We start from the raw sequence: 142,955 nt of genomic DNA on the forward strand, positions 1-142,955 counted from the left end.
TATTCACCTTGTAACTAAATGACAACGTTTTGGGCGCAATATGACCTATGCAGTCGGCGCGCCCAAAGACCCTAATTAACAACAAAAACAACAGTACCCACATCTTGGGTCTGTAGTTTGATAACCGTTTGACGTATGGGTCGCATTTGAAAACCCTACGTGACAACTGGTTTAAAGCATTGAACATATTTAAGTATGTGCCTCGAACATGTTATGGAGCGGACAGAAGAACACTGCTATTGCTTTAGCGCTCCCTTATGCGTTCGTAACTTGACTATGGCTGTTTGGCATTGCCAGCTGGCTATGGCTGGCCGGCTTTGGCACTGAGAAGGGAAATGCTTGGCATGCGGTACTTTTGCAAGCTGGCTCAATTTCCAAACTATCCGACTCACCGAGTAATTTGTTCACATGATGTTGAAAGCATGTTCCAATGTAGCGGAAGGCCGTCCGCTATTCGATTTGGTGCCCAGATGAAGAACCTGTTCCATGAAAGCGACATAAATTTGCGTGGTGTGTTCAAGTCGCGTCCTGTATTAGTGCCTCCATGGGAGCGAATCTCACCAAAAGTGGATGTAGCCCTTTCATGCATTAGTAAACAGGGAGCACCATCCCAAGCAACTTGAGATTGAAGGTCCTTGAGCACATGGGGTTGTACATAAAATTTTAAGCCACATATACTGATGGGTGCAAAACGGAGGTGGGCGTTGGTGCTGCATTTGTGAATGACTAAGCCACCCGATTCTTTTCTTCGCCGAAACACGCCTCCGTTTACACGTCCGAGCTCGTTTCAATCCGTAAAGACCTATGCTTCATCGAAGTTGGTGAGATCAACTCATATGTGATTTTATCCGGTTCTTTAAGCAGCCTGTTGGCCCTGACAGCCTTTATCCCACCTTGTCCCATTACACAGGATATTTTAGTTCGCCTGACAGCGTTGGATCTTGCTGGTGAAACCGTTGTCTTATGTTGTATACCGAGTCAGGTGGGTATCGCAGGTAAAGAGCGTGCTGACGCGGCCGCAAAACGGGCGCGTGCACCTTGCACCCGTTCTTTACCATTGCCGGCAAGGGACTTTTACCCTGCCATCGCGACCTTTGTGAAGGGGAAATGGCAACGCTGCTGGGACGCCATTGTAAGCAATAAGTTATAGGTGATCAAGCCACAACTGGGTCCGTGGCCGTCAAGCTCACGTTAGTTGATACGCGAAGAATTAACCCTCAGCCGATTACGAATTGGCCACACGCACGCAATACATAGCTACCTTTTGTGCGGTGGAGAACGGCCTAAATGTCCTCGTGATGCGCTACTTACGGTTCGCCACGTTATTCACTCCTGCCCACAGTTCAGAGAAGAGCGGGCACTTTACTTCGGACGAAATGCGTCAGGTCTTACCTTTTCAGACCTTATTGGTGACGATTCTCGCATGCTTGGCACCGGACAGCTGTTTTCATTTTTGAGAAGCGTAGGATTCACAGCCATTTATGCACCTCGGTAGCCACTTAGCTGTTATGGGCGCAAAATGACCCCAGAAGTCAGCGGGCCCTAAAACCCCATTCATGTTCATCATAACATTTAAGAGCAATTCTGTTTTATTGGTAATGTGCTACTATTTGAAATACAGCTGAGATAAGGAACGCACCTGATTAACCACGTTTTTCCAACTCTGTTCTATCACGTAAGGGGGGGAGGGGATGTTTCTACCACGGCTGAGGAAAAGACGTGCCTAAGAAAAAGAAACTCCTAGAAGGAAGGTGTTGAGCTCCACCCTACTCTGGTGTTAGCCTCGCGTGACGTTTAAGCCTCAGTTGCTTTGATGGGGAGACAACGGCCTTTTGTCATCCGGTACGCCTTGAGAATACGGCAGATGGACTCACACCCAGCGTTTTGTCCGATGTTCTCCGGAAAAATTATCCGGACCGTAGCACAGGATCCGGCTGAGAACTCAGCCGCTTTGTTTCCCAGTGGATGAGTGGTTAAAGAATGCTGAAGTTGACGTAAACCACATACAGGCCCAGACACATTCAGCCGCCGAGCCTTGGATGTTGTTCACCCCGCCGTGCGACCTTACACTAACCACATACTTTAAGAATGGCACCTTGGCACTTGAGATGAAAGAGGGAGCTTAAGAACTTTTATGAAACACGTACAGAGGAGCAGCACATCTCTATACTGACTGATACAGGACGTCCCGGGACACTGGGTGTGCCTACATATCGTCTTGAGGCATAGGAAGGTGTGCGATACTCCCATGTGCGTTTGTTTTTATCGCTGAACTGGTACTGCCATGCTCTTTAATATTTACGAACTCCCCCGAAGTAGTGTTTCTCTCCCGAATCACACTGCTTCAGCGACTCAGCTGATCCAGCCAATCCTAGAAAGTGTCACGTCTAAGAAAGAAAACGGTGAACAGATCGCTTTAGTCCGGATACCCATTCACCTCATCCTGAGCGGCAATGACTCTGCTGACCGGGGTGCGAAGATTGCAGGGTCGCTTCCCCCAGACGAGAACACACGGGTCCCCACAGATACGGATGAAAAAGCGAAGTGTGTGGAGACAGATGGTGCGGCAAGGATACAGAACAGCACGTCAGTGGTAATGTTCTGGGCAAGGCAGTATTAAGGATATACAGAGAGCAGCTCGTCAACCACAGGCGGCATGCTCAACTGCTCGATACGACTGAGCAGGGATAAAGGCGGCAGGGTTGGGCTCAATGGCTTAGATAAAACACGGCAATTTTTTGTTTGCTTTCTTTGCATATTTCCCCCTGCTTTTCGGACAATTTTAAATTCATTTCTGCTATTTGTTTCGATAGAGGTCTGTTGCCGAATTATCAACGGATCTCTATATCCATTCTCCTGATTTTTCTCCGAAGAAGAAGGCTTACTGCTTTACTTGCTGCTCATTACTACTACTTTATTTGTGTACATGATGTTCCTCGCAAATGTACTTATAAACTTAGCAAATCACATTTGACATACGCCTTATCCTCTCTCAAAGTAAATTTTCCTTATTAAAAGACATTGAAGCAAGCAACAGATATAAAACTAAATAAGGCCACTTATACCTGTTGGAGTACTTTTAAGTGGAAAATCTGCTCTAGATAACACAATATCCCTGTTTAGTACATGTCCTACTCAATGCATCATTGGTTGATTACGTCGTCGCGTATTGCACAACATTAATTGAGAGCTAATTGACGGTCGTTGATCTGGACATTGCGCTCACGAACGCACAGATATGAACAATTTGACACTTATATTTGTTTAAACATTCACTGCCGTATGCCTCATGGGATGAGGGGATTTGAATGACGTTATTATGGTGTCATGGATGTCTGGTTGAACTGAAATAGTCTCCCCAAAATAGTCTGCACATCTTCGCGGGGTTGTCGCTCATAAATAAGAGGCAGGGCTGTGAACCATACCGAACGATATGCAAGATGGCTATTTTGGCTCAAAACCCCATGTAAATGCAGAACACTCCTTTCCAGCGCATCGTACGAGACTCCTTCCCGACTTCGCGTCGCATGCTGTTCCGAAGTCATCTCGAACGCCTACCCGGACAGGATGTAACCAGGCAGAGCCGTTGGTGTCAGTGCAGCGGGTCGGGAGGGGGGAGGGGGCGGGCGGAAGCCGTCCGGTGCGAAACGGTACTCTCGTCCGCTGTCGCAGCCCCCATCCTCGACTGAATGCAGACGCGCGGTCTGGTTCGATGGCGTGAGGCCCCCGTCAGGCCGGAGCCGACGGGGGCGTTCGTGCGTCAAGCCCGTCCCGAAGCCCGGTATTGGAAACGAGCGCTTAGCATGCGGTCCGGGAGCTGTCGAGCGGATGGCGACACGGGCTCTCACCAAACTTGATTTCCTGTCGCGGCACACACGCCCGTGGGCTCCGCCGGCCCGTGCATGTTAGGCGTCGCTGCGACCGCGAACGTGAGCTGCCTGCCGCTTCATGGTCACACAGTGGTCTCTGGCGCGAACAAACCCACGTGTGTGACATCGCCGTCAGGGAGCTCGGTTCAGACGCGGGCGACGGCGAGCTTCGGAGTCCGAGCGGGATCCAGCGTCATCTACTGCAGCGTGAATCCGTCACACAGATCCACGTATAAGTTATGCAATGAGGCAAGTGTTTCGCGTAAATAATAATGGATGTATAATATTTGGAGCAGTACAGTAGTTCGATGATCAATAGCCGTCAAACACGACAGCGCTCTACCGCTTTAGAGTTTGCAAAAGTGGCGATGGGGTATGGTGCATGCAAAAAAAAACGATGGGAGAATCTAATGGAAACAGAAATAAGAAATCGGGGTTGCGTGTGAGACCCGCGAACGTAGGTCCCGTGTTTGTAACCGAGTGGAATCCGGGATCCAAGGCTGCCCTGTGTAAAATATGGAATTGAAACCAAGATCCAGAGTCTCGTTTTCATGAAAAGCTGAAAACCAGGAACCGTCCTTAGGAGCCATACGGATGTCTGGATAAATAACTCACCTGAATTTGAAACGGTAGCTTGGTGAACAGAAACCGTGCTCGGGAAAGCTGAAGAACATTGCTGATTCTTGCGAGCGAGAGGGCGGGCGGAGTTGAGAACCTGGATCATGGAGGTTAATCATCGCACACTTGTCATAGTATGTACACAAGCCACTGGTGTCGGAGGCCACGATTCCGGGGATCAGTCTGAATCTTGATCGGGGGCGAACCCGCAGCGGCCACATTTTTCAAGAAAAAAGACCGGGATACCAGCTGATCGGCAATGGTTACTTCAGCGGCAACACATTCATCGCATGATTTTGATCTCAGTGGCACCATGCAGCAGAGGCCATGCCTTTGGTCCGACCCCAGCACGGCGGTATCGACACCCTGACCCAGCTGCCACAGGCTGGCGCAGCCTACCCCGCTCTGCCCGGGTCGAACGGCTCCCGCCGCACTCGAGATGATCCAGAGACGCTATGGTCGTGAACGGACCGGCGGCCTCATGGAGGCATCTGTGTGTAGCTGCGCTGTGGGAGGACATGACGCCTGTGTGATCCGGCCACGCGGCTGTCGGCGGGGCGGCCGGCGGGTCGGGGAGGTGCGCTCCCGCCTGAAGGGTGGCCGGCGGGTCGGGGAGGTGCGCTCCCGCCCGAGGGATGACCGACGTGTACGCTGCTCCGAACGGATCGGCCGACAATCTTTGCTTCTTAGGAGTATAGGCGTGAGATATATGCATATATATATATATATATATATATATATATATATATATATATATATATATATATATGAGTGTGTGTGTGTGTATGTGTGTGTGTGTGTGTGTGTGTATGCACGCATGTATGTATATATATACACATTAGAGCGGAGTATTCGCAGAACAGTTGGATTCCAATCGTAGGCTAGTGGATTCGGATTCCAGCTTCAAATCATTCAAAGAAGCTGCGTCGAACTATCGAAGTACAATGAAAAAGAACGGAGATCGGGTGGCTCGCTCCGATGCAGAACGGTCAAATCTGTGGATCAAGTAGTTATCTAAACGAAACGTGAAGCCGCATTGTATTCAATACATTGAGCCGTATATTCAAATGCAATTTATTTATGCTTTGAGCATTGATTGTGGTTTTATGCCTCAGATCTCGATTTTCAGAAATCGAATCCCCGTTTTTAGCACTCGAAGAATTACAAAATATGAAATTATTTGAATCCTGCCAATTTGGATCCTCAGCTCTAGTGTATACATGATGAAGGGTCGCGTGTATATATAACAACTCACCTATTATGATTTCGGTACCGTGGCCCCGTCAGTGACCGGCCCTGTCTGCCGCTGTACCGGTTGGCGCGACACCGATCAGTGGTGCTCGACTGACCCGGCCGTCGGACGTCAGACCTCAGCTCGAGATGGACGGACCAGGCAGGCGGACGCTGCTCTGCGGCCTGCTGGCGGCGCTCATGCTGATAGTCGGCCCGGCCGCCGCCTCCGCCGGACACTACGGGCCGCCGGCCGACGCCAGCGCCGCCGAACCCAGCGGCCGCGGAGGTAACCAGCAGCTGACTCAGCGGAACCGGTTTGATGTCTGGTTCGCGGATGTCGCTCATCGATGGCAAATTACATTACTGTGGCACATACAGGTCGCGTCGTTTCAACGAACTGTTGAAGGATGTGCTTCTTGCTCGGTGTACGCACTGTTTCAAGTAACAGAGACGTAAAATTTCGCAAGGAGGGCAGTCTGAAATCTGATCTATACATACCAGTGCCTCAGTGCAGCTGCCAATCCTTTATTGGGCTTATTGACGATCGCTATGGGTCTCCAGTCGCTTATTGCCCTTAGGGTATGAAGACTTGGAATTTGGAGGTCACTTGGAGCGAGCAGCTGACGATTAAAGTTCCAACAGTGATCTGCGGTCTTTCTGAGTAGATAATGTTATTTTCTCTCGGTATACGTGCCCACATATTGCTTACTGGCAATCTTCTGTTACAGACTTTCTCAGTGTCGAAACCAAGGCAGACAGATTTTTCCTCGGACCTCGCTTTGGAAAACGGCAACAGGATTCTTTCACCATAGGTGGTAAGGCTGTTGACAGCTGCGTGCTGTTTATACAATATTAATTGCGGTGCAACACATTTTCTCCGGCCATCAGTGTGGAATCCCATTCAGTAGGGGACCCGAGCCCACCCGACTTACAGCCGAGCCCTCCCGACTGGAAAGGGAGCCCTCCCCGGACAAACATCACCATGGGTTGTCCATGGGTTGTCCCCAATGACAGCATTGACGGAGCTTGCAGAGAGTGATTGGGAAGTTCCGCTCCTGGGTCCGCGCGCCTCTGGGCCCCTGAGCTGCTCCTGCGCTGACGCCGGCGTCGTCTGCGCGCAGGCGCCGTCGGCGGGCAGCGGCTGCCGGATGTGCTCAGCGACGGCTTCTCCTTCACCTGCGTCGCCGTCGAGCCGGACAACATCTACCGGTGTCGCCCGTGAGCGCTCCCAGCCCTCGCCGCTGTTCGGTTTGCTCGCACAGCAGCTTTTGCTGCACGATGATTGGCTGTTATGTAGCCATGTCGCAATTCAGTATTTGTGCTTGTTCCTGTTGTGATGTTGTGTCTGTTTTGTTTTTTAAGTTGCATGTTTTCTCCTTTCAAAATGATGCTTCTCTGGTGGCAAAGAAGCGTCAAAGGATAACAAGAGGCTTCTAACCACAGATAACAAATGAGCATGAACTGATATAAAAATTAGAAATTGCCCCAATCATTGTTGTGTCTAAGAATACATGACAATATGTCACGAGCGTATGTTGGTCAGCAGGCAGTATCTGACCGCTCTAGCCCACGTTAGGTCTCCCGTGGTTGCCCGGACATGCGAGCCGGCCGCACGTTAGTGGCGCCGACTGACCCGATGTGTGACCGGCCGTCCCGCCCCACCCGCTCGTATTCCAGCGCACAGCGGCTGACCCGGTATGTGACCGGCCGTCTCGCCCCACCCGCTCGTGTTCCAGCGCGCAGCGGCTGGGGAGCAGTGGCATGTGATGGCGGCACCGCCTCCGGCACCCGGCCCCAGCGGTCACCGTCGACTGAAGACCAGCTGGGCCCGCAGAGGCCGCGTCCGCTGTGTGGGGCGCTGGCCAGCCGGGCCGCACCCGCTGAAGCCACACCTGCATACTGTCACGTCTGAAGGCGCCCGGCTGACGGCCAAGGCCCGTTCCGGCTACTGACCACAGCCACCCCTCCGTCCCCACCCCCGCCCGAGCCGAGCCGACCTTGTCGGACTGTCAGAGGAGTCGGCTCTGCTCTGACAGAGGTCTGTTTTGCCGGGCCGCCTGCCGGGTGCGGAGCGGTGCCTAGCCTTCCGGACGCGTCCCTCACCGGCGGCTGGAGCGATCTCCTGTGTGAGGAAGCAAGGGCGCGTTTGAAATCCTATGAATCTGGGGGCTGGAAACGTCGATTTGATTTCAGTCGGGAAAAATTGTACGATGACGCCTTGTTTTGGCGTTGTTCCTTTCTGTCGGGTTTAAAGGGGATATTGTCTGTTGGTTGAGTTAGCGACGTAGTGCGTTACATTGTTCACTACCATACCTGGGCTGGAGGGATCTCACTGCCCGTAGTTCGGGTCGTCCGGAAATCAGCGCGTAAATCGTGGGTGGCTCTCAAACTGGTGCAGACGAGCGCGCGTCGGAAGTTAGCGCTGATGTCTGAAGGTACGTCAAAAGTGGCTCTCAAACTGCGGTTCATATGAGCGTTTATCGTGCGGAGCTGTCAAAATAATAGAAAATCCCACCCGATTCGTGGGCTTGTTTCCACACGATTTGAAACGCGCATTTGCATCCCTCCAGCTCTAGCGTTGGGACACAGACGAGGCGCAAGTGATTTCGCTCGAGATCACGTTGCAAGACCATGTTGTGGGATATCGTCAAACAGATGTCAATGCCAAGTAACGCTGCATGCCACCTGAGGCATTATATTACATTCAGTGACGGCAAATAAATTCTGCAAAGAGCTTGACAATGTATTCTACGAAAAGCGGCCTTCAGTATCACACAGCACCTGCACCTACAGCATGCAAGCAGACTGGTTTCTGAATTTTCGAATACAACCCAGCGTCAGATGCAACCTTTTAGTTTGGAAGAGCAAACATTTGTGGCAGTCAAAGGAATCCTTTTGTCCCAGAGCAACCACTGATGCTGGATCCTGTCACCATTTGTTCCATCTGGCAGCGTTGACTGGGGCTGACAAGCTGATCTTCTGTCTCTGAGGTGACCATATTATAGCAGTATGACAGGAAAAAGACCGTTTTCGTCGGATCTCAGGGAAAATGGGCTCACTAGTAAAATGCTTAATGAACGATGCATCCTTTTGCACCTTGCATTGTAGTGTTTTTTGCTCGACCGCTGCCATAATGAAGCACCGATAGGGATGGTACTTGCGTTTTATATTTGGCCCGTGTTAAAACCCCATAGCCCAATCCTTTCAATGCCTGCAATCAATGCATGTGCGTAAGGTGATGTATCAATTGCAGTAGAGAAACATGCGATGGCATCCATTCTCTCAAGCTAGATGCACGAGGAACAGGAGAATGCGCAAGTGTTTAGTTACGGTTTTGACAAGTCATCGTATGGTACTGGCCTGATGTCGAATTCTTACGACGGTTTGCGGATTAATAACATTAGAGGCCCTTGCATGGGTAAGATTCAACTCACGATGAATGGAAATCAGACCTGCATTCACCAGTTTTATGAGGCTATGAACCCATGCTCAGACCCGGGCTTAACCGGACTAACTTGAACCAGACCGAGGTTCAAAGATCCTGGAAACTGGAGACTTGGGAGTCAGACGCGCACTCGCCACTTGTATTGTCACAAGCGGCGTCCGTCTCCCACCTGGAAATCAATCGATGGAGCGTCAAATGGACGCTCTATCTCTGGGATGCCACATGTAAAGGGAATCTTCCACCACCAATATCTCTAGGATGCATGCTGTTACTCTGGCATGCCACATATAAAGGGAATGTTCCACCTTTGAAAATATTATGATAAAATAAGCTTACATATAGCTATTGGTGTCCTTATAAGTGGAAAAGACCGGTCTAGACAACACAATTTTTCTGTTTAGTAAACATGTTCCCCAAGATGTTATTGTTTGATTGCGTAATCGTACCTTGAACATTGATTAAACGTCAATTGACGACTGTTCATTTTGGAAGTCGTGCTCGCGAACGCCAGATACGAACAACTCGACAACCATATTTGTATTTGTCTTGATCGCCGCACGGCTAATGGAATGGTAGGATTTAAAGAAATGACGTTATCAACTTTGCGTTGTTTTGCAAGGAAACCGCATACTAGTTTTGGCAGCCTTGGCTTCTAGTCCAGATCTACTAGTCGTGTGCATACGACAGCAACGATGCTCTGGGAGCTGTACAAAAATGCTGCAAAAACAAAAACTTAGGTGGCAGTTGTATTTGAACTAACATGTTTGAGAACCGTTGAAGAATACACCACAAAATCAGCGTTGGCGGGAAATGCATACAGATCGTTGGGATGAATCTCACATATCTACTTCATCAATAAATAGATGTCATCAAAAAGTTTGTCGCCTCGTGCGGATTGAGTGAAGGCTGCCACATCATTAGTTAACAGTTAATCGAAGCACGAGCAGGGCTTGCGATACACTGCATAGCAATACAGGATTGCAGGACAGCTTAATGGAGTGATCCCCTTGCTAGAACGTAAAGTTGACCACTATCTTAGTACTGTCAAGAAACATAGACTCGCTCTGGCAGGACCATTGCAACGCTTGAGACGCAAGGTCTCTGTGAAAGATCGCGGAAGCAGAAATTAAAGCTAGAGTCAATTTTAATGGGTTTTACGAGATACGGTCATATGTCAACGATCCTGACACACCTATTTTTGTATTTTACTGCTCAGTGAGTTACCTGCATGGAGAAATTCCTTCCGCTGACCTCCACGACCGCTGCCTGCGGGGACGGCCCGCCGTGCTCACGCCGAGCGATAGTGGGGTCGCTATCTTCCTGTCCACCTGGCGCTCTAGAAACTCGCAGTGGTCGGCTGCAGTGGCATCCGATATGGTGCGGGTAACACCTGTTCGGCAATTCTGAGGAGTGTGGGGCTTTCGCTGGTGCCGATCGCCGCGGCGCCAACGCTGGCTTAGACGGTTCTGCCGCGCTCACGTCAAGCATCGGTGGAGCTGACGTTTTCCCTGGCATTGGTGTGAAAGGCGGCGTAGGGTTCACCCGCCGTCGTTCCGAGTCCCGCGATGGGGTCCCGGGGCGCGGTATCTGATACTGCCGTGAGATGGACGTTGACACACCTGGTACTGCGGTGATGCTACCGGCGTCCGTGGGTCTGCAGCCGCGTATCTGGCGCCGACGTACGAGTCACTGCCGGATCTGCATCGTGCGGGGCGTGATATATCGCCCTTCATTGCCTTCGCTAGTTCCACGACCTTCACAGAAAAATGAAGATGAAAGATTGAAGCATAATTAATGAAGGACTCAAATATAATTGGGCGCACGAGCAGGCACCCAGCCAGGTCAGGGACTGGTTAACCAGCTTCTAACAAATGGAATGAATACTTCCGAGCGCTCAAGACCAGATAGAAACTCACACAATAGCATTATCACAGTCATAACAGGAAAATGCAGCCTGGCCAGCGTACTATCACCGGGCTGTATCCCAGTCCATCCCAGCTGTGGATTACAGCCCCACTTAGCGAGGTTATCACCGGGCTGGATCCCTGTCCATCCCAGCTGTGGATTACAGCCCCACTTAGCGAGGTGCCGATGGCACGTGTGGCACCAACAGCACCGAGGCGCTCGATATACTGGGCGATTATGAATACCGACCGCGGCTGTCCCTCGTGGTCGCCAATGTCGTTTGCCAGATCACCGCATTGGCGGTCCGAAGGCCACTGGACAGAGCAGGATGCACGATCTGCCAAGAAGCGCTGGCGAGCCAGCTGGACGCGGCTTACCATGCAGTGCCCTGGCGGATGCTCGAGAGTGCAGTGGTGCGCTGCATCGGCACGTTACTGTGTGAGATCCAGGCCGCCACTTGCTGGAAATTCAGCACGGTTTGGAAACCACCACACCGAGCTGATCAGAATGCTGGGGGCCCCCTCCCGAAGGGTGTGTCTTCACCCCCAGGCAAAGCTGCATAACGCACGCCACCAGAGCAGCAAGATCGGGCAAAAAGTCATTAAAGCATTGCTGTTCATACCATATTAGGCCAGCTGTAGGCGCCGATATCCTATCTTCATTTGGCCGGTGGCGTATCTAGCAGACACCATTTCCTACAATTATCACACCTCTGCGATCGTTGGGTTGGTCCGGCTCACTCCCTGTTCTCTGTCTAGGCTTCTGTTATGCGTGATAGTTTTTCGTAGCTGGTACCACACTTTACCTGGGATGCTTCAGAGGACCCCCTCGGAAGTGACCATTTTCCGGTCTGGGTTCGGTTCCGTGATGGTACTGTTCTTGGTACTCGACCTTAGCATTGGAACTTCAAGAAGGCGGACTGGAGCGGATTTGAGACCCGCCTGGAGGAAATCTTTCCTTACGATTTCGACTCTGCGACACCGACCGCGAAGGAATTTACGTCTCGCGTTCTGAACGCGGCAAACTAATGCATTCCGCGCACCTCTGGATGCCCTCATCGCATCCCTGTACCTTGATCGGACGACGAGTGTCGCGACGCTATTTGCGCACGTCGGAGCGCTTTTAGGCCTTTTGACCGGCACAGCAGCACATTAAACCTCATGGCTTTCAGGCAAGCACGCGTGGCCGCACGCCGCACTATACGAGAGGCGAAACGTGCATCATGGCGCAGCCACGTCAACTCATTAAATCGCCACACGCTGACGTCACAGGTATGGGGCGGCATTAAAAGAATTGCTGCATTGAACCCGCCAATTTCACTTCCCGTACTGCGGGTGGGAAATCAAGACATCACTCACCCAAGTGATGTCGCGGAAGCCATTGGGGAAACCTTGTTGGACCATTGCCGTAATGACACCTGTGATCCACGGTTTTGGCGACACAGGGCGAGATGTGAGACTTCTCAAATTGATTTTCATACAGGTGACATACTGACATACAACAAGCATTTCACTATGATGGAACTTGAAGCGGCCATTTGCTTATTGCGTAGTGTTGTGGAGGGGCCCGTCCTCATCCACGTCATGACACGACATTTTCGTCCCCGCATACTACGAGCGCTGCTGGCACTTTTCAGCTGTATATGGGAGTCAGGTAGCTTCCTGCCAATCTGGCGAGAGGCCACGGTGGCGCCTATTTTAAAGCCCGGTAAAAGTGGAACGAACGCCTTTGACTATCGCTTGATCACCCTCACATCTTTGCTCTGCAAGCTCATGGAAAGGATGGTGAATGTGCGGCTTTCATAGACTTAAGAATGTCAAAACTTTTTACGAATGCTCGGTGTGGATTCTTTAAGAACAGGAGCACGATTGACCACATCGCGCCTCTTGATACCGCAGTGCGGGCCGGGTTTATCAGTAAACGTCATACCGGCGCTATCTTTTTTGACATAGAAAAAGCTTGTGATACTACATGGAGACGTGAAATTTTGATCAAGGTATTCGATTGTGGCATCCGCAGTCACTTGGGAAAGTTTTTACAAAACCTTGTGACTGGCAGATCCTTTCGGGTGCGTGTTGGCTCTTATCACTCCGACAGATATCCGCAGGAAAATGGTGTGCCTCAGGGTAGCGTATTAGCGTATTAAGTGTCATTCTTTTCGCAGTGATGTTTAACGATATAGGGGACACACTTTTGCATGGGATCAGCCGTTCTCTGTTCGTAGACGACTTCGCTTTTTGGTGTAGCTCATCAACCACTCGCACGGTGGAGCGACAGCTGGCTGTCACACGTCTGGAGAAGTTGAGTGTACTCAACGGGTTCCGGTTTTCCCCATTGAAGACAACTGCAGTTCATTTCTGTCGTCGTCGCCGTCACTGTCCGGAAATGAGAATCAGGCTGTATGGGCAGCGCGTTGCCATTGATAATATCGTGAAATTTCTCGGTATACGATTTGACAGACGCCTAACATACCGGGAGTACATAAAAAAAATTCCGCGATAAGTGTTTCAAATCCCTTGAGATCCTAAGGTGCGTGGAACGTACACCATACGGTGCTGATGGGAGGACGCTCCTACTCCTGCACCGTTCGCTGATTCGTTCAAAACTTGACTACGGCTGTTTTATCTATGACGCTACATCAGACCTGATCAAACGTACTTTGAACACGGTACGCCACACCGCACTATGTATCGCCACAGCGGCTTTTAGAACATCGTCCATAGATAGTCTTCTGGTGGAAGCCCACGAGCCCCCACTAACATTGCGAAGGCACATGCTGGGACTGCGCTACACGCGCAGGCTGTTGCGGTTCCCAGATGATCTCACATAAAAAGCAGGGTTTTCGCCAAGCTTACGAAGCCTTTTTCCACTTCAACGGTCACCACAAACTTTTCCCTTTTGTTAACGCATGCGAGAACTTCTAGACGCGAGTGGCTTGAACCTATGATGTGTCATCAGGCCTCAACTCATGAAGACTGCTCTTTGGGGGCTAGCATCACCAAGAGTGGATGTTTCGTTGTCAAACACGCCACAGCAACGCGTTCTCATGACATAACTTAGAGACGCAGCCTTAGAGCACATGGCCTCCTTTGACGTATACGTGATGACCTACACGGATGGTTCGAAGACGGATGCAGGTGAAGGATGCGCTTTTGTGTGTGGATCCACAACACAGTCATTCACACTGCTCGCACACGCGTCGTTTTTTACTTCCGAGCCTACAGCCGTCAGCAAAGCTCTCTGTTTTATTGAAGTAGACGATAGCAAATTGCATTTGATTCTTTCCGACTCCTTGAGCAGCCTCCTGGCCTCTCCTCGTCGAATCCACTGGTCCAGGACATTCATTCGCGTCTTAAGTCACTGGATCGAGCAGTAAAAACGGTCGTATTGCGTTGGATCCCAAGTCAGTGGGGATCCGCGGAAATGATGTTGCTGACGCGGCAGCAAAGCGCGCTACGACAGGGACACGTATTCCTATAACACCACTGCCAGCTCAAGACATGTACCCCGCAGTGTCGTTTATGCAGAAGTGATGACAGCTCCACTGGAACTCACTGAGCATCAACAAGCTGAAGTCGGTGAAATCCCGTAATGGACTATGGCAGTCATGTTTTTGCGACAATAGGAGGGAGGAAGTTGCTCTTTGCCGGTTGCGCATAGGCTACACATATGCTACGCATCGTCACCTGCTGTTGGCTGAGGACAGACCATGCTGCGGTCGATGCTCTGACCCGCTAACCGTGCATCACGTGCTCGTCGCCTGTCGTCAACTTACTGCAACGAGAATGCAGTTTTTCGGACATAACGTCCATAGTCGCACGCTATGACACTTTTTGAAGGATTGTTCGCACGCTGTCGAGTTTAGTACAGTGCCCCAGTTTCTTCGCGCTACAGACTTCCCAGTAATCTTGCCATCATGCTACCGGGCCTGATCGTCAAGGCTTTATAGGTGACCTGATTGATACACTTGTCCGATTTGCGACTACGCATAATATGATAGTTATGCGCGCTGTATGACCTACATGCGTCGATGCGCTCCAAAACCTCAAACCATCATCATCATTATCATCATAGTTTTCGTTTGACGTTTCATCGATGTTTTGTACCAGTTAGCTATATAATTTTTCGCGATTTAAGTTACGTTTCACGATGAATTCGCAGAAAAGTGTGCTCCAATCCTTGATAGTTTTCTTGAAGAAGTCTGTGGCGCCTCGCTAAATCCGGTCGGCGGCTCGCGCGTACCTGAGAGCTGGCCAGGCGTCGTGAAGGGCCAGTGAAGAACACCTTTTGAGGACGATAGATCCGCTGCGGGCTTATTATCGGGTAATTGATGAATGTGTTAATTCAAGGAGTGTTGCGGCATTATGAAATATTAAAACACGGATCTCATGCATTCTCTGGTGATGAAAATTTGCGTCAAAATGCAAGACATCACGTTGTCAGAAAGTTGAAAAGAGAATCTGTATTATTTTTCCAAACACAGCACCCAAGTAATCTGGGAGGTTTTTTAATCATTTTGACACATTGGTTTGCGCGGTTTTCTTTCATCGTAGTGAAAAAATCGCCGCCGAGCATAGCCCTTCAATCACATAATACGAAAATGCCGGAGGCTGTATCTCCAAACCACTCAATTAAAATACCCGCAAATGTCACAGGAGTCTTCAATGCCGCTAACAACCACTGTGACGGATCTTTATCAAAATTTGAGACAAAGGCGTAGAATCGACCATTTAGCCTGTCGATTTCTCGTGGAATGCTCCAGGCTGTGGTGAGAAAAGGTAAACCTTACGCTTTGGGGAGCTGAATGCGTTTTTTTTTTTTTTGGTTTCGGTGAATGAAAAGTGATCAAGAATTTTTTGTCAGCAATAAAATCGATTTAGCTACCCGCTTTTGGCATAACAAATTGACCGATTTTCGCCGTTTCCGAGTATTTTGATAAATCTTCATAGTTTCGCGTTTATTGTAAAGCAGTCAAGAAACGACTTTTCAGCAAAGGTGGACCAGTTTTGGGACGCACAGAACGATTTATTTTCTGCCATAGCAGAGCTGCTGGACAAACGTTCTACTTTATGTATATTCATAACAAGAGCGTCCCGGCAACTTTTGCATTCTCCAGGGGCTGTTCCCTAACTTCGGCCCTTTTGACCGGTAGGGGATACAGTTATTGGTAGAAATTTCTAGCACTCTTGGGAAGCGGGACGTCTCTTTGAAGCGTTAGCTTTATGAAGTCATGTGTTTCGGAAGGTGGGCTTTACGTCATGTTTTTTTTTTTGTCATAATTCAGTAGTGCCAACATTCTGCTAAGGCAATGGCTCATTGTCTTTCTCTCATTGGTGATCATTGTTTTTGAAATGTGGGTATGTCCATTGGTCGTTAGATCACGTTCTCTCGATAACTGAGCTGCTGAACTGAAACTACAGCTATAGAACTGAAACGAACCCGCAACAGACATTTTCGACATATTGGTGGCAACCCAGAGTGACGTACCACACCTCTAGTGTTCAGTGCGATTTTTAGGTGTCTGAAAAACGGCTATAGCGTAATCGCAACAAATGATTGTTTTTGAGGTCCGCAAATCGAGGCTACCTTGCATGGCTCCGAAAGGAAGGCATATCTAGTCACACACTACAGCCCGACTGAGACGCAAGAATTTTAGCGCTTAAAGAGATGTCCCACATTTGTAGGGCCTCTCAATCAGTGACGTGCAAGGTAACGTGATGTAATCAAACAATGGCATAATTGGCAGCATATTCTGTAAACAGAGAAATTGTGTTTTCTAGAATAGCCTTTTCCATTCCAAAGGAGCTTATTTCATCATATCTGGTGATTGCTTCAATATCCTCAAATGTGGAGTATTGCTTTTAAGCGGGGAGTCTCACACCATTTGCCCCTCTCTTCCATTTGTGTACTGGATGGATGCGACGCATGCTTTGTGGCAACCAGTGCACCAACATGATACCTTCAACGAGCTTCAGTTTGTAAATCGCGCAAAATCGGGTTTAAGTCGCAAAAGCTGACAATCTTCCGAGACCAGTAGCGGCACGAGCGCCAAGTAATCAAAGTAGTCTTACCATCCCCCCGTCATCTCTGCCAGCTACACCTGGGGGATGCTCCTCACATGCCCGAGGCTGAAGATCCTCAGTTACAGCTCTTACCCTACTGAGCTGGGGAACTTACCAATAGCCGACCTCATCACCAACAGAAACAACCTCCAGCAGGTGCTCAAGCTGAGGGTGCTGATGGTGGACCTCAGCGGATGTGATGGACTAGGAGGATGGCGAGAGAAAACTGAATGAGGATCAACCACAGAATAGACAAAGCCAAAGTGACGGAGGAGGATGGTGTCAGCAGGGTTTTCCTGCAGGCATTGAAATTTGAGGTAATCGCTTTTGGCTGTATCAGGACTACTTTCCTGTCCGCCGCTGCGGATTCCTACATCCTTCAGTTAATCCTCATCCAGCTTTCGCTTACCATCCTTCCCGTCATCTTTGCCAGCTACACCTGGGGGATGCTCCTCACATGCCCGAGGCCAAACATCCTCAGTCTGAGCCCTGGGTTTGAAGGTGCTTCTCTGGGTGGGGGTCTGCGATGGACAGCTTCTTCGGCTTGCCGGTAAGCTTAGTTAGGTTGGAAGGTGCTGCTCTGGTTGGGGGTCTGCGATGGACAGTTCCTCCGACTCGCCGGTAAGCTTGGTTAGGTTTGAAGGTGATTCTCTGGGTGGGGGTCTGCGATGGACGGCTTCTTCGGCTTGCCGGTAAGCTTGGTCAGGCTAGAGTTCGTACAGGCTCTATTGCCGCCAGCCATCTCTGCAACTTCTTTCTGTTTGTAGTTTAAAGCCAATTTTGCAACATCCACAAAGGGTATCATTGTAGGCATTGTGCGGGTTTCTGCACAACATGCGCTACAGCCAAACAGCATGCGAATGGAAAACTGGGCGAGAGTGGTGGAGCACGACCTACTTAAGTGCTGAATCTCATTGGCTACTCTTCGGTTGCAGTGAGCAATTGAAACCACACTCGCATCTTCTTCGATTTGCGAACCTCGAATCGTACACATTTGTGTGTTAACGGCACCATAGTCGTTTTTCAAACATTGCAAAAGGATGCCGTAGACGAGGAGTGTGGCGATTCCTCCAGGGGTATCACAAATGTATTCGAAAGATCTCTTCCGTTGTCTTTTCATTTTTACAGTTCCGGCAAAAGAGTCCTACAGCCTAAAAGCTTGTTTGATGGCGGAATTTTTCCATAGATACTTTAAAGCTACGCATGCTTAAATAATAACGAGGTGCATTACGCAAAGCTCACTTTACCGCAACACACGACTTCACAAACACACATGACTCCAAGCCTAGAAGGGACACTCTGCTTTCCAAGAGTGAAAGAATTTTCAATCAGGAAATGTACTCCCTACTGGCCAGGTACGTCGTACCAGGTGACCACTTCTGTTCTTAGGCAAAAGGTCTAAGGGCCGTCAGCTGAACTGTTTACGAGGAGCAGGTTTGCTCACATTCAACATGCTCATGTGCCGAGAAAGAAATGGATTTGAACATATTTTGAACGTGCTTTTTTAAAGTGCTTGACCTTACATCACCCGATGCAGTTATTCGAGCTAGGGTACCGGTAGCGTACCCACTGCGCGTCTGGGAAACCAGAGGTACGGGATTCGATTCCCCGCAGTGCCCGCCGTCCCTGCCAGGGTGCGAGGCAGGCGACGCCATATAGCCTCAGCAGCTGAGTGCGTCGTAAAGCCCCAATGACACCAGTTCTTTAAGTTTCATCGAATGATGTAGTTAACGGGATTTTCGGTCATTTTGGGGCATATTGTCGGACATTTGTACGTCTTCCAGAGACTGGCACAGCCTCAGCAGGACATCAAGATTGCCTGAATATTTGTTACTAAGAGATATAAAATTCCACGTTTGTCACCTCAGTTTAGCTTAACTTGAAATGTTAGCAAAACCTTCCAAACTTGGTCCCAGCTATGGTGAAAATTTTTTTGACGACCAAATATAAGCAACACAAGGACGTGAGTTATCGCTGGATTACTGAGAAGCGGCGAAAGCTGACAAAAGCTTCCCTGTTAAAGGCAGCTAGCTAAATCGTGGTATGAGGTGTTGGTGAAACGCGATGCAGCGCGATTTCCCGTTCAACTGCCTTCCGGACTGCTCTCATTTTGTGTTATTGTGACCTCTCGTTGCCGAGATGCGGCCACGGTTTCAAGCCGATTTTCGGCCGTTTCCGCGTATCGCATTTCCAGGCGTTCCGCATGCAAAACCAGCGGGCCTAACACCGCCCCTTCAGACACGTGCAGCGCCCAAACCATGAACCGCACTAGCGGGCGGTCAAAAACCGCCTCTTTCGCCTACGCGTCGTGTGAAGGCTTCAGCTCCCTGCTGTTCACCGTTTTACCTGTACATGGGCTTACGTAAAAACCACGATTGCTATTGCCTTTGGGTTAAATACTCGATGGCTTCTTTGCATCAATTAAAACCAAAAGAAAAAACGCTTCACTCCCGAAAAATTATATTCCACTTTTCGTCACAACCCACAAGCCACTAACACGTATGCACCCACATGCTACCCGTAGAAATGCCCTGTAAGCTCATAATTAACTCTAAGGCCCTGTGCAAGGAAGAGAGGCCTCATGCTACTGGTTTTTCGTCAATGCGGGTTCCGATGCTGAAAGTAGCCGGCCCTCGTTATCCAAGAGGTACGAGTTATTTGTGAACATGATCACAGCTGGAAGCGGCGAGCGGTTTTATGATGCATTGGTATGACTGACACCTCTACTTAATCGATGCATCCTGTTAAGTCGCAAATCGGCGAATTCCCACATCAGGCCTCAAATTTGGGATTCAGGGACAAAATTGGGACCTTATATGAAACTGGATTATGGCTCAGCATTCCTAAAATATATTCTACAAATACTGAGCCCTAGTGTATGCGAGCCATAACGTCACAACACGTGCGCTAATTTAGGTTGCAAAAACATACGTAAAATCAATTCAGTTTAAAGAACTCTGTTCATATTTCAGACCCTAAATGAAGCGATCGAATGCGTTGTACCTATGAAAGCTTCTTAGTGTTGGCAAGCCCGCAACACCCCTCAGTACTGTCACGGCAAACGCAGTCAGGATAGGTGTTATATTTATCACCGCTACCGTCACACACAGCAGTGGCTTCGCAAGGTGCACATTTCGCTAAAGGACACTTGATCATTTTGATATAATTATGCCGATTTTCCAATGTATTTTTGGGAACTGTATCGCTCAGACACCCTCGCGTGTCTGTAGTACAATTTCGGGTGTGACGCAAGGGTTGTTTAACGGAGGTACCTCCAACATTTTTGGGACATTGACTGGAAACCGGTAAATAAAAAAATGGCAATCTTGGATCGCTTGCACATATGTACACACACACACGTCTCCTTGGCTCTCCTTGGCGTCCCCTTGGCTCTCTTGTATCGAGTCAGATGATATGAAATCATTGCGCACACTTGAATGCCTGAATTGCCTACGCATCACATTGACTCACTGCATTAGGGCTGGTTGACCCAAACGCCGCTCATGGATGGCTTCCTATCATCTCCATGCCTTTTCTGACGTTGGTGGACATGGCTGTGAGAATGGAGCAGGGTGTTTTGGAAGTGACCTCTACGTGGCACAGCGGGCACGCGTGGGAGCCGCGCTCCACCACCTCGATGCAGTCACGGCAGAACGTGTGGGAGCAGCCCAGCGTAAGTGGCTCGACGAACACCCGGCGGCAGATGCTGCACACCAGCTCCGCGCGCAGTATCGCCTCGAGGCGGCCTGCCTCCACGGCCCCAAAGTCCAGCGCCCGGTCACTGGTCAAGCAGACAGAACTGGTTATCTTACCGTTGTGCACCGCAGATAGGTGCAGATGCTTCTTCTGTAGGTTGCACAGCGCGAGCTGATGGCATGCTAAGTTCCGCTCTCTCTTCTGGCCCTCCCCCGTCACCTGCATGCAGTCTTGAAGACCTGCTATCGGGGGGTTTTCCTGCCAATCTTCTGCCTGCGCGCCGCTCCATTGAGGCTCGTGCATGAGCTCATCTTCCTCCAGTATAGCCCAGCCCTCGTTTACCGGTGAGTGTGGTTTCACTCTACGGAACACTGACAGAAGACGTTTCAAACGTCCTTCAGGGTGAGTCATGTGGGGCTGGGCATCCTGGCAACCGCATCCTGTCTCCGCCTGGCAAGCTTCACCCACGGTTGGGTGCTCTGGTGGTGAGACTTCGGGCCATGTCACCGCAGCAACTCGCAACTGACGCACGCTCTCACATTGGTCGCCCTCAGTGCAGACAGCCTCCGACGCCATTTCCGTCTGGTGCCGACCCGTCCCATTTGTCGCGTCATCCTCCTCCCAGGAATGACTCGCGAGCGCCGTCAGAGCCACCTCCTCGTCCACTTGGAAAAAAGCCAGCACGCACTCGTTGTGGAAGCCGGTCATGGTGTGGCCCTTGGTGCAGGCGGCGCCCAGCAGGCAGGTGCCTCTCGAGAACGGCAGGCAGCAGTGCAGCCGGCGACAGCGTTGAGCCCAGCAGCCGCCAGCGCCGTTGAAGAGCGGGCAAACGGTCGGCCGGAAGGGGCACCGGCGCAGCTGTCTGGCCAGCAGGGCGACCAGATCGGCCTCTAGCGTGCTCTCCCGACGGCTGGAACGCAGTGCCCGCCTGTTGTGCTCGCCTGTGGTCAGGCTGTGGCTGAGCACGCAGTGGGCGTCCGTGCAGCTCTCTAGCACATGCCGGAAGCACACGTGTAGCTGACGGCAGTCGTCTCGTGTGCACATGCCGCTGTTATAGTTGAAGCAGACGAATATGGGGAGTGCGCCTGTGGAATCTTGAGATGAAACTCGACTTCTCAGCTTCTGGCGAATGGCTTCCAATACCTCGCTTAAAAACGTACGATTGAAAATGTCACCCTCCCAGCCCAGGCGTTTAAAAAGCAAGATGTTCCCGGGAGTTTGCAGGGTGTGAAACAGGTGACAGTCCTGTTCCTCACAGCATTGCGTCGCAAATTTGTAGCAGACGTGTACGTCTCCGCACAGTGTGTCAGAACATCCTGATTTTCCGTTGTAGCTGGAGCAGATGTCGGGAAGAATGCTCCCAGGTTTCGCTCGACCCCCTGAATCCATCATAGGCACTGAAACGGCGATATTGTTGCATCACGCCTATTACAACGATGCACTGCACATATGCAGTCATGATGCACCGTACACCACCATGCACCGGTGCATACACACACATGCCTCGCGGTGAGCATACACCAGCGCAGACGCAAGAGTTAAGCTATAGACGTACCACGGCTGACATTGCGTTGTTGAGAACGTAAGGCTCCAGTCAACTTACTTTGCCTGCCCCGGAGCCTGGCCGCCGACTGTCACCAACTCGGGATGATCTGGCATCCAACTGAGGCAGCATTTTCTGCAGTCTCTCGCTTTACGCTGTCCCGATAAGACCAATGGCAGTATAAGACGTCACCATGCAGCGTATGATAAGGTGATGCATCGCGCGAGCGGTATGCGACGTTCTTTTGTGACGGAACTGTAGGGGGGGGGGGGGGGATAGGCGCTGCCAACAGGGGGGCGTGGGGCCACTTGCCCACCCAACTTTCAACAAGGCTCTCGTTGACATCGTTGCTGATCCGGGAGGTTGTTAGGAGGAAAACAGCGTGAAAGAACAACGCAATGTGGACCAGATCGCAGTGAAGCGGACACACGGAAAGGGCTGTGGAACGGAAGGGACTGAACACGCGGAAGGATTGTGGAGCGGAAGAGACCGGACACACGGAAAGGACTATGGAATGACAGGGACCATAGATTAGGTAGCCTACGGTTGGCCATTAGCATTGACTAGTTGCCACCCGACGGGAGACGCGGTCAGGGGAGCGGGGGAAGCGGGGGATTCACTCCCGCCCTTAGGTCCACATTGCTTTTTGCCATAGACGGCCCCTACAGAAGGCAAAAATTCGGTTTGATGCATGCTTGCCGAGCTCAGGTCTCCCCCTCAGAAAATCCTAGCTGCGCCCCCGCACGCGCTTGGTAGTGCGCATGGGCGATGTGATGTGAATGCCAAGCCAACGTACAGGCGTTACCAAAAGATGATTTTTGATTTCAAAGGCTACATCCTCGCACGAGCAACTTTCACCAAATCTCTGCACAGTATGGGCACCGCTCACGCGACTACAAGCACTAAGAGATCCACCAACATCGCCTGAAGTCGAACTCCTTACGGTGACCCTTTGATGACGATAATCTACGTCGCGATAATCCAGTAATTTCAGACAATGGGCCATCTTTTAATCCTGGTGATGTGTGGAGGGCTTGGCACCTGGGACTGCTACCTATTGTGCAAGCGGGCTATCGCCTTTTAGTTTTCCATTTGTCACAAAATCACCAGCGTACGCAGTTGTGGGAGCGGCTAGAGGCTGCATGTGCTTGTTCAGTTATGTTCCGGGTATTCTGAGACATGATTATAAGTAATGATCATCGTCGTCAATGTGTCTTTTCGACGCGTTCAGCTGCTGAGGCTTTACGGCGTCCGCTCTCTTTCATTCTGTACGAAGGGTGGACAGAGCGGGGAACCGAACTTCGTACCTCTGGTTTCCCAGACGCATAGCTCCACCATTACACTACTGGCACCCTGGCGTGAGTAGTGATAGAAAGGGACTATTTTCAAAAGGCTCCTATGCTGCTCACCTATCATCGGGGATTCTTACAACCAAATGTTATGGGTAACTGCAGAAGCTTAGTACTTATGGTTCTAAGTTCTAAACGCGTTAATATTGCTCACCTTTCATCGGAGATTCTGGAAACGAAATGTAATAGGTGAATACAAAAGCTACGTGGTTTTGACGCTCCTTTCAACATGTTGGTCTCTAGAGTTACCCAGTAACAGCATTCAAGATTGCATTGGATGGTTTTTGCTGGTGATACATAACGCAACAAGAAGGCGGGAATTATCTGAGCTGCGGTTGCACATCAGCTGTTAACTGTCTCAAAACTATTGCAGAAAAACAAAATGGACATCCTGGTCTTGGATGCATGGCCAGCGACAGATTCGTCTGGCGTTAGATGCAGGTGCTGTCGCAAGGTTGAGATAGGAAAATGGGTAGAAAATGTGGTGTAGCAATCACAGAAAAGCATGAAACTGCAGAAAAGAACTGCTAGAGCAATCAAGAAAACATTTCGTTTTCGATTTAAACTTGTCACTTGTCCTTCACAATCACTGAAATGAAAACTTCAGACGTTTCAAATGTTTCACAGTTGAAGATATTGAAGGAAGCATCAGGTATGATGAACAAGCTCACCCACAGCTATTGGTATACTTTCAAGTGGTGAAAAACACTCTGGACGGCACCATTCTCTGCTCAGCAAATACGCTCTTCGATACGTCACTGTTCGATCATGCCTATATCTGGAAATCGTGCGATCGAAGGCCATATATGAACGACTCGACACTTTTGTTTTTCTTTACCTTCATTGCCGCATGAAGATAGAATGGAAGGATTTGAATGACGTTTTATGACGCTATGAATAATAGGATGGTCTTGAAAAATTGTCGCCAAAATAGTCTGCACATCTTCGCGGGCGTGTAGCTAAGAGAATAGAGCGGCTTAGGTCTTATGAAGGACAGGGATGTGGAGTGCGCCGAATGTTTTTTTTATTTCAAACCCCTATGCAAATGTGTATCATTCCTTTGAACTCTAGTGTTTCAATCCACGGTGGGAGCCTCGATTCGTGGCCATAAATTAAGTAAAGGTGTGGGGGGGACAGGCTAACTGAGTTGGCTCCATCCGCATTTTCCCCCTCGATTGCAAAAAGAGAGAGAGAGAGAGAGGGAGGGAGAGGAGAGAGAGATGGAGAGAGATAAAAGGGGAGAGAGAGGGTAGTATTGCATCACAAGTGCAGATACCCGCGCTTGCTTATTTTACCCACCGACAGCTCATTAGTATGGTTTGCATGACATTACAACTACAAGTGCTAGCTGGACATCCCCAGTATCGGGCGAATGCGACCTCCATGAATTGTCATAACGGGCGTACAAGCCACGTCACACTTGTACTAGACAGGAAGCACAGACCAGCAGGTGTCCGATACTAAAGAGATTGCAACTGATCCGAGAGGTGGCGAAACTGCGAGCCGGTATTTCTGTCGGTGAAAAACAAGCATGACAAAGTCCAAATGACGGTGAGACATCCTGAATGACCAGGCATCTGAAAGTCGTTTTAAGACGACAATCAAAGTGTAGGACAAACTGTTTTATGAAAGCACGGCTACACAAAGTCGTCTAACCGATAGCAGCCGTGGCAATGCACGCTGTGTTAATTTTAGTTCACAAGGGGCCGGAGCTTCTAGCTCGGCAACCAATCAACGGTAGCCGGACAAAAACGCCACTCGCAGTTTGCAGAATGCCTTTTTGTCGACTGTTATATGACGTCTTCCATATTGGTGACATGCAAAATGTTGACGTGTCAAAAAGTCCATGGTGACACGGAAGAATGGCGACATGCCGAAATGGTGAACTGCTAAAGGGCGAATTGCAAAATGGCGACATGTCACAACGTCGATACTCCACATTGGCGAGCGGTTAATTGTCTTTGAACTGCTTAAAGGAATTGTTCCACACTTGTGTGGGGTTTTGAGCTGAAATAACCATCCTGAAGATCATTCGATGCAGTTCACAGCCCTGCCCTTCACAAAGGGAATGTTCCACATTCCAAAATATTAAATCAAGCGTCAGATGTGGTGGAAGAAGCTCACTTGTGACTATTGGAAGAAACCATCTTTCTCTTTAGTTAATGCGTCCCTAATGCATCGTTTATTGATTAAGTCATCATGTCTTGCACAACACTGATTGAGTCAATTGACGGCCGGTATATCTGGAAATCGTGCATGCGAACACCAGATATGAGCGACTCGACAATTATTTTTTATTGGCTTTGATCGCCGCATGGCTAATGGAATGCTAGGATTTGAATGACGTTGTTATGACGTCATGCATCTTTGGGTGACCTTGAAATAGTCTCCCCGCAAAAGTATGCACAGCGTGTAGCTCAGAAACTAGCTACGTCCTATGTAGTCGCAAAGCAACTGCAATTTTAAAAAAACACACAATCCTGTTTTCCTCGCCGCAGGGGCACCAGCTTCGGCCGGTGTAGGGGACTAGTGCCCCCTCGGGTCCCAGCTCCGATAGCAGGTGGACAGCGCAAGCTGTTTCTATCAGAGCGTAGCGACCCTGCCGTTTCGTGAGCTGCCTCTCCTTGTCCCGCCCGCTCCCTTTCCATTACCCGGTTTCCTGCATTCAGCCCACTCATCACTCCTAATCCTCGTTTTATCGGGGTCGCCGTGCCCCCTCGCCCTCGTCCCCGGGTTGATCGGATCCTAGTAGCTGAGGGGCGCATCGTGCGGGTCAGTCACGGCGCGTCCCAACACTCCACTTTGGTCAGGATATCCGTGGGCGCGGGGGCCCGTGGGGCCCCACACGGGTCTAGCGGCTTGTCGTTTGCGCTGCGGCTGGGTGCTCCTAGCGGTTCTCCGCTTGGGGTGCCTGGCCCTGCGCAACGGCTTAAGGGGTCAAGGGGCGGCGGCGCTGAACCACGGTCAGGACGGGGAGGGGTCTCCCTGGTTACACCTGGCCGTGTGGGAGGCGTCGTTCGCCCCGTACAGCACCGGGGTAGCCCTGGCGGCGACCACCTCCCGAGGGAGTGTTGGGCCGTCCCCCAGTTGGGCTCCGTGGTGCGTGGGGAGCCCCGGTGCCCGAAAGAAAAACCCCCTTTCGTATGGCATCCTCTGACTAAAAAGCCCGTCCTTCGAAAGGGGGTCGGGCCACGATAATCCAAGGGTGCAGAAAAGACTCTGCTATCCCCGGACCACGGGTCCTCGTCTTCGAAAGTGATGAGATTAGGTTGGTGTCCCTGTCACCGTTTCAGGCACGCGTGAAAGTTCGTCAGTGTGTGCCTAACCGCATGCGTTGCCATCAGTGCCAGCGATTTGGTCACACGAAACCCAACTGTCGGAACCGCGCAGCCTGTGGCAAATATGCGTCCCTCGACCACATGAGCGAAGACTGTATTTCTGACAAACCCGTGTGTCAACTGCGGCCAGTACCAGCTTCCGCATATGTCGCACGACCGTGCATGCCCAGCCTACGCCAAGGAGAAGGAAATCGTATCAATTAAAACTTCTGAAAGCTTATCCTTCCGTGAGGCTCGAGAACTTTATAGCGAAACCCACCCAAAAATATCGTACGCATCGAAAGTAAAACTTCGTTGCCGCACACTAATGTGGTCGAGAAAATGGCGGCTGTTCAATTTCTGGAACTTCTGAGATCATTCAGCCTATCAGTTGTACCCTCAGCACGCGCGCTGAACACGCAGTCAGCACCCCAAGCTCCCTCCCCACCAACCGAGCTGTCGTTGGCCGCTGTGCTGCCGGCTTCCTCGGCACCGGTTGGATTGCCAACAAATGACGGTTGGACAACGGTTCGGCGTGGCTGCAGTCCTCGCACGAAGTCGGGTATTCCTTCGTCCGAGACACCACCGGTTTCCTCATCACAGACACTCCTTGACAGTGCCTGTGAACGTGTAGCAGAGACGATTGAGCGTTAAGAAGCTGACAGGCGCGTCCACAAAGCCAAGCGAGCGCGTCTAATTGAGCAAGAGAGGGCGAAGGTGATTAACCGGCTGCCGGGGGCGGACCAGGGACGTGCTCCCATGGGGGAAGCCGGTCCACCGCCCAGACGACGCGTAGAAGCCCCTGGTGGATCATCCGAGGTTCGAAGGCAACCGATGGGCCGTCTTCCTGCGCCGCCATCTAGGGTCACGGCTTCGCCGGCGCCTTCCCCGTCTAGAGTGGGGCACCCGGAAAAGCGTGGCCCCCTCTGCCCCATCTCGCCCACAGACGGCAGCCCACGTATTCGGCCCAGAACACGGCAGGCGTCGGTGGGATCAGACCCCGGTGGGTCCTTGCACCACGTAGCTGGACCGTCTGGGTCTGCCGTGGCCGGCGCAGCCGAGCACTTTCAACAGTAGGTCTGTTTTACACCTACAACTTAAACACATGCCCCCCCCCCCATCCCGTAGGCCCCGATACCGCGGAGTCGTAGGAAGCTAAGGACCGTCCTAGCCTCTTAGCTCCATGACGAATATTTTACAGTGGAACTGCAGGGGCGTCCGAACAACCTACCAGGATCTCCAACTATGCGTTAACGGGGGGCGTTCGGTGGTAATATGCCTCCAGGAGACAAAACTGGCACCTGACAGCGTTTTTGGTCTTTCGGGTTATGCTGTTTGGCGCCGAGGTTTATCAGCTGATCCTGCTGCGTATGGTGGTGTTCTCCTGGTCGTGCACCACAGCGTGTCTGCATAAAGGCTGACTTTAAACACGGAGCTTCAAGCTGTCGAAGCCAAAGTGTTCTTAAACTGTCATATGATCACCATATGCTCAATCTACTTGCCCCCTGGGACCGGGTTACCGTCTGCTCACCTGAGACACCTGGTGGGTCAGCTTCCACCGCCTGTCCTCATCTTAGGTGATTTTAACTCTCGCCACTCAGCGTGGGAATGTGTCCAGGCAAACACTGGCGGGAAATGCTGCGAAGCCCTCATACATGAAGAATCGCTGTGCCTCTTAAACACGGGCACTCAAACCCATTTTACACTCCCATCGGGACAGGTATCGACAATCGACTTAAGTCTTTTGAGCCCACAACTGAGCAACCATTTTGACTGATCGGTGTCAGACGATCCAATGGGAAGTGACCACTTTCCCATCTGGACCAAGTACCGGGCTGAAGTTTTCCTTGGTTCTCAGCCACAGCGCTGGAATTTCAGAGAGGCTGACTGGATTGAGTTTCGAGCGAGCATCGAGCATTTCCTTACTATGCAACCAGCGAGTGAACCCCGTCAGTAGAGGATTTGACTACATTGATGTTGCGGTCTGCAGAAGGGTGCTTGTCGCGAACCTCGGGCTGCTCTTGCCGTCCTCCTGTCCCATCGCGGACGCAGCAGTGCTGGGACGCCATCTATGCGCGTAAGAGGGCCCTTAGGAAGTTTGACCGTCGGAGCACGACTGAGAATCTAATTGCATTTCGACGAGCACGAGCGGCTGCTAGACGCACCATTCTAGAGGCTAAGCGGGCATCTTGGCGATCGTACGTCGGCCAACTTAACTGCCAAGCACCTGCATCCAATGTATGGGCGCGGATCAAACGTATTGCTGGACAGCACTCGTCTGTACCACACCTTGTGCTCCGTATCAATGGACGTGACATTATACACCCAGCTGACGTAGCAAATGAAATCGCCCACGCATTCTCCGAACGGTGTGCTAACAGCAATGTCATCCCACAGTTAATACGCCACCGGATCCGCTGCAAGGCATCCGCGCTCGACTTCACTGCACGACGGAGCAGCTGTCGTACAACCGACTTTTTACAATGGCCGAACTACTTTCCGCGATCGGATCGCTGCGCAACGTTGCAGTGGGTCCGGATCTAGTTCACAACGCCATGCTTAAGCAATTCCCCACTTCAGTAGTTGAGGCCCTCTTAACAGCTTACAACAAACTCTGGGCGACTGGAGGTTTTCCGGAGTCTCGGCGTGAGTCATACATTGTCCCTATGCTCAAGCCTGGTAAGAGTGGGGCTGACCCTGCCGACTATCGCCCTATCTCACTGACATCATGCATTTGTAAGTTGATGGAACGCATGGTAAACGTACGTTTGTCGTGGTTTTTAGAGCGGGACAACGTTTCCACGGCTGCTCAATGTGGATTCAGAAAAATCGCAGTACCATCGACCATCTTTTAGCTCACGACACGAAGATCCGCACCAGTCTTAGGGAAAAACGACATGTTGGCGCTGTGTTTTTCGATGTTGAAAAAGCTTATGGAACGACGTGGCGTTACGGCATCCTGAAAAGCTCTTTCATTATGGCATTCGAGGAGCCATGAGAACTTGTTTTTGTTTTGTTTTTGTTTTTAGCGTCTCGCAGGTGTTCATTAGATCTCAAACGAAAAGGTCACATGGACTCCCCGACACAGATTACGTCCCTCTCATGTTTTCACACAGTCCACACCTGATCGCGTAAAACGCGTTTTTTGCGTGCAAACCCCTGAAACCCAGAGCTGCATAAATGACATCCATTGCCACCCGGACACTTGGACTTCGAGATGGAAGATTTCACAAGAGACTTTTTTAGCTTATTGTCGTTCCATGCGCCGTATTCGTTTGAGATATAATGAACGCCTGCGAGGCGCTAAAAACAAACAGGGAATGCCCCTTTCGGTGACCATTTTTTGGCAAAACAAGCTCTGGCTAAAATTGAGGGAAGCATGGACCCTATGACCTTTTTAGAGCTCGAAGTCATCTGCAGAGCGCAGGGCCACCCAGACAGGAAAATAGGTGAGTCTTTTCCTATAAAGGTCCTCCCAGCTATGCAACTGGTTTACCGTGAAAGGCGTTTCTCAAAAAGAGTAAATCGTGCTGCACCCTTCGTGCTGCTACGGATGGGTTTTGAAATGAAACAGAAGGCCATCATGAAAAAGCGGAGCTGTTTTCCCGTAGAATGTGTACGTAACCAAACAAGAACCATGTGCTGCACTTGATCGACCCGCGCTGCGTGGGAACTGGCCAACCCGTCCAGACCACGCTGCAATATTATAAAACCGATCGCGCGTTTGCAAAATACGTAGCCATCCCCGCGCTTCGGTTGAATTTTGACCGGCTGGTTCCGACTTGGAAGGACCGGATAAGAAGACCAAGCGCTCGATTTTCCTGCTATGTCAGAGACATGTGCCGCGAAGATTAGTTTGGCATCCAGCGTTACGCCACGGTCCCTTACTTTACACACATGTTCAAGCACAGTTCTATCGATATAATATGTGGTCTGAATGGGAGCACGCATAAGGGTCATCGTGAACGTTTTACATTTAATAGGGTTGAGTGTCAGCTCCCACCTGGCCGACCATGCTACCAATGATCGAGATCATTCTGCAGCAGCGGTTCGTCGATAGGGGACGTAATTTTGCTGGAATTTTTACGCCATCGGGACACAGAAGACAGCCAAATTTCATTATGCACGAAACATCGTAAACGAACAGTGACAAAGGAAGGGAAGCCAAGAGTGACCATCGCAGGACGCCGGAGGACACCAGTTTCCAATCGAAATGGTATCATTGCTTTAGCTTGTGGATCAGGAGCTCATGGTTAACGATCTGAAAAGTAGCCGAGTAATCAGTAAAAATGGCGTTCGTCTGGTATCGTCCGAGATGTCCTCGCAAGCCGATTTCAAGTAAACACAGAAGTCAGCGTCCTGCGAACGCGTAGGAATAGAACTATGCTGTTGGCACAACACCGGAGAGACGTGGCAACGCAGTGCAGCAGTGCAGCAGTGCAACGCATCATATGCAGCCTGTTCCAGTACCTTTCCGAAGAAAGGAAGTAGGGGTTTGTGTCTGTAAATTGACGGCTCTTGACACACATGTCGCACGTGTCGACAAATTTGGTGGCACAGTTCGACGCTTTCCGAGGGTTGGAAGTGGCACCTCCGGCCGCCGGTGTTCAGTATATTTCAGGGAGGTTGCAATCTCCGACGACGATGGTTCTGCATGAACTGCAGAAGCATTGGAAACTGGTGGCTGTGAAACTGGTGGCCAGCCGTTGCACTGTTGACAGGTTAGCAGGTTTCAGTCAATTGCAGCATCGCCATCGGGAAGGCAGTAACACGCGGTCGGAGTAACCAATGCACCCTGCAGCCGGATCAGCAGCACCCCAGTGTTGGCCGGGTCTGGCAGGCGCAGCGGCAGCAGTGCCATGCGGACGGCGCAGGACGCGCCACCACCTACAGACCCTCGATCTCGGCGGAACCAGGTGTGTCGTTGGAATCCGACGTGGAACTCGGAGTCTAACACGGTGTCGTCCAGCCGGGTTTCCGGTATTGCTGCCACGTCATAGTGCTCCAGGGCTGGGACGCAGGCACTGAGTTCGCCCAGCTGCTTCTTTAGGCTGCGGACGTTTGCGTGGTACACGATGATGGTTGCCGTTCTTGCAGCAGGCGGTGCCGCCACCGCGCCGTCTGGACCCGGGTCTAGTTCGATGTCACCTGCCAGGACAAGCGGCTCACGACACCTCAGCCGTTCCAGCTGGAGGGTCACCACGGTGGTGCCACCGCACGCCACCCACGCTCGGAACCAGCGGGATGCAATTCGTGCGGCTCGGAGACGGGAACCGCGTGCTGGCAGCGGGAAGACATCGTTGCAACAGCAGGCTGCCGCCAGGAGCGTCAGCAGCGCTAGAGCGCTGAGTATCTTCATGATCGCTTGAAAGGCCGCCCAGAGATGGCGCGAGCGTCGCTCGGTCAGAGCGTGACCTTTGAGAGCAGCGACTATCATGTCGGGGAGTCCATGCGCCCGATTCGTTTGAGATAGAATGAACATCTGTGAGACGCCAAAAACAAAACAGGAAATGCCTCTTTCGGTGACCATTTTAAGGCAAAATACGCTCAGGCTGACAATCTTTTCTTATAAGAAGTCGGCGACCAGACCTTAACGTACAGGGCTCATCACGGCCGATTATGCGAACGTGATGTGTGCCTTTACGTGTGATGTGTGCTAGCTTAAAATCGTATGCATGTGTAAGTGATTCCTGACGCGTGATTTGCGATGCCTGTTTAATTGAAGTCGCTTGCATGTATAACTGATGCGTGATGCGTGATGCCCGTTTGCTTCAACTCGCTTGCATATTTGAATGAAACGTGATGCGTGACACCTGTTGATTTGAATTCGTTTGCACGTACACGTATTTTCGAGTATTGTAATTCTTAGTAAGATATGCAATGTATCGTAGAAGTGGCTGGCTATTGTTCCTTGTTTAATCCCATGGTTGTTGGTGTCCTATGAAAACTGCGGCTGGCTGTTTAAAAAAAACCTGAAAAATCGAGTAGGATCATCGGCAGGTAATTCTCAATTCACTTTTGCTATTGTTTCGACAAAGGCATGTTGCCGAAATATCAACGCACGTATATTTCCGTTCTCCTGGTTTTCTCCGAGGAATGAGGCTCTTACTTCTGTCTTATCCGCAGTAACACGAACAATTGAACCGTATCCACGACAAAACATGTTTGTGATATACTGCACAACAGGCTTGGTGACCTTTGGGTCAAACAGCCAACGCATGCGGGTCGAAAACGGCCTCGTTTTTACCTACCATGGTTTTACCGTGTTGTCGCACCAGGTAGTAGTGTCGCAACATGATGGAATAAATATTAGGTCATTGAAGTGATCATTATGGATGAAGGATCATCACGCATCACGGATGACTTTGTGCTTTGAAAAAGCAAGGCGTCCTTCCATCTTCTCTTCAAAAAGCCAACGAACTGCCACGAAGAAGGACTACTCGCTAGATATGGTAAACAACGTGAACAGAGGCGCTTCTCTGTATATTTGATAGCCCCTGCCTTTGATCTTGCCTTTTGCACGTAAATACTCGTGGGATCCGTGCAGCGGTTTCACCAAAAGAGAAAATTGTTGGCGGAAATGGAAATGAATCGTAAACTGGTGGCGACATCAAGATAAAACAGCGCCGAGGACGACTGTCGCTCGTTCTTTCTGTTCGCGGATGACGTAAGCAAAGTAACGTCGAACCCTGCGCTCTTGATAAAAGCCCGCTCATAGCACAGCATGCAGCTGCAGCTTTGTTGCTTTCAACACGCCAATTGAAGGTGGATCGAGCAAATCTGAGTCCACAAGCTGCCATGGCGTTACAAAAACCTCCTTGCGAGTGCTTGATACGTATTTCGAAAGACTCCACTTGGTCTATCAAATGTTCAGTGCGAGACAGGTAATCACCCTGACACGTTCTGGAAGACAAGAATTTCGATGCAATGAAGACCTTGTGCGGTCGTTGCTTTCGCAATAACAATTTACAATATCCTTTTTTTGCATTTTGTATGTGTTCAACTGCTTTGGCTGTGTGCCAAAGCAGGATGTCGAAGCATGTCGTGGTGTATGAAGTCATATAAGGACACCAACAAACGCCAATTGAGGTCAGGTTGTGTCGAACCAAAAGGGTTTGTACCAACGATGGTGAATGGTATGTCGGCGTAACCAACATATCTTTAAAAGTTAGGTGACTATCACAACATGCGCAAGACAGTTCTAGTCATCCGGCAGTTTTTGGAGACTTCAAGTTAATTGAGGGCACCCCGTGATCTTATGTCACGGGACAGTGGCCGTCACACAGCTCCGACGGGCAGTGTCAAGTCCCCTGGCCGAGAGTAACCGGGACTATCAATCGGCGTGCGGATTTTGCAGGTCCGATAACCAGATCGTGAGAAACGCTTACAGCCAGGTGATCGCGGGGGACGAAACAACGCAGGCGGGCAAAGTTTATCAGTCCCAACATGGCTTGTTGTTAATCACTCGAGATCCTCCAATAACTGAGCCTCCTCTCGGTCACGGTAGGCCCCGCCGCAACGCTTCTCCTGACCGTGTCAGATGACTCGTGCAGGGCCCACGACGAACTGCCTAACTTCACTCGGTGAGCCGAGGAGGTAAGCTGCCCTTGCGTGTCATCGGGTACCGTTACCCCCTGCCTCCTTGGCGTTATCAGCCCAGTCAGTTACGACTTTTGCACGATGAAACAAAACGCAAATGCCACATTCGTTCTTTTCTATACAGTCTTTATTTTTTACTAAATCCAAGCAACGTTGTCTTGCATTCATGACTAGACCATAACGACAGGTGAAAAAGTGCTGATACATGGAGCAGGCCAATTTCCACAATGCACAATAAGTTGACTGGAGCAACCCGAACAGGCAATCCAACGCAGACTGCAACAACACTCTCAAACACACGTGCGTGCGAATGCGTAGAATCCCTCTTTGCTAATGCTTAACAATCTTACGAACGCCGTTCGCCGTCTGGTCGCCGACAAGCGTAAATGGTGTGGCGCCTCCCCAAACCGCAACCTGTCTCCATATCATATATGACTAAGCCTGCACTCAGGCGATTCCACCCATCGTTGGATCCTCACGCATGAGTTCGAGCGCACGTGCGGTCCTCTCGCCTCATTACGCGAGCTGGTCTTTCAGCGCCTTTTCGTCACAGACCGGATGGGCTGCGCACATTCCAGCTCCCAGCGGCGGTCCCACAGGGCGGGTAGCGGACAGCAGCAGTGGATAGTCGACAGACGTCACGCATCTTCGGGGCAGCCCTGCGGTGATGACGTCATTAGGTAGCGCTGAGCCGGCGCTGGCGCTGGTTTATGCCGTCCTGGCATACCCCGCTTCAGGTCCGCAGGCTCTGGAAATAAGCCAAGCACTGCTGAGCGCCTCACTACATGAGCCGGAGCACCCCCGCACCTGTTACAGCTGTATTCTGGACAGGCTTAACATTAGCTGCTGCAGACAGTACTCTCGACCCGAAACGTCTTGCGTCGGCTTGGCGAAACGCCGACTCAACGGCGGCGCGTAAAATCTGCACTTCAGTTCGGGGAATGTGTGACAGGTGGAAGGCGATTAAAAGTCCATACCAGCAAAAAAAAAAACCAGCATACCATAGAAAAATATTTTATATCAGTTCAAAATAGATACATTTCATCGCTGAAAATTTTATAAATTCCAACTACTTCGAGATAATTTTCTACCATTATGAAACGCTTACCAGGCCATGCTGGTTTGCTAAATGAAAGCAGTATTTTCACTGTTCATCCTTACAAAGCTGCCTTCCCAGCCCTGAAGCCAGCTGACGCCGTGTAAGGTGACATGGCAACATTTGCTACAGGCTGCGCCATCCATTTTAGCGAAGCACGGCACGGTCGTTGTTTTGTGTAAATCAGCAAAAAATAACCGTGTGAACCGGGAGCCCAAAATCATAATCTATCCCAAAATGTGTTTCTCCTAAGAGATTTAGTACCTTTTATCTTAACCAACGGCAACCTCTACATTTATCATCTCCATATATGGTTATGGCCTACCCGTCTTGGAAGTTAGTCCTAAGTGGCCAGGGCTTATGACTGAACAGTAGTAAGATTATCAATAATGTGGGGTAATACGTTGCATTGTACAATTCTGGGTGAAGGTTGTCGTATGTTTGCTGATTTTGTGAAATGAGTGAAGTGTGAAAAAGTTTAAGCGAACGTTCGAAAATGCTGCGATCAGCGAGGCCTCTGGTTAAACTTTTGTAGTGCTTACCGAATTGGTGCTTGATGAGGCTAGGGTTTATGATCTTTTGTTCTGGTGTTTGATCACGTCTACAAGACCATATCTAACCAGAACTGATCCAGAGTTAGAAAGCACATGTTCATGGCAAATGTGCTTCATATTTGAGCAGCACACTTTCCATGGTCGTCTCACAATGCTCATGGTATGTAATCTGGGCGCGATGCTCGACTTCCCTGACTGCTTTTCATTGGTTCAGCCAAAAGGGGCCAACGCTAGGAGCTTGCAACAATATTGAAAACATGAAGAGGGCAAGGACGATAGCACACAAAAGAAATTGAACCCCTGCAACATGGCACAGATCGGTATCTCGAGCTACCACAACCATGCATCCGTCAACAGCGACCCGCTGCCTATCTCACACAGAGATGTGTGCGCGCGCGCGCGGCACGTGGTCGGCGGCGGTGCGTACCACGGCGCGCGAGCAGACGGGGGCCGGTCAGTGACGGTGGCCGTTGGTGAGGTGCGCGACGGCTGGGTCGGCGGCGGCGGCGGCGCCCTCGGCCGCGCCGTCCGGGCCTCCCAGGCGCTCTATTTCGCCCTGGAACGGGTTCAGCAGGTCGAGGCCGCGCGCGGCCGGCGGCAGCGCGCCGGGCCGACCCTCGCCGACCGTGATCTGGCCCAGCCTGCCGCTCCGGTAGTCCTCGAGCGCCTGCAGCGGCCGGCACAGGGTCAAAACGGCGACCAGTGGTCGGCGCGCAGGCCACCTACGATCACAGTCCAGCACGGCGCGTTAACAGCGGCCCAGCGTTGCCAGCGTCAACAGGCCAGGACAGGTTGCCGACGGCAATAGCGATCCACCAAATGGCGTCAGCCAAGATCCAAGTGCCTGGTACAGTTGGCAAACATACAGTCACCCGTCATATTGTCTTACTCTGAGGTTAAAGTCAATGCCATTATAGGTCATCTAGAATTTCCACTAATCCGTACAATCCAACCAAATTGTATGGATTATATGGACTCTGTCTTTACAATATGTCAGGAAATGAGAGACGTCGTAAACCGCGACACTATGTTCAGTACATAATTGTGTACGACTGGTATATGACCCCGGTCAGCCAGTTACCAGTGGCATGTAAAGGTCACCATAGGCCAATGACTTACGATGACATTTGTGGGCAAACGTGACATGCAAATGAATGAACAACACCATCAAGTCTAAAAATAAACGTAGACGAACAACTGTGCCTGTATGGTGCCTATGATAAACATTGCGAGATAAAACCCAACTTGGAACAGTGATCTGTGACGACACTTTGGTATAAACGTCACCTGGGGATACGAGAGACGCTGCCGAGTCTGAAAATGAATAAGATATTCGCAATACTGACTAAAAAGCATCTCACTGAAAATGGGAAGCAAGTGCCAAATTTTGGCTAGTGACCTATGATGGCATCGCAGCACTTGGGAGATCAGGTAAAGCAACGCTATGCATAAAGTTAAACAACCAAAAGCGCGACCAGACTGTAACGCGTCACTAACAAAGGTCATATTCAACGACCCTTTGTTCCGACATGGCTTAGCTAAAACCTATACAGATCACTGTCCTGACGTGATTTCTTCTTTCAAATTTTACTGTAACTTTTTGAAAATGATGTAGGATAAGGTTCTAGCAGTATCAGGACGATGGCACACACTGCTCTGGAGCTATTCTAAAAGCTGTCGCGTGGGAGGATACCTGATCCGCCCTTGTTAGTGCGATGGCTAATTATCTGACAAGCCTCACCACTGACAGGTCCATAAAAAATAGCACGCTGGCATTACTCGGTTTTTATAACTCAGTAGCTGCTGTAGGCTATGCTGAGACTGAGAGAACACCGACAAGCCCACCCCGTTCGATTTCCCTGCATTAGAAATGTCACCGCGCTCTGTTACCCAACGTTAGCAAAAGAAAGAAACAAGGCCAGTGTGCTTCACCGTCCACGGCTCGACCATGGTCAATGTTAAAGTGGCTGGAACAAGAACGCAGTACTAACCCTCCGTTAAATCTTAATTATTGGGACATGAAAAGTGTTTGGACGCACCTGTTCAATCTCGGAGACGGAGCTCATTACAAAGGTGCCAAACTTGAAGACCGACTCCTTGAGAGGTACCCCGGAACCGATGAGTAGCCTCATGTCTGCAACGTAATTCGCTTGTCCTCAAACGGCGGTAGAAATGCAAAGCAGGACAGAACAGCCATAACAACCCACACTAGGAGCGGTAGAAGGTAAAACGCTCAACCAGTTGCAGCATTCCCCCCCCCCCCCCCCCCGCCCCCGCGGATTGGCCAAGATCTGTGCATGACAGATCTGGCGCGGCACATTAACATGACCGTTTTTGCCACACAGACCCCGGTTCCAACCCTGTCCCCGTCCCTCACTCGTCTCGCTGGCCAGCACCCGCTCTCACTGCCGGTCCAGCGTGCCCATCTCCGGCTACCACATCCTGGACAGGCCCACCACGTCCCACCAATGGAAGTCGTGGCGCTGCAGCTTCCCGGCGCGCTGACCTTCCTCTCTGCCAGCCTCGGCACGAAAGGCGTGACCCTCGTCGCTGAGTCGCGCCACGTGGCCGGCGCGCACGGGCCGCTGCTCCACGTGGCCGAGCAGGCCGGCGCCGCGCCACACGTACAGCCAGCACGTGTGGCCGGCCGGTAGCTCGAGGCCGAAGGCGCCGCCCGCCGACACCCGCACGTCCAGCAGCGTGACCGGCGTGTGCGTCCGGATCGGCGACCGCATCTCTGCCAGGACCGCCGGAAGGGTCAGCGGCCAGACTCGGGGACAGCACCAGTTCTGAGGGCGCGGCACGATCACAGGGCGCCTCAGCTGCCACACATCCTGAGGACGGGAGGAAACGTGACAGCTCTGCTGCGATCAAACCGCACCTCAAGCCCAGGAGGCACCTCAGGACTGAGTGACCCTCCGTGTGATCGGGGCAGCCAGACCTCAGTTATGACCTCACGGCACAGAAGCCTCGAGGTCGAACGCCCAGAAAAGAACGCAGTACAGCACCGGGCGTCAACAAAGACCTAGCCGGTAGCGCAGATGCCGCAACCAACGGACCGCTGAAGGGCCCCATGAACGGCGGGTGGGGAGGACGTCACACACTCCGCCCTGAGTGACTGAACGGACCGGTGATGGGGCCGATGAACGGCGAGCGGGCAGGACGTCACACAATTCGCCCTGAGTGACTGAACGGACCGGTGATGGGGCTGATGAACGGCGGGCGGGGAGGACGTCACACACTCCGCCCTGAGGGACTGAACATGAGGTACAAACTTTTGTATAGATCAAAAGGTCACCATCAATCCTCATGGAATTCGCACCGATCCACGCATGAATATGAAAAGAATGCCAGACATGGCAAAGGGCACCGAGGACCCATGCCCTGACATCAAACGTGCGGAGGGCACATAGTAACCGACGCGGCCGACGCCAAAGGCTAAAGCATCGACGTCCAGATCAGGAAGGTATAGGACAAAGTTAGAGTACCAGATGTCACAGCTCAGGCTGGAAAGCCTGGGGAAAGCGACTGACCGGTCAGAGGTCATGCCTACACAAGATCAGGTGGCACATCTTACGGCATATGATGCTGATCAGACCGTGAACACTACGAATAACAAAGCTTGCACAGGAATGCGTAGCGATGTGAAAGAATGGGCCTTACTGACGACGGTTTTCAGTTCCATGCACAACAACTGATGCCCCCCCCCCCCCCCCCCCCACTTCTCCCTCCCGATCCATGTGGTACCTTACGTTCAACCAGAGAATTCCGTCTTTCGATATAAAATTTCGCACAGCTTTGGTCCTATCATGGAAGACATGGGAGGCAGGTAAGCGGCAGAAATAGTCCCATTATGGCCGAAAGGGCGTCACACACATGCCTCAACGTTAGATATAAGTTCATATCGCTACAGATATATAGATGTAAATTCATATAGTTACGGCCGAAGGGAGAGCGCAAAAGGAGCATCATATAAGGTATTTGGCATTTGTTGGGATTGACAACCTGCTCTCTCATATATATGGCCAAAGCAAGGGAGAAACTGCCCTCTGGCTCTTTAACAGAATATTCTGCTCGTATCAGAATAATTTACATTGCATCGCTATTGGTAAGTGTATTATCTTTCAGCAATCATCAGGCAAAGTTGCATGCTTGGATGTCCGATATTACTGCAAGCTTATTTCCCGCGTCTAGAAACTTTTCGGCTGCAGACTTGTCAACACCTAATTTGTGCTTTTTTATCACATCTATTGAGTAATTGGTTAAACGGTACACAAGAGGCTGTAACTCAGCAAGACAGCTTCAACTATTCAGCAGTACCATTTCAACGATTCGACAATTTCTTGAAGCAGCTAATCGGTTTCAGCAATAAGCCGATTCATTTACTGCCGGCTAAGTCCGCAAATCTCCGAACATTTTATAACAACGTTCGGAGATCTCCCGAAACTTTGCCGTCAATGACAGTTACGAACCCCAACAGACGTTCTATGCCTCTTTTAATTGCTGAGTTCCTACTGAGCACGGACCATTATTCATCTCGCAGTCGGATGTGTGAGAAAATAATTCAAGAAAAGCTAACGAACGCAAAGAGACTTCATGGTGTGCGGGGCTACTACCTCGCGTGCATCCATGATGGATATGTTTTCGAGCTCTGACAAAATCATCAGCCTTCAGTATACCCGGGACATCTGTTACACAGCAAGACTCTTACTACATTACTTAAGGCTCTATTACACTTATAAGACTCCGTGTCTCGATCATCTGTGATCGGCATCAGGAATGACTCCTGATGGAACATCTAAGGAGCTCAAAACAGCTTTAGTGGCACAGATCCCCTGGTGAAAGGGCTGACATCCACTCCTTCCAAGACGGAGAATGACGCCCATAGTACCACAGATGTTCCATCTAATAAAGGACAGTGCATATTTGGGAGTTCTATCGGGAGCTGCGCCGCTGAACAAACGGTTCGGAGTTCAGGAGGCCGTGTTCCCAAACATCCAAATCGGGCCGCATATAAATGTGGCGAACGGTGGCACATTTCAAGCCCCAACCCTGCTGTGAATTTTCCGTATGCCGCCGGGACTGGGCCAAACATCCCGCGGGTGTTGTGAGCGGCCGCTACGCTAATGGGACAAAGCAGTATTGGGAAGCGGAGGCCGAGTGTCGCCCCCGGCCACCGCCGGCGCGCACCGCAATCAGCGGTCGGTGCGCACCGCAATCAGCAGCCGGCGCGCATCGCAATCAGCAGCTGGCGTGCCCCGCAATCAGCAGCCAGCCCGCACCCTAATCAGCAGCCGGCGCGCACCGCAATCAGCAGCCGGTGCGCACCGCAATCAGCAGTCGGCGCGCACCGCAATCAGCATCGGCAGCCGGTGCGCACCGCAATCAGCAGTCGTCGCGCACCGCAATCAGCAGTCGGCGCGCACCGCAATCAGCAGCCGGCACGCACCGCAATCAGCAGTCGGCGCGCACGGCAATCAGCAGCCGATGCGCACCGCAATCAGCAGTCGGCGCCGCGCCGACTGGCTGACACGCTGCTCTGCGCAGATAGTCATAGGCAGGACGGCGTCCAAGAATAACACCTTTAAAACGTATGGCTGCCCGGGCTAGTATGGCTCTCTGACTCAGGGCGAGATCAGTGGTATAATTTTGTCACGTGTCATTTTGCGTCATTTTGGATGGTTACCGAGCCTGTGGTTGGACCAGTGTCGGCCGTCATGAGCTTCGTCACTTGACCTTTTTGAGGTCCAAGATGATCGTGTTCCGTCTCGTTTTGGGTGACGCCAGCGCTGATGAAAAGCAGCCATGGCTTAGACACTGTCATCTATGCTGATGGCCAGTTTTTTAATGCTTATTGCTCATTTTCGTTAATCGCCAGAGCGGCCCTCAGTTAACATGTAAGGTCGTTTTAATAAATCACACTAACTACGCAGCACACAACAGTATGACGCAAAGGATAACATTTCAAAGCAAAGTGAAGATGATATGGAATTCACACATACCTCATCTCTTGAACTCTAAAGATGCCAAAACTGTCATGAAAGACATCTTTGCGAGTGTCGCTCGCTAAGAAAGTGTTGCCAACGCTTGGTAGTCTGCAAAGCAGACCGCTCTGTACTGTTCGCACACGAGCGCGAGGTACAGCGAGCATAGTTCGTGTGCGGGTCAATTGAGGCGACACAAGCAAGGGAAACAGCTCAGCAAGATTGGGTTTTTCTAGGGATTGGGTTTTAAAATGAAGCACAAGGTTGTCATAAGAAAGAGAAGCTGTTTGCCCGGAGAATGTGTGAGTAAGCAACTAAATAAGAAGCTTGTGCTGCACTCGATCGACTCGCACTTCCTGGGCGTTGGCCGCCCCATACCACGCTGAAGTATTCTAAAGCTGATCGCATGTTTGCAAAATACGCAGCCATCCCTGCGCTTCGATTGAATTTTGAGCAGCTGGTGACGACTTGGAAGGGCCGAGTAAGAAGACAAAGTGCTCAATTGCCCCCTACTGACTATGCCACAGACATGTGCAGCGAAAGATAGATTGGTATCCAGCGTTACGTCATGGCCCCTAATTTTACACACATGTTCAAGCTCAGCTCTGTCGATATAGCACTTGGTCCTCGAAAAAAACAGGCGAATGGAGATATAGTTGCATTGATATTTCGGCAACATGTCTATCGAAACAATAGCAGAAATGAATTGAATTCACTTCTGTTAAATCACACTTCTGCTAAATCGTCCCAGTTGAATTAACTTCCGTTATTATTTCGATAAGGGCATGTTGCCGAAATATCTGACTTTACTTGCATTCTCCTGTTTCTCCGAGGAATAAGGCTAATACTGCTGTCTTATCTATGTGAATAATATTCCTCGCTGTGCACTCAACAATTTACTTGATATAGCTCTTCGCTGGATGGGTGCACGCCTGAGGGTCCTGGCCAACGTTTTACATTTTGCAGGGTTGAGGGTCAGCCCCACGTGACCGACCACGCCACCAGATGACCAAGATCATTCTTCAGCAGCAGTCCGTCAGCTGGGGCGTAATTTTGCGGATAATTTTTACGTCATCGGCACACAAAAGACAGCCGGATTCCGTGACGCACGAAAGATTGTAAATACACAGTGAAAAAAGGAGGGAAGCCATGAATGATCCTTCTGGGACGCCGGAGGTCACCAGATTCCAATCGGAGGTTTTCCGTTGACGATAACCCTCCGACGCCTGTCGGATAAATATGAGGCAAATCATTATGGTGCAGATTCCCTCAAATATTATGACTGTTTTAGCTTGTGGATGAGAAGTTCATGGTTAGCGCTCTGAAAAGCAGCCGAATAATCAGTGTAAATGGCATTCGCCTGGTATCCGTCAGCCATGGCCTCCTCAGCCAATTGAAGTTAAATACATAAGTCTGTGCTGCAAGAATGCCTAGAAATAAAACTATGCTGCCGATGGCACAACACCGGCGAGACGCGGAGAGACAGTTCATCTTACACGACCCGTTCCGGTGTCCTTCCGAACAGAGGAAGCAGAAGCATACTTCTGTAATTTGATGGCTCCTTTTTCGCCTTTCTTAACACGCACCCGGGTGGCCGGTTGGATACCCTTTGCTCGGGTGGGGGTCAATTTAACCCCCCTGAGATCTCAGAAACTAAGGGGCTAGAAATACCAAATTAACAGGGTGTGTTGACCTGTACGTGGACTCACTTAGGTCAAAGTTTGAGGTTTCTAGGTTATAATATTCGGGTTGAATAAGGTCAAATAAGGTCAAATTCCAGGCTGGTCTCCAAAGGGCCACTGGAACCTAGATAACTGTTTTAAGCAAAAGTTCACGTGTTCATCTGAGGTCAGTGGCCTCATTTGACCTTTTGGAGGTCATGGTGGCCAAAATCATACAAAACCACTTTGATGTTGCATTTGGATAAGCGACATAGATTACGCTAGGCAGTATGCTCCTCAAACAAAATTTTGACCTGGGTCATTCTAGGTCAGTGACCTATTTTGAACTTTAAAAAGTGTACGGAAGGTGTATAATGCGGCTCCTGTTATCAATAAATTCGAAATCAGCACCAGAAACTACCCCATGCAGCAAGTCCTCTAATAATAAAGCAGGTTGGTTTTGACCCTGGTCTGACATTGATAACTGACCCTAGGTCCCTGTAATTGTTCATTCGACTGTTGTATTGCCTAAGAAAGTATTTCAGAGATGTATGGCTTTGTCTAACACTCCGTTATTGGATCAGACTAAACGATACCTACACCTACACCTAACTCGTCTGCGCACTCATACCGCTTGGGGATGGTCTTGAAGTCATCGGTGAGTTTATGTAAACATTCGGATTACTTGGATCTAAACACGGATTTAAAATCACGTCTCTTATCCCCAAACTCAGCAGACCTATTCTGACGATGCTGCACCGTTCATGGACCGGGGGATACCACTGTTGAATCTGGTAGATGAGTCCTCTTGGCTGGCATTCCAGCTTATGCAGATCAGAGCAAACCGGCGGCTTTACAAGTCGATTGATGATTGATGGAAACCAACAACAGCTATTCGTTAAATCGTGATTTGGAGAGAGGTCCAAAAATTACACATGACTTCGCAGAGAGCGGTATGCCAATGACCGGCACGTTTGCAGGCCTTGTAGCCGGTGGACAGGTTCAGAGGGTGGAAGCCCCACGGCAGATGAGTTTCCTGGTGAGCGAATGAACGACGGGCACTGGCTGCTCTCCGCTGTTTAGTGGCGTGCAAGATGTGATGCGTTCATAACGATTCCTCCATGGAACAACGGAGTAACAGTAAGGTCTGTGTGGCATGTAAATATTTTCATTTTACATGTGATATTTTATTTTATCTTTGTCGATGGCAAAAGAGGATGGGAAGGTAAAAGTGAGGTAAGATGGGGTCAAGGTAAGGTCAAACGAGTTTGCATCACATTTATGCACACGTGCGCGCACATGTACACGCAAACGTACACGCACACGCACACGCACACGCCCCCCTCCCCCCCCCCCCCCCCCACACACACAGACACACAACAGCGAGTCAATATGGCAGCAAGGATTCGTTTGACACCCATCTTATTTGTTTTTCAGTTTTAAGCACTAGGCACCCACCCTTTCCCCCAACTTTCTAACTGTTTCCCTCAGGTCAAGTGACACAGTGGTTAAATAAGATTTTGTAGAGCCGGCACGGTATGTGAGCGCTAGGAGCGGCGCATTCTTTAACGACGTCCGATGCCAGGTATGCCAGGTATGCCAGGTATATCGATGTCAATATCCATTTCAACGGCTCGTTGGTCTGCTCAGGCCGAAAATAGTTTAGGACTTCTGAACATTTAGTGTTGTGTGCACCCTCTAAACATGCAAAATTGGGACAAAAAAAACACCACTGAGAGCACTTTCACCTTGAGTCGGAGAACCAGACCAACCCCAGCAGCCATACCTTTACCAAAATTATTCTGGAACACCCTAATATGCATCCTCCTTGTTGCCAGCAGTTTTCTCTAAACTTCAACACAGACCCATTGCGAGGATAGCTCTCTGCCTGACTGTATTCCCATTGTGACAGTGTTTTACTCTAAAGCGTTACGGCCAGCAACAAAACACAACAGGAACAGTATGTCAGGTGTGTGAGTGTGCGTCAACAAGCATCACGGGAAGGCCTGGTTTCGACAATGGTGACGAGCTAGCATAGAATTGCTGATAGCCGATGTCCAAAGGCAGCGTATTGTATCTACTGTGACGGCACCAGCTACACAAATACAGAACACTGTGTAGATACAGATACAGAACACGGTCCGCTACGGTCAGTGGTTGCTTTTGGTGCGGTAAGCTGCTGTCTCCAAAGGCGGGGGGGGGGGGGGGGCGGACTGATGGTTATTTTGCTTTTATGTTACACGACACCTTTCCATCAGTGGGTCACTCGACAGTCGGCCACCAGCGTGTAGATACAGCTGTAGTGGCCAGCAGAACGGAGCAGCTGTAACACTACGCAAACACAGGCGCGATGTTCAGTCGCTTGTGCTACGTTAGCACTGACTACCGCACTGACTGGTGTGTTGTAACAAATGTTAAGTGATAGGGTAAGGCAGGGGGAGGGGGCAGCATGGCACCTCAGACGCCAAGTATGGCACAGAATACCTCTCTCAGTCAGTCGCGTTGTCTCTAGGCAAACGTTTTGCCAACTCTGGTGTGGTGTAAGCATTGTTTTCTATGGGGGCTGCTGTGCGCAACGGTCATGCGATAAGCATCTATACCATATAGTGGCACACCTTGTAGTGGACATGCCCAAGCATTTCCGTATGCGATGGGACCAGAGCGTAACGTGGAAACACGTGTTCTCTGTTTTGTCGTGCCTCGCTCAGCGTGATGTCAATCCCACCTTTGTACTGGCCGACGAGAACTTTCACGGAGAAGCGATCCTGCGCGTCCCTGTACTCGGGCACGTCTTCGGGCCGGCACTCCTGCATTTCGGGGCACATCATCTTGTCCTGAAATAGGCCGATGGCTGATACTCTCAAGCCAAAACAAATTCGGGCGCATCGACCCCAGCCCACTCAATGATCAAGCTAGCCATTTAGAACTCAGCTCTGCTGATGTGTCGTTTCAGAAATTGCATACATTCTCGACATGCTAAGGTTAGGTTAGGTTTAGTTATGTTACCGGCGAATACTCTTCAGCAAAAACAAGTTGGGATATATGAAATAATTGAAATCCAACCATCACAATTTCGCATCAACGAGCCCCAATCTACCTTCTATCATTCAAGGTATGATTGTTCTAGAATGTAAGCCAGCATGACAGCTGTCTCCTTTTTAAGTTAAAAAAAAAAAACAGAGAAAAAAGACGGGTGTACGTAGCGTCTTCGATTTAGTAACATTTGGGAGATGGGTGTTCTTTTTTTCGCGCTGCTCCTTATTTTGGTCAGAAAGTGGCGTTTTTTTTATAACTTCGGCCTATGGCCGCTGTTTCGGACTAGCCTATGCTGCGATCGAGGTCAGTTCTGATCCACGCTTCCACCAATGACCTGCCCGGTACATGGCACCGACCGTGTCATGAAGTTACTTTCACCTTTCAAAACACGCGCAAAAATATGTTGTTAGATGGCCTTTCCGACGCGGACTAATGCGTGTGGACGACCGAACGTTAACGTCGGGCCACATGGGGACACGTCGGGTCACATGAGGACACGCTGGGCCGCATGAGGGTATATCGGGACACGTGAGGTCACATCGGGCCACATGAGGGCACGTCGGGCCACATGAAGGCAAGTCGGGTCACATGAGGGCACGTCGGGCCACATGAAGACGCGTTGGGGCACATGAGGGCAAGTCGGGTCACATGAGGGCACGTCGGGCCACATGAGGACACGCCAGGCCACATGAGGGCACGTCGCATGTGTGCGAGCATGACGTGCACGGTGAATGAGTATGAGACATGCATTCTGACATGCATGATTATATTAATGCACATAATTGGCGTAGGCTAACTGTGTTCATGTAGAGTGCAAAGTGTAAGCATATGTACGGCGATCAATAGCTAAAGCTTTCTAAGCATCGGGTAGTTGGAGGAGCGGCAGTAAATCGCGTGTGCCATGTCTCTTGAAATTAAAAGAATTGGCCATTCTACGGAAGGCCCAGGCCGAGGCCTTGTAGAATTGACGCAGCTTTCAACGTATAATTATGACAACCAGAAACAAACGCATTCTAGGAGATGCTGCAGCCTTCTTCTCATCAGACTAAAACACAGTTTTCCATAGGTTAAATGCATTGATGGTTCACGTAGATGACTAAAATATAATTATAAATCTCACAAATAATCCACCCACTAGCGTAGTGAGATTACCACGATGGACTCATGTCTCTCAAGACTCGGCAGATACGCCCCTTATATCAACTGCGGCGAACGACACACAGCATGCACCATGCGCGCCCACGGCAGGCCCGAAACAGGCGACAGACGCGGCACCGCTCCACATGCGACACCTCGCTCCGGAGCGCAGCCGGAGCTGAGCAGCGCCGTGCTCGGCATCGCAGCTACTGAAAGGCGGCTGGTCTTACCTTGGCCGGCAGGTTGACCCAGAGCTGGAAGCCCTCCCAGGTGCCGCCGTTGGCCAGCAGATGGTCGTTGGGGAGCTCGCGGTGAACCAGGCCGCGACCTGTGCTCAGCCACTGCACGCTGCCTGCCAGCAGCTCATCTGCCATACGGAGTGCGTGTCGGTCACACGGCAGCAGCGATCGGTCACACGGCAGCAGTGGAACGTCACGCGGTAGCAGTGGCCCATCACACGGTAGCAGTAGTCCATCACATGGCAGCAGTGGTCGGCCACACGACGGCAGTGGAACGCCACACGGTAGCAGTGATCCATCACACGGTAGCAGTGGTCCATCATACGGCAGCAGTAATATGTCACACCGCAGTAGCGGTACGTCACACGGTAGCAGTGGTCCATCACATGACAGCAATGGTCGGTCACACGGTAGCAATGCTTGGTCACACGGCAGCAATGGCCGGTCACACGGCAGGAGTGATTGGTCAGACGGCAGCAGTGGACGGTAGACAGGGGTCAGCACAGTGAAAAGGTTGTTCACACGTCAGACAATGAGGCAGCGGTTGGTCGCCGTGTCCACAATTCATTTGGAATCCAGCGAATGTTCATCTTCAGGGCCAGAGATAACAAACATTAGCCTTAGGAGTGAGGGGGGTACGAGGGCTATCCCAAAGACCGTGCTAAGAGCAGGTGACATGCCATTTAGCCGCTACAGAGCACCGATGGCAGCTGCGACAGACAGACGTCGCTTCACGCTGCTGGTTATTTTCCTCACGTGTGGCTGTGGTTTCTTCCCGAATCTAGACTATGAATAAGTTCACATGCCTTAAGAGCTGCGTGTCGCATTATCGAGGGATCGGACGGCGCACCTGCAGTCTCATCTCTGTACCAAGCGTGCGTCACAGTGTCCGACAGCATTATTTCTGTCCCGCCGCGATGCATAGTTCCACCTCGGTCTCCGTGGTCGGGCCCGTCGCGCGCACCGCCGCCGGGCCTGGGCCGCGCCGCCCGGAGCGCCACGGACGGGGGAATGATCCCGGCCGGAGCAGCCCGACCACTAACGAGCGCTCGCGGCGTCCGGCGACGCATACAGCCGAAAGCGGACACCGTGTCCGCCGGCTTGGCTGGGGGGGGAGGGGGGTCAGCCCGGACACCGTGACCGCCGGCTGGGCTGGGGGTCTGCCCGGACACCGTGTCCGCAGGCTGGGCTGGGCTGGGCTGGAGGGGGGGGGGGGGGGCAGCCCCGACACCGCAACCGCCGGCTGCCAGGCCGGCGCGGACGGACGGACGTCACCCCGGCCGGTCTACGACACGCGTCACGGCGGCCGTGCGTCACGCCGGCCACTTTGATAGCGCTCGGATGTTTATCAGAGGACGTAGTGCAGACATGCATCAGATGGTGCATCAGATGGTGCGTCAGATGGTCCTTTACCATATCAGTTCCGCTCAAGTCTTTCCGGATAACGTCGTCTGTTCGGGCGGTGACCGAGTGTAGACGCCAGCTGTGGAGCATGCTGTGACGAATCGGTTTTATCACTGTCGCGACGACCTATCGGCACCGCGCTGGCGGACGCTGTTGCATGGCTGGTGATCCCCAGCTGTTGACTGCGCGGTAAACATTGCCAGATGGGCGCATCCTGGCTTCAGATAATTGACGGCAAACATCTGTGTAAGTCAAACGGCATAAAAATTGCGCAGTTCCGCTCTGAACATTGCAACAAATGCCAGTTTTGTGCGCGAGCTTCTGCTTGTCCGATACCGAAACGAAAACTTTGCAGACGAGCGGCAACAGACAGGCGAGAGGCTGGCAAAAAAAGACACCATAGTCATCAGGAGGATATATAACTTAATTTCATGTATAGGATATAACGTCTGATCAAACAGGATTCGGAATGAGACAAATGTCCCACACATTAATCTCTATTGTATGCATTGGCATTCAAACACAACAGTAAAAGTTAATATTGTTAAAAAGTAGTCGTTTGAACCATCCCACTTTTCACACAGTCACAAGCTCCCAGCGCGCCGAGTGGAGCAAAGCCAGCTAGCCGCCATGTTGGTTTCCCGAGACTGAATTCGCGGAGGCGCAATCAAGAGGCCCGAAGAATACCAGGGGTTTCCACAAGAAGCAGGTTTGATGACGGACACGCGGGTCGCGCTGGCATTACTGCGGTCCAGCACGCCGGTGGCGGCGCGGGACAACACGGCGTTATGCGGAATCGCCGGAGGTGGCCTCAGGCGCAGACTGGGCCCGGGCAGCTGGGCCGCCGGACCAGCAGCGGCGCGGCGCCGGCAGCCGGCCCCGGCCGGCTGCTGACGGGCCGCCGGCGCCATCGGCCGGGGTTGTACGTCAGACGCGTCTGCGGGAATCCCCTCGTGACAGCATTGCGCGGGGGACCGCGCCCCAAAGTCCCCCCCCCCCCTCCTCCCCCACACCGGAACAATTCCTCCGTTTGGGGAAACATGGGGACGCCGTTTCCTTGCGTTTCTGGCACAAGGAGGTCTTGATGCACTCAGTAGGACTCGAGTGCGAAGTGAACCATTGTCAGACTGCTCTCTTCGCTGTGACCGTCAGAACGTCCTGTTACGACCGTCAGAGCGTGCGGTGCTGACCCGTGATGTTACGATACTATGTAATATAAATATCAGGATGCGTCGTCGTGACTGTTACGGTACGCAAATCCGATCGCTCGCGTGTCAGGAAGTACCTCGTGACTGTCAGGGCATGAGACCGTGACCGTAAGAATGTGACAGATGTTACTGACAGGACGTCTAACTTAGCCTGTCATGACGAACCGTTGTAACTGTCAGCATGTCTCGTTGTCATGGGCATGGCGCACAACCCCGTAAACGTCATGACGCAGAGCAGGCCGCTGTGAGTTTCATGACGCCAGGTCAGCGTGGGGGCGGAGTACGTCCTTATGAGACTGGCAAATTGTGGCCACATTGAGAGTGCCGTGTTGACCGCCAGGGCGCATTGTTGGGACGTCGGGGCGCACTTCTGCACACGACAGCACATCCTGCTGCCGGGGCCAGCAAGCGGCCATCGGCACCGGCTTCAGCGCGCCGTGCTGAGCCGTCAGCACGTGCGCCGGTCAGACGGCGGACGTACCGTTGTGACCGAGCGAGTCCTGGTGGCGCATGCCGCCCTCCACCACGTACGTGACGACCACCAGGCCGCGGTGCGGGTGGTCCGGCACGCCCAGCGCTTCGCCCGCGCCGTACTGGATCGGCCCCACGTGGTCGGCCAGGATGAACGGGTCGCACGTGCTCAGCTGCTGGCTGCCGATGATCTTCCTGCCAGGCAGGCGATGTCGGACGTGACAGAGAGCTGCGGCGTCCGTTCCGAGGGGAGGGGCTCAGCCAAGAGCAGGTCAGCCTGCCGCCCAGCTCACCAACACAGGGTCAGGCGGCCTGACGACATCCAACAAGCCTCGGTTGTGGCGGAGGTGACCAGATGCAGCGCGGTGTCTCCCGCGCCGCGAACGCCGGGAGGCGCGCCACTGGGGACGTCACACGCGGCACCCGTGGGGGATGTCAATGCTGGCGCGCAGACCAGTCTCAATACAAACGGCTTGATCGCAATCAGAACACGCTGCCAGCAAAAATAGCTTGTAGAATATCGAACAAGTGGGCAGATCAACACTATCACCGTAGACATGCCTTTCATTATTGTGACCGTCAGGGTTTCATTTACCGTTGCCTCCGCTTGCGCACGTGCGATGTTTAGTCATCAGTATCAGGCATGACACAGCAGCTATCACACGGCGTTGACGAATCCCCCCCCCCCCCCCCGGGGCTGTACTCCCGCCTGAGGAGCGGCCGTCCCTGGTCGGAAGTAGAGCTCTTGGTATATTCCCCACCGAGGCGGCATCCCTGCCCCCCCCCCCCCCCCCTCCCCCAACGGCTTCGCACGTACGGAGCGAGCGTCCCGGCCGAGGGCGCCTCAGTGACCGGGAAGAGCGCCGCCGCCGCCCGGCCCGGCCCGCGCAGCCCCGGCCCCAGCGCCGGACGTACCTGGTCAGGAAGAGGCCGTGCTCCATGGTCTGGCGCGGCGCCAGGCACTCGTCCAGCGTCTTGTGGATGATTCGGGTCGGCATCTCGGTCGGGGTACGAGGCGACGGCCGCCCGTAGGGATCAAGCGGCGAACACCGAGAGTAGGGATTTTTTATCGTCGGCTGCGTCCTCCTGCCTGTGTTTATCACGGCACGCCTCCGTCGATCCAGCCCACACGCCCCACCGCGGCTGTCGCCATGTTGATATCGATTTAGGCGGCGGGCGTTCGCCGCTAGAGGCGCTGAAGTCGCCCTTCGTCGGCGGCGGCGGTTCGGAGCTCTTCCGTGTCTATGTGTGAGAGGACAAGGACAGGCGAGGAACGGGTCCCGTCCTTCACTTAATACATCCGTGATCTATGCGAGAAGCCATCACGGGTAAAATATGGCGCAACCGCAGCCGCGGGCAATCTCATGGCAGCGGTCCCAAGGCCGAGTCAGGTCTTACATTTGTTCTGCTTCCTCCGCTCGATTGAAGTACAGTTCAATTCAATTCGAATGAAGCTGTATATCCGGTGGTGGTAGAAGCTCCGGATTACGGAACAGGGTGTGGGGGGGGGGGGGTCGTCGGAACGCCTGACGTATTGGCGCAAGTTGGTTTTGAAGACAGAGCACATGTTTCCCGTGCAATACCCCAGGCTTAGTGCTCAATCCCTAGATCGCGGGCGGGGGCCTGTCCTCTCCCACTTATTTTGGTCCTGTCCGAGCTTCCATGAGCCTCACCAGTGGAATCGCTCTATGCATCCGAGAGATTTGAGCAGACTTTTAGGCTACATGTTGTTCGAACCATTGGCACAACTCAAAACATTGCAGGCCATCGCCCCAGGGCCCAGCAGGAAAATTAACTTACAAGAAACAAGTGACAGCCTTCTTTCTTAAAACGCCGCGAAAAGCACATTGAGCCAGGATGGCAACCACCGGGCCACCAAGACGCACCGCCGTTCAATACGGAGTCGTGAAGGCCGTAAAGCCGGCCTGCGGTAAGCTTCTTAACCTCTTCGCCGGGATTCCGTAGGTCAGTGGATGTCAGCCTTTGTTATTCAGTGGGTGTCTCCCCAAGTCAGTGCATGCCAGCTTCGGGTAGTCAGTCGGTGCCTCCCCAAGACAGTGGGTGCCAGCTTTGGTTGGTCAGTGGGCGCCTCCCCATGTTATTGTGTGTAGCTACGAGCTTTTCAACTCACTCATTGCATCCAATATTCAATAATTGTATTACACTCAGAAATAACAATGAGCCGGGCATCCACGCAGATCACTCCCGCAGTTCCCTCGCAATCTAACACGTACTCACACCCCAGCATACACACCTCTCCACGTGTCCGGGCAAACACACCTCTCCCTTTCTCAGGCGTTGTTCACCACGCGCCAATGTCACGCCGAAAGTGCATCGGACCTCGCTACACAGAGCCCCAGATACGCATGTGCACACCGTACAACTGGCCCATCTGCCGGTGGAAGGTTGTATCGCATACAACTCTAGCGATGTACCCGAGCTGGACTGTCCGACCGTCCTCGGGGACTGGCCGGCGCGGGCTGACGGCGGCGGCTGGGAGGACACCCACGCCGCGTCGCGGACGCCGCCGGCGCCGTCCGCGCGCGTCACAGCACGGCCTCCGAGGATGGCGGCCGACGTCCGGCAGTCGAGTTGGCCCGGCGCGCCCCGCCCGCTCGCCTGCGGCCTGACAGGCGCAGCGAGAGCCGGCCCCAGATCCGACCAGCCAGCGAGGCGCCGCCGTCACCCTGCCGGCGGCCGCAGTCACCGAGCGGCCCGAGCGAGCCACCGCGGACGTCGGCTGGTGGTCCGGCCGAGACGGCTCGCTCACCTGCGCCCACCCCGGCCGGCGGGCCGCCCTCGTCACCTCTAGGGACGCCAGACGGGCCGCTGCTGGCGCCCCCTGGCTCGCTGGGTCGTCTCGTCGCGCTGTCCTTTGAGTTGTGCGGTGCGGCGCCTCCGCGGTGAGCGGTCTCGGCCGGCTCGCCCGCCCTGCGGTCAGGCCACTCCTTTGGAACGCCGCCCCGACCTCCGCCTGCGGCAACTGGCTGCCCGCTTCCAGTTCGGTCTGGTTCGGTCTGGACCTTCTGAGGATCTGTGGGTTCGGTCTGGACCTTCTGAGGATCTGTGGGTTCGGTCTGGTCCTTCTGAGGATCTGTGGGTTCGGTCTGGACCTTCTGAGGATCTGTGGGCTCGGTCCGGATCTTCTGATGGTCCGAGGGTTCGAGCTGCGCCTTCCGAGAGTCTGAGGGTTCGGATTGGGACGCTGAGAGCTTCTGAAGTTCTGTCTGTGTCGCCGCTGGCTCCGCAGGTCTGCCCTGTGCCCAGCGCTGGTCCCAGATTCCGTTCTGGTCGGCGGCCGAGTTCGCCGCCTCGTCGTCTTCGTAATGGATGCGCGGACTCAGCAGCGGTCCGCCCACCCAGCCGACAGTGGCGTTGCGCGCTGTCGGCCGGGCGAAACCGGCGCCCGCCCGCGTCCCCTTCAAAGGTGCGTCTGAAAACGAGACCTGCTTCACTGGTCACAGCCAGGTACCGGCGCGCCCCCCGCCAGCCTCCTCCTTGGCACGCACTCGGCAGGCGCCGAGGTCGAAAGACGCCGCATGCACAAATCAGCGCGCCTGCCCTGAGCAACGTCTCGTGCAGCTCGTAACTGCTGGAATGATTACAAAAATAAAATAATATCAATCCCGATGAACTATTTGAATGGCTGGATTTCTGGGGTCAGAGTTCACCTAAGCAGCGCTCGTGTGAGTCCCAATCCCTACCATTCGACCGTGCAATCTCAGGTCGGCGGCATAATTTGATAGCGAAAGTTTGTGGTACCGCAATGTTTGGCATGATCCGCTCTGCTCTCTAACGTCACCTGACCTTTAGCGCAGCCACTGTCACCGGCCGCAGCCCAGGCCTGTTAAGAGCAAATACCGAGTGCCCATCACGACTCGCACTCACCGAGCGATCGAGATGGGATGTAGAAACACGACCCAAAGCGTGCGCATACCGGGGTGCATAGGTGAGTCCCGATGACCCCCGTCCAGCCCACCCGACCTGCCCCGCATCGCCCGTCGAATCACCGAATCAAGCAAGCCGTCGCTTGACAACACATGCGTGATTGGCAGCAGGCACTGGCAGTCTCACCTGTCTCCGTCGCGCCGAAAGGGCGACAGCACAGCCGCAGAACGGCCCAGGCCATCGGCGGGCATATCCGAAGCGTGCAGACTCGCCCAACACGGAAACAGTGGCGTTGCAACACACCGCTGCCAAACCCAAGCCACAAGCAACACCAGCTCACAGCGCGTCAAACAAAACCTCCGGCACGAAGTGATGCACCCTTGGGAGTACTGCCAATCCCCGTACACCCTCCATCCACTGAACTTGCCGCACGTCAAACGTCAAAAAAGGTCACAGCACATCAGCGAGTGCCCTTCGCAGAGCAGTGCGGTAAGGTCAAACCAGGCAGCGAACTACTCGCAACTTCAAAACACCTCACAGCATCCTGTCACGTAAAAACACTGGCCCCGCCGTGTCAGTGACAGGCGGGTTCGCCCGGTGGGCGGAGGCGGGGCCGAAGCGTCACGACAGGCCGGGAGCAGTGGGGCGCGGCCGGCGGTCGGCCGCCAGCCCCTGCGCCGCCGTACCTGGCTACACGAACTGGGCCGCGCACCGCACGCAGAACGGCCGGCCGTCAGCGAAGCAGACAACGTTCGGCTCCGAGCAACAGTTATAGACGGGGCGCGGCGCCTAGAAGGCATGTCAGGACGTTACGACGGAGCCAGCCAGCACCCGATACCAGGTCACCAGGCGACGGCCGCACCTCTGGAAGAGGACAGGTCACGGCAGACCAGGCGGGCGCCGGACACCGCGCCGAACCCGACCGAGGCCACTCCCAGCCCCGAACAAAACAGCACGACAGGTCGCATTAGCTGTATTATGCGTAAGCTAGACATACTGAACAACAGCAAAGCGGGACCAGCGGGACGGCGCGCGGTCAGCCGGCTCCGGAGCGCCGAACCGCTGCTCTCAACTACAGCTGAACCCCAAGAATGTACAGATCTCGTGGCGACTAACTCGCTGGCGCCGCGCCCCGGCTCACGACCCCCGCCAATGCGCCCCCGGGACATCATTCACAGCTATATCGCAACACCGTCTCGTTCGACGCCGCGTCCGCAGCGATGAAGCCGCGCCACATCCGTAACGGTTACGTAGCTCAAAGGCTCATCGCCCAGGGCGAAGCCGATATAAATGCACGGGCCACGCCGGCCCACTGTCGAAGGTAAATGCTGCGTCGTTGGACCCTGTGTGGGCGCGTCGGCGACGGCGGCGGCGCGGCTCCGTCCGTCGGGCGCGTCGGCCCCGGCCGCCCGCCGCACCAGCGGCGACCACCCCGGCTCGGGTGTCCCGCCCGAGCCGAGCGTCACGCACGCACGCACGCACGCAACCCATACACGCGGGCGAGCCGACAGCGCAGCGACACGGCGTCCCGGGCGTGTCGCCACGCCCCATCACAGTTCAGAGGCGCGAGTCCGGCCGCTGGCCCGGCGACGCGGCGCGCGGGCTCGCGGACCGGCCGTTCGCTGCTTGACCGCACAGGCCTGATCAGCGCCGGCCGACCGGGCCGCTCACGTGGATACAAACCGAGTCGGTGGCCGTCGACACCACGCCCTGCAACGGAACGGCGCGCGCCGTCAGAGCCAGCCGAGCCGGCGCAGGCGGTGACCCGGGCCCACACGGCACACCGACAGAAACGCCACACGTAAAACAATGGAACAAACAAAACAGAAAACACGGAGGCCACCGGGACACGTAGCGTCCGGTACCAACAGAACCGAGCCGAACGAGAAAACAAAGCAAAGAAGCAACCAAAAGTCTGCAGTGGGAACACTCAGCACCCGTACGTCTGTGTGTGTGCGTGTGCTGATGTGAGAAACCCGCTGGAGGGAGCGCCCACCAGTTGAAAGAGAGGGAGCCCAAACTTCACCTGTAGCCTGACTCGGCCGCCGGTCAGACCGAGCCTTCCTCCGGCGCTGAATGTCACATCCTCTCCATACGGCATAAGTGTATTCACATTGACTAACTGGATGAAACAATACGCAGGCATCACTGAACACGCCACCGGAACTTCAGCCACCACGCGCTAGTAATATATCACCACCTGAGGTCCCTACAACCACACGGAGCTGGCCTCTAGCAGTCGGCGGCGGCCGTCGTGTCGCGCGCGGACCCGGCGGCGCCGGCGGCCGAGCGCCGGCGGCGACCCGGCCGGGCGCCGCCGCCAGCTCAGGTGCACTATCACAAAACACAACAGCCGCCGCAGTCACACGTCACGCTCGGCGCACGGTTCTCCCCGACGAACGCTTCCAAACCGGTCGTACCCGGCCACTTCCACCATTCCGACACGCGCCAAGTGCGCGCTCAAAGACATAAGCTCGATCGGCGAATACAAGAGATCAGCTAGAGTTGAGTTGAGTTGGTCGGCCGGTCGTCGGCGCCGCTGGCCCGACCGGCAGCGGGCGCGGCGTGGCCCCGGAGACGCGGACCCGGCAGGCTGCGGCGGGCCGGCGGACAACGGCGGCAGAGGGCGGACAGACAGCACAGAGAGGACAGGCGGGTGGGGCGGCGAGCGCCAGTGGAGCGCGCTGGCGGTGAGGTGCCGAACCCAGACAAGCGCGCCCGGTGACCACAGGATCGGTGGCACCGCCACACGCCGTCACACGCAGATTGCAGTAGCGCTCGCAGATGCTACATGCCACCACCCGCTGGCGCTACGGGAAGGGAGCTTCACACGGAGACACAGACCAGCCACAGAGACAGTGATGAGAAGAGACGTCAAAGCCAGCCGTCGCAGCAGGCCGCCACAAGCAGACGCCGCCCGTGCGCCGCGGTGCGACGGACCGCGCCCGGCAGCGCGGCAGCGGCGGTCACCGACGAGACGGGCCCCGCTTCGGCCCTCGTCCAGCGCTAACCAACAACGGAGATACGCAAAAACACCCGGCTGACCGCCAGCGAGCAGTGTGGTGCCGGCCGCAGCAGTGGGTACGTCTGGCGGCCGAGGCGGCGAGGCGAGGCGAGCACCGGGCCGACCGAGCCCGCGCCGGGCCGAGGCGAGCACCGGGCCCGCCGCCGGCCCGCGCCGCTACTGGCCGGCGGCCGGCGCCGGCGGCCGGATGCGCGCCGGCGTCAGCGGCGGCCGCCGGCGCTGGCGCGTCCCGGCGCCGCCGGCACGGCAACATCACTGAAAACATCAGGCCGTCACCGACGGCGGCACACAGGCTGCCCACGACTCGCTCCGTCCGCCCGTCCACCGCCGACGCCCGGTGGCACACTCCGCCGCCGCTGCGCCGCGCTCAGGGCCGCGCACTACAAACCAGCTGACGCAGCAAACGGACGCGTCGGCCCGGCTCAACACCACGTCATTTCAACCGGGCACGTCAATGATCAAGGTGCGAAGCAAGCATCGGCTGAGCGACTGGCCACTCCACTCGTAAGCAAACCGATCCAACGCACTCAACCATTACACCGACAACGACCGGCTATCCACTCAGCGCTTGTCACGCTCCGCGACAACGCGACCCATTCTGAACGCCTTCGTGCGCGCCGTCACGAACGAAAGTGCACAACAGCCGAGCATGGTGCAGTGGGGCGGGGGACGGCCTCTGGTGGGCGAGCGGGACACGCATGCGCCCAGTTGCGCCGGGCGCCGCAGCTGCCCATCATGAACGTAACGGTCCGAACAGAACAGCGGCACAGGCCAGTCACAGCGCCGTCCGGCCGAACAGAAACCATCGCCATGCAATCGATCCATCAGAAGTACAAACGAAACATAACGGGAGAGTCCAAACAAGAACGCAGGAGGGAGGGCGCGTGCACAAAGTGACGCAGACGGTCAGCGCCGCGCAGTCATCCAGACGGTCACGTGCGCCGGGCCTACAGTGAAACCACCGAAACACAACCGAACCGAGGCTGAGGGCGAACGGAACTCATACGCGCGCCAAATCATAACGCTCACATGCGGGTGACAAAACAGTAAACATCGAACGCGTGCCATTGGTCGCTTGTCTACTTTCGTCTAGCAGCGGCGGGCGGCGGCCAATCCAAACCACGTCAGGTATGCAGAGCATCAACAAACGAGTGAAAACCAAACCAAACGCAACTCATACGTGATGGCTGCTAGTCAGGGTCGCCGCATACCGGCGGAGAGGGGACGGCGGGAGGATTCGGGAGGACCCCGCCTGTGTGCAGTGCGTGTCTACCGTTCCCAGCGCCCCGCTGTGCCCGGCAGCGTTGTCAAACGGACGTGCATGCGACACCACACAAACCAGACAGCGTCCCCAGACGCCAGCGGCGACCTCGCCGGCCCCAGAGCGGGCGGCGCACAAGCGAGGCGGCCGGCCGCTGCTCAGCCGACGCCAGCACGGCCGGCGTCCGGCGACTACTCACCATCTCCGTCTCCTGGTAGGAGGCGGTGGGGATTCGGTCCGAGCAGCTGCTGTTCAGCTTGACGTACGGCATGGTGTTGACGCCGCTGTCCCGGCTGGCCGTCAGGCTCTTCACGGGCGTGGTCGGACAGCCTGGCGGCAGCGCGACCAGCTCAGAGGTCATCTCCCGGCCCGGCTCGGTCCAACCACCGAACACCACATCGGCGACGATCCTGACCGCCCTCAAACCTCAACCTCGCGTTCCGCCCAACGGGCAATACCATGCTCCGAAAGGCTAGTGCCGCACCTCTCAGGCGAGGAAGTCCTGAACACCGAGTCCTTCCCAACAACCAGTTCGCCGCATTTCTCCCAACAGCAGCCTCTTTAAAGAGAAAAGCTCAGCCCTCTGCTGGCGGCATGCCCCCAGCACCGGCCACAACGCTCCCCGGAATGACAACGGTGCAGCGGCCGACCCTCTCACCACGAGCGCAGATCACTCGTGATGACGCCCACCACATCCCGCCGAGACCAGCTCCGCCAGAGCGCGTCGCGCCTGGCAGTGCGCTCCCGCCCCAGCAGCCGTGCAGCTAGCGCGCCTCACCCATGTCGCCGCTGCTGGAGCTCTCGGTGAAGCTGGGCGTGCCCTCGGTCCAGGTGGGCGTGCTGCCCTCCACCGACATGGGCGGCGTCCAGGTGACGTGTCGCAGCGGACCGGTCGCCGCCGCCGCCGCCGAGCTCGGCCCCGAGTCGACGCTCAGCGTAGAGCGCGACTCGGGCCGCGGGTCCAGCTGGATGTCCGACACACTGCGGCCGGGCGCCGGCGCCGTCAGAGGCGGGCACGCTGGCACGGACGCCGCCCGGGGGGAGGGACACGGGCCGGAACCAGGGACGGACACCGCCCGAGGGGAGGGACACGGGCTGGGGCGGACCGCGGGGCCGGGACCAAGAACGGGCACCGCCCGAGGGGAAGGGACACGGGCCGGGACCAGGGACGGACACCGCCCGAGGGGAGGGGCACGGGCTGGGGCGGACCGCGGGGCCGGGACCAAGAACGGGCACCGCCCGAGGGGAAGGGACACGGGCTGGGCGGACCGCGGGGCCGGGATCAAGAACGGGCACCGCCCGAGGGGAAGGGACACGGGTCGGAACCAGGGACGGACACTGCCCGAGAGGAGGGACACGGGCTGGGGCGGACCGTCTCGGAACCAGGGACGGACACCGCTGAGGACGGAGACGCCGCAATGCGAAGAACGGGGGAGAGGCGGAGGGACGTAATAATTTCAGGAATGTGTGAACAGTGAAAGGACGAAAGGTAAGTATTAACGCTACTCTAGTGTCTACATACTTCACCACACAACTCACAAAAGCTGGTGATGAAAGATCGAAACTGAACGATAAGCAGTCAGGGAACGCAGAAACCAAATGCACTTGACTGGAATAACAACAAAAAAAGAACACCGCACACGGATCAGGGTTACTTCTAGACGGGTGGCAGAAAATACGCTTCTTAAAGTCACATGTCGAAGCGAAGTTAGACACTTAAAACCAGCCAAAATTGCTGATCATTTGATGCTCATATCACTCCCACACTGGCCCAGTACAGACTCACTAATTGCCTTCTACCAAACACCGGTCTCAGCGTTCACTGCGTGATTGCGTTGAAGTCAGTCAGCTACAATGCGGTCACTCCGGGTCGTGCAGTGTTATTGACTAGTACGGTATCCGGCCCGTCTGCGGTCCCCGAGGCCGAGCCGGCCGCAATGCAGGGGCCTGTGCGCGGACCCCGCCGCCAGTACCTGGTCAGCCCGCGGACCCGCCGCGCGCCCGCCGCCACCGACGAGTGGACCACCACGGTGTAGCGCGACTCGTACACGCTGGCGGGCAGGGCGACGCCGACCCCCGGGTCAGATCCAGAGCGCAGCGGCACGAGCTGCCGTCCGCCGCCACCACCACCACCACACGTCTACGGGGCTATCTCCCGACACCACGCGTGCCGCCATCACACGCTCTCCCGCTTCTGGGATGGCCTCGGCGCGCGGCCAGCGCCAGGGCCGGCGGGACGGCGGGACCTGCACGGCGGCAGCCGGGCTCGCCACCGTCCTCGTCGGGCGGCCGCAGCGTTCGCCGCAGACGGCAGGGGAGCCCGAAGAGCCGGAAGAGTCGGGGGAGCCGGACGAGCTGGGAGCCCTGTCGGAGCGGTGGGAGCCGGAGGAGGAGGGGAGCAAAGGGAGCAAGGGTGCCGAAGGACCAAGGGGAGCAGTAGGAGCAAGGGGAGCCGGAGGAGCAAGGGAAGCCGGAGGAACAGGGAGAGCTGGAAGGCCAAGAGGAGGCGGAGGAGCCGGAGGAGCAAGGGGAGCCGGAGGAGCAAGGGGAGTCGGAGGAGCCGGGGGGGGGGGGGCGGAGGAAAGGGGGAGCCGGAGGAGCAGTGGGAGCCGGGGGAGCAGGGAGGCCGAAGGAGCAAGGGGTGTCGGAGGAGCAACAGGAGCCGGAGGAGCGGGGGAGCCGGAGGAGTAGGGAGTCCGGTCGGAGCCCCGCCGGTTAGTCACACGCCACACGCACTCGAGTCGGTACCTGATGGCCGACGCCGGGCCGGCGCCCCTGCGGCCGTGCGGCGCGCTCAGCTCGGGAGTGCGCAGCACGGACGGGAAGCGCGTGAGGTGTCGCTTGTACCCCACCAGTCTACCAGAAGAGGGCCGGCGGCGTCAGTGGTACGCGGCGGCCGACGGGCAGCGGTCGGCGGCGACGGACGGCGGAGGGCGCGACGGCCGAGGCGCACCCACCTGACGCTGTCGCGTTTGTCGTCGTCGCCGGCCGACGAGGAGCCGCTGATGGTGAGCTGCGTCACGTGGCGCGAGGCCGACTCCGGCTGCCGGCCGCCAGCGCTGCTCGTGCTGGTCACGCTGGTCTGCTGCTGCAGCCCGCCTGCGCGCACAGCGGACACGGCCGGCCGTCAGACGCGGCCGCAGGCACGGACAGGGACGCCGGCACGGACCGGGCCACACACACACGCACACGCGCATACGCAGCACATGCACGCGCACAGCGAACACGTTCAGTCATCAGACCCGGACACGGCCGGTGGCCACAGGGGCAGGGCCAGCGGCCAAGAGAGTCGTCGGCACACTGACACGCACACGGTCGGCACGTCTGGCTGCTAGGCGCGCGTGCTCGCAGAGGCAACAGTGGTGCCCGAACGTGGAGGTGCTGACGCGCGCCGACTCGGCACGTCGGGCTCGGACACGGGCGGGCAGCTGATCATGCGTCCCCACAGAACACCACAGCAACATACACCCGCACAGGGGCACGGCGAGGGGGGGGGGGCGTAACAGGCGCGCGCGGAGAGGCGCCCCCCCCCCCCCCCCACCCACACACAGGCACTGGCCAGCATGTCTCGTCTCGTCTGTCTCGTCTGATCGGGGCAGTGACATCCTGACCTAGACGGCTGTCACGGTCACCATCGGACCACGTCCACGCCAAAAATGCTAGGTACTTTTGATTTGCCGACATGCAGCGCGGTGGGCATCACGTGAAGTACACGGCTCGATGCTGGCAGTGTTGGGCGGAAACGATGGCGCAGGGAAGGCGGCGCACCAGGCGCCGAGACTAACACACCACGCGGCCCGTCCCGACCCGCTCTGAACCGAGCAGCCCCGGGTGCGCCCGGGTCACGACACATCAACACCGGCACTACCCCACGGCCTGTATACAGTGACATCCACACAAATGACATGGCTTAGGGCAATTTCCTTCGCAATGGCTTTGGGTGTTCATTTCAAACAGCATGCGGCAAGGTAGGATCACCAATGCTCAGCATATCAGCCTCTATTGGCATTGACACCAGGAGGTCCCGAGGCAGAAGGTGACACGACCAGGTTCAGAGCGGCCACCATCCCAGGAATGCCACCATTGCGGTGGACTCGCAGGCAGGCATCTGCCGATTTGGGAAGGTACATCTCCATCTCCATCCCCATCTCCGCCACAAACGTCACGTAGCATAGGACAACAAACGGCAACTAAAAATAGCCACGAATTAATGATAATAACGGAGGGCATGCGTGGATTGCTAGCAAGCAGCAGTACTCGTTACGTGACAAGTGAATATTCTTATGCCGTTGCAAGACATAAAACTTGTGGCAAGTCAACCAAGGCTTCGCATTGCTGCCAAACAAGGAACGCTATCACCATATGCGACACAGGGAGGAGCAGTGCTGGCGCGTGGACCACCGGTCGGATACAGGCCGTTTGGCGTCTGAAGGCGACCGGTCGACATGAGCCCGTGTCCACTGCAGCGCCCTCACCAGCTCATGCCGGCCACGACCTACAGGCTGCCCGAGACAAATCGCCTAGGCACGGGGGCACGAGCCAAGTCATGCCAGATGCAGACGCAGCCACTGACGACACAGAGGGCGCCACCCATGCTACGCGCAGCGCGGGCGGGCGGCCCCGCCAGCCGGGGGCCAGGAACGGACGGGGAGGGGGGACCAAGCCGCGCGCCGCTCAGGAAAGCGGCGGACGCGGCGGGGGCGGGCGACCCCACCAGGCGGAAGCCAGGAACAGTCATGGGGGGCTAGGCCGCGCGCCGGTCAGGACGGTAGACGCGGCGGGGGCGGGCGGCCCCGCCAGCCGGGGGCCAGGAACCGACGGGGGAAGGGAGGAGACCGCGCCGGTCAGGAGAGCGAGAGGAGAGCGAGAGGAGAGCGACGGAGAGCGACGCCGACAACAGCCGAACGTGACCGGACGGATACTGCGAGACTTCAGATGTGATGGATGCGGACATGTTTTATCTGGCGGTCTGGAAGTCGTCGGCCCCTGATGGCAGCGGCAGGTGTGTACGACCAACAAGAGGTCCGCACAGGCCCGCTGGACCGACGAGATCGCAATTCCCGCAATTTGCGTGACGACGTTTGTCAGCCGGATCGGTGGGGGTCATAAGGAGGCAAATTTGTATTTCACTCCAGATAATTAACGTGCTGATGCTGCGCCGGCATGTGTTTTAAATACCAACGTATCACTGGTTGATGGGTTAGTTACTTTGAATTTCGAGCGCGATAACATGGCCAGATAGCGTCTAGCCTATTATCACTCCATGTGAGTTACCCCTGCTGTTATCCCTCAGGTCGTTCTTTCAGTTTCACTACAGACTGGATTAAATACGGATCACTATGTGTGGGGAGGGGAGGATGAGGCAGAACGAGGGCGCCCGTCACGCTGAACACAGGGCATGGGATTGGGACAGGTGGTGATCATGGGGGGGAGGGGGCAACGCCAACGCTGAGGTCGTCAACAACAAGGCAAGGAGACCTCAGGACAGGAGCGACTGCGGCTGCTGCCGGGCAGCTGGTCAACTACAAAGGCTCCACAGCGCTGCGGAACAGTGCACGAGACGGGACCGACAGCGGCTAGCGACCCAGGGCAGGACAGGAGCGGGACTGCCAGGCATCGGGGAGGGCCTATAGGACAGCTGCAGCAGCCGGGGTCGTTCGAGCCCGCCGCTGTTGGTGATGATCCCGGACTGTGTAAGAACTTACAGCGGGGAGGGGGCAGGGACGAGCGCCCAATACACGGCCTGGGAGAGGACGGGGACGAGCGCCCACTACACGGCCTGGGAGAGGACGGGGACGAGCGCCCAGCTCACGGTCTGAGAGGAGGGACGGAGAACAGCGCCCAGTTTACGGCTTGGGAGAGGGGGGAGGGGGGGGGGCAGGGACGAGCGCCCAGTATACGGCCTGAGAGGGGGGAGGGGGACGAGCGCCCAGTATACGGTCTGAGAGGAGGGACGGAAAAAAGCGCTCAGTACACGGCCTGGGAGGGGAAAGGACAGGGACGAGCGCCCAGCTCACGGCTTGGGAGGGGCGGGATACGGAGATGAGCGCCCAATACACGGCATGGGAGCGGACGGGGACGAGAGCCCAGCTCACGGCTTGGGAGAGGGGGGGGGGGGACAGGGGACGAGCGCCCAGTGTACGGCCTGAGAGGGGGGAGGGGGACGAGCGCCCAGCACACGGTCTGAGAGGAGGGACGGAGAAGAGCGCCCAGTTCACGGCCTGGGAGGGGAAGGGACAGGGACGAGCGCCCAGTAAACGGGCTGAGAGGAGGTGACGGACCTGTCGACTCCTGGCGACTCAGGGCAGAGTACATGGACTGGCGGGAGTCGGAGCGCGTCGGCGGCAGGACGGGGCCGAGGACGGCGGCCGGTGTCCGGTACGGCCGCGGCAGGCCGGCCGGCCAGCAGGCGTGCAGGGGTGCGGGTGCCGGCGGTGCCGGCGGCGGCGGCGGCGGCGACGGCAGCGGACCACTACCTCGGCTGTGCGCGCCGACCAGCGGCAGCGACTTGGGCGAGCGGGGCGGCACGGGCGGCGGCTGACGGTGCCGGCCGGGCGGCGGCCGCGGCCGGTCCTGCAGCACGGCCGGCAGCGACACCTGCGGCCCGCCCAGGATAGGGGCACACGGGGGCGCGGGTGGGGTGCTGGGGACTCCTGAAACAGGCCACACCCCGTTCCGGTCAGCGCTAGCTACCAGCCACGCGCCGCGCCAGAGTTAGATAGCCAGAGAGTTAGTGGCTGGAGAGAAAGAAGATGAAATAGACAGGGAATGTCTTAAGGAGAGAGAGCCGAAATAAGCGATAGACGGGGGTAAGACAGAGCGGGAGATGAGTGGGAAGAACAAAATGATATTCAAAAGGGAAAGAGAAAATGAATGACCGGAATGGAGAGAGCAGAGGAAAAGAACAAGAGGGAAAGGAAGCAGGACATGGAAATAGGTAGTCGGGGATGAAAGGGTAAGGCGATGCTGACAATGGTAAGGGAGGCGTAGGGATGGGATGGAGGGGGTGGGGCACGGACCAGGAGAGGAAAACTGAGTGACGGCGCAGGGGGAGGGGGGGGAAAGGCTGTGAACGGAGGAAGAGAGGATACAAAATAGGAGAGAAAGAGCGAGAGAGAGGGATGGGGGAGAGGGGAGAGAGGGAGAGAGATGAGAGAGAGAGAGAGAGAGAGAGAGAGAGAGAGAGAGAGAGAGAGAGAGAGAGAGAGAGAGAGAGAGAGAGAGAGAGAGAGAGAGAGAGAGAGAGAGAGAGAGAGAGAGAGAGGAGAGAGAGAGAGAGAGAGAGAGAGAGAGAGAGAGAGAGAGAGAGAGAGAGAGAGAGAGAGAGAGAGAGAGAGAGAGAGAGAGAGGAGAGAGAGAGAGAGAGAGAGAGAGAGAGAGAGAGAGAGAGAGAGAGAGAGAGAGAGAGAGAGAGAGAGAGAGAGAGAGAGAGAGAGAGGAGAGAGAAGAGAGAGAGAGAGAGAGAGGAGAGAGAGAGGAGGAGAGAGAGAGAGAGAGATGAATGAGAGAGAGAGAGACGAGCGAGAGATGAGGAGAGAGAGAGAGAGGAGTTGATGGAGAGAGAGATAGAGAGAGAGAGAGATGAGTAGAAGAGGAGAGAGAGAGAGAGAGAGAGAGAGATGAGACGAGGATGGAGGAGAGTAGGGGAGAGAGAGAGAGAGGGTAGAGGAGAGAGAGCGAGAGGAGGAGGAGAGAGAGAGAGAGAGAGAGCAAAACAGCCTCCAAACGACACCAGACGCCAGCCACAACCACCACGGCCACCACACAGAGCGAGGAGCATGCTCAAGTGCCCGGCACACCCAGCACCCACCTGACTTGGAATCGCACCCAACACCGGAGGTTTGTCCTGCAAACGCAGTCGCTGGTTAGTGCAGTGAGTCACATACACCAAGCAGCCAAGAGTTGAGCCCGCACCAGACGAATACACCCCGCGCCCTCACCAGCGACCGGTAACAGGACAACGCAGACGAGCGCGGAGACACGGCGCTGCGGCCGCCAGAGGCGCCAGTGCCGGTGACGGTCAGTGACCGGGCGGCGCGGCCGACACTCACTGCTGGTGGCCGGCCGGCCCGGCTGCCGCTGCCGCTGCTCGGCCGACAGCTCCGAGTCCTTGCGTTCGTTGTCCATCGCGCGCATCCGCAGCGACTGTCCCTTCCGCTTGGAGGGCGAGTGGCGCAGCGCTGCGGGCGCACGGCAGCTGCGTCAGCACGCGCACAGTCCGGAACACGGCCGCGGCCGGCGCGCGGACTGGAGGCAGCCCGGCTCGGGCAGGCCGGGCTTGGCGCACGACACCGGGGTACGCGCTCCGGCCCAGAGGAGATGCAGCTCACGAGGCAAGATATTCCGGGGCGCTCGCCGCCGCGCTACCCCCGACTAGTTCACCCCTCGCCCCCCCCCCCCCCCCCCCCCCCCCCCCCGGCTACCGTGCTCCCAACCCGTGCCGGGCAAAGCTAGTCCCGTCGGACAAAGCTAGCCGGGGCACGAGACGGCCGGCTATCGAGCATTGCACGGCTAGATACCGGTCGGAGCAGCCTGCTGCCGCGGAGGCGGAGGCGGCGCCATGCTGAGGAGGTGGGCAGCGGTCGCCGGCGCGCTGGCAGCGCGGCGCCGCGGCGGCGGGCGGCCGCCAGCGCCGACAGAGCCATGCAGTCTGGCCAGCGCCGGTCACGGTCGGGGCGTCTCTCACGGGGACATGCAGCCGACGGTAGCGCCCCCACCGCTCGTCCCTGTGCGCCGACGGGGCGCCACGGAGGCCGTGCGCGCGAACACGCCGCGTCACCACAGGGAACAGGGACCGGTTGGAGCACCCGTGGGACTGTCAAGTGTCCTAAAGAGAACTAAACGGAACTTAAGTGAATGGGACAGCCCTTAAACAATGCCGCTAGAGACACCTAACACCGATCAGTCCGCCGAAACCGTACAGGCCGGGCCGTGTGAAGGCGGGACGCAAAAGCCGAGCCGGCGGTGGCCCGGCCAGCACCCCGAACACGTCAGCAATTAAATACCAAACAGATCAGCGCCTGATGACTAATGCACAATAGTCGGTGGGATATCCCAGATCAATATGCCAACAGGAAATAAAACGAAATGGACCAACGACAATCCAAACAATGGGACACCTCCCACAGGTCACTCAGTGACATAAACACAGCAGATGGACTAGTGAGAGCCCAGTCAAATCTGTCCAAGATGAGTCAAATGATGAACATCCAAACCGATCAGAAAAGCTCCGACAAACCTAAGAGAGGAGTTCATATAGAAAGGTCCGTGAAACTGCAAACAGACAAGCCCATAAAACTCAAGCAAACCGATCAGTCGGCGAGACCCCAAAGGTAAGCCAGAGGTAAGCCAATAAAGACTCACATATTGGCTACGAGAACCCACACGGAGCAATGTTCCCAAACTCAGGCTGCAAGAGGCCCATAACAGAGTGTCGTTGCGCTGCGGGCACCCCCATGAAGGGGGTGTACCAGTGAGCAGGGCGAGTGCCCCAGCAGGGCTGGGCACTGTCTGTTGAAGGGGCGAGCGGACGGGCGGCGGAGGCGGCGGCGGGGGGGGGGGGGGGCAAGCGGCTCCCCCTCTGCCGAGGCTGGGTGCAGGCAGGCAGGCGGCGCGGATCAGATCTACAGCTAACACCGATAGACACCACACACCGCCCGGTGCAGCCGTACCCATGTAACTGGACACGAGGGTGCGGAACTTCCGGTGGCTGCCCTTAATGCCGTCCACTGGTGTAGCGAGACGGCCAACGGAAACACGTGTTAGTGCGCGCCGGGCCACGGCGGCCACAGCCGACCGACTACAGGCTAACAAAGCCACACAGACCACTCAGAAGGAAGATATGAGTACACTCGACTGGCCGCGCACGACCGGCACCTGTCGTCGGCACAGACACACTGAGCATCGGCAAACAACCAAGAGAGGGCGCCGGCGCCCGCGACTGACTGGCCGCCCCGGTGCGGCACGGCGCCGGCCCTCGAGCCCGCTCCCGGCGGCAGAGAACAGAGACAGTGAAGACCTGCAGCTACAGCAGCAGACCAGAGGGTAGCCGGGGTCGGTGCGGGAAGCGGCGCTGCGGTGCGGTACGGTACGACAAGCCACCGAGGCGGGAGGCGCGCGCGCCGCACTCACGCGACGGAATCTTCTGGAACACCGTCTTCGCCATGAAGTCGAAGAAGCGGCGCGCGTAGAAGTCGGGCCGGTGCACGGAGATGGTGTTGCCGTCGTGCACCATCGACTTGAGCGTGTGCTCTAGCCGCTTCTTGACGCGGTACGACTGCAGGATGTCGATGATGCCGAGGAAGAGCAGCACGCGCTCGCCGCGTGAGTTCCGTGCCGGAATGCCCCCCGGTCTGCGGCCGGGAACACGTCGGTCACGCCCCGCAACACCGGCCAGCTCACATGAGCAACGTCACATCACACATCGGCCAGTTCACAGTCAGTAAGGCGCGCTCCCCGCGTGTTCCCCAAATACCGCAAATGGCGGCAGATCAGATACCCCGCCCATACTGAGCACCATTAGCCCCACCCCCTTCTCCCCCCGCCGGGCCGGGCACCACTCACGGCACGTCCTGCTCGTCGTCGATGGGCTCCGACTCGGCCTGGATACTCTCCATGGCGGTGCTGTGCGCCACCAGCCGGTGCCGGTTAATGCTGCGCGAGCGGCTCAGACCGGCGCCATCCGTCTCCGGCTCGGCCTCCGCCTCCTGGCGGCCGTCGTCAGGGTCACCGACACCGGTCACGTGGGCGACGTCGCAGCACCGCGACCGCGCTCCCCATTGCTAAACGTCATCCGCAGACCGCAGCCCATGACGTCACAGGTAAGAGCGCCACAACAGTTCGTACGGCTTGGCGGATCGTCGCTTGTGTATGCCGTGTGCAATTGCTACGTCTCAGGTACGAACTCGGGCACTTTGCCAATGGGGAACGCGGCCTCGAGGTCGCCCGGCACAGAACAAAACTGCTTTTACAACCATACGGGCACGACCACACGAGCACGACCACACGGGCGCGACCACATGAGCACGACCACATGGACACGACCACACGGGCGCGACCACATGGCCACGACATGGGCACAACCACACGTAAGGGAGCATTGCGTGACTGGGCGATCTCTCATGCAAGAATTGTTTTTCGCGCCTGTGTATTCCATGGAAGAACAACTTGCCCTCAGACAGCATGAGAGAAAAGATAAAAAACAAGCATGCCCGCCCTAGGAGTTAACAAGCGTCCGGTGTGTCCTACGCGGACGCATAGTGCCAGCGCCACAACCCACGCCAGCTGCCACTTACGGCCTTTTCTTTGGCAGCGATGTCCAGGTTATGGACGCCCACTAGGAGACTGTAGTCCATAATCTGGAAGCTTTCCAGGACCTGCGAAACGCAAGCCAATTCAGTCGGGCGTGCACGACTTGCGCCGTCCGACCACCATCACAGGGCCCGTCCCGTACGCCCACGCGGCCGATATCTCCGCATGCTTCGTACAGGCCGGCAGCGCGGCACCCGTCCTCTGCGTAACTGGCGCCACGTGCCGGCGGTCCGCACTCGCACCGACCCCGTGTCAGCCACAGCGCGGGCGATCGGCCGGCGCGCCGCGGGGCTCTGCTTACCCGCACGTCGTTCTGAATGGTCTGCATGAGCGCATTATAGGTGGACGCCTCCAGCATCAGACCCTCGGGGTGGTGCTCCATGAAGTCCAGGTCCTTGTAGGTCGGCGACCGCTTACTGCGCTCCTGTTTGCTGGCCTGGCGTGCGGAGACAGGCCACATCAGACGCAGGCGTCGGCCAATCAGCGCTCTCCCGGAGGACAGGAGGTGCGCAAGCAGCCCTCCGTACACCCGATCACTTCAGTCATTGGCCAACACGCTCACCTTCCGTTTATACGTGGACCCTTTCAGGTCGTAGCGCTGGTGTATTTTGATCGAAGATGGCAGCAGGTTATTCATCACCACGAGCCGGATGTTCTTGGAGTTGCACTGATAGCAGTACAGGCCGAAGAACTTGGGCAGCAGCGTTCGCGGGTTTTGGTTCAGATTCTGCCGACAATCACGGGTGACATGTCGAATAATTAATCAAGATGGCGCAACAACGACTGGCAACTGAACCGCGGCGTGCTACACATGTTAGCGGGCAGGTCCTCGTAGGAGCGCGTCCGAGTAGTGCGGGGGCATGTATGCACAATTTTAAGTAGACACGGGCGGCGGGCTGACTGCTTGCGGGCGACATTTCCACACAAAAGAAATACACGTGGTGTACCAGCTCATCCGTCTTTTCACGAGGGTACATAAAGCAATGCACCACTCAAATTTGTTTGCGAAGACTTGTTACAAGGTACGCGCTACCCCGCTGCAAATCCATAGACCAGCTCCCAGCCCCGGAAGCTGAGGAGGCCGAGCCCTGCCGGCCTGCACTGACCATGAAGTAGGCAGGCAGCAGCTTGAGCAGCAGCTCGCCCTCCTTGTGCTGCACCGTCTTGACGATGAATTCGTCGTCCTGCGTCAGGTAGAAGATGCTGCCGGACGCGCCTGCGTTCGTCAGCTCCCGCAGAGGCTCGTTGCACATCGACAGCTGCAACAGGTGCGCCAGAGGGCGGTCAGCGCAGGGGCGCCGCATGACGGTCGTCAGCGTCGCGCTGTCTCTCCGCAGATGTGTCTGTGGCCCGTGGCTCGATGGGCCGGTCAGTTCTATTGGGCGTTGAAAGGCATGCCCGCCAGAGGTCAAACCGCAACAGGACAATTACGGACGCAAAGAGCTCAGGAAAATATGCGGTACGTAAGGGTGACTTGAAAGCTGAACATCAGCATGACCATTGCAGCAAAATTGGTGTCATTTCCAAACAGCTCTATGCGCGACCGCGAGAAGCTGGGACTTAAAGTCTTCCTTTATTTCAACACAAAAAGGTGGCGGCGTATCGCCGCGGTCAACAGCCACGTCGTCACACACCAGCACTCGTCCAGCCCTAAACATGGCAAAGGCGTCCCCTATCTGAAGCTTTGAGCGCGAGCAGGGTGACCCCTCGGTCTCCTCCCTTAGCCAGAGCGTTCCAGCCACACCACGAGTGAGTCAGAAGCGTCGCCGTGTCCGCGCCGCCACCTTCGGGCGCCTCTGACCGCCCTCGGAAACGACACTGACCAGGAAGTCGTCCGGCCGGATGCCGAACAGCGTCCGGAAGTACTTGAAGCCGATGGTGGCGTAGATCTTGAAGCGGAAGTCGACGAAGTGATGGGCGGGCGTGTGAGTGCCGCCCTGATTGGGGAACGCAATCGTCTCTATCGTGTAGAAGTCGCTGAGCAGCACGTCCCGCGTGGTGCGTGACGCCTCCGACCCCAGCGCGTACGAGATGCCCAGCTGGATAGCACCCATGATTGTGGTCGTTTGGATCTGGAAATGGTCGGAGCCAGTGTCATTGTCGCCCCAACTGCTGGGGACGCGGCTCCACGTAGCGCTGCACCGGCGACTGTGCGGTCTGTGCTCGAGCCTTCGCGGCGGGCCCGCGTGTGAGCAGTTTGGGCGCACCGCGGCAACAGCGGGTGAGTGAGACGACAGAGCGGCCGCAGCCGGGTCAACAACACCCATCACCGGCCCTGGCGGCCGGCGAGGCGAGACTGCCTCTCCTCTCAAGCGGTCTCGGTGGCGTGCGCACCTTTTTGTATGTGACCTCGCCCTCGCGGACGCGCCGGTGACCGAGCTTCTGTTTGTCGCGCCGCGCGCCGCGGGCCGACTGTCGGCGGCCGTCGGAGGGCGAGCCGGGGCTGGGCGGGCCGTCCGGGTCGGGCGCCGAAGCCGACAGCGCCACGGCCACCGCCATCTGCGCCGCGCCCTGGGCCGCCGTGATCTGGGGAGACGCGGATGAGGCTCAGTGGGGACGCCAGCGCACTGACGGGCACCTGAGGTTAGCTGCTCGTTGGTCTCACTGAACGGTCATCGGGGTTGTCTGGTCAGACGAGATGGTCGTCTGGGGGGGTTCGGTGGCAGCGACGCGATATTCTGCAAACTGGGAAAACGTGCAATACCAACACGCAGCAATGGCCAACAGGATATATTTCCACATGGACGACAGGAGTGTCCAAGCAATTCATACAGAGGATGGTGAGCTGATCATGGTAGTGTGCATCACAGCCCAATAGCAACATGGCAAGCACAGCCATCTGTGTAGCTGCACAAAGCACAAGAGTCAACTATCTGACCCTCATACGGTTAGCATCGGCCCGTGGTTATCGGCATGACACAACCCTTGCTCGTATAACCTGAGCCACATTGGCATACACCATGGGACTGTGGACTGCATCCCCTGCATACAGGCAGGGCGAGACGGGTCGCCTGCACGTAAAGGTATTGTGGCAGGTCAGGCAGCACACATGCATCCGGCAGGTATTAATTCGCCAAGGACTGACTCATGTAAACAACTGCGCTGCTAAGCACAAGGACACAGACGACAGTGCACGCCGCCTGCACGATCCGATCTGCAGCCGGGAAATGCCCAGTGCGGGTCGGTAATCTGCGGAGCCGGCGGCCGGGCCCACCGCAGCCCGGCGCCGGTCCGGCCGGCCGGGGCAGACTCACATCGAGCGGCGGCACCTTGCCGGGCTGGAGCCGGCCGTCGCGGGCCGCCGCGTCACCCATGGCGCCGTCCGACGGCGGCGGCGGCGGCTCGGCCGAGCCATTCTGCTCCGCCATCAAGGGATCTGAAACGCGCACCACTGTCACCGGCAGCCGAGCTCACCGCATGGCCGGACTCGGACTGAGATGGGGCTCGGCTGTTCCGTTATCCCTGCTTCACATTACGTAAGCTACGGCCGCTGCAGACCCCTCCGGTTCAAACGTCTTTAACAGGCAATTGCCATCACATAGCCATGACTGGCGGTACCAGACTAGGCCCAGCGTGAGATTATTGGCTTTTGCGCCTCTGCGATGGATTCGTGACACTCGGCAATCCTGCCACATTCAGCGCGGGCTGAGTCATCCATTTCGATTTCCCCCACTTTGGACATATCGGGTGTGCGGTAGGGCCGAAACAACCCGACCGTGGAACGCTCTTGTTGAGCTTGCATCATCGGACCGGAACAGCACATCCTGGACATTTCGAAATTGCAGCGGCAAGTAGCACGATATATGCATGCAGCTGTTATGCTTTGCACTCACGAAGGACCTGTGTTGTTGACTTGCAACAACGTGACATGGAGAGCGGGAATAGTACATAGAGCATTGCAGAGCAGATGGGGAGCCTAAAATAGCGTCCAATCTGGTGCAACTAAGATCAGGCTTAAGCCGCACCATACTGGGTAGACGGCCATGCGTTCATCGTATTTGTTAATACCGCGGACTTTGACGGAAAATATGCTGGGATCAGCATTGGCCTGGTCATTTCGCCCATGGCCGTGGCCAATTCCGCCATTGACCTGGAATGTCATGACAAGATGGTGGGGTCGGGCTCACGCACCAGGCACTTCTTTGTTTGGGCTGCGCTCCCAGAAATGAATGCAATTGGAAAAGCTCTAATAAATCTTAAAGATATGGTAAAATATCTGCTTATGTTGCAGAAAAGTAGACACCTGCACACAATGACTATTCCTTTCAAACACATGTTTCTAGTCCACTGCTGCATGACAGCATAAATTATATGGTTTTATATGATTGTTACCAATAATATGATTATGGCTCTGGCTAATGCTTGTAGTTATTGCACAATGAAACCAGGCTTCACATCACACACAAGGTTGGTGTCCTGTTATCAAAAACTTATCACTTTTATTGCTGGTGGGATTAGTGCAATATCCACATACATCCAGTCTCCCATCTGATCACAATCATCAAAGCTTTAATCCTAGCAGTCATACACATATCAATTTGGAAAAAATTTCGCGTTTTACTGAGCTTTTTTCACACAAAGTGATGAAGTCTCACATCACAGTACCATACTGAGTAACATGATGGTCTCTATCCAACAATCACTCAACATTACAATGTGATCTATGACTGTATAACAATAAGGTCACATACAAAAACATGCAACATTATCCTACAGGACTGTATGACTACTCACCATAGGCATATGGTAGATATGACTACCTATCATGGGTGTAGGCTGCATCCTAGAATGCAACCCAACCAGCACAGCTTTCTTTTTATACTTACCAGTAAGGCAAATACACAGCAGTAAGGAAGGATACTGCAGGCATACAAGAAGCTCACCTGCAGTTGTAAGTAAGCAAGAGATAGAGAGTCTGAATGCAGGAAGCATGGGCTCCATCCATGAGAATGCCTTGATAGGGTTACATGAAAAAACTGGACACGGGAGGCAAAATGAAAAAAGGGGTGCATTTTTGTTTGGTTCAGTCATGGGTTTACATTATGGGAAGGTTTAGATCATAACAGTCAATGGTTTCACAGTTAATGATTTTGTAACACATTAGATTATAACCATGTAACAGCTAAAGAGAACAAAAAGGAGGCCTAAAGGCAAGGGTGACATAGGTGATGTGACAGCAGGGTCAAGGGACAGAATTAGGGCCAGGGCAGGAATGTGTGAGGGGTCTCAGCAGGGTTAGCATTATTAGCATGGTCCTGGCATCATAAGCATGATTTCAGATGCAAGCTGCTCATGGGAATGGGGTGAGAATGTTACTATGAAGAAAGCAACTTCAGGCTAGGAGCCAAAATTGCAAATGGTGGGGGTGTTCCTGACACCTGGGTAAACCAGAGTGATTCATATAGAGGTTAATATCCTCATGGCATCCCTATGCAGATCACTAAGTGTTTGTTGAACAATTTGGATTGAGCATAATGCTCCAAGTGATTATGATCAGTGATCAGGCAAAATCAGAGTAGTTTAAACAGGCAGCAACTTCAACACCATGAGCCAGTGCAACATAGGATAATTTGACCACATCAGGACATTTTTCTACTCACCCCAAAATTTAGAAGCAATTAAGTGTTCCACATTCCCTGAATTCATAACACTATGCTACTTGATGACAAAAAAATACAAAACCAAAACAATGTATGAATGCTCTGCCACATCACAAGCCCAATATTCTCCAGGTCTAGGGCATCAATACAATCTCGGCAGAAGAACATCACCCATTTCTATTACCAACTCTGCTTAACTGTCATTATAATTCTTTCATAATTTACAACCTTTTTGCACATATGAAAACTGTTTTACATCCATTGACCCTCTTGCAGAAAACACAACAGACAGTTTCGCTGGGTAGTTCATGGGCTGCTGGAGTTTTCGGGCAAAAACTTGAGGTCAAATTGGAAGAAACCATTTGCAATATTATTTATTAAATGAATAAACAATATTGCAAGAAGAGATAATTTTCAATATTGTATATATATATATATATATATAATTTTTTTAATCACCCATTTCACCCATAACAATTCCTGGATCCATACCAGACATACCAGTGGTGTCACAATAGCCCAATGGTATGGCCTGAACCATACACACATCTTTAATTATAACTGCATTACAGGTTGAGGCAGGCTCATGTTCCCTGGAACATAACTAATTTGTAATGAAAATTGTAATATATCTTTGATGAACTTATATTATTGACTTCAGAGAAAACTTTGCTTTTTATCTGCACTGATACCTCAACAACTTTATTTGTATGACATGCTATACTTTTGTTTACTCTTTGTCTATCAATGTTATACAAATATTGTTTATAGCATTGTCATCCCTTTGATGCCCTTTTATGCTTAGAAATCATAATATTTCCAGGCATCAAGATTGAAGGCCATAGCCATGACAAAATGCATTCATAACAAAATCTTATTGTAAAGCAAGTGTCATACCATTCCACCGCCATCACCTTGCCATCCACACATCACTCATTTTCACAGCCACACATGTCATGGCTTAGTACCCAATTAGCACTTCATGACACACATCACATTTTTTCCACTCAAATGTCCAGCCCCAAAGCAGGGCAATGATATACAGACTGGAACACAACATTCAGAAAGTGCCAGGTATTCATGGCAGCTGGTAAGTCAAGATGAGTCTAGAAACAACAATCTGCTGCTAGAGGGTAAGTACACAAAATGTGGTTCAAATCACATTTGAGATAGCACATATACATTGCAGTGGTTCAGTACCTAGAAATGAGGTTTCAAAACCAAATCTATATCTTAAAAAATATAAAACTGATGAGCATGAAACTGGCAGAATACTTAACCTTTAAATCACAATCATACTTGACAGGTGCCTCAAACCTGTGCATGATATATGTCAGAAACCTTGACTTTGTCATAAGAAATTGAGCCTGATCAATTGATGGCACACACAGAAAAAAACAGTCAACAATTTTGTGTACTCCACATTTACATATATTCAGTGGAAAAACTTAAGACTGACAGTAAATCTCACAGCACAACCACAGATGGCTTGCAGGTAGCCCAGTCAGTCACAGAGATTACGGTCTTCCTTGGCCTTAGTTCCACTCGTCCACTGCAGGTAGTATAATTAAAAAACATAGCAGTCTACGCGATTTGATGGATCAAACTGTAGGCAATATCCATTGCAATAGGTTAAATACATCCAAACGTCCGACTCTGGCTCTCACTTTTAATCCGCCCCTCTGCCAGACGGGTCAACCGTGTGAACATGTAAGGTTTCGTCGATGCGTCCGTGCGCACAAATTATTCCCAACACACTTTCTTGAACAATTACATAATTTTCACTCACCAGCGCAGACCAGGCTTCGATCCGAACATCAAGTGAATATAAATACACTCCCCATATATAAAACGCAACACCAAAACACCAATAATGCGCGCCACGCTCGTCGACGTACGGATGATTAATTCTCAAAGCTACTAAAACACAAGTGTTACTTCAACACATGCAGAAAAGGAAACACCCTTTTAGGGGCGGGTCCCAGATGTATACGTTCATATGTTCGGGCAGAACTTAAGTCAGTGGCGCAGCCACAATAAGCCCAAATCGGGCGCAGGGATTCCTTTCAACGAAAGGGGTCATTTTATAAACACAGGGACCCTCTCTTTATTCGAGGGTCTTATGATAGACTTACGATTTCATCTTGGGGGTCTGTTTTTAATGCCTTAGAAGCAGAAGCCCTAAAGGCGTTTTGAACTTCCAAAATGCACTGGTCCGCTCCCCATCCCCCACCTCACCCTTCATCCAGGGGTGAGGATATATATGGCTCACAAAGCTCGTTCGAGCGCCACCGACCATACCGCTTAGCACAGGTTAGCCCCATCTGACTGTTCAGCGGGCCCTTCCCGACTTAAAGGGACACTGCAGTTGCTTGAGGACCCTTACATGCAGCTAATGCCATAAAGCCTTGAGGAAGTGGTCAGTCAGGAGGGCGGGGGGGGCACAGGGCCATGTCCCCCTGATCCCCGAATGCGCCCATATAGGCTCAGGAGGCTCAAAGAAGGTTTAGATTCATACAACAGGCTCCTAAGGAGCTCACAGCCGGCCGAGCAAACGCAGTTCTCTAACATAAAATATACAAGCACACAAAAAATCGGACGTTTTTGGGCTCCAGGCAACCAAGAGCAGTCATAATCCAAAGTGAAGAATCCGTGGGCGGACACAAAGGATTGTCCGCTGCTTAAGAGGGCGGTGATTGGAAAGATTCTGAGGCTCATTACGCTGTTAGAGGTCCTACGCTGTCGCTGGGGGACCTATATGTCCGCTTTCATGGGCAGTCCAATCGCTCAGTAGCCTTCCACGTTGCCCTCGATGCCTTCGCATTTTCTCTGAAGGCCCTACGCTGTTGTCGAGGTCCTGTCTGCCAGCATACCGGGCTTCCTATGTCGGTCGGGGGTCAGTCCACGGATTTTTCCCATTTGCCCAAACCAATTTATTCTCCATAGCCGGTAGTCCCGTATGTTAACCTGTTGAGGTACTGCTCGGCTGCTCAGGGGCCCTTCACAGAGGTCTCGGGCACTGTGATTTGTATTCTGTGGGCTATTGGTGGGCTACCGCCCCCTAATATTTAATTTGTCCCCCCCGGCGGTGAGTCTGCCCCCCCCCCTCCCATCCCACCTTCTATAGTCAAAGTACAAGCAGGACATTAAAAATGGTAGATCAGGATGATTTAACTATTGAAGAAGGCTTCTACTCAATGTATCACAGGTAAAAGTGCAATGTCATGCACAGTTGAATGCAGCTGACTTAGCTAGTCACAATTTCGAAGTTAGGTGTTCGTACCATGTTCACTTCAGTATCTTTTGCTTTCCTTCCTGAACGATGCATGCTTTGAATTACACGATAAATATGTATTGTTTCCTCTGGTCCAGTTTTTTTGCCATTGTCTGAAGCTTTGGCATCATTCAGTGATGTTTAAAGATCTCCAGACTGCAATAAATTGCGTGATTTTGCCACGATACGATGAGACATCTCATCAGACAATGCCCGTAAACCGCTGAAATGTTAGCACCCAATCACGCGACCAAGTTATTAACCGGCTACGCAGGAAAGAACCCTTGAAACTTGCCCACCACCTCCAATTCGACGTGAATATTTGATGGAATAGTTACGGCGGACACACAGGAACCTCACGACCGACACCAGCCCACCAAGCCGATAACGGCAGTCATCCGACGAGGCCCACCGAATCAGCACCAGCCATGTTGAGCATGCCTAACGTGGGTGCTGCGTTGCAGGCTGCAGCGTGCCTTGCGGTTACCAGCCGCTGGTCTCCGTGGCAGGCTTTAATAGGCGCGCACATCAACTTACACTCTTCACTCACGAAGCCGTGCACGTCCGACAACGCTTGAAGCCACAAAACATCGACCGCGCGTCGATAACCGAAGCCTGATTTCGACGATCGACGTCAAACAAAATGGCATTGATGGTCAATGATAACATCTCGCACCGAGACAGAGCGAGGAAACGTATCAGTGCAGGGCTAGTTTCCTGTCCATCTGAGTGAGAATCCAACTCCACTACGTTGAGAGAAAACTGTGTCAAATCCAGGAGGGAACCTGTTTTGTAGTGTATTAATGCACTTTTTAATACACAACACCAAGTTAAGTTACGTTTTCCACGCTCACTCCTCTAATCTATTTTACGAAACTACACCCCTGTGATGAAGGCTCGGCGACCGCGACACGTGACGGACTCGCCACCAGATGGCTCCAGCGTCAGGTCTGGGACTCAGACTCATTTCCCAAGCGGGCCCACGATCTACATCGGCCGGGGCCCGTAAGACAATGAGGGATCCCTGTGTCCGTCTGGGGATCACAGTGCCTAACAAGGGTCCTGTGTGACAAGAAGCCCAGAGTCGGCCTGGGGGTGTGTTGAGAGGACCCTGAGATATGACTGAAGGACCCTTTGGGCCCGATGATCAAGTCCTTAATTGGAGGGTACGAAGGGCCGACTGTGGATATCGGCCCGCAGGGCCAAGCCATCAAATGACAGTTAGAGAGCCTCTTGCACCGATTGGGAACACCCTGGGACTATGTGGACCTCTATTATGGTCAGAGGCCATGAACACCGAACAGTCGGTTCCGTGTCGGTCTCAGACGTGAGAGCCTATCTCCCAAACAGGGAAAAGCCCGGGGCCCACGGCATGCCTTGGTCGGGACTCATGAAACAATTGAGGCCCCTGTGTCGGCCAGCGCGCCCACAGTGCCTAACAGAAGGTTCTGTATCGGCAAGGGACCCCGAGTCGGTCGGGGTAACATTTGCGGAAAAGGGACATAGACTGGACCCCGAATGCTATAGGACCTCTTGCGTTGGTCGGGCCCTCTGACAATGCAAAAGGATGTGTTGATTTACGATGAGAGTCTACAATGAGGACAATGCAAAGCCATGTGTCAGTCAGGGGACCCATGGCAGAATGAGGAGCTCTCCATACAGGAGTGGAACTGTGAGCTTTTGTTGGGGAAGGGGGGAGGACGAACCCATAAATTATGTCTATCCTACATCCAGAACACGTATCTTCAGGAATTTCGTCCACGTTTCTCTGCGGTCATAATTTGGATGTGATATAAGACCGAGAGTTATTTAGGTCCTGTTTTTTTCGGTATTATGAACTCCAAGTTTTTGTGTTAGGTTAACGACTTCCAATATCCCAGGAGGTACTGGTTAAGCGGCGTTGTAGTGCTTAGCAATGAGTATTTTGACGATGCTCAATATTTCGAGCTGGTCATCACCGTCAAGATTATTATCAAGAGCTCATCTCTTGAGGACGAGCACGGGACAGCAGATGGACGTTTACATTTTAGTAATGATTCTTCATAGTATACCGCATCCTGTTTGGGCTCAAAGACGGATCATTTGCTGCAGAAAAGAACAGCCACTATGTGGCCACAGCACCTGCCTGTCTTGGTGAACATCGCACGGTTGCACAAAAAGTGTCGCTTCGAGGTCTCTCCAGAAGGCTGCAGGGAGGCGGTGATTACAGCCTATTAAGGCTGTAAGGCCCAACAGCCTATTAAGGCTGTTGGGCTCCTCCTGGAAGTGCGAGCCACGGGGGCTAAAGAAGATACTTTATTGAATTGCGTGATGGCGATGCCCCAGGACTGTCTTAATTTGATAGTCTTATTCTGTCTGTATTCGAAACATACAGACAGAGGTGTATCCTGAGGGTGGAAAGGGGAAGACATGGGCAATGCCACCCACCACCTTGGACCACTCATGAGGTTTTGATGCCCGTTCGTGGCACCAAAACCTCGTGGTGAAGGAATATCAACACCTTTATTTTAAAGCCAAATAGCCTTCATTTCCAAGAGGAATCAAATTAGAGGAACACTGCAGGGTCCAAAATTTGTATTCCGGGAGTCACCGAATTCTAGGAGCACTACAACATCTGTGCCTTGTCGGTTTGACAAAATCCTGGCTCGGCTCATTCGGCAAAGGAGCATAAAATCATTAACCCCATGACACAGCCTTTATTTCCAAGATGGGCCCAACTCCAGAAAGCACCCCGAACGGTGGCAAGCTTTCGTTTTTAAGAGGCGCAACGATGTTGTGCCTCCTACCCTGAACAAAATCCTGGAACAGTGCCTTAGGTGAGATGCACCAAAACCTTTATTTCGAGGCGCCATGACTTTGATTTTCAGGATGTGTTTCCGGGTGTTTCCATGCAACGAAATTCGTGATTGGCCCGTTCCTTGACGTTCGGCAAAATGGCAGCAATTTTTCATTTTGGGAGCCATAACCTGCATTTTCGAGAGATGTTTAATTCAAGGGGTATCTCAAAGTTTCCGAAGACCTTTGCATTTTAGATGACAACAGTCAGGGTACATTGTAATACCTTGGCGCTCCATTGACGAACTCATGGATCGGTCCATTCGGCGAAGGTAGAATAAAATCTTTATTTCACGGCACCAAAATATTTACTCACTATAGACAACAAGTCCAGGCGGGCCGTTCGAAGCGTCCCGAAACCTTCATTTTAAGGGGTGCCACGATTTCTTTCTTTTCTGTCCTGACCAAATTCTGCAACGACCTCTTCCGCGAAAGAGATACCACTCTCATTGTGGGGCATTATAAACATTATTTAAGGTAGCAACCAGTTCCAGGGGACAGCACGCTTGATACCAAAACGTTTCTCTTTAAGAGACAATAAATTTCAGGGGCACCTCATTGTTCGTGCCCACCTATGGGAGAAAGCCATGATCGGCCTATTCGGTGATGGGTTACCAAAACTTTTGTTTTGGGGCACCGTAACCTTTACGTTTAACTGAATTTATAGGATCCCCGACCTCTTTATTTTCAAAGGGCACCAAAAATCAGGACAACAAAACTTTTGTGTATTCCACTCTCACCTAATACTAAGTCAGAATTCTCGTTGAAGAGATACCCGGTGCCTTTATTTCGGGCATCAAGACCTGCATTTTGAAGGAACAACCTCTTCTAGGGAGGCACTACGAATGTATCCGAATCCTCTCATTTTAAGCAGCGTCAAACTCAATAGGACAGCAAAAATCGCCCCATGTTTTATTTTCACAAAGAACCATGAGCACCTCTGTCAGCATGACAAGAGCATGCAGCCTACCTAAGGCATTCAGGCATCGAGGGCTCCGAGGAGCCCTTTGGGCCCCGCAGGAACGACGATCAAGGGTCCGATCGAAGGGTGCAAAGGGCAGACTGGAGATGAAGGGACCTCAGCCGGTAGGCAGTAATGAACACTAGATCGCTGAACACTGTCTTCGCCCGGGAGTTTTTTCTCAAATCGGGGCAGGGCCGGGCCCGCAGATGTTAGTTGGAAAGATCGTGCATTGGTCGGGCCCCTGCGCTGATCAGGGGTTCACAGTGTCCGACAAGGGGTCCCGTGTCGGCAACAAGCCCAAAGTCGGCCATGGGCACACTTGTTGAACAGGGACAGGAGTGGGACCTCGAATGTCCAAATGTCTCTTGCAATTGTTGGGAGTTGTTCAGGACTCTCTTGACAATGACAGGAGACATGAGAAGTGCTGATGCAGTGATTTGCACTCACAATAAGACAGTGAACTGTTCCAGCCAGTCGCCGTACCGAACGAGAGGCCCCCGGCACCGTTTCAACTAGGAGGCAGGGGCCGGTAAGCCGAACTGCTGTCTCGGTGCCAATAAGGCATTAAACTGCTTGTGCCGGTAAGGGATCTTTTGCGTAAGTGACGTGTCCCTGTGTCGATCCTGTGTCAGCTGCCCAGGTCAGAAGACCTGTCGCTTCAGGGATCGGCCCACTGAGGTCACCGACCTAAATGAGCACCAGTGATCTTTGACTTAGAACAGTATCTATGTTATTGAGCACTTGGGACACCAATCTGGAGTTTAGCCTTCTCTGATTTAATTTGATCCGAAGGTCATGACCTAGGAACCCCAAATTTTGGCATAAGCGCGTTTACGTACAGGCCAGTACACCTTGCGAATTGAGTGGCTCTATCTCTCTTAGTATCTGAGATTTCAGGGGGTAAAACTGACCCCCATCCGAGCGAAGGGTACTCGACAGGTCAACGGGGCGCATGTTAAAGCAAGCATCAGATTTCATGAAAAAGCTCACTTATAAGGACTGGTATACTTTTAAATAGAAAAGACTGCTCTAGACCACCAATATTCTCTATTTAGTGAATATGCTCCTCAATACGTCATCGCTTGCTTGCATCATGGAAAGTTTGAATGGCCTTGAGGTGCTGCCAAACCAGCCGTGCGAAATTGCCGCCCTAGCACTCACTCGTAGCACGCCAAACTCGCCGACAAAGGACAGTGCTGTGGAGGAAGTATTTAAATGCTTTGTGATCGTGTTTTGGCCGCTTCACGTGGTGTTCTTTCCTATTTATTCATCAGTTTGATATATTGGCGTGTAATTACAAGCTAATTTATGGCACTAGTCCTAACTCATTCGACTACAAGTCTTATTTTCGTAATTACTACCAATTACGCTCTGCATCTTATGTTATGTGGCACAAAACTTGAGCTGTGATTTGTGACTCGTGGTTCGTGATTTTAAGTTTTGTTTGAAATAGTCCTCTCAAAGGCGTGACATGATCTGAACGGGCCAAACCGAATCAAATCAAATATATTAAAGGCATGATTTAACACCCGACCCTATAATCTTCTCTCTTCCTTAATTCTGCAACACCGCGACGCCCCGCTTGTCCGGGGCAGGTTGCATGCGTCAGCCACGAGTGGGCCGAGATGCCCATTGGGACCCTGACCGAGCGCCCAGCGCATACCCCGCACCGGGGTTCCTGCACGAGCTAAAGCTCGGCGGTTGGGCTCCAGGTACATGCTCTCCTGCCCCACCGTTATCCATTCTTCTTCATCCGAAACCCTGGAATGATCATTTCTGGCTCTAATCCAAACAACCAAACAACCAATCGTGATTTAAACTTGCACAGCTGGCGCAGCATTAATTGAGAGTCAATTGGCGGCCGCTGTATCTGGAAATCATGCTCACGAACGCCAGATATGAACGGCTCGGCAAAATGCTTTTCCTAGCCTTGATCGCAGCATGGCCAATAGAATGACAGGATTTAAATAACGTTATTACGGGGTCATACATTCCTGAATGGCCTTTGAAATAGTCTGGAATTAGTCTGAACGTCTTCGCAGGCACGTGGCTCGGAAAATGGAGGGTTTAAGTCATAAGTAGGGCAGGACTGTGAACTGCGTCGAATAATCTTCAAAAAATATATTTCAGTTTTAAAAATGTAAATGTTAACTTGTGAATCAAATGTTTTACATTCGAAGACATTCAAGCACACATCAGATATGATGACATAAGCTCACTTATAGCCACTGGTATGCTCTTAAATGGAAAAGACTGCTCTTAACAGCGCAATTGCTCTATTTAGTAAACATTCTCCTCTATACATCACTGTTTGATTGTGTCATCGTACCTTGCGCAACATCGACTGAGAGCCAATTGACGCCGAAATACCTGGAAATCGTGCTCACAAACGCCAGATATGAGCGAATCGACAGTCATATTGTTCTTGCCCTTGATCGCAGAATGCCAATGGAATGGCAGAACTTGAGTAACGTTTTCATGGCATCTTAGATGCCTGAGTGGCTTAAATAGTTTGCACAAAATAATATGCACATCTCTGCGGGCGCGTAGCTCAGAAACCAGTGGGGTCTAGGTCTTGAGAAGGGCAAGGCTATGAATTGCACCGAATGGTCCTCAAGATAGCTATCTCAGTTCAAGCCCCATACAAATACGGAGTGCTCCCTTTCAGCAATCCAAAACCTGCCTATGTCGTTGGGCACCAGTTTCATCGACCTTAGCAGGTCAAAATTCGTATCGTCTGAAACAAACGGCGATTTCAGGTTCCAACTGCCCGGATCAGCTGGTCACGTAGATCGTTCAGGACAGATGAGATGGTGCCATCCGGCGTCGGTTGGCGTTCCCGATGCTGAGTGTGACGTCACAACACACGGTCACCAAACTCATAGGATCATAAGAAAAAAACGCTCGATGGGACAGCTTGCTGCTCCGCTCGCAAAGGCTCGTAGTATATGGTGGCAACACCTCCTCCCCTTCGCGGGCACGCACGGACAGTCTCTTCTCATTGCCTTGAAGCCTGGAAAAGTGATAAAGCGACTGTCTACTGCCTCTTGTGGGCACGGCTCACCTACGCAGAGAAAGGCAAAATGGTTTGTGCTCACCGTTACCAGTCGTGTCATCAGGTGACGGCATTCCTGGCGCAACCGTGCGTCGCACAAGCTTGCACTGGCCGCACGAATTATATACGGTACATTGGCTGATGCTTTGAAAAATGGGGCTGGATTGGGGTTCCGAAGGTATATCAAGTGACGCTCCTAGATGTGAGAATGTGGATAGATGCTCATAATGTACGCATTTGTACGCATAAAATGCGTATAAGTAAGCAAGAGTACGCATGCCTGGGAAGGATAAGTCTGCATAAGTGCATCCCGTCTGCATAAGTGCATCCCCAGTTGGCGAAAAGGTAGCGGGTCCAGGGCGCCTGTCTGTCAACCTGTCACTGCTCGTCATTACGCACTGATTGATGGGCTCGCTTCACGATCACCGCCAAGCCATTGCCCATTGGCTGGCAGCAGACTCAGAGGCGGAGCCCCGGGTCAGCACGAAATCCCATTGGTGGCTGACTCGGCCGGGCCCGGGCTCGATGGGAAACGCCAGTGGTGTCGGATTTGGACGGCAGGTCAGGAGCTTCGTGGCGTGTTTCTTACATCAGGACGACGGTTGGTTTTTGAATTCTCCTAACCTGGTGCCGTGATCACGTCGTGATGGTGGACGCGTCCTGTGTCAAAGTGTGTTTTACCGTTTGTGTCAAGGGTGGCCATCTGGACAGTTGACCGCCTTGTCGCTGGGCAGGAAACATCACGAAACAGAATTATGAACTTTAGGGATTGGAGGTGTAATTGTTTCCCATGATAGCTGGCCCGAAGGCTGCGATTCAAAAAGCGACCTCGGCAGAGCGCTTCACTGTAGACTAGCGGCTGGGAGAATGGGCGTTTTGAGAATTATTGCCCTGCAGCAGTCATAGGGCAATGCTAAATGCCGCGAGGTTGGCGATGCTTGTTGACGGTTCCCTCCGTGATGGAGCACATGTCCAAGGTACGCTTGGGAATATGATGCTTTTTGGTTAAATAACCGGCTAGTTTGTTGAGAGCTGCATTGTTGGTGACGGTTATCTGTTCATCATCCATCACTATACTCCGGAACGCGGAAACCGGGGGAGAGGGCGCAATGGGCGGAGCTAAGCCCGCGAACTTCCCGAAAGTTTAACATTGGCCCTACGAACGTTGACTGAAAAGAGCAGCCAACAATGGTTATCGACTACCCCACGTCCAGCCCCCAGCCCTAACTTGGAAGGACTTCCTGGAAAACTTCTGACGACACCATTACCTTGCTACTTGGTTTGTTGCAATGTTGGTTAAATTACTTATGATGAAATCCTTCCGCCAAGTGTTGCCCGTGACCATTAAAAGTGGGCCCTACTGGAGACGAGTAGGCAGTAATGAGCAGCGGCATCTTCAGTTATGACTGTCTTATTTCAGCACGTTATAGCCGCAGATGAACCACAACTGTGGCAATACTTCAATTTGCTGTGTTTGGATGACTTGAAAATTTGCTGTATGAATATTCTGCTCGTTCTCGGGAAACCACGCTTGAATATTAGCCTTGATCGCTCGAGGTCTGTAGCTTTGAATGCTTACAAAACGCATTTGGTCATGCCTCGTGACACTATGCATACTGTCATCATCACTTCGTGAATTTAACTTTGTCCACATAAGACCGAAGGTTTGTCCTTCCCATATTGTTGTAGAGAACGAGTAAGAACAGTTTTTCAAGCACCGCATATTGATCCATGAAGCATCCACACACCGCCCGGACGACTTACTCGACGTTCTGCTTCCTGCCAGAACCCGTCGGCTTTCCTTACGTGTGTGCGTGCTGCTTTCTGTATTGTGATCGCATTTGGGGGCTGCATAGAACTGGAAGCATGAAAAGACTGCTCTGTTTCCCAAAAATGCAGATATCTTTACGACCTCAGGGCAAAGAGCATATATTTAATGGACAAATAGCATTAGACTAACCAAACAAGGTTATAAACTGGTCTATTCCAAGGATGATAAAATATCCTGATTCCAAAAAGCATCTTTTAGCCCATCCAAAGATGTTCATGGTTCGCGCCGTCTTCGGTCGAAAATCTACGGAATACCCACAGTGCCGCCAGAATGGAAGTATCACTCTCGCGCGCTCGAATTCCATAGGGCTCTTGCTAACGCACGCAAACGTTGAGGAGCTTTTACAGCGTCAAAATGTCGAAAGAAAGAAGTCAGACCAGCCAATTGAGTGATATAATTTTTAAAAGCATTTAACTGACACGGATGTTTCACAGGATCACACCACATGACGTTTTTTAAGCCCCCCATACGTAATCTAGGCGCATAACATCATACGAAAGTGTGGATGAGAGTATGGATATACCCCATGCAGTCTGTTTCGAAAACCTCGCAAACGCTTTTTCCATGATGGGATATCTTGCTCGGCCGGTGTCAGCTTGTCAGCTGTCGCTTCTTAGCACTGCCGTGTTTATGCTTCGCTTATGCCCTGCCCTATGCCTGTGCCTTGTTAGGCCGTTATCATTTTGCCAGCTGTCGGTCCTAAGCACTGCCGTGTTTATGCGACAGTTATCATGCATTTTATCCAACGTAAAACAACATGTCGCTTCAGTCGGTATTCAACGGTGGGAAACTGTGACAAGATAGCGGACGATGGCCAGAGTGCTGCTGTCTCAAACGTTATCAAGCGCCGGAAATAATTGAAGGCTGAATGATTGATGCCTTTTACATTGAATTGCTCTTCTGTCTATGTTTGAACCAGGTGGCTTTACAAATATCTTGAATTACATAGGCTCCACAACCAAGACCATGGAACGGATGGTGCATTCAAGGACGAATTATATCCGTGAATAAAGCCAAATATCAAGGCCATTCCTGACTGTTTCTGAAATAAATCCAGACGAGAGGCGGAAAAATGCTCAAAATAAATCCAAATATTTGAGCCAGGAAATAGAGCCCTCGGGAAATGCATGGAACATATTTGTACGGATCCGACAGCCAAAAAGCGATATTGTTAAGCCAGTGCAAAATGACACATACTTTTTCTAAAACTTGTAATGAGTGGAAAGACAGTCCCATCGATTATAAAATAGGTGAAGTGGATCTTGCAATCTCTGGTTAGTTCACTTCAAATGAGCAGATGTAATTTTCTAAGCACCTGTACACACCCGCGTCTTACGCCATATGCAGTCGTAGTCAGACTTTGTGAGACCGGGGAGAGTCTAACGATGAACATCACGGCCTCCTCGCGTCCTGCAGAACCGACACCTGACCCGCTCTACGAGCATGGCCGACCTCTGCGGCCGCCTGCTGGAGGACCTGCTGGAGCCGGCCGGCCAGCAGCAGCAGCAGCTGCAGCAGCTGGCGGCGCCGTGGCGCGCTGGCGGCCAGCAGCCGTGGCTGGCCGGGCAGCTGTGGCCGGGCGCCGGCCAGGACCGGTCGGCCGACGACGGTCGCCGAGAGGACCGGCTGGCGGCCGAGCGGCCCGACCCCGGCCGGCGCGCCGATCAGTTCACCCTCTGGACGCCGGACAGCGGTGAGGCAGCCGCAGGGCATGGCCCAGGTCGCGCCGGCGCTGCAAGCCGCTGAACGGCTGCGTGGCCGGGACGTGTGCGGGACTCACCGAAGCGGCAACATTATAAATTTTGCGCGAATGTTCAGAGAACTTCTTCGCGTCCCCTGCAGGAAACTACGTGATTCTTTAGCTGAAATCTCCCGTGAAAATTAGCACCGTCCTCTCGCCGTTTCGCTTTTGCGAAGCGTTGTCTGCATCGGACCCCGCGAGGTGAGTTCGGCCGTCACTGACACCTGCTATCCCTGAGGTGCAGACATCGGCTCAGTGCGCCGCCTGCTGGAGGCCGCCGACGGGGAGCAGCGGCCTAGGAAGGAGAGAACCACTTTCACGCGCCAGCAGCTGCAGGAGCTGGAGAAGGAGTTCACCCACTCCAACTACCTCACCAGGCTCCGGCGCTACGAGATCGCTGTCGCTCTGGATCTCTCCGAGAGGCAGGTCGGTAACCGCGCAGAATACAAAGCTTAAATAGTTAAAGCGTGCAGCCGTCTTTCCAATTAAGTTTTTCGCAATGCGATTGCGTGTTTAAAGAGAATGTGCCACCGTTGCGGCATATGTGAACGAAAAATACTCCGGTAAAGCCTCAGGACCAGTATTGTCTAATTACGAAGCTAGAGATTGTCACTGCAGCACCAACAAAATACAATAAGCCAATAAACTTCTAGTATTTTCTGGTTTAAATTACAAGGCTAGCTTTCGGCAACATGCTAGGATTCTTCTTTCTTTGTAATTAAAATTTTGTAATCGGCGATCTTGGCGCATGCAAGAAGCGCAATATACATAGGTTTGGATATTTGCGTCATTAGACCACGCGATATTTCACTGGCAGATGCCTGCTTTGTAAACCGAGGTTTATTTTCCTGTTTAAGAGACTGGACAACCAAGGTAATAAAGTCTCCAAAAGTCAAAATGCCCCTCGAAAAGGATCCTTGTGATCGACGCTATCTACGCCATAAACACCATTAACGCCACAATCAAAGTCATAGTATTACGTTCCGCTAAAGGTGTGTAGTAGCGACCTCATATTTATATATTTTGCCCCAAAATATAGTGTTTCCAACTCTCATATTTACTGTAGAAAAATTTCGGCGTCTTAGAACACTTCAAACAATGCGTAACACACCAGTGTTTAAAAAGACAAAGCAAACGAAAAGTTTTGTTTTCATAGCCCGGAACGGGAATTCTATAATGGGCCCATAAATTTGCGCGTCAGTAATATCATCTGATAGCATTTACTCCCATGGTATCAGCTACTTTAAAACGGAGCTCAGAGATTTTCAAAGGGTTTCGAGAAACCGGGTGGCACCGGACTAAATTGGGCACGTCTGATATCACCATGAGCTGAAAAGTGCAAACATGGTGCACATCCCATTCAAATGTTCTCTCAGATAACTGGAGATGCCCAGAAAGGTCCTCAGATAACATGCTAAGATTCTGAGAGATGCTCAGATGAATACTACATTCATTCGGCTTTCCGATGATGTTTTCACGTTCTACGGAAGCGTAGTGGGTTACAGTCGACGACCGTTCCCTGGTTTTCAGTGAGCTGCGATGCGATTTGTCGTTGCCCCCAAATCTATGACTGCACGACTCCTTGCTCACCTCACGTGGTAACGACCCTGGCCAACCACTCACTCTGTCACGCCACAGGTCAAGGTGTGGTTCCAAAACCGACGCATGAAGTGGAAGCGAACCAAGGGCGGCCGACCTCAGGAGACGCTGATCGCCACCTGAGCCCGCCCGCTCGGCGACGTGACGGTGACGTGACGTGACGTGACGATCCCGCTCCGAGACGTGACGCCCAGAGGCGACGCGGACGACCGAGGCCCCCACCCTGCTCACCAGGGGGACGTCAGCGACGGCAGTGGCACGCGCCGGGTCGCAGCGGCGGCGTGACCTGCTGCGCTCTGCCTCCGAGCCGGCTGCCCGGCCGCGCGCCGGAGGTGTTGTCGACGCGTGGCGGACGCCGCGAGCGCGGTGGCCGGACGGGGCTGAGACGGGCGAGCTTCGTGCGGCGGTCCAGTCAGCAGTGGCTCAGTCATGCTTCGCAGGCGCGGGAGAGATTTCGCGTCGGTGTGACATATTGGAACGATGATGTTGCCCAAGTGCACTGGCGTAGTAGGTAGAGACGGTGAAGTGCTCAGACAAGCTCGCTGTCAAGATTTTCGTGACGCAGACTGTCCGTGTTAAGCTCCGTGCGCCAGTACGATTGTGCAGCAGTGTTTGGTTTGGAGTCAATGATGTAGCTATCGCGTCTGGAGAACAGCGTACGCTGACGATGCTGACATTGGTGTCCAGTCGGGGAGTCTTATAGCGATAGCAGACGAAGCCGACTGGCTTTGGTTGCGCGAGTGAAGTACATATTCACAACTGGACGAGTAGTGCCCGGAAGAGGCGACTGGGTCTAACGTTTCTGTTGTGATGATGTTACTTACCCAGGAGTGATTTGCCATCCTGATCTGTACCATTTCAAAGCCTCCTCAGCTGACCGTTATTTGCCTCAGACACTTGTCTCGGCGTAGAAAATGGTATGTGCTGTATTTGCTGTGTTGAAGTGTAGTACATATAAAATCAGAACTAAACAAACCGATTCAGTACTGCGTCTAGTGTAGTATATATGAAATCAGAACCAAACAAACCGATTCAGTACCGCGTCTAGTGTATCCTTCGGGTGTCAGCAGGGGCCTTCACGGGTTACACTGCCTTGACCAAGTCCGCTCGCTTCCCATGGGGCTGTGCCGATGCCCAAACGGTACCCAGTCCTAACCAGCCGTACCCGCCCGATACCGACCAGTTTGGATCTTCTAGTTTTTCAATTATAAATGATGGAAGGATTTTAGGGAAATATTTTCATTATGACTTTCCATTTGGTGTTGGCGCTCGCTGGGTTAGGGTGAATGGGGTTATTAACAGCAAACGTGCAAGCAGTAGCGTCGTGTGGCATTTCCTGAAGCATATACCCGAAATTTTGTAAATGTCTGGAGCATGTCTGTACCAGTAGCCGTAACTTTCCCAAAGTCTAAACCCAACCCAACCCGTTACCCACACCATAAGGGCACCTAATAAGCTGTGCAGTCCTCTAGTTGTCAGCCTCGTTGGGGCAGTGTCATATTTTGAAGTGAGCTGCGTAGCTAGAACAAGGAGTGCATCGATGGATTCTCTGAGACCATAGCGGAGGGGGGGGGGGGGCAGTCCAGTTTTGAAGACTTTCAAGGGCTGAAGGTTTCATGATCTCAGAACAGTGACTGCGCTGCCGGCATGGTCATGCAAGGAAGCATGCCACCTATTTTACTTTTCACATATTGTTAGATCAGACGCAGTAGGGATTTGATCAGCAGTGCCATTTTTCTCGAAATTCTGAATTGCTCAGAATTGTTATCTGAACTAACCACTGCTGTGGAGAAAGTTCATTGGACTTCCTGCTCGTCGTCATGAAAGAAAAAGGTACCTTTCATTTGCCTTGCTTTTCCTCGTGGGTGTTCGGCGATGTTAGCGACGCACTAATTTGCCAAAGTACCCGTGTAATAGATGTAACGAAAGCTAGGAAACGCGCTGTGCAGACGAAAAATATGCGGAAATCAAGCTATTATGCCGCGAATTTGACGAAAAGTCAGACTGTTCCACTTCCCAAACCTGACTGCCCTAGCAAACAGAGTTCTCCATGTCCGCCTTTGAGAAAACATCGGGAGGAAGCGGGTGGAGCACGCAGCGGCCATCTGTCTGCAGCTGTCGTCCGGGGCCAATGAGGGAGGCCGAACTGTGACCGAGTTACCCGACCTCACACGCGGCCACGTGCCGGAGCCAGCTGGGGTCGGCGAGCACCCGACCCGGAATGCCGCCACGGGGGAGCGGGCCAAGGCGCCGAACGGTGTTCTGACCGTTCTGCTGCACACTGCCACGCTGAGTCAAGACCGGTATGCATGGACCTACGCCCCGCGGCCGGCTGGGGCGGGGCAGCGGGCAGGCAGCGCACGCTGCTGTGTCCTTGTGACTCCACTTCGCCGAACGCACTGCGCGTGACGGGTTCAGAGAGAAAGAGAGAGATTAGGGTCAACAAACTCGACGAATTTTGCCATCAAAGAGGCCGGGAGTGCCGAAAAAACTTGCTCCTTGCCCTCTATTGCGTTGCATCAAAATTGCATTCTTGGTTTGTTGTGGGTCAGAGATTGTGCCAGCCTGACCGGGAGGGTAGAAGGGTGGCCGGGAGGATCGCAGATCCTTCTAGTCACTTCTTCCGCAGGGAGATCACTGATTCGCCGAAGATCACTGATTCGATACACCACAAATACAGATACACCACTCCGATTATGAGGATTGCAGCGGGTACCGGTCTGACCGGGAATGTTTGATAATAATGTTTGATATCAGGCTGACAGAGGTCTGATCATGTATTGTGTAGATGACTGGGAGCATCTTAAAAGGTACCAGTCTGACCGGAAGTGTCGGGGAGTGCACCAGCTTGTCTCGAGGCGGGGGAGTGTACCAGTCTGATTCGAGGCGGGGGAGTGTACCAGTCTGACCCGGGACGGGAGTGTTCCAGTCTGACTCGAGGCGGGAAAGTGTAGCGGTCTGACTCGGGACGGGGAGTGTACCAGTCTGACCGGGAGGGTTGGGTGGTGTACCAGTTTGACCGAGAGCGTTGGAGAATATAGCGCCAGTCCTGCAGCCGGTTGGGTGGGGAGAGCACTAGTCAAACCTGGCAGACCGAGAGGAGACCATTCCACCTAGTCACAGCGTCAGGCAGTCGAGCTTCAGTGCTTGGTTGGCCTGGCGTTGGCAAGCTGTTGCCTGTTGTCCTCCTGCTGCTGGCGCTGGGCTTCCGGGACGGCCCGGCTCGACTTCAGCCCGGTTCGGCGGCCGCTCGCTATGTCCGGCACGCCCTCGCTCCCTCGCCGCCGCGCCAGCACCGCCGTCCGCCGCCCCCTCCATCATGGGAGAGCGGCCGGCACGAGCATAAATCAGCGGCCGAAAACACAGCCGGCGCGCGGCCCCTCCGGCGGCCGTACCCTCGCTGTACCGCGGGGCTGGAGACGCCGGACGACCGTACACCGGGCGTTGCTGACGAGACCCCGGTGCGTTCTCATGGTGCAGGTCCAGTGTCGCTGCCATCGGAATGACACGCACAAGGCAAAGTTGAGAGCTGTGTCCAGGGATAAAATGTCACTTGTCATATTTGTTAGATCTCCAACATTGCACTAGCACTGCCTACGAGCTAGACCAGCTTTTTATTGCGTACACGTCAAAAGTCGACGCTTATTAGACGGACGACATTGACGTTCCTTTAGGTATATATATATATATATATATATATATATATATATATATATATATATTCATGTATTTATCTATTTATATATATATATAACGCATATAAGACAATGCATGCGCCTGGATGACACAGCCAGCTGGCGAGACGAAAGCTTTTTGAAATGATTTGAAGTACCAATGATTACCAATGATTTCTTCCTATGCCTAGTGCATATGCCACGTGTTTTGTCCAAGACAACTGTGGGACTCAAACTGCTCCAAATATGTGGGAAGCTTTGTCTATCCCCAGTCGCAAACGCTGTAAAGATGCCACCGACATGCGAGGCGTTACGCAGGCCCGTCCCGGGAGGGACAGAGGCCCGACACAACCCTCTGGCGGCTGCGACGATCCTGTTGCTTCAAAGGTTTAGTGCTCCACAATTCAGATAATAATTTGCTGTACCCAGAGCACCAGTCTGGACCCCCAGATCATAGTTCGCTCTGCCCAGAGCACCGATCGGAGCCCCCAGATCATAGTTCACTCCGCCCAGAGCACCGATCGGAGCCCCCAGATTGTTGGCGGGACCTCCAGACGTCAAATTTTGGTGCCACGCTCGCAGGCACCGAATGTGGCCGAACTAAATAAGATTCACGGATGTAGCTCGTCCTGCGCATTCGCCTGTTTTCTCGCGAATTCGAAGCGACATTTCGTTGAATCATGGACGTTGTCAGTGGGGCTCTACAGCGCAATTTGTGTTGCACTATTGGCCAATTGATATAAGCAGCGTACCATAATTTCCAAGAAAAGCTACCGACCAGCGGTATTATGCCCTTCGGCTGGGTGTTTTTAGTTAGTGATAAAAGGAAAATGCTGATCCGAGTAATACGCACTGAAGTTGAAAAACAAATATTCTTAGCTTTCTGCCCTCCGGCGGGTGACAAGTCAAAGGCGCGGTGCCGGCGCCCAGTCCACGGGGGCGTCGGCGGGCTGCAGCGGGACAGGTCGTTATACGCCGACCCGAGGAGCGGCAGGAGGCGGCCGGCGCCAGGCGGTCTGGGCGGCTCCCATCGGCGTGTCCCGGTAACCGGAGCCGGCGGGACCGGCGGCACCCCTCGACCCTGTCAGTGGCGCGTCGACGGACGGCCCCCTTCCGGCCGGACACCGATCACTTCCGGCCGGCCGATGCCGGGGTCAGACCCCTGCGCCGGGAGCTGGGTAGGTACCGTCTCGCCTGATGCGGACTAGGTGCAGACCACCCCCGTGGCGCATGTGACTGATGGACGGGAGAGTCAGGGGAATAGGTGGAACTACGTGACAGTCTCCTCTGAACGTGGGAACAGGCGCCAGCGCGGGGGAGGGGCAGGTGCCGCCGGTAATAGGCGTTGTCATTATGACGTTGCATGGCTATCAGGGGATTGAGAGTATTTCTGCACCCCTTCACGTTTTTGAGACTCGTACAACCCAGCCACCTCCTGCTGCTCGAAATTCTGCGACCTTGGTATACCCGATGCGTTCCCTTGTACACTTTGTAACTACACCTGAGTTTATGGGCTTTTGAGAGTAGCTGCTGTGATTTGTGTACCGACTGCATGCTGGAAAAACGCGGGATACGCTTCTGGCAGTTATGTTGTGGATGCAACGCCACACGTACGAGTATTAATTTATAAGGGCTGAAGTTACATTTGATAAGAGGACAACTGTTCCCATCGTATTTTTCCCGCCCAATCGGATATTAGCAGGGAGCTAGAATCGTTTTTGAACTAGGGTGAGAGTGAAAAATTCCATCGCAAAAAGACCGTGCGGGAGTGAAAAAATGAATTCACAAAATATGGAACTTATGAGCTCGTGACTGATGCTTCAGCAAACAAAGACATCTATTTCAAGTTGGCATGAACGTAATATCGGAAATCCGACAAAACTGTTTTGTGTTTTAACATCCTAGATCATTCAAGTGAAACAGAATACATTAAAGCATAGTAATTTCATGACAGTGTAATGAGCATAAAATTAACACCAATAATTTGATGCCACACTTTGCACTTTCCTTTTACAGCACTTTTAACACAAAACAAGGCAAAGGGATTAAATAACCAAATGACAACAGAAAATTCAACAAGCATAAAACACTCAAACAAAAACAAAACCTTGGACTCCTACATATCAGCCCATCACCAAGTCAAACACAATAGACATGCCTCTGGCTTCTGTTAAGATGGGGTCAGGGAAAACAAACATTTTGTCACTGTTTCTTACAAAATACCAACGCTTATTTCCATGAAAGTAGCCTAACTATGCCTACCCTAAAGAGGCCTTACCTCATATCATCCCGTCTAACCTATTTGTATCACAGCAGCAGTTGTGAGCTACCAATTCTTGCACGATTCCTGTTGCCACTTGCCATGCACTTAACCATCTTAACCTAACTTAGAGTAGCCCATATGTCGAACATCATCTCAACTCACCTATCTGTTGATCGCAGCACTTGTGATAAAAACATGGTAAAGCTAATTTTGACTGGTTTCAACTTGCATTTTTCTTGTTCATTTGTGTATGCTTGTTGACATCAGACAAAGTTGATAACACACAGATCAAAACACTTTATATCACTTTGAACAACTTATTTTGATTGTCATGGTTAACCTATGTTAAGGGCAATAATGGGTATGTTCCACAAAACAATCTCTCTTCTCCAAAAGTAACATAGCTTCTAGACGACCATGCCAATAGTCCTGCTTGCCTTTTCAGCTGCAGCAAAGGCGTCTATTTAGGCTTGTTTATTCATATTTAATGACAAAGTTTGATATGTTGGCTTCACATTTTAAATGGGATGGTTTGACTGTTTGTTACTCACTAATATTTAACTCCGATTATATTTACTATGCAACTTAGAGTATCCCAGTGTTAAAAGTGTAGTGCATATACACAGTACAGTCATTTGCCAGTTAGCAAACCATGACAGCTATAGAAAACATCTGGTTGAAGCAGCCATGAGGAACAACTTCAAGAAATTTGGGGCAAATAATCAAGAAAATGGAACAAAATAAGCCCATTGAATGCCTTGTGGCATCATAATTTGTCTTTTGACAAAACTGGATGGATTAAAACAGAAAATGGCTAACTCTGGTTGCCAATCATGTGTTGAAAGTAAGTAAGGTAAGCAATTACTTGGTCCACAGGAGACTTACTAGCTTTTTCCTGCTCCCCCAAAACAAAAAGTCAGTACCTTTCGCATGGTCTGCTGGCAGACAGTCGTCCCACTCACCCCCCCCCCCCCCCCCAAATATAAATATAAATCATGCCCGCCAACCTATGAGATTAAAATGCGAAACAAGTAAGAGGTGTGCGTGATAAACATCTCCAGAGGGCAGAATTTCAACATCAAACACTTCTGTATTAGCTGCGTCAGTTCTGTCCCAAAGCTCCTGTATGGCAGCATTAGGATAGCCTTGTCAGGTAGCCTGGTGAGTTAGATACTCGAAAGGCTTAAATTTATCATTATTGAGCACCACTATAAACCAAGAAAACGGTTAACCGAGGGTTAACAGGGCAAAATGGCGGTACAAATAAGTTCCGTGCTTCACACTGTCTCCTTCATTCTCTGTGAATTGTTCACTCTTGGGTGCATATCAAACATGTTTGGGTGGCTGGCGAATTAATCCAATTTATGTATCAAATACGCACAAGTTTGCAGTTGGAGCATGTTTCGCGAAGTGGCCCACAGGGGCGCTCTCCCCAACCTCTTCACAAATGTACTCCATTCAATAACACGTGCGCGATGCATTTTGACGCTACAAAACTCGGGTTAGCATGTACAAATAGGCAGATGGAGAACACAAAATATTGTTTTGCATAATGCAAGAAATTTCGCGAGCCTGCGGCGCGTTTAAGGGAATGTTTCACATTTGAAGATGTTGAAACAACTATGAGATATGATGAAACAAGCTCATCTGTAACCATCGGTGTGCTTTCTAAGGAGAAGAGACTGCTCCGGACAACACAGTTTCACTGTTTAGTAAATATGCTCCTCGATACGTCCTTGTTTGTTTGCGTTATCGTACCTTGTACGACATTGATTGAGAGCCAACTGCCGGCCGTTATATCTGAAAGTCGTGCTTACGGACGCCATGTATGAAAGACTCAACCATTACATTTTTTGTGGCCTTGACGCCAACATGACCCATGGAATACCAGGATTTTAACATTATTACGACGTTATGAATGGCAAGGTGACCTAGAAATACTCTCTCACAATAACTCTCCCACATCCTTGAGCCCTTTGCTAAGGAACCAGGGGGGTTTGTCTCTTAAAAGGGGCATTGCTGTGAACTACATTGAAAGGTCATCAAAATGGCTATTTCAGTTAAAACCCCATGCAAATGTGGAACCCTCCCTTTAACCTGAGTTTTCAGCGAAAGCTTGTTCCGTTCGCCCCGACATCGCAAAATTATGCATACATCTCTGCACCTATGTATGACCGCTGATATGTGTCACTTATGCCCGCCGGTGTAGCGGACATAAGTCAGACAATTTCAACTTCTAAAAAGCTTTGCTTACCTAAAAAGGCAATATTTCTGCACCGGGTAGCGGTGTGGTACGCTTTTGCATTGCCGACTCCCGCAGAAAATGTGTGTTTGCCATCGGAAGGAGAAATGGATTGCACCTGTCAAAATCGTCTGCTGATTGTATATTTCAGACAAAGACCAGAGCTGGTTCGGAGTGAGAAGTTTTTTTAATTCCTATGTACATCGAATGTCTTCAAATATTGTCGTGTGTAGTATTGCTAAGGAAAACCCAAGGTGCTGCACAGTGATAATAGCACGAAGAGAGAAAAAACAGGGCAAGATATGCACCAAATGGACCAGAGCAGTAAACTGCATGCTTGCAAGATTCCCCCTCCAAAACAAAACGAAAACAAAGAGCTTCTCATCTTCAGCCATTTCAATAGGGCGCGTCATTAGTCAATGCGTTTCCACAATGTCTCTCCTCACGACACACCTATCATTTACCTTTTGTGTACAATTACCAGCCAAGCGCCACTGCTGTTACACATTTCCAAAGTCAACTTCGCTTCCATGTCAATTCCAGTCAGGGGACCGAAATCGATGCCGTGCTGAACCAAGTGCGGAACTTAGTCTACTAAGCTATTGGAATCCAAATTAAAATTAGGCGTCAAAACAATCACATGCCGGCTGGAAAGCTAACCAAGCGCCACCGTAGAAACAGTTTTAGAAGTTTAGAAAAATACCACCCTTAGCCGTGCTGCTGCTGCATTGCTGCAAGCCGGGGGCGTTCCATCAAATGCCGATCAAGCGAAGATCGGCAACGACGCCGGCGCCCATCAGCCCTGCCACCCCGAGTCTCTTCCCAGGGCAGCTCAGCTTTAGCCCGGCAGATCAGTGACAGCACCGCGAGCGAAACACGATCCGGCCCGCCCGACGCAGAGCAGCCCCACCCCGGGCCGGATTGTCACCAGTCGTCGGCTCGCACATTAGGGTCGGCCGTGCACCGGCGCCGGGCCGGCGGCGCGGCTCGTCCATCACGGCCGGCGCGGCGTCCGACCGCCCGCTCAGCTCCCGGCCGGTGACGTCACACGGGCAGAAGACGAATGGGCCGACCAGGCCTGATCGCTCGGCCAGATGGCGCCGGTGTTGACGCTGTCGATCACGGCCGGGTCGGCACGGGCCGCGTCGGCACGAGAATGGTCCCGCTTGACCCGCGCCGGGCTGTCGGCGCGCTCTGGCAGTCCGACGTGATGAGAGCATGGGGAATTCGCCAGAAGTTGGGCGAGGCGAAGGCGTCTAAGCAAACTATTTAGCTAATGTTGGGTTGGTCAGCCTTGCCACTTTATCGTATTTCATTCCTGTTACAGCGGCAGAACGGCCGGATTAATAAGGGTTTTTTGAAGCCCACACCCCCAGTAAACACCTCGGCGGTGAAGCGACAGGTTCGGACGTTCCAAGTCCTCGCTCAGGTACCGGCCTGACGCCCACCTGGACACGGCGCACGCCGACAGTGGCGCGCGGCCACAATGCTTACTGGCAAGTCTCAAACAGCTGAAACAGACAGCGACAATTCTATGCTTTGTTTTGGCCGCAACGTTGGCTGACGAAGTGCAATTACCACTGCCGCGTTGACGCCATGAGGCTGTACTTCGGTCAAAACTCTTTGCATGCCTGATAGCATGAAAGGTCTTGTCGAAAAGCAAGATACAGAGCACATCTGGAGAGCTACTCAGCCGTTTTACACACTTCGCTCAAAATCTGTTTTGCATGCCCCGGCAGTGCCAAGTTAAAATCCCCGGCGCGCAAAACGTGCGCCACGTGCAGTGTTGGTAACAGACCTGTTTGACAGCGGTTACACCAACCTGGTCAAAACTAGCATGGCTTAGATATTTCTTCACTGGAGGTGCTCATTGCGGTCAGTTTTCCACACAATTTTTTTGCTGAACATCCTTCATCCGTGCCCCTTGTCAAGAATGAGTGCCTTTTGACTATCTTAAAAGGGCGGTGGGGAGGTTTAAAATGGTAGTGCAGCTGGGCGCACTCGTCATGACAGATGTGGCCGTGATGCAGCAAGGTTCTTCGAACTAAGGGGAAGTTCCATTCACGGCTGGGAACAAGCCACTGGGGTGACTGATAGGAAACAGCAGTTAAATGGGCATTGGTAATGCAGACGCATTGGAATTATTGCGGAACTGCATGAGTGCTGCTATCGTGCTGTTAGGAACCGCTAGCCACCCTGTTACTTTGTTTTACACAATTCTCAACACGTCCGGACTGAATCCCTGCAGGAGATCAGGGTGATCATGCAATGGCAGTCAAATGTTCAGATGAATGCAAAATGTTTTCGTTATGTTACCGCGGAGACCATACGCCATTTAACAACTACAACAGCCCAACACGTCAAAAATGATAAAAAAACCTACCCGACGCGGAGATGCAGCCGCAGAAGAGTTCACCAGTAACACACTGTCGGCTCCGTGCCGGATGGGCCTGAGGGGCCATTTCCCAATCAGGGACAAAGTTGGAGCCAGCGATTTACAGTGGTCAGGGCCCCAGTTTCTATCAGGGCCTAACGGGGAGAGGGGATCCGTGTTAGCAAGGGCCCCGAGTCCGCCAGAGGCAGTGTTAGAGAAGGCCCGAAGAGCCTGGAGGGCCCACCGGGTACGACGATCAAGGGCCCAACTCGAGGGTTCATGGACACCAAGGGCTGGTCGGAGTCTTATTCAGGGGCTCGGTCTGCGAGGACGGGCCCTCAAATGACGGACAGAGGGTCCTTTACGCCGATCGGGGAACCCCTGAGTCGATATGGGCCTCTATATCGGCCAGGCATCACCATTAATGCACGCTCGGCTTCGTGCCGTTAGGGATCCGAGGGCCCACTTCAAAATCAGGTACAAAGCCGGGCCAGTGATTTACACTGCTTGGGGCTTCCGCATCTTTCAAGGACCCACAGCACCTAAAAGAGTGGCCTGTGCTCGCAAGGGACCCCGAGCCGACCAAGGGCGGCGTTCGATGAGGCCTGAAAAGGCGCCCGGGCGGTTTAACGAAACCGGCTGTCAAAGGTCCGGTTAGAGGTCATGAGGGCCAGAGGGACTGGCTGTTATTCACATAGAAATGGCGGCCCGTAGGGGCGTGGCCTGAAATATCAGTTAGAGGTCCTATTGCATGGTTTGAGGACCCCTGAGACAATGCGGGTGTCCAACTCGGCTTGAAACCAAGAACACCAAACAGTTGGCTTCCTGTCAGTCCGAACCTTGGGGGTCCAAGCAGGAACAAGGCAGGGAGGCACGATTTGCTTTGGCCTGGGTCCTTGAATCAGCAGTTGGGGATTTTGTATCGGTCAGGGGCCCACAGCGCATAACAGAGTGTCATTGTCGGCTATGGGCCCCTTGTCGGTCACAGGCTTTATTTTAGGAGGTCCGAAGAGGGGATGAAGGGCTTCTTAAGACCCAAGGTCGAGAGCCCGATTGGAAGGCTGAAGAGCCCGCATGGCTGCCTATAGGTCCCATTAAGGACCCCTGCCCGCAGGACCGTAATCTCGAATGTCCTTTAGACGACCTCTTGCATCGATCGGGAGCCCCTGAGGCAGAACGTTCTTCTATTTCGGCCGGAGATCACCACCGAACTGTCGGCTCCGTGTCGGTCTGAGCTCTGGGAGGCCTATTCCCCAAGTGGGGACACGGCCGGGCCCGCGATTTACATTGGTCGGGGTTCTTGTAACAATGCGGGGTCCTGTATCGTTCAGGGGCCAACAGTGTCTAATAGGGCATTCTGTGACCACAAGGGGCCTCGAGTTTGTCAAGGGAAGAATCGCTCAACAAGGACGGAACGGGACTACGAATGACAGGGGGGGCCCTTGCGTTGGTCAGGCCCTCTGGCAATAACAGGGAGCATGATAACTTATGGTGTGTGTTCGAAATGAGGCTATGAAAGGGTCTTGTGCCGGTCAGAGACCCCCCCCCCCCCCCCCTGTACAGAACGGTGGGCCGTTCAGCTCAATTCCATCATGGACTTGTTAGGCAGAACTTGAGTCTATGTGCCAATTATTGGACAATCTGCGGTGATCAGGGATGCTGTTGCATCAATGAGGAAGCCTGCGTCGATCCGGGGTCAATTGTGCGAGCCAGATGGCCGTACCCGTCAAGGAGGAGACCAGTGTAGTATGATGTATACCTCCAACAACCCCGGGGTCGACCAGAGGATCCCGCCCCGTGTTCAGAATGAAAGCCGGAAGACTCCACCGATAACACTGGTACTGTTGATCAGATTGTACACGCCTGATGAAGCAATCAGTGAAAAGTACAAAAACGGAGAGTCCCTAAACAAATACAAATCGACTCCGAGTGTATCTGTTGTGGGCTGTTGAAACCTATTGCTACCCATTGTTACCAGTGGCTTGGACTGGTTTCGGCACACTATTTACTTCCAACACGTCGGTTGTCATGTAAAAGAAGCAACACTAAACATCTGGAAAAGTAGCATCTGACCGGATAATTCGAATCATCCGGTCGACAACCCGATCACGGGAAAACCCTCTAACCGGCCAAACCATCTGGTGCTCTCCTAGCAATGCTCAAAACTAAGTGGTTGATTTGTGATGCTCCAAATGGAATTTTGGCGACGACTGAAGTTTTTACGTGGTGGTAGATTATATGGATTGCTATTTGAAGGCCAAACGAATTGGATGCTTCTTTATCTCCAAACTTAACAATATAGGTATAATTTACTCCTTGGTGGAAATTCGTTAACACTTGTAAGCGCTGAAACGCTTCAGATACAGATGCCCCACCATGCGCAGTAAAAAGAAACATGATTTCTTCACAACCACTCCAAGAAGTGCCACTTTTCATGATGCTCCGTCCCGGGCCTTTGCTTCACATTCCGTGCGAACGTGACGACCTATTAAAAATGTGTCTGTTACGTTGACTTCTGTCTATTTATATCAAACTCTTCTCAATACACGGCAAGCTTTTATATTTTTCTTGTTTGCCTAGTTTTCGAATTAGAATGCCAAAATTACCGAAAATTATCGAGACGTCACGCAGTCATGTCAGCTGACGATCGTCTTCAAGCCTGCGTCACATCTCAATTATGCGGCGGGTACGCAAACGACGCATATTTCGTGAAACGGCGTCTTTTTTATCACTTGTGTTTCTCGTGCCGTATTGAAATAAGTATCGAAGTTGATTGCATGAGTTGGGCTGCTCCGGTTGATCCCTCGTTTTGTTTGGAAGGATTTTCTTTAGGTAGGTACTGAAAAAGAGGGCAAGTTGGCGCTGGGCAGTAGGCGGCAAGAGAACATTTACTGATGTTTTTTTGGTTGATATGCATATGTTTTACTGGGTTACGTATTGCTTTCCGGGCGGTTTGTAATTTCAGAAAATCATTTGCAGTGCACGGCTTGTGGGTAGCTAATCATGGACACTGTCAGTGTTAGCATCTTAATGGATTCAAGCTAAGGTATTTTTGGATTTTATAACATTGATATGGTGGAAGCATATCTGTTTAATTTTGATGAAAGTATATATCTTTGATAAATCCACTCACTTATTGCTTCAGCAGACATGTATGCTTTGCTCAACAATACCAGTGCCATCAGTGCAGTCTTCTAGCTTTCAGTCTGGACACTGGGTGGGATCCTCTGACTGATCTGAATGTTGTTGGAGGGGTACATCACATGTCACACTTGTCCCCTCCCCAACACAGGGGGCCCATCTGACCCACTCAGTTGACCCTGCATGGACACAGGCTTCCTCATTGATGCAGCAGCATCCCTGATCACCGCAGGTGGTCTAATAATTTGCACAGACTGCAGTTGTGCCCAACAAGTGCCCACGCTGGAATTAGGTTTCAGGGCCTGCCTCTCTGTACTGGGGGTGCTGACTTGCACACAACCCTTTCATGGCCTCAGTGTGAACACACACTATAAGTCCTCATGTTCCTGTTACTGTCAGAGGACCTGATAAACATATGTCTTGTTTGTTTTATTGGTTCAGTGTCATGTTTATCTAATGCTGCTTCAAATATAAATTATTGCAAACACTTTGTTACAATGACCTTACTTTGCAGGTACTCTACCCTTAACTTGGTGCTGGGAAGATGGCATTGGCCACCACCAGAGAGCGCAGAAGTAATGCTGGGAATCGCATGAACAAACTGATTGGGGAAGAAGAGGAAGATGACTTTTACACAACTACTTATGGAGGTTTCAATGAAGAGGAGGAGGACAAGGACTACGCGTGAGAACTTCACTTTGGATCCAATGTCTGGTCTACATTTCAAGCCAGACATTCTTCTGATGGCAAATAGAAGCTCACAGAGATGGAAAATGTTGCATGTTGGAAGTGTATCATGCCATAAGAATTCCATGTTCTTACATGCTGACACACATGCTGACATGTGGATGCTCTCTGCCATGTTTTTCTGAGATGTCCTCCTTGTTTGCAGTTCTCCAACAGTGACTTACAGTGTTGCTGGCATACCAGCCTCAGGTGTTATCCAATTGTATTATTAAATGGTGGAACCCTTTAAAATTTTGAACCAATGCTCTTACATTTTGGTACTTGTTTGCTACAATAATGCACTGATTCCCACTGTCTGGTCCTCCAGATGCTGCCAAACTGAGTGCAGTGTGGCTGCATTACTTTCGATGAATACTTTTCAGGTCCGAGAAGGAGGTGGAGGATGTGGTGGACTCTGACTTTGACATTGACGAGACAGACGAGGTCAAGTCGGACCACGAGGACGCGGATGGACAGGGTCCTCGTCGGGTCCAGAAAGGCGTCGTCACAAAAGCTTATAAGGTACTTGATAGATGGGAGGAGGAGAACGCGTGACCTTCGGCTGGTGTGGCCATTTTGCGGCGGTGACGTTCCCATTATTTCAACGAACAGACCCCGATAATATGAGCTCCCCCAGAAATCAACACCTACTCCCCCCCCCCCCTCTGGTCTTTGGTTATCTTCCCGACGGCATATCCCGTTAACACTCCAATTTGCTGCTGTCATGGAACTGTCGAATGCATGCAGTAGCTTATATGGCTCCCACGGCTGGAATGTGTGTTATGTGTTAAATTCTGATGTCTAGGAATGAAAATGCCAGCCCACAGATATTCTTGCTTGTGATGGCAATATGACTTCCTTTCTAGTACATCCTCACAACTATGTCATTTGCTTCTTATCTGACAGGCTTTCATTTTAACATCAAGTTATTTGTTCTTTATGGATGGACCATTTTGTATAAATTGGTATTTCTACCCATGTGTGCCTTGTGTGCAGACTCTGCTGCACAGCCATTAGTCTGGTTTGGACACAGTTGGTGCGGTTTCAATCTTTTGACGCTTGTGCATTCATCAGGATTGTAATGAATTCACTGAATTTCTTTAAGGTCACAGTTTTTATCTGGTTGATGCTCGTGCCATGTTCCCAGGAACCAGTCAAGAAGAAGACGGTCACAGCTACTCCAGCTGTTAAAGTAGAAAAGAAACAGAAGAAGAGACTGACCAGAAAGGCTTTGAGTAATGCTGGAAGTAAGTAGCACATGGTGACTCAATATTATGTTGTTTGATCGGTTCATGTATTCTGCACATCTGTATTATAGAGACCTGCTTGATATGGTTGATGGTTGCTGATTGTTCCATGGTTGATGGTTCCTGCTGCTTGATATTTGAAGGTGTGTCTGGAAGGCATGCAGTTATGGTGCACATAATCATACAACAAGGTTTGCAAGTAATTACGTTTTCGGAAATGTCGCGCAGTCCATTCCGTCATTATGGTGGTATGTTCTCTCTTTGGTAGACTCTGTCCTGCCTCGAACCTGCCTTGGTTTGTGTCTAAAATATTCCTCCCTGCATATAATACCCATGTCCCTTTACCTGATGTTTTGTTCTGCAGTAGTTTTGCGCTGTCCCCTGATGACCTGCCAGCTTGTGGTTGGCAACTGGAGGATATAGCAGCTCCTCCAATATGACATGCTGGACACCTGTGCTGTACACACCATGTCCCTCACCATTTACCAGTACCGACGTCCTCAGCTCTGCCCGCTCCCGGTGCCTGGCAGTTGCGGTGTCGCGGCTTCCCATGCCTGCCCGTCCCTGCCCTTCCCTCGTCGCGGCGCCCTCTGCCCCTCCTTGGCATCCCCGGCTGTGTGTGGCCCTGCCTCTCCGTGCTCCCCTTCAGCCTCCCTCTCTTCGCACCGCCAGCTCTGTCCCTACTTGTTTCCTCCCAAACGTCCTAAGCTCACTGCCGCTCCGCCGGCGTTCTCGGCTCTGACCTCTCTCCCCTCGTGGTGTCCCCGCCGGCGTCCTCGTCCTCTGCTCTGACCCCTTTCCCCTCCCTGCCGCTCCGCCGGCGCTAGTTCTGACCTCTCTCCCCTCCCTGCCGCTCTGCCGGCGCTAGTTCTGACCTCTCTCCCCTCCCTGCCACTCTGCCGGCGCTAGCTCTGGCCTCTCACCCCTCCCTGCCGCTCCGCCGGCGCTAGTTCTGACTTCTCACCCCTCCCTGCCGCTCCGCCGGCGCTAGTTCTGGCCTCTCACCCCTCCCTGCCGCTCCGCCGGCGCTAGTTCTGGCCTCTCACCCCTCCCTGCCGCTCCGCCGGCGCTAGTTCTGACCTCTCACCCCCTCCCTGCCGCTCCGCCGGCGCTAGTTCTGACCTCTCTCCCCTCCCTGCCGCCTGCCGGCGTTAGTTCTGACCTCTCACCCCTCCCTGCCGCTCCGCCGGCGCTAGTTCTGACCTCTCACCCCTCCCTGCCGCTCCGCCGGCGCTAGTTCTGACCTCTCACCCCTCCCTGCCGCTCCGCCGGCGCTAGTTCTGACCTCTCTCCCCTCCCTGCCGCCTGCCGGCGTTAGTTCTGACCTCTCACCCCTCCCTGCCGCTCCGCCGGCGCTAGTTCTGACCTCTCTCACCCCTCCCTGCCGCTCCGCCGGCGCTAGTTCTGACCTCTCTCCCCTCCCTGCCGCCTGCCCGTTAGTTCTGACCTCTCACCCCTCCCTGCCGCTCCGCCGGCGCTAGTTCTGACCTCTCACCCCTCCCTGCCGCTCCGCCGGCGCTAGTTCTGGCCTCTCACCCCTCCCCGCCGCTCCGCCGGCGCTAGTTCTGACCTCTCTCCCCTCCCTGCCGCCTGCCGGCGTTAGTTCTGACCTCTCACCCCTCCCTGCCGCTCCGCCGGCGCTAGTTCTGACCTCTCACCCCTCCCTGCCTCTCCGCCGGCGCTAGTTCTGACCTCTCACCCCTCCCTGCCGCCTGCCGGCGTTAGTTCTGACCTCCCACCCCTCCCTGCCGCTCCGCCGGTGCTAGTTCTGGCCTCTCACCCCTCCCTGCCGCTCTGCCGGCGCTAGTTCTGACCTCCCACCCCTCCCTGCCGCTCCGCCGGCGCAAGTTCTGACGTCTCTCCCACGTCCGGCAGTCGTGGCGGCTCGTCGCCGCTCCACGCTGGCCAAGTCGGCGGAGACGGCGCGCCGACAGCGTGAGCGGGAGCAGTCTGAGCGGCGCCGCGCGCCCCGCCGCGTGGTGCCCGAGCGCAAGATGACCCAGGAGGAGATCCTGGAGGAGGCCAAGGCCACAGAACAGGAGAACCTCAAGACGCTCGGTGAGGGACGCGCCGTCGGCTGACACGCGGCGTGTGTGTCCTAGATGGGCACTGGTCGCGAGCTTTAATAAGCGGGCTCTCTTGGCAGCGTAGGCAGAGGCGCTCGGAAGGGGATGAACACTCCTTGTTTGTGGCAGATGCGCGGTTGGCGAAGCGCACGCATGATGTTTTAGTGTTCTCTGTTTCTGAACAAGACTGTTCTGAGTAACTTCGTAGCAGATGACATGCCCGATGGCGCCATGGATGATAATGGTTATGTTATCAAACCACTACATAGAGCTCCATGGTGTGGTTCTGAATGAAATTGTCGTACTGATGCTGCCACCGCGCGACACGTGGCGGTCTTGCCGCTGCGTGACATCACCACTGCTGACGCCGCCCGCTACAGAGAAGTACCTGCTGATGGAGATCGAGAAAAAGAAGCTGAAGCCGGTGAAGAAGGAGTACACGGGCCCGATGGTGCGCTACCACTCGGTCCGTATGCCGCTGATCGAGGAGGTGCCCGTGGTGGAGCCGCCGGCGCCCATACAGGGCGAGATGCGTCTCGATGACATCCAGGTGAGGGGCGGCCGGGGCCGGGTGTGGCGGTGTATCAGGGTCCGGAGCCGGGCGTGGCGGCGCGCCAGCGGCCGGAGCCGGGCGGGGCGGCGGGTCAGGAGCCGAGGGGCCTTCCCAGAGTGTGTTGTTTAACACACTCCCTCTGGGAAAGGTGTATGTGCAGTATGTTTGAACCTGGGTGGTATTTTGCTGGGCTGGATGCCAGGTGGTGGGCGCGGCGCTGCCCCTGACCTGGCCACTACACCTCGCCTCAGATCGAGTTCTCGGAGCCGGCGGCCGTGCGGGACGACATCAAGTACGAGTCGAAGATGGTGGGCCACTGCGAGCGCACGTTCATCTCATTCTCCGAGCCGGCCATGGTGGAGCGCTTTTTCCCCAACGAGAAACCCAAGGTCAAGCAGAGGAGCGTCTGCCCCATCACCAGGTCAGCCAGCCACCGAGCGGTTGTCTGAACCCTAATGGCTCATGCGCCAAGTCCGGCTCACGTTTTTTCTGCTGTGCTGTTGGTGGCAGTGTAGGTGGGAGATAACAGGTTTTCGCGCCGAGCGGATCGTGTGAGGAATGCTCATCTCCCATGGCTGTAAATGCCGATTCTGGTCTGACCGGCCGTGAACCCGTCGCGCCCGGCATCCGCCGATCTTCTGGCATGCGATGGTGACAGATACCCCACCCTGGCGGCCGCTCAGGTCCCGTGTACTGCACGCTATTGTTAGGGTGCACCGAATGCGTAATGACATTCCCGAGTGAAGCTGAGATCACGCTGCGATAGGAAAAGTCGTGAGTGACGCTGCGAAAATCCCGTGTTTATGTGCTATTTGACTGGATTATGACTTGCATTCCGTTAGCTGGGAGTGTCGGCCGTCTGCGGCCGGGCCGGCGTCTCGGTGTTGGCCCTGGTTACTGCGGCGGTGTGTCTCAGTGGCGGGCAGGTCCGTCCTGTCCCCAGCGGCGCTGCCACGTGCACATCCCGTCTGGGTGCCGACCGCGGCGCCACGCTCATCGACCGCTCCCACCGCCAGGCTGCCGGCCAGGTACTTCGACCCCATCACCCGGCTACCGTACGCCAACCTGCAGGCCATCAAGGTACTCCGCGAGGCCTACTACCAGCAGCTGGAGCTCAAGGGCAACAGGAACATCCCGGAGGTACGGCCGCCGACCGTCCAGATCGCGCGGATGGTACCGCGCTGGGGATACTGCTGTGGAAAGGGGCGTGGCGCTCCGTATAGAGTGGGAGGGCTGGGAATGTTGGACACCGCCTCATTGGTCTGGATCCACGTCGAGGGGACAAAGTTTTTTTTAAATATTTAATCCGCGCATTTTTGAATGGCTGGGTTTCTGGGATCAGAGCTGACGCTAAGAATTGCTTGCTGTATGAGCCCCGACCTCTACCATCCTATCGCGCATTTCCACGTCAACGGCAGAATTGGGTGGCAGAAGTTTAACTTGCCGCAATGCTGGGCACGGTCCGTCCTGTCCTCTGATGTCACCTGACGTATAGTGCGGCCGCTGCCACCTGTCAAGGGTAAATAGCGAGCACCTTATGCGTCTCGCACCCAGCCCGCCACGAGTGGATGGATCGGAAGGCAGGCGCTCCACCCAACTGAGCCACCGGGACGGGTGGTCGCGTTGCTGTGGTCTTAGTGCATCCGACGGCATGGCAAGTCACATTGTCTTTCGTCGGTCCCTTCTAGTTGGGTGTTGGCGGGAGATCGTTTGATGAATCATCCAGTGAACCCAGCGTACCTCCTACCGCAGGTGGCGCGTTGGATCAAGTGGCGTCAGCAGCAGAAGGAGCGGCGCGCGCAGCTGCTCGCCCAGAGGCGACAGATGGCAGCAGCGGCGGGCGCCGGCGGCAGCACCGGCAAGAAGTGAGCCGATCGGCCGGCCTCTCCGATGTCGTCAGCTGCTCTGTTTTGTACATTTGCTTCATGACCATTGCTTTTGTAACGAGGCGCCCGAATGTTCATCTCAAGTGTTTTCATCTTCTTTGAGCACAGTATACGGGATCTTGTGCTTGCTCACAGTACATATCGCCCTGCGTTAACATAAACAGTGCGTTCTGTGAGCTGGAATAGTGTCACAATTGAAGAGGTTGTGCAGCCCTGCCTGTAGCGCCCCTGCCGCCAGAGCTGAGCTGCATGTGCAATGCACGAGAACCATGTTGAATCAGCATGTAGGTCAATACAATATGAATTGAGAGTCGGCTTTCCCTGCTCTCTGCAGGTCGGGCGTATTGCTGGTTTTATGAAAATGTCAAGTGCAACTGGTTTGTTCAAAGCTAAATGCCTGTGAAATGTGCATTCAATATCTTCAGCCGCGGCATAAATGCACTTTGAAAAAACATGCTTCACAATTGCGTTTGATTTTTGGTAACTGGGAAGGGAGCTCACGTCTAATGCGAGCCACGCGAGGTGATAATACAACCGCGAGGTGCAGGTTTTAACGCGTATTGCTCCAGTTCGTAGCCGACATCGGCGTCTGCCAGGTCCGTCCGGGACGACGCGAGCGGTCTGGCGGGAGTCGGCCCGCCGCCTACCGTCATGCCGCGGGCCGGTGGCCGCGCCCTCCACGGCCACATTGACCCGCGACCTGCGGGGTCGCCGGGGCCCGCTGGTGCCCTCCTTCACATGACGCAAGCGGCCGGTGGTTACCGCGACTACGGGCCCCGGATCGGGGGAAGGGGCGGGGGACGATCACACTGCCTCCGACCGGGAGGTGACTGGGGGGAACTGCGCCCATCACCTCCCCACGGCGACCGGCGCCAGTCCGCGTCGGGCGCCGCCGCTCGGGGCTCAGCATGGACCAGCCAGGTTCGCGGGCAGCCGCGGTCAGTGATCCGTCGAGCCGTCTGGCTGGGGAGGCGAGGAAAGACACGAGGCTGTCCCAGGTTGTAACCGTACGAGCAGAATCTCCAAAGAATCCTATCCGCCGTGACTGTGTGGTGAGCAAGACACGTAAAAGTTCGGTTTTCTCACATTGTGAGGGTCTGAGCCCCTTTGTTTTGCAGCGCGCGCCGTAAGTCAATTTTTGTGGGCAGCGAATCGATGGATTCCGTTGCTAACCTGACACTCCCAAGCGACGATCGGCTGTCGCGAATCCAGCAGACAATGGTGTTACGTAACGTCCCTTTAATGTTACTGTCCAAGTGAGGTTCCACCGCGGAAAGCTCAGCGTCTGATTAATCCCATGAGTTATATCTGTTCACGGTTCGGTCAGCCTGCATCCCTGGTATCGCTGGGTTCAGCGTCGCTTTCCATCACTCATTAACTGGTAGTGGTTGAGACTGATGTCCGTTGCCAACAAGATTGGCATTGTGTTTCGAGCTATATCGGACCCAATGGACTGCCTACAGCACATTGGTATGTCATTGGAGGCCTCCACGTGCGTGCGTGCAACGGTCGCGTTTTGCGAGATTCCTGTTGGTGCCTGTCAATTGCCGTAGGCAGCTGAATTGATCGCGTGTTTCAACTGCTGAGAACACTGCTGAACTTGTGGCATGACAGAGCCGTGTACGCATCGTGTAGACCCTTGGATGGCTACCCACATGGGAACGAATAGGAGATATCATGCGAAGAACGGACCGTGAATGAGGAACGGGTCAGGTCGGATATAGGTTTATTAAGATTACGGACACGGGCTGGGATTTGAAGAAATGCTCTTTGAGTCCCATGTACGTGCTTTGTGAACTAAAGCAAGACGACTAAGGCTTGCGCTTTTTCGTCAACTTACTGCTTTAACATGCATTTGGAAGTGATCCAACTGAAAGTTGTGAATGGTCGCACGAATGGCACGTGGGTGCGACGCTCGGCGCAGGGCTCTCGCTGGGCGTGGCACGGTGCCGAGACACTGGCACCTTCGCCCGAGGGGCTCATGTGAACTACAGGGCGACTGCCAACCTGTTGACCAAATTATGATAAACGCCGCTGATCGTTAACGGCAGCCTAGCGTCCTGTGATCGCTCGGTCGCACGGCGATGCATTTCCTCCGCACTCATTCCGAGAAAATATTACGTTTTATGCGGCAATAGAGCCCGTGTGGTGACTCGCCCGGTTGGTGAGTCTATCACCATGACAATTTCTTATCATATGTGGGTTTAATTCGTAGGCAAAAAGTCAACGGTCGGGTAGTGTGTGACTAGCACTGATTGGTAGCTGGTCGCGGGGTTATGACGAGGCTCAAGTCTCACAGGTAAGGGTAGGGGCGGTGCCACGAACTTTTTGGAGGGTGCGAAGGCCTGGGGCTTAATAGGGTCATTAACATAAAGGGGACTTGAGCTAGGGGGGGGGGGGGGTGTGTCAGTGGGCAGAGAGGAACTCCTGATACATTTCGGTCTTAGTTATGGCCGAAGTTCGTTCTGTTAGGCCCAAAATCGTGGAAAGGCCCTCTGAATCTCAACCGAGCCAAGGCTATATGAAAGCGTGTTTAGTTGCCAAGTGGGTGCCAGTTCATGGTTTTGACCCAAAATCAGTGATCATATATTTCTATAATACCATCTAAAACGTGTCCGCTACTCCGTCACTGGTTTCTATCTTCCCGGGGGAGGGGGGGGGGGGGGGGTCAATTCGCGACAAAGGCCCGCTTCAGGTCAAAGAAGAGACTTCGTCTTAGTTCGAAGGGGGTCTCCAGTCCTCCCGAGCCGTGACCACCTCCGCCATTACGAGGGCTTCGCGCCGTGCCACGGACCCCAGTCATCTGAGACATCTACAGTACAGGGTGTTCTCAGACTTCCCAGTCTCATCTCGGCCATGCCAGGAGGGGCATAACCTTAAGGCATGGAGGTGACCGCCTGGTGGTGATTTGGACACCCCGCTGTGTCTGGGCTCTTCAATCGCTTAAGAGCTTGCACATTTTTGCCATTTCATCACCGAGTGTTTCACCATTAGTAATAGGAGCCTTCTGCACCACAATCGTCTCTATTCATTGAAGCATCCTCCGGTCCGTCGACGGATCATCATGACATCACGATGCTGGTCGTGGCTGAGTCCGATGACTGCAGTATTAGTGCTGATTATGTATGCTAGTGATGACGTCAGGAGACCACTATGGTGTCAGAGTGGGCAAAACAATACGCGCCCACTCATCCTACCTCAGGACAGGTTGGTGGCTTACTGCCGGGCTCATTCGGGAGTGCCGCCGCTGCTGGGTGGTGGGTTTGGTGCGGCAAATCAAACCCATGAAACCCTCTAGGTCCAGCTCCTAATACCAAAGCCTAATCCCCTAATCTCCTAAACTCGGCTGGGTGAAATGTAGACGCTCGCACACGCGGGGTTTTCACGGATCCTGAGCGCGCCTCGCGAGCGTGACTTTTCGAATTAATCCTCTGTTCCTGCGAAAACCATTGTAATTATCTGCCAGGACATCCTTATGACCACAAAAAAGCACACTGTCAGGTTGTAGCGTCAAATATTCCGGGAAATCAGCCCACGTCTAGGGTCTAGAGTAAGTATTGTGCGTGCTCTCCTTACCAACATGCGAACCTGAACGTCGGCACACCACCTTTTCGTCTCAAATGTCGTTCGGTACAAAACTCATGCTCCGGCCCACGACCCATGACAAGACCCATGCTCTGAATTGTAGAAAACCGGTGCGCGATGCAACCGTTCCTTTAACCACTGGGCCAATGATACTGGATGTAAGCCCCTGCAGCTACAGCGCCGACCATGGGCTCCCGCAGACCAGCTGAATGCACATGACGTTGTCTGCTTTTCAATGGCCAGTGCTCTGCAGTTTATTGTCGCCGACACGTGAAGGCAGGCGTTGATCTTGGCTTGCACAGTCGATTGGTTGGTATGCGCGTGCACGTGCAATGTGACCGAAGATACATAGCACAGCTTAGCTCAGCTAGCGTCCATGCATACGTGATGGTGATTACAGACGCTGGAACATTGATTGGAAGGGAATATAGTTGCCGTGCCTCCTTCGGCCATTTCCACTTTCTTCTTGGAGGGAATATGTCACATCATCGTATGGTTTCATGTGCTAACTCGGTCAGAATCCTTTGGTCTGTACCTTGTTACATGGCTTTAACTCCAGCCGTGACATATTTCATGACCCTCTAACTCTGGCTGTTGTGCCCTGACCTGACCCAACGACTCCTCGGGCCCACTCAGCCGTCTCGCCCAACCGTCTGCTGCGGGCGCAGTGCTGAACCGTCTCCCGTGCCGCGCCACTGACCGCTGTGCCTCTCCGACCCGTCTCCTGACGTAGACGGCCTTGTTGTCCAGGCACATCTCCCGACCCCGTTGGGACGCCGCAGTCCTGTGCACCCATCACTGTCTGTCCAGCCAGCCACGGCGCCTCTTGCGCCCTCGCCAGCGCCGGAGCTCACAGCCCGCTGTCCTCCAGACCCGGTCACCTTCCACCCAGCCAGCCACGGCGCCTCCGCCGCCCCCGCCACAGCCAGAGCTCACAGCCCAACCCGTCCGGCCTGCACTCGCCGGCTCTCGGAGGGGGGAGGGGGGGGGGGGTGACCGGTGCTGCGGGTCCGCCGGGACGTCCGTCTAGTCCGCTCAGGAGCTCCCGGCGGCCTGGAGTGGGGCGGCCCGGAGGCCAGTCCAGCGGCCAGGGTCACCCGTCGGCCGGGGTTCGGGGAGCGGCCGCTGGCTGGGCGTTCGCGCTGGCCGCTGGAACTCGCTCCACCCGGCGGTGGAGACAACGTCGCCAGTGGAGGTTACGCATCCTCCCTTCCTTTGCTTTTTCCAATCCTTTGCCTTACATTCTTCCTTTTCACAGAACAGCCCAGACCTCGAAGGGCCCCGACAAGAGCCCTCAGGAGGCCCGACAAAAGCCCTCGTGGAGCCGGTGTAGAGAGCAGTAATTGCTGACCGTCGGAATGATTTTCTCGTCGGCGTTCCCTGGGACTTTTTGATGATTTTTTCTTTTTTTTGCGCTGATGTCTTGCCTTCACCTGAGTATATGTGTCTTGCCGTTAGGCGTCATTCCTTGGTGACATTCCTAGACTCTTAATCCTTTCGTGTCCTATAGTGAGTAACGGAAAATTAGCATCCTTTAAGAGTTCTTATTTGCTGTTGTCACATATGCGCGGGTGGCCAAATTTGCTCAACTGGAAGCACAGGGCTGTACCTCCCCTTTTGTGCGTTACCGGCCGTATAGCGTGATTAAAGGGAGTGATGACTTGTGTCGTGCTTAGTGGGCCGGATTGAATTAACCGCTGCTTAATTTCATTTATGGTTTGGTCTTGAACGTTAAGGCATTTGACCAACCCAACCGAATTGTTAGCCTTTTAAAAGGGATGGGACAAAGGTTGTTATTCCAAACGACGCCTTTCAAAGATCAGAAAGGACATTGAAAATATGGCCAATTCTGCACGGTTTGTTCTGGCTTATGTCGTGACGTAATGGTCCAACATACTGTCATAATACTAGCACATGTTAATGATAACAGGCCTTCATAGTCCTTGTAAAAATCTAGAGCTTTGAAAACTTTGCCGACATTGCAGTTTGAAAAGCGAGCGGCTTGCAAGAACATAAATATGTTCTTTGCACGAATTTCATCTATCCTAGAACGGAATTGAAAATCGGTGGTTTACCTGTCAAAGCATACAATTTATGCCTTTTGTTTTCTTAATCGAAAAAACGAATTGCAATGTAAAGAACAATCTGCAATCAAGGGAGCTTAGATGCACGTCGTCATACCTGGACCGGACTTAAAATCGGGTTTCATCTGCGGGCGGCCATCCAGTTAGGAACACCAGAGGTGTGGAACTTACCGGAAATGGGGAGGGAAGCAAAACGCCTTTGTAAATCCCTTCTGTCATGCAGTCCAACAAGTCTGATGTCCAGTTATCATTCAAAAGTGGAGGGGCGGATGTCAGGGTTTATCAATGTTGGGTAAGCCGCAGCCTTCTCCCCCTCCCCTCCTCCCCCCCCCCCCCCCGATTAAAGCGTCCCCGATTGCCACCAACTTCCCTTAGGTTGACGCTGCCCAAACGCGGCAGGGACAGATCATCTGGAGCCTTGGGAGTGGAGGGGCATGGTTTTTATGCCGTTGCTTTCCATGCAGCTACATTGAGGTGGTGCTGCATTTTGCAAAAATATAAGAGGAGCTCCCCCTCCCTCTAGCCTGCCGTTCCTGTTCTAAAGCGTCCCGTTTTGAGTACAAAACTCCTCGAGTGTCGGAAACAGATTGAAAACTATCTCCAGAATTTTCAGTGGCATTAAAGTAAGCCAATGTCTTGCCTGGAGCTAAGCATTTGACATCAGCTCGATCGAGCTGCGTGCTACTTGCTTCCCAAAGAAGGTATGCATACATTTTACGTGCTTGTTAGCATTAAACTCAACTTGACGGGTTTCCATCCTGATTCCACGAGGATTTGGCTTATTTTGAGCCGATTGCATTCTGATTGGGTTAGCCTTGGAAGGAGCTCGTGAAGAGTGATTGGATCTAGATCTTACCTGGCTGGATACGGATTGGATGAGATGGAACAAAATTTATCCGCCTCATAATCTAGCTCCTTTTTTGTCCTTTTTTGAGCAATTCGTCATGCGCTGTCTGGAATCAGGTAACATCAGTCATATTTCACAAGATCCCTGCGTCGGATTGGTGAGCCCAAATTTGCCCAATAGCAAGGTGCGGACTTAGTAAGACTAAGTGATGCCTCGACACCGTTCTTTTTTGGCCTGGACAGGATATCACATGGAATGAATATGCTATACGCATATGTCCCCATTGCTCTGGCATGTTTTAGTAGCCAACGTTGCCATACATTAAGATCATAGTAAGACTCTTTCGGCCCAGCAACTTGCTTGCTAACCTTTTCTTTGAATGCTGGTCATCGAAACCTTTCAGCTTAGCCATCTGCGGTACGGGCAGCCACAAGTGCGGTGCCGCGGTGCGATGTTCCGTGGTAGGAACTTAAATGATTGCGTTGGTGCCCTGGCAAGTTCGTTTTCAACCTCCCGCTCGGTATGGGTCGTCGATTTGTTTCGGCTTAGCCGTCTGTGTTTCTAACAGCCCGTAACATATACCGTATATCGGGTGTCAGGACGCCAGAGCTTTTGGTATTGGCTGACTGTTTCTTTTTAGTGGCAAAGTTTGCCCCGATTCTAGACATTTTCCGCACTTCGCACGCGTAAAGTTCCTTACAAACCCTTTTTGCACAACTTTGCTCACTTGTGGTGATGGTCGCGGCCGGTAAACATCGAGTATATCCGTCGTTTATCCCAATCGCTGTGTGACCAGCCGTAGCCACTACCTGACTGTGCGAACCGTGATCATTGTTTGACCACGAGCCGCCGCGGGGCTCCGCGAGGCTGTGCGAGCCATGACCATTATCTCACCATGAGCCACCGCGCAGCTCCACGAGGCTGTGCGAGCCATGACCATTATCTCACCATGAGCCACCGCGCAGCTCCACGCGGCTCACCGTGCGCGCGCTGGTGGTCTGATGATACGCGCGGGTGGCAGGGCAGGGCTGAATGTTGTCATTGTTGAGCAGGTTTGTGAGCATTGTAACATCAGTGGTGAGTGTTGAGCTGTGAACACACTTGTTCGGATCATTTGGTGGTAAATACGATTATGCTCTGCGCGCTTGCCTCTCCGAGGGCACGGCGGCACGACACGGCACGGCACGGCACGGCACGGCACGGCACGACACGGCGCATCACTGATTGTTGGATATCGTTTTTTCACCTGTTAGAACGTTGAAGTTTGATCATGTTCAACATAAAAGCACAGTGATGTCGAATAATTGAGAGTTGAAGGCCTGTCCTGTTTGCACGAAGCATTAGCCGTGCGTGCATTACAGTTCTCTTCTCGGCTTCAGTCCATAGATCCTATTGTGATCTAAGCGCTCCATTTTGGAAGGACCACCGCAACAGTTACAGCGGTTGGACCTACCGAAAGTTGAGAGAAGTTTATAGAATGAGCCACTCCTTGCCGGCCCATTTTGTTCTTGCTTTCTCCCGGAAGATTCATCCCTTTTGAAAAAAATCCTGCTAAAGGTTACAGTGGGGCATTCCGTGAGGCCGTTATGCAATCGTGACATTTTCACTATTGTGGTGTTTTATGTCGTAGCATTACGGCACCAAAGAGTAAAAGTTACCATATTTCAGGTTTGCGCGCATTGTTGGGATGAAAAAGCAGCTTGCTAGAGAAAGCGATTAATTCTAGGAAAAAAATAGACGAAATTTGTTGGGCTCAATTTGAAACTTACTTCTGTGTGAGCAGAATACCACCATGTTAGAAGTTCAAGTTCAAGTTTAAGTCAATGGATTAAATGCAATACGTGTGCAGGATTACATGGATTGGTAAATTGGTATCTATTCATCCATTTGTCAATAGCGTGCCTGCTATGACAGCCAAAACATCAGCCCATCCTTGATGTTTTTAAGGGCAGATTTATTATTTTCCAGATGAACATGGTTTTTCGTTTAACGTTTTTTAACGGTTTCTTTTACAGCTCTCCAGGCGTGGCTTCGTAACAGCCGAAGTTACTCGCCATGCTCCAATGTCATAGGCAACATTCCCCCTATCAATGGATGTTTCAAATGCTAGAGCCGTCGGACAATGGTATCCGCTTACCACTCGGCACTCCCTCTACCACATTGTTTGGCACGTTCCCCGTGAACCACTGAGCTTTCGTAATCTACCCAGCAAGCAATCCTGCTTTAGCTGCTGCTGCTAACCGGCCAGTTTAGCGTCGTGGGTGGAACGAGCATGATCGGTATTGTGCCTGTTTGGGTTGGTGTTAGACATATGCTTCTACCACTTTGGGACTAGCTCCCCCAACCGGTTAGCCCGACTGAGCCCCTGCCAGTAGCCCCTTGGGGAAACGTGGAGTTTTCCTGCCCCCCCCCCCCCCCCGACCATGGGATTTGGGGTTCCTTTGGGGAAGTCATTTTTCGTGCACAATCGCCATAGGCAGCTCGGGGAAGCTCGTATTCCCTGACTGGCCGGCTGGGGAAAGATTGGCAAAGCCCGATCGACCTCGGAATTTTTCAGTGAGTACTCATGGGCAGCATGGAGAACGTTCCCAACACCCCGTGTAGGAAAGTATGAAATTATTCGGAGTAGATTGATCATCTCAATCTAAGATAGTCTCAATCGGAGCTAGTTCCAAGTATTCCCCAAACGGAAAGTTGGGGAACGGTCGGGACATCCCGGTTGGGATGGAGTCGAAATTGCTGGCTGGGATAGAGCTCAAGTCGTGCCCAGCAATGATTTGCTTCGAATGATTCGGTCTTTTTGTTCACGTCTTCTTTACAAATTTTGGCTATGTACGTCTAAGCAGTACAGGACGCCTGCTGAAATCCAGAGCTTTCAGCGATTTCAGTTCTTAGCTGACCTGTTTGGCGCATGGTGATGCAATGTTTGAAACGTCTTGACACGCGATATTTACCGTAACTCGCACACGTAGCTCACAAATAGTTCCTTGATTGTTTTCATAGCATTGGTTCTTGGTATAACATCCAGCAATATGTCCTATCCAGGCCTTCGTTCCGCAATCACGCACGGTATGGGTTTAGTGTCTTTAATGTATTACATTTTATTGTACTCTACATCGCTGAATTTGCATGCACGATGGAACTAGTCTGAAACAGTATTAAATGCCTTAACAGTGTTCCTTTACTTTTATATCATTTTGCTTTTTGTAGGCCTGGTGCACAATCATCAAGATCCACTGGACGTTCTGATAATAAGGCCACTTGCTCGACTTATTTGTTAAAACAAATCTAGGCCGACACTCACGCTATACGCACGCACGCACACACGCTATACGCAGAACCAGTCATACGCCGCCATACCTGCTATACGGCTGCTCTGATCTCGAGCCATTGAGCATGGCACTGCAGACCACAATTGTCACGCTTTGCTGGACCAATTTGCTCTGGTAAGTCGCCTGTCATCCTGCTATTATGCCTACAGCACAGTGGAGTACTGCAGCCGGACCATTATACGGCGCCCACATCGGCAATATCAGCTGGCTTGAACACGCGCCGTGTTCGTACAAACTACAATGGAGCGCTCCATGCATGCCCAGTTTGGCGATCATATCGCGTGCATGGTGCAACTGTTTCGATTAAATCTATCAGACGCTGTACGACTGTGCCGGGCTACAACTGATGTATCGAATCATTCATCTCTGTCTTCTCAGGGTTACCCTAATCTCCCCCTGTGAGTCGGCGTTATTTTTTTGTTGGGTTCTGTCGCCAGTTACGGGACAAGTTATCTGGATGAAAAGCTTGGTGCCGCTGGGACAGGAAAATATTATTCTGCTGGCAGTTGGAAAAAGTTATGATAAAAACCCTACAAATGTATCCCATCTTGCTGAAAACAAAACACTATGTGCCGACTTGGTGATAATACAATCGCGGAAAAGCAGTAGTGAAAATTCGTTATATTTGGTATGTCACCGAGGGTACCATTAGTGTAGTGGTTAATGCATCTACGTTAGCCATTGCACGTATGGGAAACCAGAGGCACGGGGTTAGATATCCCGTAGTGCCCGCCCTTCCTGCCAGGATGAGAGGCAAGTAACCCATATAGCTTCAGCAGCTGAGCGCGTCGTAAAGGCCCCAGTGACGACGGGTATGTCACTGAATGTTTATAAAGTTATCTTGGACACTTCCGAATTATTTTTGTGTGCTATGAAGTCGAAGCAGATTGCGTTGACGATGAAAATTAGTAATAATTCACATGTGTGAAAACGGTGAGGAGTGGCGACGTCATCCACAGCTTTTCAGACAAATTTTTAGCACTCGCTCTTCAGCTTTCTGACATATTTTTAGCACTTGCTCTCAGCTTTTCCGACATGTTTTTAGCCCTCACTCACAGCTGCAGTGTCTTGTTGCGCGAGGTCAAAAGACATATTTACTGTCTCTGCGTGGAGCGACATTGACTTTGCATCAGTTTGGGTGTGACGATCATTAGTGAATGAGCAGTTACAGTTCAATGACGCAAAGCGATTGCAACCATTATGAATGCTAAACACGGTAACTAAGTGTGATACCGCTTGCTTGCAAAATGCGCCCTGGTGCGCTGTGTACCTACCAAGATCACGTTATTGTAACAATTCTCAATATATGTTTCTTGAGCGAAGGTCGCAGGACAGGCAATGAGTCGTCTCCGCGGATCATAAGCCAGGGGATTATTTGTATGGCGGCGGCATGGTTCATGACAAATGTACGTAGGTAAGGCAAACACACATACTGAAAATACACGTGGGAAAATGTTTGTACTCAAAGTTTGGTAGTTTCAAATGGTCATATGCAGATTTCGTAGATAGTGAGTGTTCATAAACAATAATAATGGCGTGTGCATGTTTACAATCGTAAATGTTCGTGACACAGACGCTCATCAACGCTGATATGTGTATGCGCAAATGTTGGTATTGCAGGGTTTGCATCGCAGACGTTCGCGAGTGCATATGTTCAAATTGCAACTGTTTGCCAGTGCTAATTTTTGTACCGCGTGTGTTCGCACTTGCAAATATTCGCGTGATTAGCGCTCGCAATGTAAGCTAAAAACATATAGCGCATTCATCAAAATTACTAAAAAGAAATCGAGTGAGCTCGTGGCGTATAGGTACTTCGCCGTGTAAGCCTCATGTGTTCCATGCGATGGCATAGGGTTACTGGTTCTGCACAAGTACGTGGCACCATTTCGCTTGCAAATGCGTGCTTGTTGGCATGGCCTGACAAGCCTTTGGTAGAAACAAAATCAGATAGCCGTAACGGATTCATGATAGAGGAATCGGTAGTGTAGCGGTTAAGGAGAATGTGCCACGTTTTTATACGCTTCAGTTATTGCTACGTCGGACGCATTCGATTCGATCAGTAATACCAGCTATCTCAATTCCTTCCGAATGGCACTGAATTTCTACTTGAAGCAGCCGACCCTGCGGGAGAACTCCCATTTGACTCCCTGTGCACCTCTATACAAGTAATGCAGTTCACTCGCCTTGCGTTTTCCAACGTGTGTGATTTGTGATGTTGGCAGCACACTAATTTTTCATTACTTTTTTGTAATAAATGTTAGGAAAGATTAAAGTAATCTGGTTAGACCAAAAATATAAGCAAACAAGAGGCTTTTATCCCATGAGCCCAACGAAACGTTATACAATGGCTTTGATTAGTCCCCTGTGACGTTTATTACAATGGCTCTTTTCGACTCGCTCTTTGGCTTTCGGAATGGGAGTACCACATGATCCTAGAATGACACACTGGTTCAAACTTAGACCAATGCGCTTCTCGGTAACAGACCCTTGCCGCCTGCTGGATCAATCACAAACTTTCTTGTAATCGCACCAGTTGAGATGTCACGGCGGTTGTCATGACGACGTTGGTCGTGACAGCTGCAGGGAAGAAGCATAGTGCTGTACAAAGCGTTGACAGCGTAATTTGGATCTTGAAATAGTTAAAAGTGACATTCTGATTTGTTTTGACGTTGCTGTATTGTCAATACCCAGAACTACGATAAGACGTAACTGGTCCGGAGGCTCCACCAGAGTAAGCTTTTTGAAATGCACCCCAAAGGTGGACACTCCTGTTAGTGTGAACACTATTTTGTGTAGCGTCAATAAATGTAAATTTTTTAGCAGTTTTCCTCAAATATGTTTGTTTTAGCCAAGAGCACAAGGTTGTCAAACACCGTGTTCTAAGAAAAGTGCAGTTTTCGGCACGCTTCAATTTGCAAAAGTGGCAAACTGTTAACCAATATGCTAGGACTGAGTCTGTTTTGGTATTATCGACCGTGAAAGGAGTTGCACTAACTTTTCGCGCTAACGCGCTTCGCTTCGCTAACTTCGCGCGCAAACCTTTCGGTTCCGCTTTCGAGTGGACGCGGCGCCACCCCAGCCAGCCTTTTATCCAGGGCCAAACTCCCGGTCATAAGCACCTCAGCGTTGTCGCCGGTGTCAAGGCAATTACAGCATTGCCCAACGTGTACAGGGCCGTGGGCCAGATCTAGCAGCCGTTGATCAGACCGGTACCGGCACCACAATCGATCAGGGCGGCCTGGCACGCGGCACAATGACGGGCCCGATTTACCGAGACCCCGCCGCGTCACGGGTGGCACTCCAAAGCCCTCATTCATATTCTGCATATGCTTAGGCCTGTCGGGTGCGTGGCAGAAAATCAGGCACAAGGCAACCTCCAGCCGGAGGCTCTGCCCACCGTGCAGCGGTCGTTTGGACGCAGCGCCCGCCTGCTGCGTTCACGTTCGGGTACCGTACGCTTCAGCGGAGTCTGTGAGTCCACGGAGTCAGGCTGCTGCGTCCACCGAGTCGGGACTCCTCGCTCATAGATTTGGGCTCGCGAGACCCCTGATAAGCGTGAGGCTGATTCAAGTGTTAGGGTGTGTACAGATTCGAGACAGCGCTGTCCACAGACTTACGGTGTCGTGCGCACGGGGGAGCAGCTGCTGACATTACCTGTGTGTACAGATTCGAGGCAGCGCTATACACAGACTTATGGTGTCGTGCGCGCAGAGACGCGGCTGCTGACATCACCTGTGTGTACAGATTCGAGGCAGCGCTGTCCACAGACTTACGGTGTCGTGCGCCCAGAGGCGCAGCTGCTGACATCACCTGTGTGCACAGATTCGAGGCAGCGCTGTCCACAGACTTACGGTGTCGTGCGCACAGGGACGCAGCTGCTGACATCACCTGTGTGTACAGATTCGAGGCAGCGCTGCCAACAGACTTACGGTGTTGTGCGCACAGGGGCGCAGCTGATGACATTACCTGTGTGTACAGATTCGAGGCAGCGCTGTCCACTGACTTACGGTGTCGTGCGTACAGGGGCGCAGCTGCTGATATCACCTGTGTGAACAGATTCCAGGCAGCCCTGTACACAGACTTATGGTGTCGTGCCCGTAGAGACGCAGCTGCCGAGATCACCTGCCTTTGCAGATTCCAGGGAGTGTTGTCTACAGACTTACGGTGTCGTGCGCACAGAGGCGCAGCTGCCGTGATCACCTATTCGGGAATGAAGCATCAACTGATTCGAGACCACATTGCCAACGGATCTGGGTTTGGATGAGAGTCCTTTTGGCCAGTTATGGCAATTTCGGTTAGGGGATGCAGGAGAGAGGACCATGGGTGTGGGCGGGGGGGGGGGGCAAACTATATGCGCCTTGGGGGGGGGGGGCATCCGCCAAGACCTAACCCGCGCAGGGACCTCCATGCAGTGTATGTGCTTGGCGCACGGACGGGGTCCCACCAGGGGCGCTTAGTTCACTCATCGCTGGTGCAAGCAGCTCGCCCCCAACAAACGGGACGTCGCGAGGATGCGAGAAAACAGGATCAGGTGAGGAGAAAGAGAGGCGGGTAAATCGATTGCCTACAGTGGCCAGGTGGACATCAGTCTTCTGCCCTGATCAAGTATATGTTATTCGTTGTAGTTTAACACCTTTATCACCGGTTAGTCGTCCTTCACATCAGTACAATGTTCGCCCCGACCACAGGACAATGATAATTTACCAAGCCGTCAAAGCGCACACGGTGTGGAGACTCCGGCTTGGAGTGTGTTGTAATTTGGTACACCTTGTTAATGATCGGCCTCCCGCTAACAGAGCTCAACGGGTCTTACTCACGCGCTGGCGCTAGTCGGCGCGCCTGGGCGTGCCGCCGAGTGGGCCACCTTTGACCTTGAGGGGTCGAGCGCGGGGTCAGATGGCGAGATGGCGGACGGCGCTGACCCACATTCTTGCTGCGGCGCCGCCCGGAGCTCGGCGGCGCAGCATCGAAGGACCCCGCTGCGGCTATCCCGTGATTAGAGGGCCACCCAGGCCCGAGCGACGGCCGAGGCAGGCTGGAATTTCCAGGCCCGCTCTCGAGCAGACGGGTGGGGGGGGGGGAGGGGTGCGTTTTCCACGGGGGGGGGGGGGGCTGTGACCACTCTGGACAGACTTCCGATCCCTTACGCCGGGCGGGCCTCTAAGGGGCCTTGATCGCGATATAGTCCACCACTGGGACGGGGCAGCCTGCCGACGTCATCAAGTGAGCGCGCGGTGGCAGTGCTACCCTGACCGGAAGTCTTCATTAGCTGCTGACCCACTGGCGCGACAAGGCCGCTTGCCGTGCACCGGCGCACCGCGCAGTGCGCATTTGGTGCTTGTCATGCCGATGCGCAGCCTCACAGGGCCCCATTACACGGACAGCCACTACATCAAGGCTGCTCCAAGCAGCCGCTGTTGGCGGCCTGGCCGTGAATAAGCGCGTCATAAGAAACAAGGGCGGCAGCGTGCGGCCTAGTATCAGTACCTCGGCAGCATGCGGCCTAGTATTAGTACCTCGGCAGCATATGGCCTAGCGTCAGTACCTCGGCAGCATGCGGCCAAGTATCAGTACCTGGGCAGCATGCGACCAAGTATCAGTACCTCGGCAGCATGCGGCCAAGTATAAGTACCTCGGCAGCATTCGGCCAAGTATCAGTACCTCGACAGCATTCGGCCAAGTATCAGCATCTCGGCAGCATGCGGCCAAGTATCAGTACCTCGGTGCACACGACTGTCTTCTCTCAGCTGCCGACCACCAAGACAAGACGACTGTCTCCTCTCAGCAGCCGACCATGACGACGACCGTCTCCTCTGAGCCGTCGACCACCGAGCCGTTTTGTTTTCTTTGATCCGCGTGCAGCTGAGTTGGCCGGCAGCGTGTCCGGCTGATCGTGAGGCGATAGCGGCGGCGCCGGCCGTGTGCCCAGGTCCGGATCGCGCCACGTCCGCCGCCCGGCTCATGTGAGGTGTGTCGCGCTCGTGTACCGCGGCTCAGCTCAGTTTCCGCGCCATTTGGAGGGCTGCTGCTTCCTCAGTGTTGGGTGCAGAATCACGTGTCGTATTGCCGGGAGTGGCGATTTTTATTCTGTGCTGAAAGCTCCCGGCCTCGGTGTTGATTTGGGTCCCCAATATCGGTTTAAACTACAAACACTTTTTGGCTTGTATATTCCGCAAAGTGGGGGGGGGGGGGGGGGTGGCGTTAAAGTAAAACCCCCATTAAGTTTATATGGCCTGAGTATTATTTGATGACTGCTTGATAAATAAAAAAATTAATAACTGCTTGATAAATAATATAAGATGAATGATGTCACCTCGGAAATGCTTCGAAGAGTAAATCAAAGACGATCTGGTGAGAGAGACACTTTTACTGGCTGAGCAAGTGCGTTCTTTCATGCGCCAGTCGCCATGCAGTATGTGAGCTACGATTCATGCGATACCGGCATATATACAGATGACGCGGAAGACGTAGCACCAGAAGACCAGACACGGTTGACAGGCTGACGCTGACAATCATGTTCTGAGAGGCTGGCATGGAGTCCCTTGTGCTCATAACGACGTCGGATTAATGCAGCGCCTGCTCATAAGACTACCATTTTTAGCAATAGAGCTCACATTTGTCCTTGTGCATCTTAGCAAAGCTTGTATTTGGCCTGCGGCCTGGCGGACAGAGGCAGCGTTGCACAGTGGGTGTGTCCAGCCGACACAAAAAACGAAATTCCAGGGTCATTGAAAACACCGGGCCCAAATCTCACTATCACGAGGACGGCCAAATTTCCAGACGTTTAGAAACGTACCCAATATTTGCAGCCAGGTAATAGTTTGAGTGATATATGCGATTTTTGGAAGTTTTCAAGATCGTTTAAAAAAAATGCACTCTGGTGTTGCCAAAAAATACCTTCTACCACGGAACCCTTTTGGGAGTGGTGCTGGAATCACGCATTACTAGTCTGCAGATGATTGGTCGCTTAAACTATCCAGAAGAGCAGACTCGTTCTGCGAAGTGTGCATCGCAGATAGACATGGCAGGTTTTCTGCCACCGGCGCCACCAATTGACCCAGAACAGGAGGGCCGGTGCCGCCAATTACCACGAGTAATTCCTGACCCAAGAGCAATCACATACTTTCTACTAGGGCCATTCTGAAGTGGATGTCATACCTTGCCGGCCAAGCAAGAATCACCTCATGTCGCGACAGGGCGGCAAGAAACAGCGCCGCGTAGGTGTAATGGCATGCAGTTTGCTAAAGACCGGCCCCGGCCTTCGCTGTCCGTAGAAAATGCCGCCGGGGTGAGGTGCTGCAACGCTCAGTTGATGTGAGGCCAAGGATGCCGTCTCAGAGCCAGCTGGTGACGGCGTCGGAAGCTGCGATGCTCTGCAGGGCACACATCCGTTGCCATGGCAACCCTCGGATCCCGCACTCGTCTGTGGTGCAGCTCCGGCTGGGAGCCTCGGCTGTGGGACCCACTGGTCCAGCCGCCTGCCTCGGCTACCCCGTGGCTGGTCTCGTTCTGTCCGCGGGGTCGACCTTGTTCACCCATCCTGTTCACAGAAGTGGTAACGCTACCGACAGCGCATGCGAACTGAATACAAATTTTATGGCTGGCATAAAAAATATCGGCAAAGCTTGTCTCGCAGGACCGGATTCATTCTACGCGATCTTGCAGCTGGCTCGTCTGGCGCAGACTTGGTCTCGCGTGCTCACTTTAGCTGCGCCACGTTCATTACGTGGCAGCACCCGCACTCTGCAACATCTAAACTTGATCGTCACGGTCGCCGCATCGTGTGCACACCGGGCAGTGTGCCTGGATGTCGATGACATTAGCTTTGATCAATTTGCACGTCAGATGATCTGCGCATATCTTAGGAAACGATTGTGAATCTTGATTCCACGCAGTCTAGCTGCATCGTGCGATTTAGTGCACTCGTGTTTGAATATGCTGTTTTACATTGACCGCAGGCTAGTTCAAGACTAACCTTCAAAGCAATCGTCAAACAGCATCAACAGACAAACATTATAAAAACCTAGAAACATCATGACAGCGCCTATTATAAGCTAGTTTTGAATGCATTTTTCCCAAAGAAGCTGCATACATGCTTAAAACGAATAAACGTGAGTTCCATAGTCCTGCATAACGTCTACTGGACCTATTAATCCCTAATTGAAGTGACGCCCACGATCTCATTAGACTTGCTAGGAGACTGACCGGATGTCCGTCAGGTATGTTTGAAACCGCTGGAGGTAATATTTTCCTCCGCGGATCCTGACACTTACTGTCCAGCCCCTGTGACGTGTACAACCATATAAAGAGACAGCTGCTGAGGTCCCCAGGCTGAGGCCAGCGACATCGCATGACCCCACACAGTCAGAGACACGTGACCCGCCCCCCCCCCCCCCCCACCCAAACCGCCAGAGACCCACGACACCGCTTGACCCCGGAGCGCCGGTGGCCGCCATATGACGTCACAGTAGGCTGACGTCGCCCCCACGGTGGCTTAACATTCTCAAGTGCGGTCGGCGCCAGCGGCGCCATGACGGCGCCGGGAAGGCCGCCGGGTTGCCGCGCCGCGGCTTGGGCGCCGCTGCCGTCCGCCCGCGCGCCAGAGACGCGGCGCCCGGCCAGTCGAGAGGTCGCAGCGCGCAGCGAGCCGAACCGGACCCTCCGACGCGGCGGCAGACGGCGCACCGAGAGCGCACCCAACTGACGCGGCCCAGCGCGACCGGCGGCTCTCGCGGCGGCGCGGCGTGCGAGTGGAGTGAGGCGGCGGCGGCAGCGAGGAAACGTCGGGCGGGAGCGGCCGCAGCTGCCCTCTAGGCGGTGGCCGGGCCGAGATGGCGGCGCCGCTCGCGGTACACACACTGGTGCTGACGGCGGCGCTGGCGGTGCTGGTGGTGCTGGCCGCCGCGCGGCGCGCCCCCGGCGAGTCGTCCACCATCCTGCGGGACTACCACAGCCGGCGCGTGGCCGCCTGCCGGCGCAAGGGCAACCTCTACGCTTTCTACGAGCCTGCCAGCGGCTGCATGCCGCTGCTGGAGGTCCAGTCGTCGCCCTGCCCGAGGACGGGCGATGTGCTCGTGCTCAACGCCACCACGCTGGAGGCGCAGTGCATGCGTCTGCCGTGCGACATCACGCACGTGCTGCTGCCCGACGGCAGATGCCACACCAAGGATGAGTTCTGCGATCACGCCGAGGACAAGGAGCTTGTGCTCAAGGAGACCGGCTACGGCACGTGCGACTGCCCCGACCTGCACGTGTACTGGCAGCCGACGGACCGTTGCTACGAGGCGTTCACGCGCGGCCCGTGCGCGAAAGGCGAGTACATCGTGTTCCGGGATGGCGCCGGCGTGCTGTGCGAGGCGTCGCCGTGCCCGGAGGGTTTGGTGCCGTGGCGCAACCAGTGTGTGCCGCGCCGCGGCCACGGGTGCCTCAACTCGGACCACGGCCACCTGGTGGTGAACCCGGCCACGCTCAAGTACGAGTGCACGCTGAGCTGTCCGGACGGCACGGCCGAGTTGGAGCGCGAGTGCTACTACCTGTACTCGCGCGGCCCGTGCCCGCCCGGCCAGTACGTGACGCACGTGAGCGGCTCGCAGCGTGGCCGCTGCGACGACAACCCGTGCAGTGAGGACGGCGCGCTGCCGTGGGCGGGCCGCTGCTGGCAGCGCGGCCAGTACTGCTCGTTCGCCAGGCCGCAGCTGCCGAGCGAGCTGGACGCGCCCAGCGACGCGCGCCGGCCGCAGAAACGCGAGCCGGTCCGGCTGCCGCACGACTCACACCTGGTCATCCTGGGGAGGGACGAGCTGCAGCTGCAGCCGGCGGCCGTCCCCGCCGCCGGCCCTGCCAGCCCGGCCGGCCCCGCGGCCGGTCCTGCCGGTCCGGCCGGCCCGCCGGCCACCGCAGGCGAGCCAGGTCTGCTGGAGGTCATGGTGCCGCCTCCCTTTCCCGGTCCGGCGCCACCCATGGCCAGCCCGGTGGATGCGGAGGTCGCTGCTCACGAACTGGTCCTTCCGCCACCGGAGCTGAACAAGCGACCAGGTCCTTCTGTAATCTCGCATTTTGCGGTTGCTCCCCCGCCGGATTTTAGACCCTCTTCGCATTTCAATCCCGCCTCACCGGAGTTCAGACCGCCTCCCCAGTTCAGTCCTCCAATCACACTGCTGCAAACAGCCTTTTTATCCCAACCTGGCGGTGGTCCCGAGACAATCCAGACGCCTCCAGACGTCCCTTCGTCGCGTCGGCCAGTCCCCGCTTCTGAGCGGCCCTCCCGATCGCAGGAGCCCCGCTTCCCAACTCTGCCCAACTCATACCTGCCGCCTCCACTACCGAACAGCTACCTGCCGCCCCAACTTCCGAACAGCTACCTACCGCCACCATCCAGCGGCTATGTGCCCCAACCCGCGAGCTCGCTGATTCGCCCCCACGTCAGCCCGCACCGGGTCTCCCAGAACTTCATGAATCTGGCGGATATCGCGAACCTACGGCCGTTCATACCCTCTGGCGGCGACGACGGCGGGGCGGCGAGGCGCCGGTCCGTCCGAAGCGCGCGCCTCGACGACACGACGGCGTCGCGGCTCGCCGAGCTGCGCAAGAGCAACGGCTTCGTCAGCATCGACGACGGGAGGCACCCGTTCAACGGCGATTACGAGGGCACAAACGAAGTGCACGGCCTGCACATCAACGTCAACCCACTCACCTACCAGATCGAGTGCTCGGACGCTATCGGGTTCTACCGCACCACCAGCTTCGCGCACTACAAGTGCCGGCCGGGGTCGCGGCGCGACCTGCTCGGAGAGTGCCACCACGAGGGTCCCACATGGATCGACTACCATCCGGAGCGCTGTCCGTTCGGCACGCGCCACAACCTGCTCACCGGCCGGTGCGTCAAGATCCGGTGAGCGAGGCCCATGTCCCGCGCTCAGTGCGGCTGAGGCCACCGGGTTTCGCGCGTGTCTGTCGAGGTCACCGACAGGCGGCGGAGCAGAGGGACATTGAACGGCGCGGCCTGCTTTCAGTGCACAGCGGCGCGGGATGGAAGTGGGCCGACGGCTGCTCAGGAGCAATGTGGAGGACTTGAGAGGGCCGGCGAACCTGCGAGCTGGACATCGCGTCCGTGAAGTCGGGCCGTGGAGGCGTTGCGCCAGACCTGGACGCCGTGAGGTGAAATGGTAGACCGGTGAGGTCAGGCGGTAGACCGGTGAGGTCCAACGGTAGGCCCATGGGGTCGAGCAGCACACCCGGGAGAGCAGACTTAAGGCATGTTGTCTCGGACGGCGGCTGCGCGGGGCCGGTCATAGGACGCTCCCAAATCGGAGATTGTCAGTTTTATCACCGAGACTCGGCGCATGCAGCGCCTGGTGGGATACCTTGACCGGCCCATCAGAAGCACGCGGTGTTGCACTGGCTCGGTCATTGGGGACAACCCGTTTGAGATGACGCGTTAATACCATCAGGAGTGTGGCGTGAATCGGTGCGCAAGCGAATGGCCTAGTGCTGCGCTGCTTGCGTTGTAGCTTTTATTTTGGTCCGAGCGTCGGAAGTGGTCTTAATTACAGTGGTGACTTTTCTGCTGGATATTCAGAATGCAGGTGGTGCTGATAGCGATAAAAGTGCGTTTCAGAATTTCGCTCTTAGAACATTCATCAGAGAAGCGCTCTGCTGTAACACGGCAGGTGAAAAATACTGATCCTGGGCCTCTGTTCGCCACTGTAGCCATGCGGCTGATGTGGCTTATGAATTGCAAAAGATGTGCAAGCCTGCGTGTCAATAGTGGGCAATGGCGACCTGTAGTTGCCGGTGCTTTATGATATCTGTTTGTGTCTAGCTATTTTCGGACTGTTGCTATTAGTGATTGTCAACCAACGTTGTGATCGCTGTCAACATGAATGTTTCCAATAAACGCGATTAGACTGAGCTATCCGTGGCTGTCACAATCACTTCATAAATGCAACTGCCGTGACTTATGGCGTGCCAAAAATGAGCTTTTCCTTCAGAAGCACTTACTTGGACAAGTTTTCTACTGCTGAGAAGAAAGAAGTTTTGGGGAAGAATTAACCATTTTTTGCTGCTAAGGAATTGACAACATGAAACGATGGAAATATTGGTAAATGTTCAGTTTGTTTCTGCATAGTGGTGCACAAACCAGAACACTGCATTTTATTTGTCAACTTGCAACCGTCCGGGGGTGGCATTACGCGTTCAAGCATTTAAGCAAAGCAAGCATTTAAGCATTGGCGCTCCTCCGTTCCAGTAATAGACCAGCCGTGCCATACACGTGCCATATCTTACTTCGTGCTTGTGAAATGCATGCGTTGGTGCCGCCGACCACGAAAAGAAATATCTGCTTATGCAACGAATCCCGGGCAAAAAATTAACCTACCCGCATCAAAACTTGTCACTTTTCACAGCTGGCCTTCACAGAATTGCATCCATTCCTGCCACCGGGCTACAGTGCAGTAATCCATGCGGCCTTCGTGCAGGGTTTCGGGTTTGTTGCCGGCCGTGTTGAACCTGTTGGGTTACATCACCGCTGCGTTAAGATGACCTTGAGATTTTGATGTATGACTGCGGTGGATTGTATTAACAGCAGTCGTATTTCGAATTATCTATCTGTCAGTGGCCAAGGATGCATTCCGAATGTGCTCCGAGTTGCCATCTCTTGAATCAGTGGCACCCATGCTGGCATTTGGGCTCGGTTCAAAGACGTCAAGAAGTTCATACGCATTTTGCATAGATGCATTCGTTCAGGCAAGCACAAGGTCGCTCAAGCTCGCGTTCGTCTGCACGAGTTTGCGTGCGCCTGCACAAGTTCGCGTGCGTCGAGCTTAGGAACCAGGGGAGATGAAGTCTCAAAGGTAGCGTTGCACATTTGTATGGGGTTTTGAACTGATATATCCATTTTGAAGATCATTCATTGCAGCCCTGCCCTTTTTAAGGCTAAAACCTTTTGGTTTCAGAGCTGGACGAACACAAGACACGTTTTGTGCTACATCATACGGGAAATCGACAGTGGGATGGATTATGATGAAAGGAAGACTGGAAATCAGATAACTTTTAACTTTTAAGTTAAGTTTTTTTACAGAATAATTTCCGAACGGAACGATGCGGCAACACTAACTTCCGTCTAGTTGCAAGCAACTGAATACTGGATTGTTTGGTATAAAAGTTTAGATGCACCTGGTGAGGTGGCTGCGCGAAGGCAATTTCTAGGGAATCTGTTATTTGGATGACACAACTAGGTTCTAGACGAAGCCACACATTTATACATAGTTTCTTAGGTAATAAAACAATATAATCTAGGATGACAACAAATTCCAGTGACCTAGTGTCAGGTATAAAGGTCAGGCCGAGGTCAAGACGAATCTGCTTTTTTACTCGGGTGCCCGCTACGCAGGATGGTTTCTTACGCTCATTTTGAAATTATCAATGACAGCGATCGGGATAAATATCTTCCATGCACATATTAAAGGTAGGAGTATGTCACTGATTTAAAATGACTAAGGTAAGCATTTTGTTGCTAGGAACATACCGCCTAGCGTAATGGTTGACATTTATTCAAATGTAAAATCCAAATGTGCTTCGAGATATTATAGTTACCGTGATCTTCTGAAATGTCAAACTAGGTTATTGACCTTAAATGAATACCTGTGGTCCTTTGCATACAACAGGTATTTAGGTTCAGGGCGGCTGCATGAGGAGGTCTGGGAGAACTTTTGACACCAATCTGGGGTTAACCTTGTTTGACCTTATTTAACCTGCGGGTCATAACTTCGGAAAGTTTAATTTGGGCACAAGTGAGTTCACATAAATACTAACCGACCCTGTGAATTTGGTGTCTTTAGCTCCCTGAGTATTCGAGATATCAGATGGGAAATTGACCCTCCACCTAAGTAAAGAGTATTCAACCGCTGAACCGGGCCGCGTGTTAAAGGAAGTGTTCCACGTGCGTATGGGATTTTAAACGAAAATAGCCATCTCAAAGATCATTTTGTGCAGTTCACAGCCCTACCGTTTTAAGGCCTAAGCCCTTCTAGTTTATGAGCTACACGTCCTGCGAAGATGGGCGGACTATTTCGGGGAGACAATTGCAAGGCCACACAGGCATCCGACGACGTCGCACGCCGTGGAGTGTGGGGCAAATTGTCTTGTAAGGGTTAACTTTCCACTTTACCAACACCGAACGAAGTTTTGGTTGCCTTCCTCGTATAATAAGTTGCTGGCACGTCCAAACAGGCACACGCCATGATGACGTCATTCAAATCCTGTCGTTCTATTGGTAATGATCAAGGCCGAGAAGAATAAAATGGTCGACCCTTTAATATCTGGCGATGGTAGACACGAATTCCAGATATTACAGCCGTCAATTGGCTCTCAATCAATGTTGTGCAAGGTACGATGACATTGTCAAACAATGACGAACTGAGGAGCATGTTCACTTAACAGAGCAGCTGTGTTGTCTGGAACAGCTTTTTTCCCTTTAAAAGTATACCGACATTTATAAACAAGCCAATTAAGTCATGTCTGATGTTTGCTTCAATGTCGTTAAATGTGGAACATTCTTTTTAAGAAGAGCACCATAACCGAGTATGGGAGTACAAGCAAACAATAGAAACTTCGCACCATATATGCAAGAGTGTCACGAGACAAGAACACCACGGGAAAGTGCCAAAAGGCAGACACATAACGATTGGGTTTTCAAAACAACGCGCTGGTTATGACGACATCTCTCGACAAGTTGGAGTACTACAAGTCAGTCACCCCGTCCGCTACGGAAGCAATTTTGCACGGTCAAGTTGACAGCCACTCGACATCATGCGAACGTTCCATGACACAACCAAACAATGGCATATTAAGGAGGACAGTTATTAAAAGGTGAAAGTTTGCTTTGTAGAGCAGCCTTTTGCGCTTAAAAGCAAGCTTATTGTTACAGCTGAGTTAAGTCCATCGTTTCCGATGTTTGTCTTAATGCCTTCATATATGGAACATTTTCTTTAACAGAACTTTACTTTGAACAGCATGGAGTCATCTTGAAAATGGCTATCTCAGTTCAAAACTCCCCAACAAATGTGCACAAGGCTTTTTAACTTAGCTTTAGATCGCGTCAGATAAGCACATGAAATGAAATGGGCTGCTCATTCTAACTCATCTTCGTTTCCATATAGTTATCCGACGCGCTTACATTTTGGAAGGTACCACCGCCCTTGGCTCGGGTGCGTGCTTCTTCAGGTTGATGTAGCATCCCTCGGCTCGTTCGAAGGTGGCGCAACGGCTACTTGCGCATTACCAACATCCTTACCGTGGGTGATGATCAACACTTTCAGCTGTATATGCCTCAAGCGTTGACTTGAACTGAAGTTGAAACCTGCATGATATTCACGTCGCCCTTGTCATTACAGCATATCATGGAGTAATTTCCACAGTTGGGTAAACAATAAATAGCGTGCCTCAGTTCCTCGCTGTCGGTGGTTACCTGCTGCTGTTTTGTGTTGCTGAACTGTACCCAAGCCCGAATTCACTATCGCTCTGAACATTATTGTTATGCATAGCCCATATCGCTCTTCGCTGGCTAGTTAATTAAATTAATACCCTTAAAAGAGAATGTTTCCCATTTGGAGAAGTTGCAGCAAGGATCAGATATGATGAAACAAGCTCACTTGTAATTATTGGTGTACTTTTTAAGCGGAAAATGCTTCTCTGGACTGCACGATTATCCGTTTAGTAAGCATGCTCTTCAATGCGTCATGGTTTGATTACGTCATCGTACCTACACAAGATTGATTTAGAGCCAATTGACAGCCGTTATATCTTGAAATTACGCTCACGAACTGCAGATAGAAAGCCTTAATGCTTGTTTAGCCTTGCTCGTCGCTTGGCTTATGGAATGGCAGGATTTGAATGACGTTATTTTGTCGTCATGAATGCCAAGGTGACTTTGAAATACTCTTCCCATTATACCTTTCCCATTTTCGAGTGCGTATAGCTCAGAAACCAGATGGGCTTAGGTCTTAGGAAGGGCAGGATTGCGAACAGCGCCGGATGGTTTTGAAGCCGGCTACTTCGGTTCAAACCTCCGTATAAATGTAGAGCACTCACTTAAAGTGTTTTCGTCACCACGATTGTACTACTGACGGCGAGAAAAAGGTACGAAAATCATTCTAATTCATTTCTCGGTAATCCGGTAAGCATGTGCCGCCTTTTCGTCCATCGACAGAAATAGTAATCGTCCCACCCCCTCACCTTCCGGATACCGCCCAAGCGTTAAGCAAACGTGTCGACTACAATGGCTTCGCGGGCAAAAGAAACGCATGCCGTTACCTCGTTTGGCACATCCCAACATATCGATGGCTTGCAAATGCGTGGAAACGTCTACGTTCACGTATGGTGTCACAGTCTCATTGATTGTTTTTTGAAAGTGTGTCAGGTGGTATGGTACGTTAGCAGGGAGCTGTACCAAGATAACACTGGCACTCACCTTGTGATAAACATTGTCACTGGGTGGTTGTTGCCATTGCCATCCAGCATGACTTTAATCTAACATGCTCATTCGCACAGCACATGACATTCTCATCAGTACAGACCATTGATGATCATAACTCAAGCCGACACACGAATTTTTTGTACTCGCATGGTTGTTGCTTTATTGTGTCATCATTCTGCCGCGGGACTTGAAAAGTCACGTGACATGGATGCTTCTGTGAATGCATCACTTCCGCTAATTTGCTCCTCGCACGTCATTGAGTGTGCGGCAAATTGTCTTGTAAGGGTTAAGTTTCCACTTTGCCACCAACGAACGAAGTTTTGGTTGCCTTCCTCGTATAATAAGTTGCTGGCACGTCCAAAATAATGGCACACTTAGAACATTCAAAGCATAATGTCTTGACGAAAGGATTCCCAACGGCAATATCCCTATGCGGCTGTATTTTCTATTTGTGCCGAAATCGCATCTTTTGTCCTTTCCAACGAAGTGATCATCAATTATTCCAATGCCGCCACATTTTTGCCAAGGGAAGGTGTTCCCTATTCCCTGGGAAAGGACAGGCGGCACGCCTTAACGTGCAACCATATTAAAAATATTTCAGTGTTCGCTTTCGGTTCGCGCTGGGTACCTACGATGAGTGGAAGCATGTGTGGCACTTCATACGCCGACAGTGAAACGTACAACGGCAGGAGTCGTATTTCATGCTTTCTGGCTGTCCAGCAGCCTTGATCCGGCGGCATTAAGCTTACTCAACAGTTATAAAAGACCAACCTGCGACAATGCAATGGCTTACAGCATTGTCGGTGAGGAAGCAACCTTCGGCGGACCAAGTTGTGACATAAGTTCATTTCCGACAGTTTCCTTTCTTTTGGCTCCGAACAATATCAAATGAAAATGACCTACTTTACTGGCCAACAGCAGCTCACAACAGTATTTCAGCTTTGAGAGAGCTTGCAAGCGAATGCCTCAGGACTGAACGTTGAGAGGCAGAGTTTACTAAAATATTCAGTGGCGTATATACATATTCCTACCTGTATCCATGAGAGAAAAAAAGCTGAGCAATCCGGCACCACGAAAGCCACTCTGTAGTGCTCCATGCTCCTTGAGAGGTCCGTACCACCATCTCCTCATCGGCTTAGACAGCCCACGTCAGCTGCCCTGTTCATAGGACACGCGATGTTGTTCTAAGGAGATCCACAGAGCTGAATTCAAGCTGCCGGCTGACCGACGGTCTTAAGTTTAAAACATACAGTAGAGTACGCAGCGCGGTGACGGTAGTTATCCTGTAAAGCACAGTGACATGCTGTAAAGCAGAGTGACGCTTGTTCCATATCTGTCAAAATATGTCCTTTGACTTGACCACAAGCCTGAGTAATTATGAAGAGCTGTCTAAACGCTGGATAAATACATCTTTTTCGCATTTCAAACGATTTTTCAGATTTCAACAGTTGCCATATACAACATCATTAATGTCATGGTGCACGAATGAGGTAACAACATCGAGGGTTTTGTGCGGCTTGGTGCCATGTAATCGCTGGACATTTCCATGAAAGCTGTTTGATCAAGCGCTTTTTTTCTACACCATTACAATGTCACTGCTATTTCATCTCTTCCTTCGATTAGCATGGAAATGTGGAGCTTTTCAAATTTCGAATAAGATGACGGACACTGGTCAAAACCGGGGCCAAATCTTGACGATCTGGGTGCCGCGGTCAGATAATGGTAACGGACTCTAAGGGAGCAAAACAATGAAAATCATACTGGACAGGATGTTTTTAGGGCATAATGTCAGACCTCTGCAACCACAGCAGATGAATATATGAAATCAACTGCACCCTTTATGCAAATGTACTGGCTACAACTCATTCCCGGTACCCAAAACTATGCACCATGGTATTGGTTGCCGAGCGTGCCTGGCTTCAGAAACACAGATTTGGGCGTTATATATGAGATAAAAGCCGACAATTCTCACATCTGTCATCGCTTCGCTTGTCCCGTGCCACAAAATCTGTGTTACTGGTGTTGCTGATGAAGATAAAATACGCTAGTTATTTGCTATTTATATACGACTTATTTATTATATAAGTTATTTGCAAGTGACAGAGAATGAGTAATTTTTGCAACGTACTTAAGGGCCAGGCATAATGAAAGGGGCTGGTAAACCTTTTGTTAAGAAATTGGCCATACAAGAAATATGTTTCCGAGATGGAGATGTGTGGCAGCACGGCATATTTCTCTGAAGAATTTGAGTTCCTTTTTGGTAGGAGTTTGTTTTTGGGGAGTTTATCCCTAACCATGCATTGGTTTTTGAAAGCGCCACCGCCCAGACAACCTGCAGACGAGGCAATGTCAGGTTTTTAGACTCCGTTCTGTTAAAAAAAACTTGACGGCAGGACCATATTTTTATACTCTTTCTAAGAAGAACATAGTTACAAAACTTGTTCGGCAGCTTCATCTGTTTAAGTTGCCTCAATCTAAGTCTACTCCATGGCTGCGGTCATGCCCATTGCTGTGCGGGAGAGATGTCCGGTGTGACACCTCGCTGAGATACAGGCATGGAGTATAATGCGACACACCCCAAAGTCGAACGAGCGTTCCTTGTCACCCCTGCAGTGTAACGGATCATCACTTGCGGTGCCACATCAGCAGACTCTCCCGCAGTGCCACGTAAGCAGACTCTCCCCGCAGTGCCACATGAGTAAGCCCTCCCCCCCCCCCCCCCCCAGTGTCACGTGAGCAGACCCTCCCGCAGTGCCACGTGGGTAAGCCCTCCCCCCAGTGTCACGAGAGCAGACCCTCCCGCAGTGCCACGTGAGCAGACCCTCCCGCAGTGCCACGTAAGCAGACCCTCCCGCAGTGCCACGTGAGCAGACCCTCCCGCAGTGCCACGTAAGCAGACTCTCCCGCATTATCACGTGAGCAGACCTTCCCGCAGTGCCACGTGAGTAAGCCCTCCCCCCAGTGCCACGTGAGCAGACCCTCCCACAGTGCCACGTGACCAGCCCCTCCCCGCAGTGTCATGTGAGCAGACCCTCCCCGCAGTGTCACGTGAGCAGACCCTCCCGCAGTGCCACGTGAGCAGACCCTCCCGCAGTGCCATGTGAGCAGACCCTCCCACAGTGCCACGTGAGCAGCCTGACCGCCGCAGCCGGATGTGCATCCCACGAACACCGCGCTTCAGGCTGTCAAACCGGCCGCCGTATTTCACGTGCGACGCGAGCCCCTGACCGTAAGGAACCGGCACAGCTTAGCGGCCCCGAATGGCCTTCGCAATCGCTTGGCAAGGGTTACTGAAGCCCGACGAATTCTGGTCCGGATAAAAAACCATGCGACCAGGACTGCCGATCGCGTCACACAGGCGGAGACAATGGTTTCCCGGTTCAATCACACCAATGTTGATTGATCGTAGATTTTGATGGCATCACCGTAGTATCGCAACTACTCGAACGGGGATAGCGGTGGACATTATCACTACGCGGAGCGGTGAGGCATATATGACAGCATGCACAAGCCGCCCGTTAATGAGATTCTGAGCACGAAGCCACGCTGCAGGCCACCGGGTCGCCTACTTCCTCTGGCCGTCTGCCGAGGTCGTTGCTTCTTTGCGGTCAGTGGGCCTCCTGAGCTGAACATGCGCGGGACGTAACGGTCATACCAGTGCTCGCTACCGGCTCGGCGAAATCAATCTGACTCGGGGTCACAAAGCTTGGAGAAGATTCTACTGTGACCACGGCAATTTGCGCGCATCTGAGTCCAATGCGACGGAGAGCCAGCGAAATGCAGCCGGCATTTAGCATAACTTGACAGGAACCTAATTCACCGGCAACACTGATAGATAAATACAAACATAGAAACAAACAAGACATAGATACCCATAGGCTCATTGACCTCGAATAACATCAAGAATGTTATAAACATTGATTGCATCCATGATTTCACCTCTTCAAACATTCAGAATCACTCGATTCAAACTTTGTGCTCAGAATGCGTCGAAGAGCTCAGAGTGCGCTGCGCAGACCCGATTGCCCACCATCGGGGCTGCGCGGCGCATTCTGAGCTCGCCATCGCCACATGAAGCTAGGAAAATGATATCGTGGCTCAGTAACCTGCTGGAATTTGAGGTCTGAATTTTGAAATAAGATTAAAAGTTCCGAAACTAATTGCATAAGAAGGCGTTGAACGGTTCCAAAGATGCCCTAAACGAACGCCACACCGAGTCCAGTTCTAGCAAAACCACAAACCTAGCACATTTGTAAACTGCGTCTTCTGAGCAAATGAGCTGGAAACAAGCAGGTTTTGTTGACTTTTCTATTTTTAAGTCACTGATAAACAAGACATGTTGGTTGGACTGGGTTGTGCGTAGTCGTCGACTTTATGCGACGCGGCTCAAAAGTATATTCGTACTTCATTTTATGAAAAAGGCTCTTACTTCAGTTTATGAAAAAGGTTCGCACTACAGTTCATGAAACTAGGCCAAGGCTTCATCAGCCTATGAAGCACCGAAGCTTGAGTATGATATCTACATGGTTGGTGCATCTTCATGCCGCTGAATGTACAGATCGAGTAAATTCCACAAGGGATGGGCCATTCGCTGGTTTAAGAAGGGGCTTAGAAGTCAGGTAGGTTTGCAAATTGCACTTGTGACCGTCGTC

At 53.0% G+C, this 142,955-nt stretch overlaps 4 protein-coding genes and 1 long non-coding RNA gene across 6 annotated transcripts; 3 read left to right on the forward strand and 2 right to left on the reverse strand.

Moving 5' to 3' along the window:
* Window positions 1-6,446: 6,446 nt before the first annotated feature.
* On the forward strand, window positions 6,447-8,024 carry LOC119111737 (uncharacterized). Its single transcript, XR_005095599.1, has 3 exons — window positions 6,447-6,535; window positions 6,842-6,938; window positions 7,457-8,024. It is a non-coding gene; the product is annotated as an uncharacterized LOC119111737 (long non-coding RNA).
* A 26,721-nt stretch (window positions 8,025-34,745) lies between these two features.
* On the reverse strand, window positions 34,746-52,585 carry LOC119113172 (putative quercetin 2,3-dioxygenase PA2418). Its single transcript, XM_037237522.1, has 8 exons — window positions 52,342-52,585; window positions 51,437-51,621; window positions 48,335-48,471; window positions 46,657-46,765; window positions 38,793-39,023; window positions 38,326-38,420; window positions 36,714-36,953; window positions 34,746-35,384 (listed from the first exon to the last, which is right to left on the reverse strand). The coding sequence occupies exons 1-7, from the start codon at window positions 52,422-52,424 to the stop codon at window positions 36,741-36,743; spliced, it is 1,053 nt and encodes a 350-aa protein (XP_037093417.1). The 5' UTR covers window positions 52,425-52,585; the 3' UTR covers window positions 34,746-35,384; window positions 36,714-36,740.
* Window positions 52,586-53,555: 970 nt separating this feature from the next.
* Window positions 53,556-78,348, reverse strand: LOC119112034 (phosphatidylinositol 4-phosphate 5-kinase type-1 alpha). 2 transcript variants are annotated; one of them, XM_037235994.1, is made up of 17 exons: window positions 78,300-78,348; window positions 74,165-74,286; window positions 73,245-73,436; window positions 72,734-72,982; window positions 72,017-72,169; window positions 71,473-71,637; window positions 71,212-71,346; window positions 70,895-70,975; window positions 70,164-70,306; window positions 69,732-69,952; window positions 69,272-69,328; window positions 67,652-67,780; window positions 67,411-67,446; window positions 62,558-62,699; window positions 60,379-60,581; window positions 59,800-59,930; window positions 53,556-54,872 (listed from the first exon to the last, which is right to left on the reverse strand). In XM_037235994.1, the coding sequence occupies exons 2-17, from the start codon at window positions 74,276-74,278 to the stop codon at window positions 53,973-53,975; spliced, it is 3,051 nt and encodes a 1,016-aa protein (XP_037091889.1). In that variant the 5' UTR covers window positions 74,279-74,286; window positions 78,300-78,348; the 3' UTR covers window positions 53,556-53,972. The 2 variants fall into 2 exon arrangements, with proteins under 2 accessions (XP_037091889.1, XP_037091890.1); XM_037235995.1 differs by lacking the exons at window positions 53,556-54,872; window positions 78,300-78,348 and adding exons at window positions 56,272-57,024; window positions 78,178-78,235.
* Window positions 78,349-87,597: 9,249 nt separating this feature from the next.
* On the forward strand, window positions 87,598-92,059 carry LOC119111519 (homeobox protein MOX-1). Its single transcript, XM_037235334.1, has 4 exons — window positions 87,598-87,615; window positions 90,060-90,162; window positions 90,455-90,636; window positions 91,849-92,059. Exons 1-4 carry the CDS (start codon window positions 87,598-87,600, stop codon window positions 91,930-91,932), a joined length of 387 nt encoding a protein of 128 aa, XP_037091229.1. The 3' UTR covers window positions 91,933-92,059.
* A 13,072-nt stretch (window positions 92,060-105,131) lies between these two features.
* On the forward strand, window positions 105,132-112,291 carry YL-1 (Vacuolar protein sorting-associated protein YL-1). Its single transcript, XM_037236529.1, has 9 exons — window positions 105,132-105,194; window positions 106,018-106,187; window positions 106,613-106,751; window positions 107,377-107,476; window positions 109,352-109,534; window positions 109,923-110,092; window positions 110,347-110,516; window positions 111,112-111,235; window positions 111,848-112,291. Exons 2-9 carry the CDS (start codon window positions 106,048-106,050, stop codon window positions 111,962-111,964), a joined length of 1,143 nt encoding a protein of 380 aa, XP_037092424.1. The 5' UTR covers window positions 105,132-105,194; window positions 106,018-106,047; the 3' UTR covers window positions 111,965-112,291.
* The last annotated feature ends 30,664 nt before the right edge of the window (window positions 112,292-142,955 follow it).

This window comes from Pollicipes pollicipes, unplaced genomic scaffold, assembly GCF_011947565.3.
Source record: "Pollicipes pollicipes isolate AB1234 unplaced genomic scaffold, Ppol_2.1 Scaffold_7261;HRSCAF=8764_pilon_pilon_pilon, whole genome shotgun sequence".
In the NCBI taxonomy this organism is placed as follows: Eukaryota; Metazoa; Arthropoda; class Thecostraca; order Pollicipedomorpha; family Pollicipedidae; genus Pollicipes; species Pollicipes pollicipes.

Coding starts and splice junctions, on each gene's coding strand:
- LOC119113172 (XM_037237522.1), bottom strand. CDS start 52,424: ATGCCGACCCGAATCATCCACAAGACGCTGGACGAGTGCCTGGCGCCG. Junction 39,024..46,656: donor TCTCGTCGGCCAGTACAAAG/GTGGGATTGACA, acceptor CGGTCCTGGCAG/AGATGCGGTCGCCGATCCGG. Junction 36,954..38,325: donor CCGTCTCCGAGATTGAACAG/GTGCGTCCAAAC, acceptor CGGCCGCTGCAG/GCGCTCGAGGACTACCGGAG.
- LOC119112034 (XM_037235994.1), bottom strand. CDS start 74,278: ATGGCGGAGCAGAATGGCTCGGCCGAGCCGCCGCCGCCGCCGTCGGAC. Junction 73,437..74,164: donor GCAAGGTGCCGCCGCTCGAT/GTGAGTCTGCCC, acceptor GCGTCTCCCCAG/ATCACGGCGGCCCAGGGCGC. Junction 54,873..59,799: donor CCTACCAGGAGACGGAGATG/GTGAGTAGTCGC, acceptor CCAGTGAAGCAG/GTCTCGTTTTCAGACGCACC.
- LOC119111519 (XM_037235334.1), top strand. Junction 90,163..90,454: donor CCTCTGGACGCCGGACAGCG/GTGAGGCAGCCG, acceptor CCTGAGGTGCAG/ACATCGGCTCAGTGCGCCGC. Junction 90,637..91,848: donor TGGATCTCTCCGAGAGGCAG/GTCGGTAACCGC, acceptor GTCACGCCACAG/GTCAAGGTGTGGTTCCAAAA.
- YL-1 (XM_037236529.1), top strand. CDS start 106,048: ATGGCATTGGCCACCACCAGAGAGCGCAGAAGTAATGCTGGGAATCGC. Junction 110,517..111,111: donor AGCGTCTGCCCCATCACCAG/GTCAGCCAGCCA, acceptor TCCCACCGCCAG/GCTGCCGGCCAGGTACTTCG. Junction 111,236..111,847: donor GCAACAGGAACATCCCGGAG/GTACGGCCGCCG, acceptor CTCCTACCGCAG/GTGGCGCGTTGGATCAAGTG.